Source organism: Ranitomeya variabilis, chromosome 2, assembly GCF_051348905.1.
Source record: "Ranitomeya variabilis isolate aRanVar5 chromosome 2, aRanVar5.hap1, whole genome shotgun sequence".
Taxonomy (NCBI): domain Eukaryota; kingdom Metazoa; phylum Chordata; class Amphibia; order Anura; family Dendrobatidae; genus Ranitomeya; species Ranitomeya variabilis.
The window spans coordinates 769759426-769903604 of NC_135233.1; the positions used below are offsets into that span (position 1 = coordinate 769759426).

A 144179-nucleotide genomic window follows, 5' to 3' on the forward strand; every position below is an offset into this window, starting at 1 on the left:
TCGTTGTTTTTCTCTCGGTTTAATTTTGTGGTGTCATACCTACCGGGTTCTAAGAATGTTAAGGCGGATGCCCTTTCTAGGAGTTTTGAGCCTGACTCCCCTGGTAATTCTGAACCTACAGGTATCCTTAAGGATGGAGTGATATTGTCTGCCGTTTCTCCAGACCTGCGGCGGGCCTTGCAGGATTTTCAGGCGGATAGACCTGATCGTTGCCCACCTGGTAGACTGTTTGTTCCTGATGATTGGACCAGTAAAGTCATTTCTGAGGTTCATTCTTCTGCGTTGGCAGGTCATCCTGGAATCTTTGGTACCAGGGATTTGGTGGCAAGGTCCTTCTGGTGGCCTTCCCTGTCACGAGATGTACGAGGCTTTGTGCAGTCTTGTGACGTTTGTGCTCGGGCCAAGCCTTGTTGTTCTCGGGCTAGTGGATTGTTGTTGCCCTTGCCTATCCCGAAGAGGCCTTGGACGCACATCTCGATGGATTTTATTTTGGATCTTCCTGTTTCTCAGAAGATGTCTGTCATCTGGGTGGTGTGTGACCGTTTCTCTAAGATGGTCCATTTGGTTCCCCTGCCTAAGTTGCCTTCTTCTTCCGAGTTGGTTCCTCTGTTTTTTCAAAATGTGGTTCGTTTGCATGGTATTCCGGAGAATATCGTTTCTGACAGAGGAACCCAATTCGTGTCTAGATTTTGGCGGGCATTCTGTGCTAGGATGGGCATAGATTTGTCTTTCTCGTCTGCTTTCCATCCTCAGACTAATGGCCAGACCGAGCGGACGAATCAGACTTTGGAGACATATTTGAGGTGTTTTGTGTCTGCAGATCAGGATGATTGGGTTGCTTTTTTGCCTTTAGCGGAGTTTGCCCTCAATAATCGGGCCAGCTCTGCCACCTTGGTGTCTCCTTTTTTCTGTAATTCGGGGTTTCATCCTCGATTTTCCTCCGGTCAGGTGGAATCTTCGGATTGTCCTGGAGTGGATGCTGTGGTGGAGAGGTTGCATCAGATTTGGGGGCAGGTGGTGGACAATTTGAAGTTGTCCCAGGAGAAGACTCAGCTTTTTGCCAACCGCCGGCGTCGGGTTGGTCCTCGGCTTTGTGTCGGGGACTTGGTGTGGTTGTCTTCTCGTTTTGTCCCTATGAGGGTTTCTTCTCCTAAGTTTAAGCCTCGGTTCATCGGCCCGTACAAGATATTGGAGATTCTTAACCCTGTGTCCTTCCGTTTGGACCTCCCTGCATCTTTTTCTATTCATAATGTTTTTCATCGGTCATTGTTGCGCAGGTATGAGGTACCGGTTGTGCCTTCCGTTGAGCCTCCTGCTCCGGTGTTGGTTGAGGGCGAGTTGGAGTACGTTGTGGAAAAAATCTTGGACTCCCGTGTTTCCAGACGGAAACTCCAGTATCTGGTCAAATGGAAGGGATACGGTCAGGAGGATAATTCTTGGGTGACTGCCTCTGATGTTCATGCCTCCGATCTGGTCCGTGCCTTTCATAGGGCTCATCCTGATCGCCCTGGTGGTTCTGGTGAGGGTTCGGTGCCCCCTCTTTGAGGGGGGGGTACTGTTGTGAAATTGGATTTTGGGCTCCCCCGGTGGCCACTGGTGGAATTGAACTGGTGTGCATCATCCTCTCTGTTCACCTGTTCCCATCAGGATGTGGGAGTCGCTATTTAACCTTGCTCCTCTGTCACTTCCATGCCGGTCAACATTGTAATCAGAAGCCTTTCTGTGCATGTTCCTGCTACCAGACAACTTCCAGCTAAGTCGGACTTTTGTCCTTGTTTGTTTTTTGCATTTTGTTCCAGTTCACAGCTGCAGTTTCGTTTCTGTGTCTGGAAAGCTCTTGTGATCTGAAATTGCCACTCTGATGTTATGAGTTAATACTAGAGTCTTAAAGTAATTTCAGGATGGTGTATTGATAGGGTTTTCAGCTGACCATGAAAGTACCCTTTCTGTCTTCCTGCTATCTAGTAAGCGGACCTCGATTTTGCTAAACCTATTTTCATACTACGTTTGTCATTTTCATCTTAAATCACCGCCAATATATGTGGGGGCCTCTGTCTGCCTTTCGGGGAAATTTCTCTAGAGGTGAGCCAGGACTATATTTTCCTCTGCCAGGATTAGTTAGTCCTCCGGCCGGCGCTGGGCGTCTAGGGATAAAACGCAGGCTACGCTACCCGGCTACTGTTAGTTGTGCGGCAGGTTTAGTTCATGGTCAGTTTAAGTTTCCATCCTTCCAAGAGCTAGTTCCTATGTATGCTGGGCTATGTTCTCTTGCCATTGAGAACCATAACACACATATATACGATTTCAAATATGCAAACTCATCCGCTGCCAGCTACACTCTATGGGCTTAAATTACAGCATTCGTACAACCTTATCAGCGCTTACAAAATGAGTATAGCACTGCCCAGGAGCCTGGGACTAGGATAACCCCATTCTAAATCAAGGAATACCACACAGAGGAAACCGTACACTTACGCAGAGGCATATAACCCAGAACCCAAAGATAAGGACAAGTCCAGGAGACCTGAGGCTCAAAAAAGTGCCGGGTAGGGATGAGAAAATGCAAAATAAGGTGCTCGTGCTGGGAGGGACTGAAGCCCCACGCGTATCGACGCTACAAGAGCGTCTTCCTCTTTTCCCCTGAGGAAGACGCTCTTGTAGCATCAATACGCGTGGGGCTTCAGTCCCTCCCAGCACGAGCACCTTATTTTGCATTTTCTCATCCCTACCCGGCACTTTTTTGAGCCTCAGGTCTCCTGGACTTGTCCTTATCTTTGGGTTCTGGGTTATATGCCTCTGCGTAAGTGTACGGTTTCCTCTGCGTGGTATTCCGTGATTTAGAATGGGGTTATCCTAGTCCCAGGCTCCTGGGCAGTGCTATACTCATTTTGTAAGCGCTGATAAGGTTGTACAAATGCTGTAATTTAAGCCCATAGAGTGTAGCTGGCAGCGGATGAGTTTGCATATTTGAAATCGTATATATGTGCAGTGTTCTGTAATTGATATTAGACTTTGTGGGGTGCTCATTGGCATTTATTTCCATCTGTCTGGGGGGGTAGCATGTGGCTTACCAGCCATATGCTGTTCTCTGGTTTCTTTTAAAAGTTTTTAAATGTATGTCTTGTTTTGATATGCCTTGTACTAATAAAGTTGTTGTTTATTTTGATGGTTGATCCCAGTGTTATGCATATCCCTTTTTTCTTGGTTTTCTTTGAATGTTCTATGTATAGGACCTGCAGCTTCATCCAGGGCACTTTGCAGGGTTTCATTGTAATGCTTCAGAGCAGAATCAGGACATGAGATGGAGGATATTGGGGCCAATGAGGACTGCAAGTTCTTCATAAGTTTCTGGGTGTTAATGGCCTGTATGTTTCTATAAGTGTGGAAAGTGGGGGTGACCTGAGCGGGATGACAGTTCTTGATAGAGAATGAAAGAAGGTTGTGGTCAGAGAGCGGGAGAGGGGAGTTTGTGAAATCATCCACTGAGCAAAGTCAGGAGAAGACCAAGTCGAGGGAGTTTCCATCTTCATGCGTTGGAGAGTTAGTATGCTGCGAGAGGCCAAAAGAGGAGGTAAGGCTACGTTCACATTTGCGTTGTGCGCCGCAGCGTCGGCGCCGCAGCGCACAACGCAAACAAAAACGCGGCAAAACGCACGCTAAAACGCTGCGTTTTGCGCCGCATGCGTCGTTTTTGCCCGCAAGTTGGACGCAAAAAAAATGCAACTTGAAGCGTTTCTTGCGTCCAACGCTTGCGGCCATGCGGCGCAAAACGCAGCACAACGCATGTCCATGCGCCCCCATGTTAAGTATAGGGGCGCATGACGCATGCGGCGCCGCTGCGGCGCCCGACGCTGCGGCGCTGACCGCAAATGTGAACGTAGCCTTAGAGATAAAAGGTGAGAAGCAGATGGGAAGAGGGGAGAAGCAATGGGGATGTTGAAATTATGCCAAGTACTGCCCATACAGTGGGGTTGGGGGCCCAGATCTACACAGGGGACGACCGGGGGATTCCCCTATTATCCTGTGGGCCAGTCTGAGCCTGTTTGTTACACGTGGAGGAAAGACAATTATGGCAGCTAAATAGGAAAGGGTTCTTTACAGTGAGAGCAATCAGACTGGAATGCCGACTACAAGAGCTAGTAATGGCAGTTACTATAACAACATTTAAAAAAGGTCTGGATGCTTTTTTAACAAAACATGACATTTAATTATAATTAATCTTCTTGATGGTCCTAGGTCTTTTTTCAACCTATGTAATTATGTGAACTGTCATGATCTCTGCAGGCAGAGATCATAGCAAGCCTATAGAGGGACAAGCTCTCGGAAGATGGAACTATACTGACCATGAACTAAGCCTGCCGCGCAACTAGAAATAGCCAGGTAGCATTTCCTATTTATCGCTAGATGCCCAGCTCTGGCCTAAGACCTAAATAGCTAGCAGAGGGAAATATAAGACCTGGCTCACCTCTAGAGAAATAATCCAAAGAAGACAGTAGCCCCCCACATATAATGACGGTGAGTTCAGATGAAACAACAAACGCAGCAGGAAAATAGTCTTAGCAAATTTGAGGTCCGCTTACTAGATAGCAGAAGACAGATAGTATACTTTCATGGTCAGCAGAAAAACACTAACAAAACACCATCCAGAGATTACCTTAAACTCTGGCATTAACTCATAACGCCAGAGTAGCAATCCCTGATCAACGAGAGCTTTCCAGACACAGTAACAAAACTTCAGCTGTGAACTGGAACAAATAGGCAAAACAAAACATGGACAGAAGTCCAACTTATCTAGTAGTTGTCTAGAAGCAGGAACAAGCACTGAGAGGCATCAGATAACATTGTTGACCGGCAAGAAACCACCAGAGAAATGAGCTTAAATAGCGACACCCACTACTGATGGAACCAGGTGAAACAGGAAAGAGGATGACAAGTCCAATTCCACAAGCGGCCACCGGGGGAGCCCAGAATCCAAATTCACAACAGTACCCCCCCCTCAAGGAGGGGGCACCGAACCCTCACCAGATCCACCAGGGCGACCAGGATGAGCCCTATGGAAGGCACGAACAAGATCAGAAGCATGAACATCAGATGCATTGACCCAAGAATTATCCTCCTGGCCGTAACCCTTCCAGTTGACCAGATACTGGAGTTTCCGTCTGGAAACACGAGAGTCCAAAATTTTCTCCACAACGTACTCCAACTCACCCTCAACCAACACCGGAGCAGGAGGCTCAACTGAAGGTACAACAGGTACCTCATACCTGCGCAATAACGACCGATGAAAAACGTTATGAATGGAAAAGGACGCAGGGAGGTCCAAACGGAAAGAAACAGGATTAAGAATCTCCAATATTCTATAAGGGCCGATGAACCGAGGTTTAAACTTAGGAGAAGAGACCCTCATAGGGACAAAACGAGAAGACAACCACACTAAATCTCCAACACAAAGCCGAGAACCAACACGACGATGACGGTTGGCAAAACGCTGAGTCTTCTCCTGGGACAACTTCAAATTGTCCATAACCTGCCCCCAGATGTGATGCAATCTCTCCACCACCGCATCCACTCCAGGACAATCCGAGGATTCCACCTGACCGGAGGAAAATCGAGGGTGAAACCCCGAATTACAGAAAAACGGGGACACCAAGGTGGAAGAACTGGCCCGATTATTGAGGGCGAACTCTGCCAATGGCAAAAAAGCAACCCAATCATCCTGGTCAGCAGAGACAAAACACCTCAGATATGTCTCAAGGGTCTGATTAGTCCGCTCGGTCTGGCCATTAGTCTGAGGGTGAAAAGCAGATGAAAAAGACAAATCTATGCCCATCCTAGCACAGAATGCCCGCCAAAATCTAGACACAAATTGGGTACCTCTGTCAGAAACAATATTCTCAGGAATACCGTGCAATCGGACAACATTCTGAAAAAACAGAGGAACCAACTCAGAAGAAGAAGGCAACTTGGGCAGAGGAACCAAATGGACCATTTTAGAGAAACGGTCACAGACCACCCAGATGACAGACATCTTCTGGGAAACAGGCAGATCTGAAATAAAATCCATCGAGATGTGTGTCCAAGGCCTCTTAGGAATAGGCAAGGGCAACAGCAGTCCGCTAGCCCGAGAACTACAAGACTTGGCCCGAGCACAAACGTCACATGACTGCACAAAGACTCGCACATCTCGTGACAGGGAAGGCCACCAGAAGGATCTTGCCACCAAATCCCTGGTACCAAAAATTCCGGGATGACCTGCCAATGCAGAAGAATGTACCTCAGAGATGACTCTGCTGGTCCAATCATCCGGAACAAACAGTCTATCAGGCGGACAACGATCCGGTCTATCCGCCTGAAACTCTTGCAAGGACCGCCGCAGATCAGGAGAAACGGCCGACAAAATTACTCCCTCCCTAAGGATACCTGTGGGTTCAGAATTACCAGGAGAGTCCGGGTCAAAACTCCTAGAAAGGGCATCTGCCTTAACATTCTTAGAACCCGGTAGGTATGACACCACAAAATTAAAGCGAGAAAAAAATAAAGACCAGCGCGCCTGTCTAGGATTCAGGCGTCTGGCAGTCTCAAGATAAATCAAATTTTTGTGGTCAGTCAATACCACCACCTGATGCCTAGCCCCCTCGAGCCAATGGCGCCACTCCTCAAACGCCCACTTCATGGCCAAAAGCTCCCGATTCCCAACATCATAATTCCGCTCTGCGGGCGAAAATTTGCGAGAAAAGAAGGCACAAGGCCTAATGACGGAGCAGTCGGAACCTTTCTGCGACAACACTGCCCCAGCTCCGATCTCCGAAGCGTCAACCTCAACCTGAAAAGGCAGATTCACATCAGGCTGACGCAACACAGGGGCAGAGGCAAAACGGCGCTTAAGCTCCCGAAAGGCCTCTACAGCATGAGGGGACCAATTAGCAACATCAGCGCCTTGTCTGGTCAAATCAGTCAGTGGTTTAACGACATCCGAAAAACCAGCAATAAATCGGCGGTAAAAGTTGGCAAAGCCCAAAAATCTCTGAAGACCCTTAAGAGAGGAGGGCTGAGTCCAGTCAGAAATAGCTTGCACCTTGACGGGATCCATCTCAATGGAAGAGGGAGAAAAAATATACCCCAAAAAGGAAATTTTCTGGACCCCAAAAACGCACTTAGACCCCTTCACACATAAAGAATTAGACCGCAGAACCTGAAAAACTCTCCTGACCTGCTGGACATGAGAGTCCCAGTCATCAGAAAAAATCAGAATATCATCCAGATATATTATCATAAATTTATCCAGAAAATCGCGGAAAATATCATGCATAAAAGACTGGAAAACTGAAGGGGCATTAGAAAGACCAAAAGGCATGACCAAATACTCAAAGTGGCCCTCGGGAGTATTAAATGCGGTCTTCCACTCATCCCCCTGCCTGATCCGCACCAAATTATACGCCCCACGAAGATCAATTTTAGAGAACCACTTAGCACCCTCTATACGAGCAAACAAATCAGTAAGCAATGGCAATGGGTATTGATACTTAACAGTGATCTTATTCAGAAGCCGATAATCAATACATGGTCTCAAAGAGCCGTCTTTTTTTGAGACAAAGAAAAACCCAGCTCCCAAGGGAGAAGAAGATGGACGAATATGTCCCTTTTCCAAAGACTCCTTTATATATTCCCGCATAGCAGCATGTTCCGGCACAGACAAATTAAACAAACGACCCTTTGGATATTTACAACCCGGTATCAAATCTATGGCACAATCGCACTCACGGTGCGGAGGTAACGACCCAAGCTTGGGTTCGTCAAAGACGTCTTGATAATCAGAGAGGAACTCAGGGACTTCAGAGGGAATGGACGACGAAATAGAAACCAAAGGTACGTCCCCATGAATACCCTTACATCCCCAGCTCAACACAGACATTGCTCTCCAGTCCAAGACTGGGTTGTGAGACTGCAACCATGGCAATCCCAGTACCAAATCGTCATGTAAATTATACAGCACCAGGAAACGAATAATCTCCTGGTGATCCGGATTGATACGCATGGTTACTTGTGTCCAGTATTGTGGTTTATTATTAGCCAATGGGGTGGAGTCAATCCCCTTCAGAGGAATAAGAGTCTCCAAAGGCTCTAAATCAAAACCACAACGATTGGCAAAGGACCAATCCATAAGACTCAGAGCGGCGCCAGAGTCAACATAGGCGTCCGTGGCAATGGATGACAAAGAACAAATCAGGGTTACAGACAAAATAAACTTAGACTGAATGGTGCCAATGGAAACAGACTTATCAAGCTTCTTTGTACGCCTAGAGCATGCTGATATAACATGAGTAGAATCCCCACAATAGAAACACAATCCATTCTTCCGTCTAAAATTCTGTCGCTCGCTCCTGGACAGAATTCTATCACACTGCATACTTTCTGGCGTCTTTTCCATAGACACCGCCAGATGGTGCACCGGTTTGCGCTCCCGCAGACGCCTATCAATCTGAATAGCCATTGTCATGGACTCATTCAGACCTGCAGGCAAAGGGAACCCCACCATAACATCCTTAACGGCATCAGAGAGACCTTCTCTGAAAGTTGCCGCCAAGGCGCACTCATTCCACTGAGTAAGCACAGACCATTTACGGAATCTTTGGCAGAAAACTTCAGCTTCGTCTTGCCCCTGAGACAGTGCCATCAAAGTTTTTTCTGCCTGAAGTTCCAAATGAGGTTCCTCACAAAGCAAGCCCAAGGCCAGAAAAAACGCATCCACATCGCGTAACGCAGGATCCCCTGCTGGCAATGAGAAGGCCCAATCTTGAGGGTCACCCCTGAGCAAGGAAATCACAATCCTAACCTGCTGAGCAGGGTCTCCAGCTGAACGAGACTTCAGGGACAAATAAAGCTTACAATTATTTCGGAAATTCTGGAAGCTAGCTCTATTCCCTGTGAAGAACTCCGGCAAAGGAATTCTCGGCTCAGATACCGGAGCATGTACCACAAAATCTTGTAAATTTTGTACTTTCGTGATGAGATTATTCAAACCCGCAGTTACACTCTGGAGATCCATTATTGTCAGGTGCACACAGAGCATACAGAGATTAGGAGGAGAGAGAGAAAAAAGACTGCAGCAAGGCAGACTGGAGGAAAAAAAAAAAAAAAAAAAAAAAAAATTCCAGCAGACTTCTTATAACTCTCCTTTCTCAACCTGGGTCTTTAACACTTTACAGGCCGGTCAAACTGTCATGATCTCTGCAGGCAGAGATCATAGCAAGCCTATAGAGGGACAAGCTCTCGGAAGATGGAACTATACTGACCATGAACTAAGCCTGCCGCGCAACTAGAAATAGCCAGGTAGCATTTCCTATTTATCGCTAGATGCCCAGCTCTGGCCTAAGACCTAAATAGCTAGCAGAGGGAAATATAAGACCTGGCTCACCTCTAGAGAAATAATCCAAAGAAGACAGTAGCCCCCCACATATAATGACGGTGAGTTCAGATGAAACAACAAACGCAGCAGGAAAATAGTCTTAGCAAATTTGAGGTCCGCTTACTAGATAGCAGAAGACAGATAGTATACTTTCATGGTCAGCAGAAAAACACTAACAAAACACCATCCAGAGATTACCTTAAACTCTGGCATTAACTCATAACGCCAGAGTAGCAATCCCTGATCAACGAGAGCTTTCCAGACACAGTAACAAAACTTCAGCTGTGAACTGGAACAAATAGGCAAAACAAAACATGGACAGAAGTCCAACTTATCTAGTAGTTGTCTAGAAGCAGGAACAAGCACTGAGAGGCATCAGATAACATTGTTGACCGGCAAGAAACCACCAGAGAAATGAGCTTAAATAGCGACACCCACTACTGATGGAACCAGGTGAAACAGGAAAGAGGATGACAAGTCCAATTCCACAAGCGGCCACCGGGGGAGCCCAGAATCCAAATTCACAACAGTGAACTGTACTTTAGGAAAATGCTTGAAATATAATTCCCTATAATATTATTTTACAAGTAATTTTCCCTTATTTTTTTCTGTGTAAAGTGTTAGCTATAAATCCAATCTCTGGATTTAAAAAGTGCAAAAGACTCCTGAAACACTTGCACGTTTAATCTGTATTTCTTATAGTGCCTAAGGGAAGCCATAATGATAGGCGCCTGCTTGGTAAGAAGTGTAGTTATTTGCCAGTATAATGAAGTGAATTACCAATGATGAAAGGGTTAATACTTGGGTCCTGCATCAGTAATAGCCCCTGCAGTAACCATGACAACTGTTATGAGGTCATAAACAAGTGTGATAAAGAAGATTCCATAATAGAAGGCCGCGCTAACACAATCAACGCCATTATTGATGTGCCTGAGGATGTTGAGCTTGACCACCCCACGTAATGTGCCGACCTTGGTGAAATTTGGAGGTTCTAGCAGGGAAAGGGTTTGTCTGCTTTAGGCACCCCAGAGCATGGGAAGGTAACCAAGGGGGGTCCTCAGCCCAGGATCCCCTTCAGTTACCCTCTACAAAGAGCTGCTCTCCTTTGGGAGTTCATGGAAGCACCTATGACTTTAATGGGTGATAAATTGGGATGGGAGAAGGGGGGAGGGGGTATTTCTATTAGGGGTTATCCATTATGAACAATCCCTGTAACCAAACGTCTAAATTTATGAGAGCTGGACCTGGATCTGTAAGGAAGAAATGGTTCATCCATCTGGGCAATCAGATCAACTAAATTGGGTCTAACAATGAATGTGGTGACCGATATCGCAGCCAGATCTCTCCCACATCCGGTTTATAACATTTATAGTCTATATTTGTTATGTCGTTCTCTGTAAATCTGAAAAAATGTACAAATGTTAAAACTTGTTACATCTGTTATATCGACACTAACTCTCTAAGCCCAAGGGAAGAGCGATCCTCCAGCCATGGTTTCCTAGAGGTTTCCACCACAGGGGTTTTTTCCTCTCCTGAGTGCTGGAGGGTGACTCTTCGTGAGTCGGGAGTTGTGCCATTTTTGGTCTCATGTGAATGTAAATAAAATTGAGAACGTTTGACACCTAATTACAATGCTTCGTGTATTTTTGCCCGTCTGTGTGATTCATTTTGTTTGGGAGTCGGGGTCCATCACATGTCACTGTGTCATAGGGCCGGACATCTGCCTGCCACAGTTTTGCCCCAGATGTTGCTCCTGCTCTGCTGAATATCATGGAGCAGAGAAGACAAGTTATGCTACGTTCACATTTGCGTTGTTGCGCGCAGCGTCGGCGACGCAACGCACAACGCATGCACAACGCATGCATAATGCAGCGTTTTGTGACGCATGCGTTCATTTTTTTGACGCCAAAAAACTGCATCATGCAGCTTTGTCTGCGCCCTGACAGTTGCGCCAAAAATGACGCATGCGTCACAAAACGCTAGACAACACAATATAGGGGCGCATGACGCATGCGTCGCCGCGGCTGCGCCCGACGCAACGCAAATGTGAACGTAGCATAAGTGTGCACTCATCATTGGAAGAAGGACTTATATTACAGCAGGATTACAAGCAGCTTCCTCGCCTCATTCACACAGTGAGTATTTTGGCCAGTATTTTACATCAGTATTTGTCAGGAGCAAACACCGAGAAAAATAATAACTGAATGACTTTCAGCTCTTCTGTGTTTTGGATCCACTCCTGGAGTCTGTTAACAAATACTGATGCAAAATATCGCCATGTAAAAGTGCTGTAAATCCTTACTGACTTCATCATTACATCGATGACAGCGCTGCAGTCAGTAACTTAGCTCAGTGACTCTGCATGACTTGACATCATTATCTGTTGAGCTCACTAATTGTCTGCAGCGCTGACGATGTGAAGTCAGCGCTGCAGACAATAACAGATACCATGGGTGGCACCAGAGATTCAGCCCTGGAGAGTGTGTAAGTACAGGGGAACAGAGATTTCACTTTCTGAATACCCTTCGAAAAACCGACGCATTTCAAACCAGGAATAGGAACGTTGTAACATTTGAAACGCGTTGGTTCTTATAGAGAGGGTTCACTTCAACCTTTTGCAAAGTTTGTATATTTTTTCACTTTTTTTAATTGATTATATATTTAAAAATTATATTCTGGAAGCTAGATCCTTTACTATTCTTGGACTTGCTTACTTGTTTTAATACTACAAAAATTGAGGTGTGTTGAATTTTTTAAATCTTGCAAATTATATGTGTTTTATTTGCGGGATTTCCCCATACACTTTAATTAATGAGATGCCGAATATTCGCATATAAAAAATTCATATGGGTTTTTAATACATTTCAGCAGCAAAAAAATGGATGTAATCCACATGCACCCATAACATTATCAATAAAGCATTATCAAAGCTCACAGCAAACAGGAAGATTACAAAACAAAGTAATTTTAATTAAAAAATTATATTCAACAAGAAGCAAGAGCGAAACTGAAAAAAAAATGCAACAAAAACATGTAAAAAACACTCAAAAGGCAACGAAGAAACACAAATAACCTAATCTGGCAAGTTGAAGAATGAAATTCTGCAGGAAATCTACAGCGTCAAAATGTGACCAAATACTCATCGTAGAAACATAGCCTTAGAGGGTAATTTCACAGATTGTGAGACGGGGGATGAGAGACAAGTCTGCTGCCAATTGGAGAGAATTTGTGGTCTAAATTATGAGATTGTCCAGCTAAGAAAAAAGTGCACAAAAAACCCAAAACAAAACATTTTGATATGGTACCTTGAAGAATACTAAGGAATATAGGGGTGTCCTTTGTCAGTGATCCTCGTGGTCTATGTGGTTACAGAGAACATGTCTTGCTCTTGCCTCCGGCCGGCTGTTATACCCTGCAATAATTGACAATCCACAGATATGACTAAGCGCTGTATTGTGAGCAGCAGCCAGGGCCGTAGTCATGGCCCACATAGGTGTCTGCTTTAGCGTGCCCTGACTACTCGCATCACATATATATAGTCCAACTGTCTCACTTGCCACACTCAAAAGGCAACGAAGAAACACAAATAACCTAATCTGGCAAGTTGAAGAATGAAATTCTGCAGGAAATCTACAGCGTCAAAATGTGACCAAATACTCATCGTAGAAACATAGCCTTAGAGGGTAATTTCACAGATTGTGAGACGGGGGATGAGAGACAAGTCTGCTGCCAATTGGAGAGAATTTGTGGTCTAAATTATGAGATTGTCCAGCTAAGAAAAAAGTGCACAAAAAACCCAAAACAAAACATTTTGATATGGTACCTTGAAGAATACTAAGGAATATAGGGGTGTCCTTTGTCAGTGATCCTCGTGGTCTATGTGGTTACAGAGAACATGTCTTGCTCTTGCCTCCGGCCGGCTGTTATACCCTGAAATAATTGACAATCCACAGATATGACTAAGCGCTGTATTGTGAGCAGCAGCCAGGGCCGTAGTCATGGCCCACATAGGTGTCTGCTTTAGCGTGCCCTGACTACTCGCATCACATATATATAGTCCAACTGTCTCACTTGCCTGGTTTTCAGAGGCCTCCCTTAGACACAGGGACACTTCTTCACATAAAGAGACACAGTCCAGTTCCAACTTAAAATGTAGAACTTTGCTTGTTTCCAATTGCAGCACATCCACATCAGTTACAGCATCAACACAGAGTTCTGCACAGTTCACATCCTTCACTTTCTCTGTGCTCTTCCCTATGTCCTTTAGGTTGTACCCGGTTTGTCCCTTCTTGACCGGTACTGCAGCGTACTCCCTGTTCAGCTTCGCAACGTTCAGGGGTTCCCTTGTCTGCTTTGCACAGATATAAGCGCATCTGCCCAAGTAGAAAGCTGCCACATTTTGGAGTGACCTGCGTTTCTGTTCTGTGGTGACTTCTGCTATCACCTCTGCTCTCACTTCTGCTGCTCTCACTTCTGCTGTCCTGCTGCTCTCACTTCTGCTGTCCTGGACGACTGGGCTTCACACTTAACATTACGGGGCCCCCTGCTTAGCTGGGGGCCCCCAGGCCCAACCGACCTGCCTGGGCTCCCTAGCCTCACTGACCCGAAACCAGGGAATCCTCCTGTCTTACCCACAGTTGGCTTCTCCTAAGTTAACTATTACTGTTCCTGAGTTCCTATCTCTCATCTCTGTTTACTTTAATGCCCCCTTCTAGTGGCTAACCCAGACTCTTAGACTGACGTCACACTAGAAGTATTTGAACAGTATTTTACATCAGTATTTGTAAGCCAAAACCAGGAGTGGAACAATTAGAGGAAAAGTATAATAGAAACATATGCACCACTTCTGCTTTTATCACCCACTCCTGGTTTTGGCTTACAAATGCTGATGTAAAATACTGACCAAATACTGCTAGTCTGTCGGCAGCCTAAGAGCTGCTTAAAATGTACAGAAACTGGGCAATACCCCATCACCATTTTTTTTCAACCAAAATTTAGAAAATGTAAGGGAAGCAACAGTTTAATAAAGAGACACAAGTCTCCTTTAGGAGCCTCTAAAAGCCAGCAATAGTCTTTGTCCAGCACCGGACAATGTAAAGTGCTAACAAATATATATGCCCCATCTAACTAACAATTTGTGAACAGACATATATACTGACAAGGGACAACTGAAAGTTGGACTGGATGTGGTTGCTGACTGTTGTGTCTGTGCAACTGCAGGTTGTGGGCAAGAGGCATCAGTGCCTTCTTCCTGAACAGCAAATTGGGAAGGGTGTAACACAGGGGAATTGAATTACTCCATGCATTTAAATCAGGTACATAAAGCACCCATCCAGAGTTACTTCATCGATGCAAGAAATGCAATTGGTAAAACAGTAACAGACCTACATAGTGTCCTGATGGCACCAAAAATGCTATGTTGACAGCATGGAATCTCATTTATTCAGGAAACTTTTTTGAAAGTTTTTTTCCTCTTAACACAGTATATTGCAATCATCACATTGTATATAACTGTGTACTTACAATAGCTCATTTTGCTTTTCTACCCAGCTAATTCTTCTCTTTTCCATTAGCTCTATATCACATGATGTAGAATTGTAGTTCTAATGATGACTCATGCAGGGAAGAGAGGCTTTCCTGTTTCTACATAGAGCTTAGAAGGATTCAGCTAGTCTGTTTTTACTCACGTGATATCATAGACCTAATAGAAAAGAAGATAATTAACTGGGAAGAAGGGAAAAATGAGCAATTGTAAGTACACAGTGCTGTATAATATGATGATTGCAATATATTAAGAGTGAGTTTTAAAATGTAGTTTCCTTCTGTTGACACATTATGTGATGCCGTCAGATATTATAGCTTTTCTTCTAGAGTTTACTTAGATGTCCGGTTAACGTATGAAACTGGGCTCATAAGATGTGTTTCTCTTCAAGAACTGCAATGAGAAATCATATCTATCCCCTTATATGGATACATTTTGGTCAATGATTTTTAAACGATTTTTGTCATTTTTTTTGGTCACGATGTACATTTTTACCATAAGTGTGGTTTTTGTTTGAAAGGATTGAAAAAGATCAACAGTTTCCAACTTCTACCTATTTGACATTGAAAAGTGGACAGCATTATGATGCCACATGGATAGCGTCAATTTATCTATAAAAAAGCTGGACATGTGAGCATGCCCATAGACTATAATGAGTACTTGTTTATAATGGATAGAACACTATGAGAATATAGGATGAGTGAAAATGATCTAATATTTCTTTACTCTATCCTATACTCATCATCGATTACAGGCTGATAATAGCCAACAGCTGCATTCACAATTTTACAGAATAAATACTGTAGCAGTAATCTGCCACCAGTAATTTCTGACTCGGTGCCTTGAGGTTTAGATTATTGATACTTAGAATAGGCCAGTATTATCAGATCAGTGGGACCCTTCACACCCTATAAAGATCAGCACAAATGCTGTTAGAACGAGTCACAGCACTTGTGCAAGCACTACAACCAGTGTCTGACTAGGGTGACAAGGGCCCACCAATAACATTGACTTTGGGGCGCCCACTTTTCAACTGCATGAAAATATTATACTACCTTCGTTCACAAATTTACCTATATATCTATATAATAATAAACTGGGTAGCGTGGTTAATGAATGATGAGATGCTGCTTTGTTCTGTACAGAGTGAATCAAGTGAATTATGCCAAGTACTGCCTATACAGTGGGGTTGGGGGCCAAGATCTACACAGGGGCCCACCGGGGGATTCCCCTGTTACCCTGTGGGCCAGTCCGAGCCTGATAGCATCAGTGATTCTCTCTACATCGGGTGCTTCAAAAGCTCATAATTATTTATCTCCCCCGATACACAGACATGCAGGACGCTCTCTATGCATCCTGCTCGTACCTGAATGTTTAACATATGGTGCCACTAAAACGCCGGTTATGTAAAGACTCGGCAACGTCCACTGATGACACGAAACCCGGCCACCTTCTAATTGGTTGAATGGTCACCAATTGAGTCTCCAAAAGTGGGATTCCCTCATGATGTGTCCATCAGGGGCTTGGCTCGCATAGCCAATGATAGAGCTGAAAAGGCGGTACACAGGTCCAAAGCAACCAACAACAAATCGGAGGTACTAATCTATATTCTCAGTTGTTTTAGTTAGCTACATATAAGTAGGTGTTAATTTAAGCACCACGGCAAATTACAAAAAACAAATTCGACGTATTTTCCATGTGCAATTACAAGGACCATCACACCCTACCAACCTGATAGGGATAAACATGTTGCGCATAGATAAATTAAACCATCAAATAATAATGCTGTGCCTCAGAAATCTAGCACATAAGTATAATTTATAAGTATAATTTATGCCCATATGGTGTTATATATGGTGTAATATATAACCACTGTACCTTCTAATCACATACATACATATAGACAGCATCGTACCAAAAGTGAATTATCTGGTAAGTTATTCTAGCGATGGTAGGACTAACATAACAGTAGAGATTCTGAACCGGACTCCATATATACAGTATGTAAGCATGTTGCAGGATGCAGTGACAGACAAGAGGCAAAGCAAGGGTTAACAAGATATAACAATTTAATAAACAATGAATTCACTCCCCGCAGGGAGGTTAATGACTAAAGGAGGGATAATAGGGGTAGCAACTGTAAAACAATAGCAGTCCAATGAAAGAACTTATCGTGTCCTGTATGGTCCTCTGCAGCAGATAATCCTATAGGAGGAAAAGTTGTAGAACCGGCAGCGGGCCGGGCGATGTCCTCAGTTGGGGTCCTTTAAGCGATGGTCCATCTTCTGGCGGCAGTGGTCGGTCTCCGGTACCTTCCGCTGAGCCCCAAGTCCATAAGCACATGCGGCCGAAACAAACAAGGCCGCGGCACTCTCAGAGTCAAATATAAATGGGTGGAAAGCAAGTGGCAAGTTAGGCTACTTTCACACTTGCGTTTTTTTGAATCCGTCACAATCTGTTGTTTTTTGTGAATGCAGTATCCTGCATTTTCCCATAGACATGTATTAGCGACGGATTGTGACGGATGCCATCCGTTTCATCCGTCGTGCACTGGATCCGTCGTGCAGAGAAAACGTTCATAGGAATGTTTTTTGTGCACGTCGGAAAATCGGTCAGCGACGCATCCTGCGTTGCCCGTCGTCGGCTACAATGGAAGCCTATGGATGCAGGATCCATCGCTGACCGTCACACACACGAATCCAGCGATGTATCACGTTTTTCCCCTCTGAGCATGCCCGGAAGGATTTTCAAGTCCGGGAAAAAGTCATTTTCGTGACGTCCGTCGATACGTCATTTTGCTGTACAACGACGGACAGCAGAAAACGCAAGTGTGAAAGTAGCCTTAGGCTACAAAATTCTGTCCGGTATTCGGCTTTCTCTCCTCTGCACATGCGTGGTACTTGCAGTCACGGAGCATAAGGCACTACTGTTTCTGGCAGCTCCTGAGCGTACAGCGCTTCTGAACGCACGGCACTTCTCTCTGCAGCGGTCCCGCTAGAGGTGGCGGAGACCAAACAACACAGCCAGTTGCGGAGTCGGTGCTCAGAGGACAGAGCACGCTGCTCACCCGGCTGCGTGCAGCGGCTGATTTCCACCAAACTGCCCGCTGCTGAGTGCGCTTTGCTTTTCAAGCTGCCCTTCCTACCCAGGTCATGAGGTCAGTCCTGCTCCTCATTTCTTCCCCCAAGCAACAAGGGAGGCAGCCTCAACAGTTCCGGACCCGGCTCGGTACAGGTACCCGCGGTCCGGTCTTACGTATACATCATGGTCCACAAACAGCTGTTAAATGGCATGGGAAAAGGAAAGAAGAACAAATATACCCACTGATTTACAGGACTAAATAAAAACAAACACAAGGGAGGCAGAAAAGCCAAACAACATGCAATTATTCATCATGCTACCAGAAAAGTGGAAACATCAAACTGGACACCTATTGACAGAATAGTCCACACAGGGGTATGAAAAAGGGGTACTGTACAAATACCCCTGGAACTTCAGACCACAGTAGGGTGGGGGTGGAACGAAGTAGATTCGGAAGGAGACTTATATAAAAGGTATAAATGATATGGCATCAGGACAAAAGGTTTAACACTATTAATCCAAAATATGCATTTAGCCTCCTTGCATAACACCCTATTATCAAAATCACCCTTTCTCGCAGATGGTCAAACAATCTAAATGCCTTGAACACGGAGACATCTACCATCACCTCCATGATGTGACCATACGTTTGGCAACAGGCTTTACCTGCCTTTAGTTGATATCGCAGACGTGTTCAAGAATACGTCTGCGAAACTGACGTATTGTCTTGCCTACATAATTGGCAGGACAGAGACAGGTAATCAAATAAACAAGACATTGCGATTTGCAGTTGATAAAATCTCTGCATTGACATCTCCAATTGGTGGATGCACTTATAAATTCTTATCCACGAACTATATATTCTCAGGCCTTGCATGTCCCACAACTATAGGTCCCTTTAAGGGAAGTTCGATCCAGCCAAGTAGACCTAGGTTTCTCAGGTGGTCCTAGAGATTTCTACCTCTTCGGAACTTTCCATTGAGTTCATTCGCCTGTTTATTGAAATCCTGTAATGAGGAGCAATTCCTCCTGAGGCGTAAAATTGCCCAGTGGGGATGCCTCTTTTAAGGGGAGTTGGGTGGTTTCTCTCTCATCTTAAAAGATTATTGGTCGCGGTTGCCTTTCTATAGATACTAGTTGACAAAGTACCATTCATTTGCTTTGTAATTTTAAGGTCAGGAAATCAGACCTCATTCTTTTGCATCTCAGAGATAACCCTCAAATCAGTGTCATTGTTATTCAATGGCTGCATGAACTCCACAAAATCTTCAACGCTGCCTGTCCAAAGAATGATGATGTCGTTGATGAAACGTAGCAATACTAAGATGGAATCAATCCATCTTCCAAAGCCATGAGAAAAGATGATTCTTTCCTCCCACCAACCAAAGAATAAGTTTGCATATGTTGGAGCGTGAGGTCTTCCTATAGCCGTACCCCTGACCTGGTGGAAGACACGCCCATGAAACAGAAAAAAGTTCTGTCTGAGCACAAAGTTAAGCAACTTCATCACGAACGCATTATGAGGTCATAAATGCATAGCTCTTGTTCTAAAAAAGTGTTGAACAGTCAAACACCCCTTGTCATGGGGTATTGAGCTGTACAACACCTCGACGTCTTAACTTGCTTAAAAAAGTATTGTCCGGGACCACCACATCCTCCAGTCTCCACAACACATCCATGGTATCCCGAATAGAGGATGGCAGGGACAAAACAAACGGTCACAGAATAGTATCAGTATATACACTTTCCCCGTGTCATACCGTCTATACCAAACAAAACTGACCTCCTATTAAGGAGAAAAAGCCCTTATGTATCTTTGGTAGACAGTAAAATGTGGCCACTTGTGGATGTTTAGGGAGCATGAATGTGAATTCTTTATTATCAACCAAGCCTATGTCCTTCGCTCTAAACAAAATGGATCTCAGTTCCCAATGGAACTGTGGGGAAGGATAGGGGACCGCCTGGTACATAGCCTATACCAGAGACCACCAAAACCAGGGACGTGGCTAGACAGAAGACCTCTGGGCTTCTTTAGATGTGGTAATTGTACGAAGTGTGATGTTATGACTCAAGGGAAGACTTTCAGGAGTGCATTACATGGGAGAGTTTTCTCTTTGAGAGACTTTGGAAACTGTAAGTCCACCGGTGTAATCTATAAAGCCACCTGTACCTGTCCGTTGGACTATATAGGCAAGACTCTGAGGGAGCTTCGGGTCAGGGTTGGCGAGCACCTGGGGGATATCAGACACAAACGGGATACCCCAGTGGCTCGTCATATGAATGATTATCATGGTGGAAGTCTCCAAGAAATTTCATTCAGTATGATTGAGTTGGTAAAACCTAAAATTAGAGGGGGCGACCTGGACAAGATTATACAAAGGAGAGAGACCGAGTGGATATATAGAATTCAATCACTGTCCCCTAGGGGGCTCAATGAGTGTTTGTCCTATACCTGTTTTATTTGAATACTAATATGATGGATTACCTGTTGTTTGCTGTTCTTGTTACACATAAAACTACAAGGAAAGATTGGGATATCCTCCGTATGAATCCCATATTCTTGCATGCTTTAGCATGTTCCCGATTGGAGGGAGACTAATTTTATATCTTTTCTATTACTATTGATGGTTACTGGATTTATTTTCAGGCGTTTCTGACCCCATATAATCAAAACAATAAATTAAAATGAATTTAATACTACTAATCCACTATTTTTACTGTTGCCATGAGCAAAAATTCATACTTCTATTTTTGTTAGAATTTATTCCTCTAAGCGTATATGTATATCTTCTGAGTATATTTTTTTACCTGCATTAGATTCTATAATGAAATGTAGTCTCTTCAAGGATGAGTAGCGTACTAGTCTTTGTTTCTCATGTCATTATCGGCAATTAGACACGCCCCCCTCCATTTCCTGACTACCGCGCAGTCTCCTTGTGGAACGCAGGCCGTTCTTAGGCTGTGCGTTCCACATACATCTTAGGAGTGCGCATGAGCTAGACTGAGGAGGAGTTGTGCGCCGGGACAGATCAGGACCCGGAAGTGAAGATACGAGCGAAGTAACTAATAGCTCGGTAACATGAGAAATTATATTTTGTATATGTCTGTAAGCATGGCAACCTTTTGTAAATGTTAAAGGGATTGGTGGTATTTTGTTTTGATCTATATTTGGGGGTCATGACGCTGCTATGACCCGGATAATATCCCGCTGCATCCGTGTGGGGGCGGGGCCTATTTAGGCGCACTAACTTGATGTGAGTTATTTAAACTCACACATTTCCACCGCCGACCTATGCTATTCATCTTCATGGCATCCGGCAGTATCGGTCACCACACCATCTCCTCCTGATGAACTGTACTAACGGGGAAACGCGTCGGGACGACACCAGCACACGCTAAGTGATCTCTTGTCATCTTTTTTCACAACACTCTGGTTCTCTGTGTTGGTCCCTACTGGACCTGAATGTGTTATCAATACATGTCCGTGACTATAGGGGACAAATACAGTTATCTTGTGACTATTATTTTGTTATCTGGCTCACCTTTGGGCGATGTGCTGTATCATTATGATCAGAAGTGGGGATACTTGTTGAGATTTGTTGGGTACTTATACATATTGTGTGTACTTTTTTCACCACTGCTCTTTACTATTTTGTTTTCCCACCTACATTAAGAGGGATATCATAGGGGAGACAGGGACAGCCTGCATTGAGTGGGGGCGCCAATAAATCGTCTCTTAGGGTGCCAACCTCCACAGCAAGGCAGGTGTGAGCAGTAGGTTTATTGTAGCATCTCAATAGGTCACCTAACTGGTGGTATTTTATTATATGTGGTTATTTAACCAAGGTTTGTTTTGGGTCAAGGTTTTTCATTGGCATTATTAAAAGATAAGTTTTAAAGGGGATTACATGTACAAAACAAGTTTGATTAGTCCCTATACCATTCGTTTTTTGATTGTGAAGGAACCTCTTCTAAGATACTATAGCATTCATCATCTGAAAGAATACTCAGATGGGTATCCTTGTAGTGGGCTCTATACAGGACAACAACATGGAGCAAGGTACAAATCTTTCAGGTTTCAGGGCTACTGCTGGGCAACATTGAGTTTCAGCTCCCTCTAAAGAATTTCTATTGGGGTCAAGGCTAGGGACAGGCTAAGCCACTCCAGGACCTTCAAATGTTTCTTATGGAGTCACTCCTAGGTTGCCCTGGCTGTGTGGTGGGTCATTGTCATGTTGGAAAATCAAGCCATGACTTATCTTCAGTGCAATTACTAAGGCAAGGAGGTTGTTGACCAATATATCGCGATACATGACAACAATCCATCAACCATTCAATATGGTGCAGTTGTCCAGTTGCCTTTCCAGAAAAGCACCCCTAAAGTATGTTTCCTCCACCATGCTTGACGGTTGGGATGGTGTTCTTGGGGTTGTACTCATCCTTCTTTTTACTCCAAACACGGCGAGTGGAGTTGATACCAAAAGTTATATTTTGGCCTCATGTGACAACATGAACCTTCTCATATGCCTCCTTTGGATCATCCAGAGGGTCATTGGTGAACTTCAAATGGGCCTGAACATGTGGTGGCGTGGGCAGGGGGACCTTATGTGCCCAGCAGGATTTTAAACCATGACTGTGTAGTGTGTTACTCATGGTAATGTTTGAGAATGTGGTCCCAGGTTTCTTGAGGTCAGCTGCTTGCCTATTGTCCTGTAGCCCATCCCAGCCTTGTGCAGGTCTACAATTTTCTCCCTGGCGTCCTTAGTCAGCTTTGGTCCTTGGCCATGGTGGAGAGTTTGGGGTGTGATTGAGCATATTGTCAGGTGTCTTTTATACAGGTAACAAGCTCAAACAGCTGCAATTACTACAGGTAATGAGTGTAGAGGAGAGGAGGGCTTCTTAACCCCTCCCTTTGATGTGGGCACTGACGAATAAGAAAACAACTTCAGCATTGTGTACACGGACCGTTTGCAATTTAATAATTTATCAAACTGCACAATGCCACAAGCCGTGGGCCCCCTCACCTTCTGGGCCGCAGGTGTATTTTAGTTATGTACATATATGTATGTAGAGGTGCACACAGCGCCACCTTTGGTGGAAATATAATAAAAACCCACGAGCGTTTCCATTCAGACACGTCCCTCCGGACTCAGCCACTTGTGCCCGCAGTCTCCGGCTCCACCTTATCACTGAACTATCCAGATGTTACGCAAGATGTACGGAGTGCGCCATGACGTCACTCATCCCACAGGACGCCACCAGCTGTCTACCAAAGAATTACGTGAACTCCGCCCACATCATCAGCACGTGACGTGCTGTAGCAATGCGCCGTCACGTGAGTGGGCGTGCCCTATGGGTGTGGGCGGAGAGCAGGACACTGTCGGGCAGAAATGGAGACGCGCTACAACCTGAAGAGCCCAGGTACCGGGGGAGCGGGTGTTGTCATCACTGTCCTCTGTGCCACTGCTCCTCTCAATTACCGCTGCTCCCCTCATTACCGCGGTGCAGCCAGTGACCTGCTTACTTTCGGTTTGGTCTGTGCGGTGTTTATGTGGCGTTATATGAGGCTACATAGAGGATTTCTGCCTGTACCGGCCGGTGACGGAGGGACACAGTTACAGCAATTACTTATTTTAGGAGCCCATACAATGGAAAATTCTACTTCTCTGGTGCCTGCCGGTGTGGCCTCCCACGGGGGTGCCGAGCTGTGTGGCCGAGTCTTCCTCCCACGGGGGTGCCGAGCTGTGTGGCCGAGTCTTCCTCCCACGGGGGTGCCGAGCTGTGTGCCCGAGCCTGCCTCCCACGGGGGTGCTGGGCGGTGTGGCCGAGTCTTCCTCCCACGGGGGTGCCGAGCTGTGTGGCCGAGTCTGCCTCCCACCGGGGGTGCCGAGCTGTGTGCCCGAGCCTGCCTCCCACGGGGGTGCCGAGCTGTGTGGCCGAGTCTGCCTCCCACCGGGGGTGCCGAGCTGTGTGCCCGAGCCTGCCTCCCACGGGGGTGCTGGGCGGTGTGGCCGAGTCTTCCTCCCACGGGGGTGCCGAGCTGTGTGGCCGAGTCTTCCTCCCACGGGGGTGCCGAGCTGTGTGGCCGAGCCTGCCTCCCACGGGGGTGCCGAGCTGTGTGGCCGAGCCTGCCTCCCACGGGGGTGCCGAGCTGTGTGGCCGAGTCTGCCTCCCACCGGGGGTGCCGAGCTGTGTGCCCGAGCCTGCCTCCCACGGGGGTGCTGGGCGGTGTGGCCGAGTCTTCCTCCCACGGGGGTGCCGAGCTGTGTGGCCGAGTCTTCCTCCCACGGGGGTGCCGAGCTGTGTGGCCGAGCCTGCCTCCCACGGGGGTGCCGAGCTGTGTGGCCGAGCCTGCCTCCCACGGGGGTGCCGGGCAGTGTGGCCGAGTCTGCCTCCCACGGGGGTGCCGAGCTGTGTGGCCGAGTCTTCCTCCCACGGGGGTGCCGAGCTGTGTGGCCGAGTCTTCCTCCCACGGGGGTGCCGAGCTGTGTGGCCGAGCCTGCCTCCCACGGGGGTGCCGAGCTGTGTGGCCGAGCCTGCCTCCCACGGGGGTGCCGAGCTGTGTGGCCGAGCCTGCCTCCCACGGGGGTGCCGAGCTGTGTGCCCGAGCCTGCCTCCCACGGGGGTGCCGAGCTGTGTGGCCGAGTCTGCCTCCCACCGGGGGTGCCGAGCTGTGTGCCCGAGCCTGCCTCCCACGGGGGTGCCGAGCTGTGTGGCCGAGTCTGCCTCCCACCGGGGGTGCCGAGCTGTGTGCCCGAGCCTGCCTCCCACGGGGGTGCTGGGCGGTGTGGCCGAGTCTTCCTCCCACGGGGGTGCCGAGCTGTGTGGCCGAGCCTGCCTCCCACGGGGGTGCCGAGCTGTGTGGCCGAGCCTGCCTCCCACGGGGGTGCCGAGCTGTGTGGCCGAGTCTGCCTCCCACCGGGGGTGCCGAGCTGTGTGCCCGAGCCTGCCTCCCACGGGGGTGCCGAGCTGTGTGGCCGAGTCTGCCTCCCACCGGGGGTGCCGAGCTGTGTGCCCGAGCCTGCCTCCCACGGGGGTGCTGGGCGGTGTGGCCGAGTCTTCCTCCCACGGGGGTGCCGAGCTGTGTGGCCGAGTCTGCCTCCCACCGGGGGTGCCGAGCTGTGTGCCCGAGCCTGCCTCCCACGGGGGTGCCGAGCTGTGTGGCCGAGTCTGCCTCCCACCGGGGGTGCCGAGCTGTGTGCCCGAGCCTGCCTCCCACGGGGGTGCTGGGCGGTGTGGCCGAGTCTTCCTCCCACGGGGGTGCCGAGCTGTGTGGCCGAGTCTGCCTCCCACCGGGGGTGCCGAGCTGTGTGGCCGAGCCTGCCTCCCACGGGGGTGCCGAGCTGTGTGGCCGAGCCTGCCTCCCACGGGGGTGCCGAGCTGTGTGGCCGAGCCTGCCTCCCACGGGGGTGCCGAGCTGTGTGGCCGAGTCTGCCTCCCACGGGGGTGCCGAGCTGTGTGGCCGAGCCTGCCTCCCACGGGGGTGCCGAGCTGTGTGGCCGAGCCTGCCTCCCATGGGGGTGCCGAGCTGTGTGGCCGAGCCTGCCTCCCACGGGGGTGCCGAGCTGTGTGGTCGAGTCAGCCTCCCACGGGGGTGCCGAGCTGTGTGGCCGAGCCTGCCTCCCACGGGGGTGCTGGGCGGTGTGGCCGAGTCTTCCTCCCACGGGGGTGCCGAGCTGTGTGGCCGAGTCTGCCTCCCACCGGGGGTGCCGAGCTGTGTGCCCGAGCCTGCCTCCCACGGGGGTGCTGGGCGGTGTGGCCGAGTCTTCCTCCCACGGGGGTGCCGAGCTGTGTGGCCGAGCCTGCCTCCCACGGGGGGTGCCGAGCTGTGTGGCCGAGCCTGCCTCCCACGGGGGTGCCGGGCGGTGCGGCCGAGTCTTCCTCCCACGGGGGTGCCGAGCTGTGTGGCCGAGTCTGCCTCCCACGGGGGGTGCCGAGCTGTGTGGCCGAGCCTGCCTCCCACGGGGGTGCCGGGCGGTGTGGCCGAGTCTTCCTCCCACGGGGGTGCCGAGCTGTGTGGCCGAGTCTGCCTCCCACCGGGGGTGCCGAGCTGTGTGCCCGAGCCTGCCTCCCACGGGGGTGCTGGGCGGTGTGGCCGAGTCTTCCTCCCACGGGGGTGCCGAGCTGTGTGGCCGAGTCTGCCTCCCACCGGGGGTGCCGAGCTGTGTGGCCGAGCCTGCCTCCCACGGGGGTGCCGAGCTGTGTGGCCGAGCCTGCCTCCCACGGGGGTGCCGAGCTGTGTGGCCGAGCCTGCCTCCCACGGGGGTGCCGAGCTGTGTGGCCGAGCCTGCCTCCCACGGGGGTGCCGAGCTGTGTGGCCGAGCTTGCCTCCCACGGGGGTGCCGAGCTGTGTGGCCGAGCCTGCCTCCCACGGGGGTGCCGAGCTGTGTGGCCGAGCCTGCCTCCCACGGGGGTGCCGAGCTGTGTGGCCGAGCCTGCCTCCCACGGGGGTGCCGGGCAGTGTGGCCGAGCCTGCCTCCCCCGGGGGTGCTGGGCTGTGTGGCCGAGCCTGCCTCCTGTCATGGTATAGGACATGGTTCGTGTCCTGCGCTCTCAGGGTTAATATTGCTGGCCTCTCTGGATCTGGGAGGGGTAGTTATACACACTCCAGACTACAATTCCCTGTTAGCTATAGTTTTGTTTAGTCTGTGTGTCTGACCCCTTCAGTGTGTGCTCGGTTTGCTTTTGCTTGTTTGTTCTGCTGGCTTTCTGACATTTGGCTTCCTTTTCTGACTATCCCTCCGTCTCACCCCTCGGTTACCTCTTTATCTCTTGGTTTTGATCTCGGCACGTTTAACTACTCTCCAGTATATATCGTCTCTTCTAGACCCTGGCATCTGCCGCCACCCTCGACCACCTCCTTCCCTGTCACATGGTTCAGGTCCTATTTGCTACCCGGTGAGTTTCCTGCCGCTCTGCTCTCAGCTTCATTGCTGCTGCGCGCAGCTCTCCCCGCAGCAGTAATACCCGGGAGTCGTGACACCTCCCTTGAGAATGCAGGGCTGTGTGGCTGAGCCTGCCTCCCTCGGGAATGCCGGGCTGTGTGGCCGAGCCAGCTTCCCCAGGGAATGCCGGGCTGTGTGGCCGAGCCTGCCTCTCCCGGGGCAGGCGGTAAGCCTGAAAGGCCACAGAGGCCGCCACACCGTTAACCCCTTCCCGACCTGTGACGCCACATAGGCGTCATGAAAGTCGGTGCCAATCCGACCTGTGACGCCTCTGTGGTGTCATGGAGGGATCGCGTCCCTGCAGATCGGGTGAAAGGGTTAACTCCAATTTCACCCGATCTGCAGGGACAGGGGGAGTGGTACTTCAGCCCAGGGGGGGTGGCTTCGCCCCCCCGTGGCTACGATCGCTCTGATTGGCTATTTCACTTTCAACAGCCAATCAGAGCAATTTGTAATATTTCACCTATGTAAAGTGGTGGAATATTACAATCCAGCCATGGCCGATGCTGCAATATCATCGGCCATGGCTGGAAACCCTGATCTGCCCCCCGCCACCGATCTCCTCCCCGGTCCTCCTTTCTGTCCCGTACAGTGGTCCGCTCCCCTACGTCGTCCTGTCCGCTCCCCTGTCCTTCTGTCCGCTCCGATCCACCCCCCCCCCCCCCGTGCTCCGATCCACCCCCAACCCCCCCCCCCCCCCCGTGCTCCGATCCTACCCCCTCATACTTACCGAGCCTCCCGGTGTCCGTCCGTCTTCTCCATGGGCGCCGCCATCTTCCAAAATGGCGGGCGCATGCGCAGTGCTCCCGCCGAATCTGCCGGCCGGCAGATTCATTCCAGGTACATTTTGATCTCTGTGATAAAACCTATCACAGTGATCAAAATAAAATAAATAGTAAATGAACCCTCCCTTTATTACCCCCATAGGTAGGGACAATAATAAAATAAAGAAAATATATATATATATTTTTTCCGTTAGGGTTAGGGCTAGGGTTAGAATTAGGGTTACGGTTAGAATTAGGCTATGTGCACACGGTGCGGATTTGGCTGCGGATCCGCAGTGGATTGGCCGCTGCGGATTTGTAACAGTTTTCCATCAGGTTTACAGTACCATGTAAACCTATAGAAAACCAAATCCGCTGTGCCCATGGTGCGGAAAATACAGCGCGGAAATGCTGTGTTGTATTTTCCGCAGCATGTCAATTCTTTGTGCGGATTCCGCAGCGTTTTACATCTGTTCCTCAATAGGAATCCGCAGGTGAAATCCGCACAAAAAGCACTGGAAATCCGCAGGTAAAACGCAGTGCCTTTTTTACCTGCAGATTTTTCAAAAATGGTGTGGAAAAATCTCACACGAATCCGCAACGTGGGCACATATCCTTAGGGTTAGGGTTGGAATTAGAGTTAGGGTTGGAATTAGGGCTAGGGTTGGAAATAGGGTTAAGATTAGGCTTGTGGTTAGGGTTATGGTTAGGGGTGTGTTGGGGTTAGGGTTGTGGTTAGGGTTGGGATTAGGGTTAGGGTTGGGATTAGGGTTAGGGGTGTGGGTTGTGGTTAGGGGTGTGTTGGGGTCAGGGTTGTGATTAGGGTTATGGCTAGAGGTGGGATTAGGGTTAGGGGTGTGTTAGGGTTAGTGTTGGAGTTAGAATTGAGGGGTTTCCACTGTTAAAGCACATCAGGGGTCTCCAAACGCAACATGACGCCACCATTGATTCCAGTCAATCTTGCGTTCAAAAAGTCAAATGGTGCTCCCTCACTTCCAAGCCCCGACGTGCGCCCTAGCAGTGGTTTACTCCCACATATGGGGTACCAGCATGCTCAGGACAAACTGGGCAACAATTATTGGGGTCCAATTTCTCCTGTTCCCCTTGCGAAAATAAAAAATTGCTTGCTAAAACATAATTTTTGAGGAATGAAAAATTATTTTTTATTTTCACGGCTCTGCATTATAAACTTCTGTGAAGCACTTGGGGGTTCAAAGTGCTCACCACACATCTACATAAGTTCATTGGGTGGTCTGGTTTCCAAAATGGGGTCACTTGTGAGGGGTTTCTACTGTTTAGGCTCATCAAGGGCTCTGCAAATGCAACGTGATGCCCGCAGACCATTTCATCAAAGTCTGCATTCCAAAACGTCACTAATTCCCTTCCGAGCCCTGACGTGTGTCCAAACAGTGGTTCCCCCCCACATATGGGGTATCAGCGTACTCAGTACAAACTGGACAACAGCTTTTGGGGTCCAATTTCTCCTGTTACTCTTGTGAAAATAAAAAAATTGCGGGCTAAAAAATAATTTTTGAGGAAAGAAAAATTCTTTTTTATTTTCACGGCTCTGCGTTATAAACTTCTGTGAAGCACTTGGGGGTTTAAAGTGGTCACTATGCATCTAGATAAGTTCCTTGGGGGGTCTAGTTTCCAAAATGGGGTCACATGTGGGGGAGGTTCAATGTTTAGGCACACAGGGGCTCTCCAAACGCGACATGGTGTCCGCTAACGATTGGAGCTAATTTTTCATTCAAAAGTCAAATGGCGCTCCTTCCCTTCCGAGCCTTGCCGTGTGCACAAACAGTAGTTTGTGACCACATGTGAGGTATCGGTGTACTCAGGAGAAATTGCCCAACACATTTTAGGATCCATTTTATCCTGTTGCCCATGTGAAAATGAAAAAATTGAGGCTAAAAGAATTTTTTTGTGAAAAAAAAAAGTACTTTTTCATTTTTACGGATCAATTTGTGAAGCACCTGGGGGTTCAAAGTGCTCACTATGCATCTAGATAAGTTCCATGGGGGGTCTAGTTTCCAAAATGGGGTCACTTGTGGGGGAGCTCCAATGTTTAGGCACACAGGGGCTCTCCAAACGCGACATGGTGTCCGCTAACGATTGGAGCTAATTTTCCATTCAAAAAGTCAAATAGCGCGCCTTCCCTTCCGAGCCTTGCCTTGCGCCCAAACAGTGGTTTACCCCCATATATGAGGTATCGCCGTACTCAGGAGAAAATGCCCAACAAATTTTAGGATCCATTTTATCCTGTTGCCTATGTGAAAATGAAAAAAAATTGTTGTTAAAAGATCATTTTTGTGACTAAAAAGTTAAATGTTAATTTTTTCCTTCCATGTTGCTTCTGCTGCTGTGAAGCACCTGAAGAGTTAATAAACTTCTTGAATATGATTTTGAGTACCTTGAGGGGTGCAGTTTTTGGAATGGTGTCACATTTGGGTATTTTCAGCCATATAGACCCCTCAAACTGACTTCAAATGTGAGGTGGTCCCTAAAAAAAATGGTTTTGTGAATTTCGTGGTAAAAATGAGAAATCGCTGGTGAAATTTTGACCCTTATAGCTTCCTAGCAAAAAAAATTTTTATTTCCAAAATTGTGCTGATGTAAAGTAGACATGTGGGAAATGTTATGTACTAACTATTTTGTGTCACATATCTCTCTCGTTTAACTGAATAAAAATTTGAAAATTGCGAAATTTTCAAAATTTTAGCCAAATTTCCATTTTTTTTACAAATAAACGCAAAAATTATCGACCTAAATTTTCCACTAACATGAAGCCCAATATGTCACGAAAAAACAGTCTCTGTTATGGTTCTGGTGGTAAGAACACATGAACTGACCTGATAGGTAAACCAAAAAATAGGACAAGCTCTGGGAATGTGGGAACTTTACTGACCGCAATCCTGATCCAATCAACACACACTATAGGCAGCCGTGGAGCGTTCCTAACTCGGCCTAGACGCCTCTGCACAGCCTGAGAAACTAGCTACCCCTAGAGAGAAACAAAGCCTCACTTGCCTCAGAGAAATTTTCCCCAAAGTGAGAGCAGCCCCCACAAATAATGACGGTGAGTTAAGAGGAAAACACAAACATAGAAATGAAAATAGGTTTTAGCAAATGAGGCCCGCTAATAACTAAATAGTCAGAGGATAGCAAGGAATCTGTGCGGTCAGTATAAAATGCTACAAAAATTATCCACGCAGAGAATACAAAAAGACCCCCACACAGACTCACGATGTGAGGGGCGCAACTCCGCACCCCAGAGCTTCCAGCTAGCAATCAAATAGCATATAAGCAAGCTGGACTGAACTCATCATATACTGAGAAACATTTTCAAATAGCAATGAGCAAAAATAGACTAGCATAAACTTAGCTTCTCCACGGGGAGACAGGTCACAAGGGAAGTCCCAGAGAGATCTGAACCAGTACTGAATACAACGACAGCAGGCGACAAGTAAAGGTCCAGGTGGAGTTAAATAGGCAGCAAGCCTAGCAGGAAACGAGGCAGCTGGAGTCCAGCTACAGACCAGCCGTAACACTCAAAGCCACCAGAGGGAGCCCATGAACAGAACTCACAAAGTACCACTCACGACCACAGGAGGGAGCCTGAGAACGGAATTCACAACAGTACCCCCCCCCTTGAAGAGGGGTCACCGAACCCTCACCAGAGCCCCCAGGCCGATCAGGACGAGCCAAATGAAAGGCACGAACCAAATCAGCAGCATGGACATCAGAGGCAACAACCCAGGAGTTATCCTCCTGACCATAGCCCTTCCATTTAACCAAGTACTGAAGCTTCCGTCTCGAAACACGAGAATCCAAGATCTTCTCCACCACATACTCCAATTCTCCCTCGACCAACACCGGAGCAGGAGGATCAACAGAAGGAACCACAGGCACCACATACCTCCGCAACAATGACCTATGGAACACATTATGAATGGCAAAAGATGCTGGGAGGTCCAAACGGAATGACACAGGATTGAGGATTTCTGAAATTTTATAAGGACCGATGAAACGAGGTTTAAACTTAGGAGAGGAAACCTTCATAGGAAGGTAACGAGATGACAACCATACCAAATCCCCCACACGAAGTCGGGGACCCACACAGCGACGGCGATTAGGAAAGCGCTGAGCCTTCTCCTGTGACAACGTCAAATTGTCCACTACGTGGTTCCAAATCTGCTGCAACCTATCCACCACAGAATCCACCCCAGGACAGTCAGAAGGCTCAACCTGACCTGAGGAAAAACGAGGATGAAAACCAGAATTACAAAAAAAAGGCGAAACCAAAGTAGCAGAACTAGCCCGATTATTGAGGGCGAACTCAGCCAATGGCAAAAAAGTCACCCAATCATCCTGATCAGCAGAAACAAAACATCTCAGATAAGCTTCCAAGGTCTGATTAGTTCGTTCGGTTTGGCCATTTGTCTGAGGATGGAAGGCCGAAGAAAAAGACAAATCAATGCCCATCTTAGCACAAAAGGACCGCCAAAATCTGGACACAAACTGGGATCCTCTGTCAGACACAATGTTCTCCGAAATACCATGCAAACGAACCACATTCTGAAAAAACAGCGGAACCAAATCAGAGGAGGAGGGCAACTTAAGCAAGGGCACCAAATGGACCATTTTAGAAAAACGATCACAAACCACCCAGATGACAGACATCCTCTGAGAGACTGGAAGATCCGAAATAAAATCCATGGAAATATGCGTCCATGGCCTCTTCGGGACAGGCAAAGGCAAAAGCAATCCACTGGCACGAGTGTTGTGGATTCTGTTTGCGGGCTCCCTCTGGTGGTTACTGCTGGTACTGGGTGACTTTGGTGGGTTGCGGCCTTTGGTTTCCATCTGTCCATCAGAGGCTGGGTGTTTCCTATTTTACCTGGCCTTTCTGTCATTTCCCTTGCCGGCTATCAATGTGTTCAGATGTGCTCTGTTTGGTTCCTGCCTACCTGCTCCCAGATCTTTCAGGATAAGCTAAGTGCTGATTTTCAGTTGTTTGGTTTTTTGTCCAGCTTGCTTAGAATGTCTCTTTGTTAGCTGGTTGCTCTAGTGGACTGAGGTTCTCCCCATGTGCCATGAGTTGGCACATGGGTTCTTGTAATCTCAGGATGTTTTTTTTTGATTAGGGTTTTTTGCTGACCGCTCAGTCCCCTTTTGTGTCATTCTGCTTTCTAGTTTTCAGCGGGCCTCTATTTGCTAAAGCTATATACATCATCTCTATGTGTGTGCCTTCCTCTCATTTCACCGTCAATACATGTGGGGGGCAACTATACCTTTGGGGTTAATTCCTCTGGAGGCAAGTGAGGTCTTTGTTTTCTCTGCAGTACTAGTTAGCTCTTAGGCTGGTGCGTGGTGTCTAGAACCAACGTAGGCACGCTCCCTGGCTATCTCTAGTTGCATTTGTCAGGCGTAGGGCAGCGGTCAGCCCAGGTTCCATCACCCTAGAGCTCGTCCGATATTTATTATACTTTGCTTATCCTGTGCTATCCCTAGCCATTGGGGATTCATGACAGTATAGCCGGCCCACAAAGTGTTAATTGTTTGGGCTGAAGCAGGAGGAAAAGAAGTATTCAAGGGAAATTTTTTTTTTTTTTTCCTTCAGAGTTTTGCTGCCTAGCCCTTAATTGCTGTCTAGCTGCTTCTTACCTCCTCTTAACCCTTGAATGGCTCTGATCTTAGCTGTTTATCATGGATGTCCAGAGTTTGGCTTCCAGCCTGAGTAATCTCGCGGCAAAGGTTCAAAACATACAGGATTTCGTTGTTCACACTCCCATGTCGGAACCTAGAATTCCTATTCCAGAGTTTTTTTCTGGAGATAGATCTACCTTCCTGAATTTCAGGAACAATTGTAAATTGTTTCTCTCTTTGAAATCTCGCTCCTCTGGAGACCCTGCTCAACAGGTCAAGATTGTTATATCGTTCCTACGGGGCGACCCTCAGAATTGGGCATTTGCATTGGCACCAGGGGATCCTGCATTGCTCAGTGTGGATGCGTTTTTTCTGGCATTGGGATTGCTCTATGAGGAACCTAACCTAGAGATTCAGGCTGAAAAGGCTTTATTAGCCCTCTCTCAGGGGCATGATGAAGCGGAAATATATTGTCAGAAATTTCGGAAGTGGTCGGTGCTTACTCAGTGGAATGAGTGCGCCCTGGCTGCAAACTTCAGAAATGGTCTTTCTGAGGCCATTAAGGATATTATGGTGGGGTTCCCTGCGCCTACAGGTCTGAATGAGTCTATGGCTATGGCCATTCAGATTGATCGGTGTTTACGGGAGCGCAAACCCGTGCACCAGTTGGCGGTGTCTTCCGAACAGGCACCTGAGACTATGCAATGTGATAGAATTCAGTCCAGAAGTGAACGGCAAAATTATAGGCGGAAAAATGGTTTGTGTTTTTATTGTGGTGATTCAGCTCAGGTTATATCAGCATGCTCTAAACGCACAAAAAGGGTTGATAAATCTTTTGCCATTGATACTCTGCAGTCTAAGTTCATTTTGTCTGTGACTCTGATTTTTTCACTGTCTTCCATTTCCGTCGATGCCTATGTGGATTCAGGCTCTGCCCTGAGTCTTATGGATTGGTCATTTGCTAAACGCTGCGGTTTTAGTCTAGAGCCTCTGGAAGTTCCTATTCCTCTGAAGGGAATTGATTCTACACCATTGGCTATGAATAAACCGCAGTATTGGACACAAGTGACCATGCGCATGACTCCCGTTCATCAGGAGGTGATTCGCTTCCTTGTACTGTATAATTTACATGATGTACTAGTGCTTGGTCTGCCATGGTTACAAACTCATAATCCTGTCCTGGACTGGAAAACAATGTCTGTGCTAAGCTGGGGATGTCAGGGGGTTCATGATGATGCACCTCCGATTTCTATCGCTTCATCTACTCCTTCGGAGATCCCTGCGTTTTTGTCGGATTATAGGGATGTTTTTGAGGAGCCTAAGCTCAATTCGCTCCCTCCTCATAGAGAGTGTGACTGTGCTATAGAATTGATTCCTGGCAGTAAGTTCCCTAAGGGTCGTTTATTTAATCTGTCACTGCCAGAGCATACTGCTATGCGGAATTATATTAAGGAGTCCTTGGAAAAGGGACATATTCGTCCATCTTCGTCCCCTCTGGGAGCAGGTTTTTTTTTCGTGGCAAAAAAAGATGGTTCCCTGAGGCCTTGTATAGATTATCGCCTTCTGAATAAGATTACAGTCAAATACCAGTATCCATTGCCATTATTTACTGATTTGTTTGCTCGCATTAAGGGGGCTAGGTGGTTTACTAAAATAGATCTTCTTAAGCAAAGTACCAGCTGCATACCACTATCCAATTTGTTCAGACAACTCTTACATAATTTATATAAATAGGAGGACATAGAGTTTTTTGCTGAATATATAATTTATTAAATTCAAAGATAAATGCAAGAAAACAAGTCAAATTTACATAGTCAAAAATGGATAATATATCAAATGTAACAAGTGAATTACCCAGGTGAGTATAAATGACCTATGGGCCACACAAAAAGCCACAAAGAAACCTGCTAATAACAAAAACTGCCGACATCCCAACATTTGAATATAGTTAGTGTGTTTAGACCTAACACCTATGTTACAGCATATTGCTGGTGGGCCATTAATCACAACACTACCATATCGTTACCTTAGTTAGTGTCCATGCATAAACAGGTTAAATTTATCTCAATATTTACCCATGTGGTCTCTGTAAGCTTCCCGTGTGGGCCTCAGTCACCCCAACGCGCGTTTCGCGTGCTAAAGATAGCCTCGCTTCCTCAGGGGGCGTGGCTTAATCCTAATCCTAGTCCAATTTAAATAGTGTGCCGTTCCGGTCACCTGACCCTGCGGCCTCCTATCAGTGATATTTAAAGTGCGCATGCGTTTGTATGGTATTTTATTACCATGGTAACCCATGGTTTAATTTACCGCTCCAGTATTGATGTATATATATCTCTCTCTCCCTTGTCAGCAGATGTCTACCACAGTAAATTCCCGTTTTGGAGACTATCGTCAGTGTTTCTCCGCCCAAGTGAAGATTAATTGTTAAACATTGATCCTATATGTCTCCGCAACTACACCTGACCCGCTGTAACTCCGCCCTGGGCGGAGTTACGGCGGGTCAGGTGTAGTTGCGGAGACATATAGGATCAATGTTTAACAATTAATCTTCACTTGGGCGGAGAAACACTGACGATAGTCTCCAAAACGGGAATTTACTGTGGTAGACATCTGCTGACAAGGGAGAGAGAGATATATATACATCAATACTGGAGCGGTAAATTAAACCATGGGTTACCATGGTAATAAAATACCATACAAACGCATGCGCACTTTAAATATCACTGATAGGAGGCCGCAGGGTCAGGTGACCGGAACGGCACACTATTTAAATTGGACTAGGATTAGGATTAAGCCACGCCCCCTGAGGAAGCGAGGCTATCTTTAGCACGCGAAACGCGCGTTGGGGTGACTGAGGCCCACACGGGAAGCTTACAGAGACCACATGGGTAAATATTGAGATAAATTTAACCTGTTTATGCATGGACACTAACTAAGGTAACGATATGGTAGTGTTGTGATTAATGGCCCACCAGCAATATGCTGTAACATAGGTGTTAGGTCTAAACACACTAACTATATTCAAATGTTGGGATGTCGGCAGTTTTTGTTATTAGCAGGTTTCTTTGTGGCTTTTTGTGTGGCCCATAGGTCATTTATACTCACCTGGGTAATTCACTTGTTACATTTGATATATTATCCGTTTTTGACTATGTAAATTTGACTTGTTTTCTTGCATTTATCTTTGAATTTAATAAATTATATATTCAGCAAAAAACTCTATGTCCTCCTATTTATATAAAATAGATCTTCGTGGTGCGTATAATCTGGTGCGGATAAAACAGGGTGATGAGTGGAAAACCGCATTTAATACGCCTGAGGGCCATTTTGAGTATTTGGTAATGCCTTTTGGACTCTCCAATGCTCCGTCAGTCTTTCAGTCCTTTATGCACAATGTTTTCCGTGAATATCTGGATAAGTTTATGATTGTGTATTTGGATGATATTTTGGTGTTTTCTGATGACTGGGAGTCTCATGTTCTACAGGTCAGGAAGGTGTTTCAGGTTTTGCGGGCCAATTCTCTGTTTGTGAAGGGTTCAAAGTGTCTCTTCGGAGTCCAGAAGATTTCTTTTTTGGGGTACATTTTTTCTCCTTCTACTATTGAGATGGATCCCGTTAAGGTTCAGGCTATTTGTGACTGGACACAACCTACATCTGTTAAGAGCCTTCAGAAGTTCTTGGGGTTTGCTAATTTTTATCGTCGGTTCATTGCTAATTTTTCCAGTATTGTTAAACCTTTGACTGATTTGACTAAAAAGGGTGCTGATGTTGCTGATTGGTCTCCTGCGGCCGTGGAGGCCTTTCGGGAACTTAAGCGCCGGTTTTCTTCTGCTCCTGTGTTGTGTCAACCAGATGTTTCACTTCCTTTTCAGGTGGAGGTTGATGCTTCCGAGATTGGAGCGGGGGCGGTTTTGTCACAGAGAAGTTCTAATGGCTCGGTGATGAAGGCATGTGCTTTCTTCTCTAGAAAATTCTCGCCCGCCGAGCGCAATTATGATGTAGGTAATCGGGAGCTTTTGGCCATGAAGTGGGCATTTGAGGAGTGGCGTCATTGGCTTGAGGGTGCTAAACATCGCGTGGTGGTCTTGACTGATCACAAGAATCTCATTTACCTTGAGTCTGCCAGGCGTTTGAATCCTAGACAGGCCCGTTGGTCGTTATTTTTTTCTTGTTTCAATTTCGTGGTTTCATACCTGCCAGGTTCAAAGAATGTGAAGGCAGATGCTCTTTCCAGGAGTTTTGTGCCTGACTCTCCTGGAGACACTGGGCCTGCTGGTATCCTTAGGGATGGGGTAATATTGTCCGCCGTATCCCCAGACTTGCGACGCGCATTGCAGGAGTTTCAGGTGGATAAACCGGATCGATGTCCACCAGAAAGACTGTTTGTTCCGGATGATTGGACCAGTAGAGTCATCTCCGAGGTCCATTCTTCTGTGTTGGCTGGTCATCCTGGAATATTTGGTACAAGAGACTTGGTGGCCAGGTCTTTTTGGTGGCCTTCCTTGTCTAGGGATGTGCGTACCTTTGTGCAGTCTTGTGAAGTGTGTGCTCGAGCTAAGCCTTGCTGTTCACGGGCTAGTGGGTTGTTGTTATCCTTGCCCATCCCGAAGAGGCCTTGGACGCACATTTCCATGGATTTTATTTCTGATCTTCCGGTTTCACAGAAAATGTCCGTTATCTGGGTTGTGTGTGACCGCTTTTCTAAGATGGTTCATTTGGTGCCCTTGCCTAAGTTGCCCTCCTCCTCTGAGTAGGTTCCTTTGTTTTTTCAGAACGTGGTTCGTTTGCATGGGATTCCGGAGAATATCGTTTCTGACAGGGGATCCCAGTTTGTGTCTAGATTTTGGCGGACGTTTTGTGCCAAGATGGGCATTGATTTGTCTTTCTCGTCTGCATTCCATCCTCAGACGAATGGCCAGACGGAGCGAACTAATCAGACCTTGGAAACTTATTTGAGGTGTTTTGTTTCTGCTGATCAGGATGACTGGGTTGCTTTTTTGCCACTGGCCGAATTTGCTCTTAATAATCGGGCTAGTTCGGCCACGTTGGTCTCTCCTTTTTTTTTGTAATTCGGGGTTTCATCCTCGTTTTTCCTCTGGTCAGGTGGAGTCTTCGGATTGTCCTGGAGTGGACGTGGTGGTGGACAGGCTACATCACATTTGGAATCAGGTGGTGGACAATTTGAAGTTATCTCAGGAGAAGACTCAGCAGTTTGCTAATCGCCGTCGCCGCGTGGGTCCCCGACTTCTTGTTGGGGACTTGGTGTGGTTGTCTTCTCGTTTTGTCCCTATGAAGGTCTCTTCTCCTAAGTTCAAGCCTCGGTTCATCGGTCCTTATAGGATCTCGGAGATTCTTAACCCTGTATCTTTCCGTTTGGATCTCCCAGCATCGTTCGCTATTCATAATGTGTTCCATCGGTCGTTGTTGCGGAGGTATGAGGTGCCTGTTGTTCCTTCGGTCGAGCCTCCTGCTCCGGTGCTGGTGGAGGGAGAATTGGAGTATGTTGTTGAAAAGATCTTGGATTCTCGTGTTTCCAGACGCAAACTCCAGTATTTGGTTAAGTGGAAGGGTTATGGTCAGGAGGACAATTCCTGGGTGGTCGCCTCCGATGTTCATGCGACTGATTTGGTCCGCGCCTTCCATAGAGCTCACCCTGATCGCCCTGGGGGTTCTCGTGAGGGTTCGGTGACCCCTCCTCAAGGGGGGGGTACTGTTGTGGATTCTGTTTGCGGGCTCCCTCTGGTGGTTACTGCTGGTACTGGGTGACTTTGGTGGGTTGCGGCCTTTGGTTTCCATCTGTCCATCAGAGGCTGGGTGTTTCCTATTTTACCTGGCCTTTCTGTCATTTCCCTTGCCGGCTATCAATGTGTTCAGATGTGCTCTGTTTGGTTCCTGCCTACCTGCTCCCAGATCTTTCAGGATAAGCTAAGTGCTGATTTTCAGTTGTTTGGTTTTTTGTCCAGCTTGCTTAGAATGTCTCTTTGTTAGCTGGTTGCTCTAGTGGACTGAGGTTCTCCCCATGTGCCATGAGTTGGCACATGGGTTCTTGTAATCTCAGGATGGTTTTTTTGATTAGGGTTTTTTGCTGACCGCTCAGTCCCCTTTTGTGTCATTCTGCTTTCTAGTTTTCAGCGGGCCTCTATTTGCTAAAGCTATATACATCATCTCTATGTGTGTGCCTTCCTCTCATTTCACCGTCAATACATGTGGGGGGCAACTATACCTTTGGGGTTAATTCCTCTGGAGGCAAGTGAGGTCTTTGTTTTCTCTGCAGTACTAGTTAGCTCTTAGGCTGGTGCGTGGCGTCTAGAACCAACGTAGGCACGCTCCCTGGCTATCTCTAGTTGCGTTTGTCAGGCGTAGGGCAGCGGTCAGCCCAGGTTCCATCACCCTAGAGCTCGTCCGATATTTATTATACTTTGCTTATCCTGTGCTATCCCTAGCCATTGGGGATTCATGACACACGAGAACAGCAAGGCTTGGCCCGAGCACAAATCCCACAGGACTGCACAAAGGAACGCACATCCCGCGACAAGGAAGGCCACCAAAAGGACCTGGCCACCAGATCCCTGGTACCAAAAATCCCAGGATGACCCGCCAACACCGAAGAATGAACCTCGGAAATAACTACTGGTCCATCTATCCGGGACAAACAGTCTCTCCGGTGGACAACGGTCAGGTCTATCGGCCTGAAATTCCTGCAACACCCGCCGCAAATCAGGGGAGATGGCAGACAAAATCACCCCCTCTCTGAGGATACCAGCCGGCTCAGAAACTCCCGGGGAGTCAGGCACAAAACTCCTAGAAAGGGCATCAGCCTTCACATTCTTAGAGCCCGGAAGGTACGAAACCAAAATGACAAGGTCAGTGAGGCCTAAATAAAATAGACTAGCATAAACTTAGCTTCTCCACGGGGAGACAGGTCACAAGGGAAGTCCCAGAGAGATCTGAACCAGTACTGAATACAACGACAGCAGGCGACAAGTAAAGGTCCAGGTGGAGTTAAATAGGCAGCAAGCCTAGCAGGAAACGAGGCAGCTGGAGTCCAGCTACAGACCAGCCGTAACACTCAAAGCCACCAGAGGGAGCCCATGAACAGAACTCACAAAGTACCACTCACGACCACAGGAGGGAGCCCGAGAACGGAATTCACAACAAGTCTCATAACCGCTAGGATCCGTTGAAGCGTTCCCTAGTTATTACCTCATAAAGGGACACTGGTCAGAATTGAAAAAAACGGCCAGGTCATTAAGGTCAAAATAGGCTGGGTCATGAAGGGGTTAAGCAAGAGGTACCATTGATCAATCAATACCATTAAAGACAAAGATCTCCAAACAAGTCAGGGAAAAAGTTGTTAAGAAATACAAGTTGCGGTTGGGTTATTAAAAATAAAATAAAAAAATTCCCTATCTCTGATGATCCTCTGGATCACCATCAAATCCATTATCATCAACTGGAAAAGAACATGGTACCACAACAAACCTGTCAATAGAGGGCCACCATCAAAACTCTTAGCCCGGGCAAGGAAGGCATAAATCAGAGAGGCAATACGGAGACGAAAGGTAACCCTGACAGAACTGCAGAGTTCCCATGCAGAGACTAGAGTATCTGTCCATACGACCACAATAAGCCGTACACTCTATAATGGTGGCCTTTATGGGAGAGTGGTCAGAAAAAAGCCTTTTGTGTGTACGGCTTGTTTTGAATTTGTCAAAAGACATGCGGGAGACTTCCCAAATGTATAGAGGAAGGTGCTGTGGTCAGATGAGTCCAAACTTGAACTTTTTGGCCACCAAGGTAAACGCTATGTCTGGCACTGTCAACATAGCTTATCACCCCAAGAACACCATTCCCACAGTGAAACATGATGGTGACAGGATCAAGCTGTGGGGATGTTTTTTGAAAGCTGGGACCGAGAAAATGATCTGAGTCGAGGGTAAGATGGATGGTGCGATATGTTTGGGATATTCTTGAGCAAAACCTGTTTCTCAATGATTTGAGACTGGGACGGAGGCTCACCTTCCAACAAGACAATGACCAAAAGCATACTGCTAAAGCAACTCTCAAGTGGTTTAAGGGGAAACGTGTAAATGTTTTGGAGTGGCCTAGTGAGAGCCCAGATCTTAATCTAATTGAGAATCTGTGGTCAGACTTTAAGGGTATGTGCACACGTTGCGGATTTCTTGCAGAAATTTCCTGAAGAAAACCGGAAATTTTCTGCAAGAAATCCGCATTTTTTTTTTGCGTTTTTTTTCCGTTTTTTTCGTGTTTTTTTAGCATTCTGCAAGCGTAATTAGCTTGCAGAATGCTAAAGTTTTCCAAGCGATCTGTAGCATCGCTTGGAAAACTGACTGACAAGTTGGTCACACTTGTCAAACATACTGTTTGACAAGTGTAACCAACTTTTTACTATAGATGCAGCTTATGCAGCATCTATAGTAAAAGAGAGAATGTTTAAAAATAATAAAAAAAATAAAAAAATGCTTATACTCACCCAGACATCTCATCAGCGGCGTCCGTTCGTCTTCCTATAGCTGGTGTGTGCGCGCAGGACCTTCCGTGACGTCACGGTCACGTGAGCGGTCACATGACCGCTCACGACCAATCACAGGACAGTGACGTCATCGGCGAGGTCCTTCGCCGCACATCAGCTACAGGAACCGAACGGCAGCGTGCAGTGGAGGCGGGAAGACATCGAGGGTGAGTATAGGACTGTTTTTTATTTTAATTCTTATTTTTTGACCACTTATATGGTGCCCAGTCCGTGGAGGAGAGTCTCCTCTCCTCCACCCTGGGTACCAACCGCACGTAATCTGCTTACTTCCCGCATGGTGTGCACAGCCCCGTGCGGGAAGTAAGCAGATCAATGGACCCCTAGGTGTGCGGAATCCCCTGCAATTCCGCATTTTAATGAACATGTTGCTTTTTTTTCCGCGATGCGATTTTTTCGCGGAAAAAAAGGCTACATTTGCACAAAAAATGCGGAATACACTTAAAATAATAGGAGGCATATGTAAGCGTTTTTTTCGCGTTTTTATCACGTTTTTATAGCGAAAAAACGCGAAAAAAACGCGAAAAATACTGAACGTGTGCACATGGCCTAAGATTGCTGTTCATCAGAGGAAACTATCTAACTTGAAGGAGCTGGAGCAATTTTGCCTTGAGCAATGGGGAACAATCCCAGTGGCAAGATGTGGAAAGCTCATAGGGAGGTAGCAAAACATGAAAAATGCTGAGGCACTGTAACCTTTTAGTTCCCTACCAGTGAAATTTTTGTCATGAATTTCAGATGGAGGCTTGACTTCTACTGACCTGGAGGACCGATGGCAATGTTTACTTCCGTTATTATCCATGAGATAATAATTTAGATGCAGGAGTGACCATCCCACCCAGGATCTACTTTCACTCCAAAGTTCTGGACCCTAGAATCCATGTAATAAAAAGACTTGGCAACTAAAAATTATTCAGTATGTCAGTTCTTCCAGGATTCTTAGCAGTCTGAGCAGCAACCTCAATTGCACATACTTGCCATCCAGTAGTCTAAATGATGGTTGCTGTTTACAAATATATACACCCACCGGTCAGTATCCTGACATTGCAGTACATACTCGGACTGGGAATATTGGACATACGAGTTTGGCCTAACAGTAATAAATGATTTGATAAAATTATTGCCTTAGTGCAGACTTAAAATAAACAGTCTTAAAATGCGCAAAGTTTAAAAAATAACTTTATTTCTAAAGCGTCAACATATGCCACAGCAATTTACAATTCAATTTTATCATAATTGAGGTTGAGCGGATGAGTGGAAGTTTGGCTTCTGGTACCTAACCCAAACTTTATTTCAAAGTTGGATTTAAGTACCGAACTGTACCTGAACTTGAACCAGAATGCAAATCCCATTGAAAACAATGGGGACCCGAACGTTTGAGCTGGAAAATATTCTCTCTCTTACAGACTTCCCCCGGAACTCCGAGCATTGCAACGGATTTGCGGGAGAAGACCATCTGTAATCACAATGTCTGCTGCTGGATGATAACCTTGGCATATTCTTAGAATGTTTGATATAAGTTTACACCATTTAGTTGATTTACTTAGGTCTGTTAAATTCTGCCAAATTACGGTATGTTCCAATTTCGGCGCATGGGATTGAGATTTAGACCATGCCCCTTCTCTGTCTTTATGCTAGACCATGCCCTCCTGCTGCGCATGTCTAACTTTTCTCAACACATTGGGTCTGATTCTGGTTCTGTACACCAGTCATGATCGAGGGTGTGCTGCAGTGATAACAACAAGCTTACTGAGAGGCATGCCCCTCTTAATAAATCGGGCACATCTTTTAGCTTCCATTTTACAGCATCGGGGCTTGCTTGTATTTCAGTTTTAGTTTATGCCACCTTTTGAATGTAAATTTTGATGAATTTGTCATAACGTGATCGACTATGTTCTCTCCCACTAAGGTTTGCAAATTTTCTGAATAGTCGGCAGAGCTGGGGGGAAACCGCTATAAGTTGCACATTTTTGCTCTCTTTTAAGTTGTGGAAAAATGTTGTGATGCTTCAACCTTTGCCAGATTTCTAGGTCTAACTGCTTAACCCCTTCATGACCCAGCCTATTCTGACCTTAATGACCTGGCCATTTTTTGCAATTCTGACCAGTGTCCCTTTATGAGGTAATAACTCAGCAACGCTTCAACGGATCCTAGCGATTCTGAGATTGTTTTTTCGTGACATATTGGGCTTCATGTTAGTGGTAAATTTAGGTCGATAATTTCTGCATTTATTTGTGAAAAAAACGGAAATTTGGCGAAAATTTTGAAAATTTCGCAATTTTCACATTTTGAATTTTTATTCTGTTAAACCAGAGAGTTATGTGACACAAAATAGTTAATAAATAACATTTCCCACATGTCTACTTTACATTAGCACAATTTTAGCAACAAAAGTTTTTTTTGCTAGGATGTTATAAGGGTTAAAATTTGACCAGTGACTTCTCATTTTTACAACAAAATTTACAAAACCATTTTTTTTTAGGGACCACCTCAGATGTGAAGTCAGTTTAAGGGTTCTATATGGCTGAAAATACCCAAAAGTGACACCATTCTAAAAACTGCACCCCTCAAGGTGCTCAAAACCATATTCAAGAAGTTTATTAACCCTTCAGGTGTTTCACAGCAGCAGAAGCAACATGGAAGGAAAAAATGAACATTTAACTTTTCAGTCACAAAAATGATCTTTTAGCAACAATTTTGTTATTTTCCCAAGGGTAAAAGGAGAAACTGGACCACGAAAGTTGTTGTCCAATTTGTCCTGAGTACGCTGATACCTCATATGTGGGGGTAAACCACTGATTGGGCGTACGGCAGGGCTCGGAAGGGAAGGAGCGCCATTTGACTTTTTGAATGAAAAATTGGCTCCAATCTTTAGCGGACACCATGTCGCGTTTGGAGAGCCCCTGTGTGCCTAAACATTGGAGCTCCCCCACAAGTGACCCCATTTTGGAAACTAGACCCCCCAAGGAACTTATCTAGATGCATAGTGAGCACTTTAAACCCTCAGGTGCTTCACAAATTGATCCATAAAAATGAAAAAGTACTTTTTTTCACAAAAAAATTCTTTTAGCCTAATTTTTTTCATTTTCACATAGGCAACAGGATAAAATGGATCCTAAAATTTGTTGGGCATTTTCTCCTGAGTACGGCGATACCTCATATATGGGGGTAAACCACTGTTTGGGCGCAAGGCAAGGCTCGGAAGGGAAGGCGCGCTATTTGACTTTTTGAATGGAAAATTAGCTCCAATCGTTAGCGGACACCATGTCGCGTTTGGAGAGCCCCTGTGTGCCTAAACATTGGAGCTCCCCCACAAGGGACCCCATTTTGGAAACTAGACCCCCCAAGGAACTTATCTAGATGCATAGTGAGCACTTTAAACCCCCAGGTGCCTCACAGAAGTTTATAACGCAGAGCCGTGAAAATAAAAAATAATTCTTCTTTCCTCAAAAATGATTTTTTAACCCAGAATTTTTTATTTTCCCAAGGGTAACAGGAGAAATTGGACCCCAAATGTTGTTGTCCAGTTTGTCCTGAGTACGCTGATACCCCATATGTGGGGGTAAACCACTGTTTGGGCGTACGGCAGGGCTCGGAAGGGAAGGCACGCCATTTGGCTTTTTGAATGGAAAATTAGCTCCAATCATTAGCGGACACCATGTCGCGTTTGGAGAGTACCTGTGTGCCTAAACATTGGAGCTCCCCCACAAGTGACCCCATTTTGGAAACTAGACCTCCCAAGGAACTAATCTAGATGTGTGGTGAGCACTTTCAACCCCCAAGTGCTTCACAGAAGTTTATAACGCAGAGCCATGAAAATAAAAAATAATTTTTATTTTCTCAAAAATGATTTTTTAGCCCGCAATTTTTTATTTTCCCAAGGGTAACAGGAGAAATTTGACCCCAAACGTTGTTGTCCAGTTTCTTCTGAGTACGCTGATACCACATATGTGGGGGTAAACCACTGTTTGGGCACACGTCGGGGTTCGGAAGGGAAGTAGTGACGTTTTGAAATGCAGACTTTGATGGAATGCTCTGCGGGCGTCACGTTGTGTTTACAGAGCCCCTGATGTGCCTAAACAGTAGAAACTCCCCATAAGTGACCCCATTTTGGAAGCTAGACCCCCAAAGGAACTTATCTAGATGTGTGGTGAGCAGTTTGAACCCCCAAGTGCTTCACAGAAGTTTATAACGCAGAGCCTTGAAAATAATAAATACGTTTTCTTTCCTCAAAAATAATTTTTTAGCCCAGAATTTTTTAATTTTCCCAAGGGTAACAGGAGAAATTTGACCCCAAAAGTTGTTGTCCAGTTTCTCCTGAGTACGCTGATACCCCATATGTGGGGGTAAACCACTGTTTGGACACATTCCGGGGCTCGGAAGTGAAGTAGTGACGCTTTGAAATACAGACTTTCATGGAATGCTCTGCGGGCTTCACGTTGCGTTTGCAGAGCCCCTGATGTGCCTAAACAGTAGAAACCCCCCACAAGTGACCCCATTTTGGAAACTAGACCCCCGAAGGAACTTATCTAGATGTGTGGTGAGCATTTTGAACCCCCAAGTGCTTCACAGAAGTTTATAACGCAGAGCCATGAAAATAATAAATACGTTTTCTTTCCTCAAAAATAATTTTTTAGCCTGCAATTTTTTATTTTCCCAAGAGTTACAGGAGAAATTGGACCCCAAAAGTTGTTGTCCAGTTTCTCCTGAGTACGCTGGTACCCCATATGTGGGGGTAAACCACTGTTTGGGCACACGTCTGGGCTCGGAAGGGAGAGAGCACCATTTGACTTTTTCAACGCAAGATTGGCTGGAATCAATGGTGGCGCCATGTCGCGGTTGGAGACCCCCTGATGTGCCTAAACAGTGGAAACCTCTCAATTCTAACTCAAACACTAACCCCAACACACCCCTAACCCTAATCCCAACCCTAACCACAACCCTAACCCCAACACACCCCTAACCCTAGTCTTAACCCTAATTCCAACCCTAACTCTAATTCCAACCCTAACCCTAAGGCTATGTGCCCATGTTGCGGATTTGTGTGCAGATTTTTCGGCACCGTTTTTGAAAAATCTGCAGGTAAAACGCACTGCGCTTTACCTACGGATTTACCGTGGATTTCCAGTGTTTTTTGTGTGGATTTCACCTGCGGATTCATATTATGGAGCAGGTGTAAAACTCTGTGGAATCTGCACAAAGAATTGACATGCTGCGGAAAATACAACGCAGCGTTTCCGCGCTGTATTTTCCGAACGGTATTTTCCGCACCATGGGCACAGCGGATTTGGTTTTCCATAGGTTTACGTGGTACTGTAAACGTGATGGAAAACTGCTAAGAATCCGCAGCAACCAATCCGCTGCGGATCCGCAGCAAAATCCGCACCGTGTGCACATAGCCTAATTCTAACCCTAATTCCAACCCTAGCCCTAATTCTAATCCTAATTGTAACCCTAATTCTAACCCTAATTCTAACCCTAATTCTAACCCTAGCCCTAAGTGCCACCCTAGCCCTTAGTGCAACCCTAGCCCTTATTGCAACCCTAGCCCTAAGTGCAACCCTAGCCCTAAGTGCAACCCTAGCCCTAAGTGCAACCCTAGCCCTAAGTGCAACCCTAACCCTAAGTGCAACCCTAAGTGCAACCCTAAGTGCAACCCTATCCCTAAGTGCAACCCTATCAAGTGCAACCCTAACCCTAAGTGCAACCCTAACCCTACCCCTAACCCTAATGGAAAAACAAAAATAAATATATTTTCTGTACTTTATTATTGTCCCTACCTACGGGGGTGATAAAGTGGGGGGTTTATTTACTATTTTTTTTATTTTGATCGCTGTGATAGATGAGGAAGGCGCTTAGGACAGGACGGAGGGGTAGGGAACACTGACGGCGGCTGCAGATCCCCGCTGTCAGTCGGTGGGGGGGCCAGATCGGGGTCTCCAGCCATGGCCGATGCTATTGCAGCATCGGCCATGGCTGGATTGTAATATTTCACCAATTTTCATAGGTGAAATATTACAGATTGCTCTGATTGGCTGTTTCACTTTCAACAGCCAATCAGAGCGATCATAGCCACGGGGGGGCGAAGCCACCCCCTCCTGGGCTGTAGCACCACTCCCCCTGTCCCTGCATGTCAGGTGAAATTGGAGTTAACCCTTTCACCCGGCCTGCAGGGACGCGATCCGACCATGACGCATATGCTGCGTCACAGGTAGGATTGGCACTGGTTTTCATGATGCATACGCTGCGTCAAAGGTCGGGAAGGGGTTAATAAATGAAGTCCAACGTATGGTGAAAGGCATGGAAAGCTTCCCCTCACACACAATATATGGCATTGTTGAGACGTCAGCCTTTCATGTACAAGTTCTTTCAATGTTTTTCACAGATGGACTTTGTACAGATTATAGTCTATAGGGCTGTTCACATGTCCATGTATTTTTGCGGATTGCGTGATTGGCACAGAATGAAGGAAATACCGTATGTCTCCTTTTTCTTCAGTGTCAGACCAAACTCACCAATACTAGTCTATGTATTCATGAAAAAAAATTGATGCCATCCATTTGCTTTCTGTTTTTCAGACTGATCGGGAGAATCTTAACAAACTTCCATCAGGTTTTCTTTTTTTTCATACTAGGAAATCTGATGGAATTCTGACCAAACTCCGACGGTAAAAAGTGACCAAACTAATGAAAAACACTCCTGACACTCGGACTATTTTTTTGCGTATTAGAAAAAAGAAACCCCACTGACACCTGAATGAGGCCTAAGGCCGGGGTCACACTTGCAACTGCAATGCGAGTCTCTTGCCTCAATACCCGTCACTGCCACTGGCACTCAGGACCGGAGTGTGCGGCTGTATGTATTTCTATGCTGAACGCTGCCGGCTGCAGTGCCGGGTATTGAGGCGAGAGACTCGCGTGAGTTTCTCGCATTGCAGTTGCAAGTGTGACCCTGGCCTAAGTCAGATTTCTGGTGTGTGCAGCTTAGTAAATCAGCCCCATTATGTGTGCACATCGTAATCATTTGGGTCTTTCTCTGCTTCATAGAGTACTTGTTTTTAGGGAGTTTTTTTTTTCTCATTTGTTCATATAGAATAGGAAAATGGCAATAAAACAACTTCTGCAATCTGTAATGGAACATATTTTCAGTAATGGAAGTGTTTGTGAAGGTCGTGGCTGGCACTGATGTGTGGGAAATAACAGCAGCTCTACTAGATAAGTAATGTTGACCGTTGCTTACGTGCTTGGTGATCACTTCTACACTACTGTAATGTGCACATATAGGATTCCTTGGCTCACTTCTGGCATCTTTGAGCTGCCTGTTGCAATCAGAATCGTCTGTCTTTTCAGCTGATCAGATACTAATTATATAAAGAAATATTTCTGACTAGTTGTATGTCCTTGAATGTACTTTGGTGTTAGTGAAGCACCACAGTGGAGTGGGTATGGTCACGCTTGTCGTAAACGCAGTGCATTTTCCAAACACAAAAAATCCGCTGAGTGAATCGATTGATGCTTTAAAGTTGACCTGTACAACAAGTTGATTTTCTCTCTTGTAGCATTGGGGGGCAAGTTTTGCCACTGCTTTGACATAAGGCCAGTTGGGTGACAACTGTTTCACCTTCAAAGCTGGGCACCTGATAGTTATGGCCACACGATTCACAGGAGATGCTGATGTCCCCAGCAAAATCAGAACAAGCTGCTGCTGTTTTGAACCACATCATGGCCACAGGGGGAACACCACATCTAGCCCTGCCATTATTCATGCTGGCTAATTAAAATCTCTTTGGGAATAAGCAAGTCACATGACTATTAAGACCTCTTTAATGCAAATTTACAATGGCCAATCGCCTCTCTTGTCATGGCCGCTTTAGTATTTATCTGTAAATAGATGTAGATCCGATGCTATTGCATCGGGAGGGTGGTGATGTCACGATGGGGGCAGGCTTTGCAGCACTGAGATTCTCTCGTCCCCAAGTCCCATATAATGCTGCATAAAGGTTGATTATGGCCCCATAAGATGCTCCATAGAAAATGTGCCCCATATAATGCTGCATAAAGGATGATTATGGCCCCATAAGATGCTCCATAGAAAATGTGCCCCATATAATGCTGCATAAAGGTTGATTATGGCCCTATAAGATGCTCCATAGAAACATGTGCCCCATATAATGCTGCGTAAAGGATGATTATGGCCCCATAAGATGCTGCATAGAAAATGTGCCCCATATAATGCTGCATAAAGGTTGATTATGGCCCCATAAGATGCTCCATAGAAACATGTGCCCCATATGCTGCTGCTGCGATAAAAAAAAATATGACATACTCACCTCTTGTCCTGAGCAGGCGGGGACACCGGCACTTGTGATATTCACCTGTCCCCATTCCACCGCCGGGCGCTGCTTCGTCTTCCGCGTCCTCTGCAGTGACTGTTCAGGCAGAGGGCGGTGCGCACACTAAACATGTCATCGCGGCCTCTGACCTGAACGTCCGTCAGAGGACGCAGAAGACGGAGCGGGGACAGGTGAATATCGGAATGCTCACACTCCCCCGTTATACTCACCTGCTCACGGCGCGGTTCCTGCTTCTCACAGACAGATGGTCTCCGGGAGCCGGCAGCTTCTTCCTATGTTCAGGGGTCACATCGTACCACTGTATACAGGAAGAAGCTGCTGGCGCCAGAGAAACAGGGACATGCAGAGACGTGCCGGGAGCAGGTGAGTATGATGGACAGCTGCCGCTCCCACTCCCTCGCCGACCCAGAAGGTCCGGCGATGACCTGCTGGTGGTACTGCGCAAGGGCCTGGTGCTACCAGCGGGTGCCATATTGGAATACCCATCACTTGGGTATTCCAATTTGGCGGTCGGCGTGCTTCCGGTGCGGCGAGGTGGATTGTGGGATTCGAGGACGTCCAGACGGAAGTGGATGACAGACAATTTAAGGCAATTATATAAATAAAAGCCCAGAAGCTCTCAATTCTGGAGCATCTTTTCTTAGATTTCTGCTTTATGCTGTTCCTCTTATTCCTTCTAACAGCTGAGGTGTTACTTGTATTGGAATGGCCTACATTCTGACACTGTCCAGTCTGTGCCATGTCATGTTATGCTCTCTACTGGTGGTGGGAATGGTAACGCCCAGTTGTCAGTTTATTCATACATGTGACTGAGAAATGTCACTATAGTACAGGAAAAAGAAAAAGTGACATTTACAACGGTTCCATAAAGGGTGGGAATACTTGTATCCATCTTAGATTACCCATGACTTTTTGCCAACAGAGCACTGACTTGTCAAGAAGGGGTCAGTTGTTGATTTTAGGCCAATATCTAGTGTTGTCTGAGCATGCTCAGGTGCTATCCGGGTGTCTTCATCGTGCTTGCAAAATATGTTCGTGTTCTCGCAGCTGTATGTCTCGCGGCTGTTCAACATCCTCAACACATGGAGAGATTTCCTGTTTGTTAGACAATCCCTGCGTGTGTTGCGGCTGTTGAGCTGCTCTGAGACATGCAGCCGCCGGGACTAGAACATATTTTGCAAGCACGATGAAGACACCCGGTTAGCACCTGAGCATGCGCGGATAACCCCTTATCCCAGCACGTTCGCTCATCACTGTCAGTAACATATAGCAGCGGTTACTGTCTGCGGAGCTTGGAGCCATTCTTGAAAACATTCTCATAGTTCCAAATTCTTTACAAAGCTTTTATACTCCCACCTTTACTGATTAGTACCAACCAACCCAGCATTTCTCTTGGAATTGCCAGTAGAATGGTGCCGCACAGCACACAGGCATTTACATATACTCGTATATAAAGCTTGTGTAAGACACTGCTGCGATAAATGAGTGGACGTGGTTCCCAGCTGCTACTCTCAGTTTATGCATTGTGAAACTATACTTTAAGGTTTTTCTTAGTAGCTCTGCCAAATGTCCTGCTTGTCTTTTGCATGCCTTTCCTGCCAGGGACTTTCCAAAGACTTTTGTTCCTTCAGCAAATATGCAGAAAATTAACAAGCATAAATGTACTGTAAAGGGAACCTGTCATTAGGTTCCTGCTACCCACACCACGGGCAGTAGTAGTCAGAGCCAGGCATGTGTCACTGTGAAATGCTGCTTCAGTTCAGAGTAAAACCTGTTAACAGCCCACTGGGGACTAAATGTTTCAGCTGACAAATCCAATGTGGTCCCCTTCCAGCTTCTCTGCCTGCTCCAGTTGATTGACTGGTCTCTCCCTATGTATATACCGTACTTTGCCAAGTCTCTTCCATGTGAGTACATATGACATTGACTGGAGCAGGAATGGTAGAAGCCAAACAGCGACCACATAGGGCTAGCCATCACACAGCATTTCAGAAGGAAACATACCTGACTGTAATCGTGCAGCCTGGCAGCATGAATCTTAGCATTAAAGGGCCACTGTCACCCCCCTCCAGCCGTTATAAACTAAAAGAGCCACCTTGTGCAGCAGTAATGCTGCATTCTAACAAGGTGGCTCTTTTAGTTTTTGGTTCAAGTATTCCCAAAATAAAGCGTTTTGAAACTTATCCAAAATACCTGTCTTTAGCCAGGGAGGCGGGTCCTCACTCCCCAGCTTGAACCGCTACTCTGCCGTCACTCACATCTTCAGGGGCTTTCGGCCCCACCCCCTTCGATTCAAAACCGGCGCCTGCGCTGTATTTAAGCTCTGGCCGTCTGATGTCCCAGCCAGGCTTGCAGACTGCGCCTGTGCGGGCATTGCGGCCACCCACCTTGGGAATCCCCGCCCCGCAGTGTGTTATGCATTATGCACAGTGCGGGGCTAGGATTCCTGGGCATGCGCACTGCGTGTGTCAGCCTGTCACCCAGGTCCCCCGCCTTACAGCGTCTGTATACTGTATTCAGCTGTCGTGCCTCCTCCTCCTAGCAATCGCTGGGAAAGAACCAACCTTGGAAACTGCATAATGCATAATGCATAACACACTGCGGGGCGGGGATTCCCAAGGTGGGTGGCTGCAATGCCTGCACAGGCGCAGTCTGCAAGCCTGGCTGGGACGTCAGACGGCCTGAGCTTAAACACAGCGCAGGCGCCGGTTTTGAATCGAAGGGGGTGGGGCCGAAAGCCCCTGAAGATTTGAGTGACGGCAGAGTAGCGGTTCAAGCTGGGGAGTGAGGACCCGCCTCCCTGGCTAAAGACAGGTATTTTGGATAAGTTTCAAAGCGCTTTATTTTGGGAATACTTGAACCAAAATCTAAAAGAGCCACCTTGTGAGAATGCAGCATTACTGCTGCACAAGGTGGCTCTTTTAGTTTATAACGGATGGAGGGGGGTGACAGTGGCCCTTTAAAGGGAATCTGTCAGCAGGTTTTTGCTATATAATCTGAAAGCTGCATGAGGTAGGGGCTGAGACACTAATTTCCGCCATGTGTCAGTTATTAGGCTGTGTGCTGTTGTTTCAGTACAATGAGTGTTTTATCACTAGGAGAGCGGGGTTAGCTTTCTCAGCTCTGCTATGTCTAAAAAATTATTGCATCACAACTGCTCCACCTAGTAAACTAAGTGAAACATCACTGGAATCAGGGTCTCTTTGCCTACATCATGCTGCTCTCAGGTGAGGTAGTAAAAACCTGCTGACAGATTCCCTTTAACGATCTGACGTTCTACTTCTAATTAAATCATTCACTCCTACTAAGAGCATGATTATGGTGATACAAAATGTATATAGTTTTATTAATTTGGTTTAACAAATTCTCTGTTTGAAAACAAAAATCATTTGTTTTTATGTCGTCATACTCGGAGATAGAAGTGAAACATTTTTTTATCTTTGGAGAGATGCATGAGGACTTATTTTTGATGGGACAAGCTGTTTTTCAGCAATATCATTTTTGGGGACATATAACTTTTTGATCCCTTTTATAAATCATATCTTTCTGTAGGAGGAATGAACAAAGAAACATGATTGTTGAATCATTTTTTGATTTTCTTTTCACCACGCAGGATAAATAATGATATAGTGTTAATAGTACAAGCCATTATGATTAAAGTAATACCCAGTTTATAATTTTTTATGTTTTACTGCTTTTGCTTAAGAAAATCACTTTAACTATCGCCAATCAAAACACACAAAAACCATTTGCCATACCAAGGAAATAATGGGCCTAAATTAGTATTAACAACAATACCAGAGAATGGCCATTCGAGTGTCCATAAAGATGTTCTCATATGCTTGGCTGAAACCTGTGGCCGCATTCATTATCAATCCAAAAATACAATGAACAGCTTCCCTTTCTCGCAGAAGGATATCTCAAGAAAACACATCCTCTATGGGACAAATACTGTAGAAAGATCTAGAAAACAAAAGCCACCAACAGGTCATGTTTTCAGGATTTCCTTAGCATTGAACAGCCAAGAATTCCATCACCTGTGCAATACTGGAAATCCTGAAAACATGACCAGTTGGTGGGGGAACTCTGTAGATGAATATGTCTACGAAGCACTATAGACAGAACTAAACACTTTATTAATCTACCGTATATACTCGAGTATAAGCCGAGATTTTCAGCCCAAATTTTTGGGCTGAAAGTGCCCCTCTCGGCTTATACTCGAGTCATGATCGGTGGTGGGGTCGGCGGGTGAGCACTGTCATATACTTACCTAGTCCCGGCGATCCTGGCGCTCCCCCTGCCCGTCACACTGTCTTCGGTGCCGCAGCCTCTTCCCCTGAGCGGTCACGTGGGACCGCTCATTAGAGAAATGAATAGGCGGCTCCACCTCCCATAGGGGCGGAGCCGCCTATTCATTTCTCTAATGAAGCGGTGCCGGTGACCGCTGATAGAGAAAGAGGCTGCGGCACCGAAGACAGGCAGGGGGAAGGAGCGGGACGCCGGGAGCAGGTAAGTATGACATATTTACCTGTCCGCGTTCCACACGCCGGGCGCTGTCTCCATCTTCCCGGCGTCTCTCCGCTCTGACTGTTCAGGCAGAGGGCACGATGACGCATATAGTGTGCGCGCCGCCCTCTGCCTGATCAGTCAGTGCGGAGAGACGCCGGGAAGATGGCGCCGAGGAGCTGCAAGCAAGACAGGTGAGTATGTGTTTTTTTTTTTTTTTATTGCAACAGCAGCAGCACAGCTATGGGGCAATAATGGACGGTGCAGAGCACTATATGGCAGAGCTATGGGGCAACGGTGCAGAGCACTATATGGCACAGCTATGGGGCAATAACGGTGCAGAGCACTATATGGCACAGCTATGGGGCAATAACGGTGCAGAGCACTATATGGCACAGCTATGGGGCAATGGTGCAGAGCACTATATGGCACAGCTATGGGGCAATGGTGCAGAGCACTATATGGCACAGCTATGGGGCAACCGTGCAGAGCACTATATGGCACAGCTATGGGGCAACGGTGCAGAGCACTATATGGCACAGCTATGGGGCAACGGTGCAGAGCACTATATGGCACAGCTATGGGGCAATGGTGCAGAGCATTATATGTATGGCACAGCTATGGGGCAACGGTGCAGAGCACTATATGGCACAGCTATGGGGCAATGGTGCAGAGCACTATATGGCACAGCTATGGGGCAACGGTGCAGAGCACTATATGGCACAGCTATGGGGCAATAACGGTGCAGAGCACTATATGGCACAGCTATGGGGCAATAACGGTGCAGAGCACTATATGGCACAGCTATGGGGCAATAACGGTGCAGAGCACTATATGGCACAGCTATGGGGCAATAACGGTGCAGAGCACTATATGGCACAGCTATGGGGCAATAACGGTGCAGAGCCCTATATGGCACAGCTATGGGGCAATAACGGTGCAGAGCACTATATGGCACAGCTATGGGGCAATAACGGTGCAGAGCACTATATGGCACAGCTATGGGGCAATAACGGTGCAGAGCACTATATGGCACAGCTATGGGGCAATAACGGTGCAGAGCACTATATGGCACAGCTATGGGGCAATGGTGCAGAGCACTATATGGCACAGCTATGGGGCAACGGTGCAGAGCACTATATGGCACAGCTATGGGGCAACGGTGCAGAGCACTATATATATGGCACAGCTATGGGGCAACGGTGCAGAGCACTATATGGCACAGCTATGGGGCAATAATGGTGCAGAGCACTATATGGCACAGCTATGGGGCAATAATGGTGCAGAGCACTATATGGCACAGCTATGGGGCAATAATGGTGCAGAGCACTATATGGCACAGCTATGGGGCAACGGTGCAGAGCACTATATGGCACAGCTATGGGGCAACGGTGCAGAGCACTATATGGCACAGCTATGGGACAACGGTGCAGAGCACTATATGGCACAGCTATGGGGCAACGGTGCAGAGCACTATATATATGGCACAGCTATGGGGCAATGGTGCAGAGCACTATATATATGGCACAGCTATGGGGCAACGGTGCAGAGCATTGTATATATGGCACAGCTTTATGTGGAGTATCTATGGGGCAATGGTGCAGAGCGTTGTATATATGGCACAGCTTTATGTGGAGCATCTATGGGGCAATGGTGCAGAGCGTTGTATATATGGCACAGCTTTATGTGGAGCATCTATGGGGCCATAATGAACGGTGCAGAGCATTATATGTGGCACAGCTTTATGTGGAGCATCTATGGGGCCATAATGAACAGTATGGAGCATCTATTTTTGATTTTGAAATTCACCGGTACCTGCTGCATTTTCCACCCTAGGCTTATACTCGAGTCAATAAGTGTTCCCAGTTTTTTGTGGCAAAATTAGGGGGGTCGGCTTATACTCGGGTCGGCTTATACTCGAGTATATACGGTATATAAAAGGAAATGACAGGGAAGCATCACTGTACATCTGTATCATTACAATACTACTATGTATGTATATGTATCCAACTCCTGATGAATCTTTTGATGAACAACGAAGGGGAAAAGTGTTGAGTCTTTGTCTATATCTTTCTATATTTGTCCCATAGAGGACGTGCTTTCTTAAGATATCCTCCTGACAGAAAGGATTTTTAATTTTATAGTGAATGCGGCCACAGGTTTCAGCCAACTATATGTTAACATCTTTATGGACGCTCAAATGCCCATTCTCTGGTATTGTTGCTAGTATTAATCTAAGCCCATTTTTTCATTGGTATGTGAAATTGTTTTTGTCTGTTTGATTAGCGATGGGACTTATTTGGGCCTAATCAGGGCTAGCCGCTGTTGCGTGGGGGCGCCACTTGCATTCATAGAGTGCCAACCGCCACGGCTATATAGGGTGCATTCTCATATGAGGGCTACATGGGAACACTCTAGGATACTTTTCTCTCCACAAAGTGATTCAACCTACCTGGATTCTTTAGACACTATTGTTTTATTTCAAGTTCTATGATCTTGAATTGTTTAATGTGTATCTAATAAATAAAAAAGTTTTCATTGTAGTATTTTCTCTGTGAGCTCTTTTTTCAATATACCGCCTTATACAATCTCTTCAGTGATTGCATATCTATGTTGTTTATATTGTTACCATGTTGGGCTATTTAAGACTTTGATTCTTTATTTTTTATTTCATTTTTTTGTGAGGACAGATAAACAAAAATGTTAATTCGGATTCAGTTTTTCGCATTTAATTTTTTGCAGCAGGGAGTTCGCGTTATCATATCGAGGGAGCCCTGGAATTATTATGTCCCAGGGTGAATATGCTCTGCCTTTTACATAAATGGAAACTGGCACATTTTAGGATATGAAAAGCCAGTGCAGTGATGGGAGGCAGTTAAGCAGGCAGATGCTCATTTTTCGTTAATTTCTAACATTCTTTATGCAAGTTCTGCATGAAATATGTGGCTAGTTTCCTTATTGGTTCTGCAGGCTGTAAATTGTACTAAGTTCTGTTTACTTTGGTTGTGTTTCAGCTGTGAAGCGCCTTATGAAAGAAGCAGCGGAACTGAAAGACGCAACAGATCATTATCATGCCCAGCCACTAGAGGTAAAAGATACAGTGCATCTGACGCGTAATCAAGTGACAGTGGTAAAATAAACTACCATGTTTTTGTTTTTTTTCTGGATTATGGGAAGCACTTTTTAGCAAGAAAAATAATCCTGCTAAAAAGTGTGTGCTTGTTATGATCCACAGGGAGCTTCCAGTACTCGAGAAGAACCCTGACACAGCGTCCTTCCTGAGCCTCTATCTCCTCCTGCCTGACATTGATCAGCCTGATTGGTGCAGGGCAAGAGAGAACGCTACCGGGACCTGCATGGATGCTGCACATCCTGAGTAGTTGAAGGACCTGTCAGGACTGATGATCAGTCACATGCCTAGAAGGAAAAAAGTGTCAGTGGGTGTATTTTGATGTTGTAGCAAAGTTGTGTTTTGACGCAGCCGGACTCCGTGTGCATGTAATGTGCACGATGCAGTGTTGTTTGTGTGTGTATATATACAGTATATATACTGCACAAAAAAATAAAAGGAGCACTAAAATCCCACATCCTAGATATCACTGAATGAAATATTCCAGTTGTAAATCTTTATTCATTACAAAGTGGAATGTGTTGAGAACAATAAAACCTAAAAATGATCAACGTAAATCGCAACTAATATCCCACGGAGGTCTGGAGTTGGAATGATGCTCAAAATCAAAGTGGAAAATGAAGTTACAGGCTGATCCAACTTCAGTGGAAATGCCTCAAAACAAGGAAATGATGCTCAGTACTGTGTGTGGCCTCCACGTGCCTATATGCCCTCCCTACAACGCCTGGGCATGCTCCTGATGAGGCGGCGGATGGTCTCCTGAGGGATCTCCTCCCAGACCTGGACTAAAGCATCCGCAAACTCCTGGACAGTCTGTGGTGCAACGTGACGTTGGTGGATGGTGCGAGACATGATGTCCCAGATGTGTTCAATCGGATTCAGGTCTGAGGAATGGGCGGGCCAATCCATAGCTTCAATGCCTTCATCTTGCAGGAACTGCTGACACACTCGAGCCACATGAGGTCTGGCATTGTCCTGCATTAGGAGGACCCCAGGGCCAACCGCACCAGCATATGGTCTCACAAGGGGTCTGAGGATCTCATCTCGGTAGCTAATGTCAGTCAGGCTACCTCTAGCGAGCACATGGAGGGCTATGCGGCCCTCCAAAGAAATGTCACCCCACACTATTACTGACCCACTGCCAAACTGGTCATGCTGAAGGATGTTGCAGGCAGCAGATTGCTCTCCACGGCATCTCCAGACTCTGTCACGTCTGTCACATGTACTCAGTTTGAACCTGCTTTCATCTGTGCAGAGCACAGGGCGCCAGTGACGAATTTGCCAATCCTGGTGTTCTGTGGCAAATGCCAAGCGTCCTGCACAGTGTTGGGCTGTGAGCACAACCCCCATCTGTGGACGTTGGGCACACAGACCATCCTCATGGAGTCGGTGTTTCTAACCGTTTGTGCAAACACATGCACATTTGTGGCCTGATGGAGGTCATTTTCCAGGGCTCTGGCAGTGCTCCTCCTGTTCCTCCTTGCACACAGGCTGAGGTAGCGGTCCTGCTGTTGGGTTGTTGCCCTCCTACGGCCTCCTCCACGTCTCCTGGTGTACTGGCCTGTCTCTCGACCCTACTCTGACAGACACAGCAAACCTTCTTGCCACAGCTTGCATTGATGTGCCATCCTGGATGAGCTACACTATCTGAGCCACTTGTGTGGGTTGTAGAGTCTGTCTCATGCTACCACGAGTGTGAAAGCACAACCAACATTCAAAATGACCAAAACATCAGCCAGAAAGCATTGGTACTGGGATATGCTCTGTGGTCCCCACCTGCAGAACCACTCCTTTATAGGGGGTGTCTTGATAATTGCCAATAATTTCCTTCTGTTGTCTATTCCATTTGCACAACAGCATGTGAAATTGATTGTCAAACAGTGTTGCTTCCTAAGTGGACAGTTTTGATTTCCTAGAAGTTTGATCCACTTGGAGTTATATTCTGTTGATTAAGTGTTCCCTTTATTTTTTTGAGCAGTATATACACTCACTGGCCACTTTATTAGGTACACCTGTCCAACTTCTTGTTAACACTTAATTTCTAATCAGCCAATCACATGGCGGCAACTCAGTGCATTTAGGCATGTAGACATGGTCAAGACAATCTCCTGCAGTTCAAACCGAGCATCAGTATGGGGAAGAAAGGTGATTTGAGTGCCTTTGAACGTGGCATGGTTGTTGGTGCCAGAAGGGCTGGTCTGAGTATTTCAGAAACTGCTGATCTACTGGGATTTTCACGCACAACCATCTCTAGGGTTTACAGAGAATGGTCCGAAAAAGAAAAAAAATCCAGTGAGCGGCAGTTCTGTGGGCGGAAATGCCTTGTTGATGCCAGAGGTCAGAGGAGAATGGGCAGACTGGTTTGAGCTGATAGAAAGGCAACAGTGACTCAAATCGCCACCCGTTACAACCAAGGTAGGCCTAAGAGCATCTCTGAACGCACAGTGCGTCGAACTTTGAGGCAGATGGGCTACAGCAGCAGAAGACCACACCGGGTACCACTCCTTTCAGCTAAGAACAGGAAACTGAGGCTACAATTTGTACAAGCTCATCGAAATTGGACAGTAGAAGATTGGAAAAACGTTGCTTGGTCTGATGAGTCTCGATTTCTGCTGCGACATTCGGATGGTAGGGTCAGAATTTGGCGTAAACAACATGAAAGCATGGATCCATCCTGCCTTGTATGGAGCATCTTTGGGATGTGCAGCCGACAAATCTGCGGCAACTGTGTGATGCCATCATGTCAATATGAACCAAAATCTCTGAGGAATGCTTCCAGCACCTTGTTGAATCTATGCCACGAAGAATTGAGGCAGTTCTGAAGGCAAAAGGGGGTCCAACCCGTTACTAGCATGGTGTACCTAATAAAGTGGCCGGTGAGTGTATATTATGCACTGTATGTAAGCTGTAGAGAGTGTACATAATGTGCATGCTGTAAAAGTATATGCGTACAATACTCATGCTGCAGAGAGTAACAGATCAGTTGTCTTCCTATTCTGAGTCAGTGCATTAAGATGAGTGATAACGACCCATCAACTTCTTTACACTTACAGGGAAGTTGTAAGAAGTTTCCTATTTATAGGACCTGGGTTGTATCTTATAGAAAGGTGTGTCATATTGTGCAAAAAATATGGTAATACTTAAAGGGACTCTGTCAGCTCAGCATGAGTACAGGCACTCAGTGCATCATGACGTGGCCAATAATTGAAATACCACCTGCTTGCTTTGGAATATCTCCACCCTTCTCTTTTTCTATGAAGCCAGAACTGTAAATCAAAGAGGATGGAGTAAGACAGATAGAGATTGAGAGAAAACAAGCATGTGGGAAGGTGTATTTAAATGATTTGCCCCACCGTGATGCACGGATCTGTGGAGCTTGGCTTGAACCTATTGAATTCTATGTTGACAGTACCTTTTATCATGTTTACAAATACATGTAATAGTTTTGCAGGCTAACTAATCAAATAACAATACAGCTTGTAAGAATTTATAGGTGATGCTTGCTATTTTGGGCCCTCAGTCCTTACTCTTATTTCCTCCTAGTACAGGCTCCTGCTGTACTGTATATGGAGCAAGCTCAGCTCCTGAGCCCGCTCCATGGGATTGCACTTGAAATATGTTGCACCTGCATGTAAGGCTAGTTTCACACTAGCGTTTACTGCATTACGTCGCAAATCCGTTTTTTTGCCGAAAAAACGGATGCGTCAAAAAATTGAAAAACGGTGACAAACGTATGCCACGCATCCAGCATTTCGACGGATCCGTCGCAAATCCGCTAAACGTTTCCGTCGAAAATACTGGATGCGTTGCATACGTTGTATCCGTTTTACCATCCGTTGTATCCGTTTTTCCGACGGATCCGTTTTTAAAAGGGGAGGCTCCCAAAATTTGATTGGCTACTGGAAAATTTGAAAAACTATATAGTACTGTATTTACAGCCCATCTTTGTGGGTTTTAGTTTTGTGGCAGCGATGGAAGGTGTTCTTGGGAGGATTGCTAGTTTGGTTACCGACGTTATCTTTGAGACAAATCGCCTGGATATCATAGTGCGGGAGAAGGAGGCGGCAGCGGAAAGGCGTAGGATGCTTCTGCAGCAACGGAGACGAAGACGAATGTGGATTCATCCGATTAATCAACTACGGATGACCCGGGGTGTCCAGTCCACTCTGTACCTGGAGTTGCGGCACAATCCACACAAATTCCACAACTACGTGCGGATGAGGATTGAACATTTTGATTTTTTGCTTGCAAAACTGGAGGATGTCATCCGAAGACAGGATACAAGGATGAGGCTTGCCATCACACCGGCGGAGCGGCTGATGGTGACCCTGCGGTAAGCCTCTTTTTTTTATTTCATTGCTGATATTGAATGTTATATTACATGCTGCAGAAAATACTGCGCTGGCATATTGCGCACTATTTTCTGCAGCATGTAGTTTTGGTTTTCTTGGCGGACATTCAACTGCTTTATTTAAATGTCATTGCTGATATTGAATGTTAACAGACTGCAGAAAATACTGTGCTGAAATATTGCGTTGCATTTTCTGCAGTTTTTTTTTTTTTTGGTTTTTTTGGGTTTGATGACATGCAACTGCTTTTTTCCTGTCATTGGTCATTTTGAATGTTATATTACATGCTGCAGACAATACTGCGCTGACATATTGCGCACTATTTTCTGCAGCATGTAGTTTGTGTTTTCTTGGCGGACATTCAACTGCTTTATTTAAATGTCATTGCTCATATTGAATGTTAGATAACAGACTGCAGAAAATACTGCGCTGAAATATTGCGTTGCATTTTCTGCAGTTTTTTTTTTTTGGGGTTTTTTGGGTTTGATGACATGCAACTGCTTTTTTCCTGTCATTGGTCATTTTGAATGTTATATTACATGCTGCAGACAATACTGCGCTGACATATTGCGCACTATTTTCTGCAGCATGTAATTTGGGTTTTCTTGGCGGACATTCCACTGTTTTTTTACACCGGATTCATGCTGGTTTTATTGGGTCTCCTGTCATTTTAAAAAAAATTAACAGTGCCATATTATAAAAAATTGCACAGACAAACAATTTTTAACATTTTTTTTTTTTTTTTTTTTTATAAAGTTTCCTAGCTACGGGTGAATCTATGACTTCGCTCCATTATCAGTTCAGGCTGGGCATTTCAACTATCTCTGGAATAGTGAAGGACACATGTCGGGCTGTTTGGACCACTTTGCAACCAGAGTATATCCCCCAACCATCCACGGAAATCTGGTTGCGAAGTGCTGAAGAGTTTCAGCAAATTTGCAATTTCCCTAATTGTGTGGGTGCAGTTGACGGGAAACACATAAGGATTGCGAAACCGGCAGGAACAGGATCGGAGTATTATAATTATAAGAAGTATTTCTCCATCGTCCTTATGGCTATTGCAGACGCCAACTGCAGGTTCCTTGCCGTGGACATTGGAGCGTATGGACGGTCCAACGATTCGCAAGTGTTTAAAAACTCTCCGATGGGTCGTTGCCTTTATGGAGAGAGCTACGATTTCCCGCCAGCCAGACCACTGCCAGGAACAAATGACCCAGCCCTGGAATATGTCTTTGTAGGTGATGAAGCCTTTCAACTGTCGCTGCACCTACTGAAACCGTACAGTAGCCGGAACTTAAACCATACCAAGCGGGTCTTTAATTACCGGCTTACTAGAGCACGAAGAGTAGTGGAGTGTTCCTTTGGCATATTGACGGCGAAGTGGCGAGTTCTGCTGACGGCTATCAAGCTGAAAACAACAACTATAGACGAGGTAGTTAAAGCCTGTGTGGTGCTCCACAACTTTGTCCTGTCAAAGGAGCCCGTTTCTTTGGATGATGAAGAGTTGGAGACCACCTTGTGGGACTACCGCAGCAGCTCGGTTCGCTCTACAAGTTCAGTTACAAGGATGAGGGACCAGTTTGCCGATTATTTTGTCTCACCTGTCGGGCGGATCCCGTGGCAAGACATGATTGTGTAACCTGTTTCCCATGTGTAACCTGTTTCCCATGTGTTTTGGTTATGTAAAAAAAGTGTTTCTGCCCCCCCCCCCAAAAAAAAGGCCCAAAAGCGTGGTTTTCTTGCTAGTAAAACCATTATGTTATACCCTTTACATGTCTGGTGTTTGTTTTTATTAAACCTTTTTTTATTATATTACCTTAATAAATCCACACACACACAAAGAGTAGAATTGTAATCCGAATTTTATTTTAACTTTTTTTTTTTTTTTTTTTTTTTTTTGCAAAAAAAATATATATATATTTTCCAACATTTTTATAGAAAAATTAGAACATTTTTTAGAATCTTATTTACACACTTTACAAATTTTCAAAGTGTTGGGTGGAGATATGAGAGGAGGATGTGCCGGAAGGTTGGACCACGTCGATAGGTGGGGAAACCCTACTTGTTTGGGGTGCAGTGGAAGTGGGGGTTAAACCAAGAGGCTGACCAGAGGGGGGTGGTGTTGGGGTAGGTGGAAGAGAAAAGTTCAGTAAGGAAAACATTGGGGAAGTAATTTGGTCTAGGGGCCGGGATTGTTGTGGGGACTGGGTCGGGTATTGTGACTGGGTAGGGTAGTGGGAGTGGCGTGGGGTTTGGTAATGGTGCTGGTGTGGGGATTGGAGCTGGGTTTGGTAATGCTGCTGGTGTGGGTATTGGGGCTGGGTTTGGTAATGGGGGGTATGGTGTGGAAATGGGGCCTGGTGTGGAATTGGAGTGGAGGTGCGGTGAGGTGTGTGGGTCGATTCATTAATGGCCTGCAGTGCAGCATTATGGCAGGTATTCATTACCCGCATCTGTTGCTCAAAAGAAAGCTTCTCCATGCTCATGAGCATGGATTGGAAAAAAAGGTTGGCCGGATCGGGACTTACAGCTGAATGCAGCCTATCCAAGCGACTGCTGGTTTCCTGGCTTGTTTCACTGATGCGTGATTGCACCATGTTGAAACCAGCAGTCACTTGCTCTCCCAAAATTTTGAAAGAGCCTTGGAAGGATGCATTCAGGTGTAAGAACTCAGGAGCATAGCTCCTTTCCTGACCCCTCTGGCGCTGCCGCCACGAACCTAATGGTGGTGTCGAGGTGGCAGGATCAGAGGGGTGGGGTAAAGGGAACGCTAACTGTTCAGCATCAGATGCGAGCAATGAAGCCTGCAATAATGCTCCACTGCTTGGGGCGGATGAAGTGGAGGGGACAGAGGGGTCAGAGGAGAGGACAGAGGGGTCAGAGGAGGGGACAGAGGTGTGGGGCCTACCGACGTGGCCCTCAGTGGCGGACTCAGGAGGGATCGCTCCAGAGGGCGCAGAGGAAGATGCAGGCGCCCGGTGGCTGGAGAAGGTGCTGTGAAAGAAAAAACAAATGAAATTAATACATTGGAATGAAAAAGCCCTGACTGAAAGCAAACTAAGTAGACAGGTTAACATGGTTATTAGTGGGCTGTAGAATACTTACACTCTGCTTAGCATTGTTCGCCTCAGGAAGGAGAGGGCCTGGCCATATTTATATTTGCTCCTCTTCCTTCCTGCAGAGCCACTCGGGGCCTTCATCTCATCATTGAATTCCCTCTTAAAGCGATCCCTCAGTGACCGCCACCGCTTCCTAATCTTTCCAACTGTGAAGACAAGAATCAAAAGAAAAAACCAAAAATTGGTAAATGCAATACATTACAGTCAGCTCAAAACATCACTGGAAAGTGAATACTTACCTAGTTTGCTCTGCTGCTGAGGATGAAGGCTCTCCCGCCTTGGAAACAGGTTGCGACACACTTCGTCCCAGAGCCGACGGGTGACACCGGTATCAGCATGCCTGCGGTCAGCCATGTTCCACAGCGGCTCCCGCTCGCGAACCTCCTCGATGAGACAATCGATGTCAATGTCATCATCATCATCCTCCTCTTCTGCGGGAGCACGCTGTGAAGCCTGTGTCAAAAAAAAAAAAAAAAAGGAAAACAAACAAATTAGTACACTGAAATACTAAAGTACCAATAGAATCCCCCTCCCCCCCAAAAAAAAAACTCACTGATGGCCGACCGTGGCGACGAGTCCGCCGACTCTGGGACTGTCTGGGAGAGCCTTCAGCGGCAGCAGCAGGAGCAGCAGCAGCAGCCTGAAATGAAGGAAACAAATTCTCAGTTAAGGTAGGCAGGTGTTTAGTAATCTGTTTTGTGTATGGTGCAGTGTGATGTGCGAAGCAACTGTTTCACCACTACTTACACTTGGTTCCTCCTCCACTTGCATCTCTCCACCCGTCTCGCCCCCTTCTGACAGCTCCTCATCTGATTCAGCTTCCTGTTGAAACATAATGTATGCATGTAGTTATCCATAAAAATTTAATTTAAAGAAATTTAAAAAAAAAAAAAAATTTTGTGTTAACTTACCGATACACGCTGTTGCTGTGGAGGAGGGCTGTCAGAAGAGGACATCGTTTTGTGGTCCTGGTGGGCAGTGGCTGTGTCCTGGTGGGCAGCGGCTGTGTCCTGTTGGGCAGTGGCTGTGTCCTGGTGGGCAGCGGCTGTGTCCTGGTGGGCAGCGGCTGTGTCCTGGTGGGCAGCGGCTGTGTCCTGGTGGTTCTGTAAGTTAAAGACACACTTGCAATCTGCTCGACACATTGAAGTAGCAGATTGGGGTCTTCAAAACTTACTTCTAGCTCTTTAGCTGTGGTCCTGGTGGGCAGCGGCTGTGTCCTGGTGGGCAGTGGCTGTGTCCTGGTGGGCAGCGGCTGTGTCCTGGTGGGCAGCGGCTGTGTCCTGGTGGTTCTGTAAGTTAAAGACACACTTGCAATCTGCTCGACACATTGAAGTAGCAGATTGGGGTCTTCAAAACTTACTTCTAGCTCTTTAGCTGTGGTCCTGGTGGGCAGCGGCTGTGTCCTGGTGGGCAGTGGCTGTGTCCTGGTGGGCAGCGGCTGTGTCCTGGTGGGCAGCGGCTGTGTCCTGGTGGTTCTGTAAGTTAAAGACACACTTGCAATCTGCTCGACACATTGAAGTAGCAGATTGGGGTCTTCAAAACTTACTTCTAGCTCTTTAGCTGTGGTCCTGGTGGGCAGCGGCTGTGTCCTGGTGGGCAGTGGCTGTGTCCTGGTGGGCAGCGGCTGTGTCCTGGTGGGCAGCGGCTGTGTCCTGGTGGTTCTGTAAGTTAAAGACACACTTGCAATCTGCTCGACACATTGAAGTAGCAGATTGGGGTCTTCAAAACTTACTTCTAGCTCTTTAGCTGTGGTCCTGGTGGGCAGCGGCTGTGTCCTGGTGGGCAGTGGCTGTGTCCTGGTGGGCAGCGGCTGTGTCCTGGTGGGCAGCGGCTGTGTCCTGGTGGTTCTGTAAGTTAAAGACACACTTGCAATCTGCTCGACACATTGAAGTAGCAGATTGGGGTCTTCAAAACTTACTTCTAGCTCTTTAGCTGTGGTCCTGGTGGGCAGCGGCTGTGTCCTGGTGGGCAGTGGCTGTGTCCTGGTGGGCAGCGGCTGTGTCCTGGTGGGCAGCGGCTGTGTCCTGGTGGTTCTGTAAGTTAAAGACACACTTGCAATCTGCTCGACACATTGAAGTAGCAGATTGGGGTCTTCAAAACTTACTTCTAGCTCTTTAGCTGTGGTCCTGGTGGGCAGCGGCTGTGTCCTGGTGGGCAGTGGCTGTGTCCTGGTGGGCAGCGGCTGTGTCCTGGTGGGCAGCGGCTGTGTCCTGGTGGTTCTGTAAGTTAAAGACACACTTGCAATCTGCTCGACACATTGAAGTAGCAGATTGGGGTCTTCAAAACTTACTTCTAGCTCTTTAGCTGTGGTCCTGGTGGGCAGCGGCTGTGTCCTGGTGGGCAGCGGCTGCGGTCCTGGTTTATCTGTTATATGTATAATGGATCTATAGTTAGACCACCCCCTGAACTAGGTAATGTTCAATGATAAACACCCTACTAAAATGATGTCAGAAATGTTCATACAGGTGAACACCAAAACCCCCCCAAAAAGTTGCACGTTATACCATTCATTTCCATGTCCCAAAAAACAAAATTTTTTAATGTTAACACCATGAAAAAATATATTTGACACATTTTATTTAAAATAAATAACCTCTCCCCCCCCCAAAAAAAAAAAAAAATACTTTACAGGTTAACCTTTATTAAAAAAAATGAGCCCTCAACCAACCCTGTATTGCATGTGTAACCATTGGTACATACACCAGTTTTAAATTTACCTTTATGAAATAATACTACGGACATTTTTTTAATAAACATTTTATTATAATTTTTTTTTTGCACTTTTTTTTTTAAAAATCACAAGGAGCTGACATGCTCTTTATTTTAAATACAAGTACTTCAACTGCAAATGGTTATAACTGTAATAAAAAAAAATTCAACACTTTTATTAAATAGAAAAACCCCACACTCACACATTCAAACCACAAGCTGCACACCGCTAGACTTTTTTAAAAAACACATCAGATTTAAAAAAAAAAAAAAAAAAAAAAATTTAAACCACATGCTGCACAGACCACTATACAGTCAATACATCAGAAAAAGGCAAATAACCAATTATACAGCATGGACAAATGCACATGCCATCAACAAGACGTACCCAAAAAACATGCATGGTATGTGTCCACATTCAGGATCGCATCAGAATTTGGGCAGGATTTCCCATCAGTATTTGTAAGCCAAAACCAGGAGTGTAAAAATTAGGTAAAGTATAATACGAAAACAGGCACACTTTTGCTTTTATCACCCACTCCTGGTTTTGGCGTACAAATACTGATGGAAAATCCTGACCACATCCTGATGCAATCCTGCACATGGACACATACCCTCCCACATGAACAGGCATAAAATTGGCAAAGGCATAATATGGTGCAGGCACATGGTACAAAAGCACACAGCCGTCCAAAAATGCACACATACACATGCACGCACATAGCTTTATGCAAATACACATATATACAACAAAGGCAGAAAGGTGAAACCAATCAGAAGACGCATACACACACACACATACAAAAGGCTGACAATCCTTTGGCTGAAGCAGCAGGTCTTCACAGTGGCTGGCATCATGGTGGATCTGGACTCTAGCATGGCACTGGCTGGTGCAGGACGATGGCAGGCCTCAGGTTCTCTTCAGGTTTTAAGCTCTTGCTGTAGTCAGTAGTACCTCATACACACAGAAATGCACAGGCACACAGATGCACACTAAAATTGCAATACTCACACTGGCTATGGTGGCTGGAGTCTTGTAGCAGGATGTCTGGAGTCTTGTGGCAGGATGGCTGGAGTCTTGTGGCAGGATGGCTGGAGTCTTGTGGCAGGCTGGCTGCAGTCTTGTGACAGGCTGGCTGGGGTCTTGTGCTTGGCTGGGGTCTTGTGGCAGGCTGGCTCTTGCTGGCAGGCTTCTTTGCTTCTCTGTGTCTTGCTGGCATATGTGGGGTTCAAGGCCCAGGCCAGGTTTATATAGATTTGGGGGTGTCTGACCAATTGGCAACAAAATACTTCTTCTGAGCATGCTCAGTGTAAAAAAAACGTATTGCAGCGCTGCATTGCGTCGTACGACGTGTCCCGACGCATCCGTCGCTCATAGGCTTCCATTGCAGCCAACGACGTATGCCGCAGGATGCGTCGCGACACGTTTTTTAGGCGGAGACAAAAAACGTTACAATCTACGTTTTTTTGAGACGACGTGTCGCCAAATTTCGACGCATCCGTCGTAAAACGTACACGACGTATGCCAATCCGTCGCCATACGTCGCCAATACAAGTCTATGGGAAAAAAACGCATCCAGCAAAAAGTTTTGCTGGATGCGTTTTTTCTGAAAAAAGACGTTTTGAAACGTAATGCAGTTAACGCTAGTGTGAAAGTAGCCTTACAGGGTGAGAAGAGTTTAAAGGGAACCTGTCGGGTGATTCATGCTGCCCAAAACCTCGGACAGCATGATCACAGCATGGCTGTACAATTGCAGCTGGGTTTTATAGTCTCTTAAATGCTCTGGTGTTTCAGAGAAAATATATTTTGAAGATGCTGCCGGGACCATAGCCAGAGATCAGCCTAGCCCAGCTTAGTCCCAGGCCATCACTTACCTTTTTCGCTGCATGTGATTGACCGGTCTCTCCCTTTCTTGAACATAGGGATTGACCTGTTAATCACCTAGAGCAGCGCTGCAAGGAGTCGACGGAGGGTGGAATTGGAATTGGACTAGCCTTTAGAGTATATTTGAAGACTAGTCCAATGTTTCAGAGAATTATATACCTGTCTGCAATCCTGCACTCAGTTTGGGCAGCAAGAATGGCCTGACAGTGTTCCTGACAGTGTTCCCTTTGAAAGGCATTCCAGACTTAGACATGTACGGCATATCTACTGGATGTCTGATTTATGCAGCTCTAACATGTAGGACCCACCTCTTTGTCTTGGAAGGGGTGTCACCTTGGATCCTGTTAAAATAAAGCAAGTCAACTTTTTCCAAAGAAGACCTTTGTGTAAGGTTTTCCATTATTGGTCCTGAAAATAACTTATCTCATTCTTACTGACCTACAATCTACTGCAGAGGAGCCCTATAACAGCTGTGAAAGCAGCCTAAGGTTATGTTCACACAGGGCGTTTTTGCTGTGTTTTTTTTTTGCTGCGTTTTTTTTTTGCTGCATTTTTTTAATTCTAATGCACACACATTGGTTTTTTGTGTGATCAGTATTTTGTGCTTTGCTGCGTTTTTTCACCCATTGACTTGAATGGGTGTTGAAAAAAACGCTGCTAAACTGCAGCAAAAACGCAGGTATCATTATTTGCTAAGTTTTTGCTGCTGAAAAGTCAAGGATATTAGCATGGACAAAGAGAAAAAAAATGCAACAATAAAACTGCACCAAATCCGCAACAGAAAACGCACCTAAACCTGCATTTTTGCTGCAGCTTCTTTCCTGCCAAGATTTTTTTTTTGCTGCAGAAAAAAAAAGCAGCAAAAACGCCCTGTGTGAACTTACCCTTAGACCCTGGTCAGCTGGCAGTATTGTTCCTGCTTTTTTAGGAGCATATAATTACTGCAACACCCAGGTAAGCTTAGATCACTATAGCTTTGGTGATCTGGAATTGATTTAGGCTGGCGTCACACTAGAGATTTTACGGACATATGAGAGGCGCAAAAACTACGCGTTGCACACGGACCAATGTGTAGACTTGTGGTGCTGCGCCCCCTGCTGGCATAACCTCATATGAACTCTAGCCTGGGAATTTTTCTGAATATTTTCTCACGCTAGAGTTCATATGAGGTTATGCCAGCAGGGGGCGCAGCACCGCAAGTCTACAATGCTACGTTCCCCTGTATTCCATTCATTCACTAGTTTTTACAGGCAGGGGCAACAGCTGCATTAGCAGAGCTCCTGCTTGTAAAATTATTTAACCCCTTCAGATGGATTTACATCATGGGACTTGACTGTAACGCCGGAGAGGTATGGAATATTGTTGTTTTTTAATTTAACTTTGTTTCAGGTGACAAGGGTCTTCAATTGGATTGAGCGTATAATAAACATATTACACCATGTGTCTCTATTTCATTAAAATACTTTTTTCCAAATGTGTGTGTTTTTTTAACACTTTATTAATATTGGATTAATAATGGATAGGTGTCTTATTGACACCTCTCCATTATTAACCAGGCTTAATGTCACCTTATCAATATCAAGGTGACATTAGCCCCTTATTACCCCATATCCCCACCACTACAGGGGAGTGGGAAGAGAGAGGCTAAGTGCCAGAATAGGCGCATCTTCCAGATGTGCCTTTCCTGGGGTGGCTGGGGGCAGATATTTTTAGCCAGGGGGGCCAATAACCATGGTCCCTCTCTAGGCTATTAATATCTGCCCTCAGTCACTGGCTTTCCCACTCTGGCGGAGAAAATTGCGCAGGAGCCCACGCCATTTTTTTCCGTGAATTAACCCTTTATTTTAACAGCTAGAGACACAAAAGTTTGCACACACACTCTACTAACATTATTAGTGAGGAATATGTAAAAAAATAAGGGATATGAAATGGTTTACTGTATGTAACCATGTCTCATATCATGTCGGGTTTGATAAGGAGATAGCAAAAGCCGGCAATTGAATTGCCGGCTTTTCTGCTATCTAGCGCTGTATTAAATATATATATATATATACTAGCTGTACTACCCGGCTTCGCCCGGGTTAATGACTGCTGTTAGCAAAATAGAATGTGTTAACAAAAATTTATTCTGCACACAAAAACCACAAAACAAATAGATAGAAATGTAATTATTAAAAGGCAAAAACTAAGCTAATAGAAGAATTTCACAAAATATATTAGCTTTGTTATACTGAGAATGTCTTTGTTGCCTATATTAACCAATCAGAGCTCAGATTAATTAACTGTAGCAAAATAGAAGCTGAGCTGTGATTGGTTGCTATTGGCAGCCTGATAAATCCCCAGCCAACAGGAAGCCCACCCCCTGGCAGTATATATTAGCTCACACATACACATAATAGACAGGTCATGTGACTGACAGCTGCCGGATTCCTATATGGTACATTTGTTGCTCTTGTAGTTTGTCTGCTTATTAATCAGATTTTTATTTTTGAAGGATAATACCAGACTTGTGTGTGTTTTAGGGCGAGTTTCATGTGTCAAGTTGTGTGTGTTGAGTTGCGTGTGGCGACATGCATGTAGCGACTTTTGTGAGATGAGTTTTGTGTGGCGACATGCGTGTAGCAACATTTTGTGTGTCGAGTTGCATGTGACAGGTTAGTGTAGTAAGTTGTGTGCAGCAAGATTTGTGCATGGCGAGTTTTGCGCATGGCGAGTTTTATGTGTGGTGCGTTTTGAGTATGTGCAAGTTTTGTGTGAGGCAACTTTTGCATGTGGTGCAACTTTTGTGCATGTGGCAATTTTTCTGTGTGTGTAAGTTTTGCATGAGGTGAGTTTTCCATGAGGTGAGTTTTGCACGTGTGGCGAGTTTTGCGTGAGCCTAGTTTTGCATATGGCGAGTTTTGCATGTAGCGAGTTTTGAGTGGTGACTTTTGTGTTTCGACTTTTATGTGGCAAGGTTGGTGTGTGTGTGGTGAAATGTGTGCTGAGGGTCGTATATGTGTTCAAGCACGTGGTAGTGTGTGGCGCATTTTGTGTTTGTGTTCATATCCCCGTGTGTGGTGAGTATCCCATGTCGGGGCCCCACCTTAGCAACTGTACGGTATATACTCTTTGGCGCCATCGCTCTCATTCTTTAAGTCCTCATTGTTCACATCTGGCAGCTGTCAATTTTCCTCCAACACTTTTCCCTTCACTTTTTCCCCATTATGTAGATAGGGGCAAAATTGTTTGGTGAATTGGAAAGCGCGGGGTTAAAATTTCACCTCACAACATAGCCTATGACGCTCTCGGGGTCCAGACTTGTGACTGTGCAAAATTTTGTGGCTGTAGCTGCGACGGTGCAGATGCCAATCCCGGACATACACACATACATACATACACACATTCAGCTTTATATATTAGATATACCTGTATGTAATCTCCTGTATATAGTATATACCTGTGTGTCATCTCACCTATATATAGTATATATCTGTGTGTTATCTCCTCCTGTATATAGTATATACCTGTATGTCATCTCCTCCTATACATAGCATATACCTGTATGTCATCTCCTCCTGTATATACTATATACCTGTAGGTAATCTGCTCCTGTATATAGTATATACCTGTGTGTCATCTCCTCCTGTATATAGTATATACCTGTATGTCATCTCCTCCTGTATGTAGTATGTACCTGTATGTCATCTCCTCCTCTATATAGTATATACCTGTGTGTCATCTCTCCTGTATATAGTATATATCTGTGTGTCATCTCCTCCTGTATATAGTATATACCTGTGTGTCATCTCCCCTGTAAATAGTATATACCTGTGTGTCATCTCCTCCTGTATATAGTATATATCTGTATGTCATCTCCTCCTGTATTAGCCCTCGTTCACACGTTATTTGTTCAGTATTTTTACCTCAGTATTTGTAAGCTAAAATGGCAGCCTGATAAATCCCCAGCCAACAGTAAGCCCACCCCCTGGCAGTATATATTAGCTCACACATACACATAATAGACAGGTCATGTGACTGACAGCTGCCAGATTCCTATATGGTACATTTGTTGCTCTTGTAGTTTGTCTGCTTATTAATCAGATTTTTATTTTTGAAGGATAATACCAGACGTGTGTGTGTTTTAGGGCGAGTTTCGTGTGTCAAGTTGTGTGTGTTGAGTTGCGTGTGGCGACATGCATGTAGGGACTTTTGTGAGATGAGTTTTGTGTGGCGACATGCGTGTAGCAACTTTTTGTGTGTCGAGTTGCATGTGACAGGTTAGTGTAGCAAGTTGTGTGCAGCAAGTTTTGCGCATGGCGAGTTTTGCGCGTGGCGAGTTTTATGTGTGGTGCCTTTTGAGTATGTGCAAGTTTTGTGTGAGGCAACTTTTGCATGTGTTGCAACTTTTGTGCATGTGGCAATTTTTCTGCGTGTGGCAATTTTTCTGCGTGTGCAAGTTTTGCGTGTGGCGAGTTTTCCATGAGGTGAGTTTTGCACGTGTGGCGAGTTTTGCATGTGGAGAGTTTTGCGCGTGGCGAGTTTTGAACGGCAACTTTTGTGTTTCTACTTTTATGTGGCGAGGTTGGTGTATGTGTGGGGAAATGTGCGCTGAGGGTGGTATATGTGTTCGAGCACGTGGTAGTGTGTGGCGCATTTTGTGTTTGTGTTCATATCCCCGTGGTGGTGTGGTGATTATCCCATGTTGGGGCCCCACCTTAGCAACTGTACAGTATATACTCTTTGGCGCCATCGCTCTCATTCTTTAAGTCCCCCTTGTTCACATCTGGCAGCTGTTAATTTGCCTCCAACACTTTTCCTTTCATTTTTTCCCCATTATGTAGATAGGGGCAAAATTGTTTGTTGAATTGGAAAGCGCGGGGTTAAAATTTCACCTCACAACATAGCTTATGACGCTCTCGGGGTCCAGACGTGTGACTGTGCAAAATTTTGTGCCTGTAGCTGCGACGCCTCCAACACTTTTCCTTTCACTTTTTCCCCATTATGTAGATAGGGGCAAAATTGTTTGGTGAATTGGAAAGCGCGGGGTTAAAATTTCACCTCACAACATAGCCTATGATGCTCTCGGGGTCCAGACGTGTGACTGTGCAAAATTTTGTGGCTGTAGCTGCGACGGTTCAGATGCCAATCCCGGACATACATACATACACACACACACATACACACATTCAGCTGTATATATTAGATATATATATATATATATATATATATATATATATATATATATATATATGTGTGTGTCTCACTGATTTTATATATATATATATATATATATATATATATATATATATATATATATATATATATATATATATATATATATATATATATATTCACGAATATTTGAGCTGATGGATCCGTTCTATGTCCATTTTGCAAGCCGGCGACAAAATCTCCCCATACGGATGCCATACGGATGATACACGGATAATTTTTGGATAAAAAAATCGCATCCTTGCATTGAATACGGATAAATGTTCAGGAACTTTTCTGCGTATTAAGGCCGTAAAAAAAGGACAGCATTTCCCTACGCTAAGTGTGACGCCAGCCTTACTTGTACCGCAGCATCTCCTAGCATTACTGCTTTGACGTGGACAGTAAAGTGGGATGAATTATGATCTGCAGGCTGCCTTACATTGAGCACCATCGGTGTGTTTTGCATTTGTTTATGAACACCAGAAGAAGAAATTCTATAGTGCAAAAAAAGAGTTATGCCATGTTATTCCTGTGCAAATGAAGCCTTTAATATACACAGATTGCCTGTATCTATCTACTCATATTAACTTTTTTTTTTTTTTTTTTGCTTTAAAGGATAATCTGTTTGAATGGCACTTTACAGTCAGAGGTCCTCCAGATTCTGATTTTGATGGTGGCGTTTACCATGGCAGAATTGTTCTTCCACCAGAATATCCCATGAAACCTCCAAGTATCATTTTGTTAACAGTAAGTCAGTTCCTTTTCTAGATTATTGCACACTTTTCTTGACTGGTTTGGACCATATTTATGCTTCATTCTTATAATATTATTCTTATGGTTTCCATTTGCCAGGCTAATGGTCGATTTGAAGTTGGGAAGAAAATTTGCTTAAGTATTTCTGGGCATCATCCTGAAACATGGCAGCCATCTTGGAGTAGTAAGTGCCCGTTTGTCTTCACGCAATGCTATTAACTATGTAGTTTAGAATCAGAATTTAAATCTATTTTCTTGTGAAATGTCCGCAAACAATTACTGTACTAAAAAATATTTGCACACTGATGTTTGATTTTTCAGTGTCCATCCACAGGCAGATAATTTTTTATTAATCACAGAAAAAAATCTGCTGTGATCCCATGCTGTCCTGTCTGTATACTCTTTTGCTTCCTCTCCACCAGGAGCTGTGGTATGATCAGACCATGTTCCTGTACGGTCAGACACAGCCATTACACAGTAAGCAGCAGGAGCACATTTATAAGATTATCTCAGTACAGGAACATTTTATTTAACCCCTTTCTGCCATCGGATGTACTACTCCGTCCGATGGCAGAACCCTCGCTTTGATGTTGGCTCCGGCGGTGAGCTCGCATCAAAGCCGGGACATGTCAGCTGTTTTGAATAGCTGACATGTGCCCGCAATAGGCGCATGCAGAATTGCGATCTGCCCGCGTCTATTAACTTGTTAAATGCCGCTGTCAAACTCTGACAGCGGCTTTTAGCAAGCTCTTCCGCTTCTGTCACGTGATCAGGGGTCATCGGTGTGTCGGCATGACAACCAGAGGTCTCCTGAAGACCTCTATGGATGTTGATGCCAGATTGCTATGAGCGCCACCCTGTGGTCGGCTCTCATAGCAATGCTGTAATTCTACTACATAGAGGCGACCTGAGCATCGCCTCTGTGTAGCAGAGGCGATCACGTTATAGCAGCTTCTAGCCTCCCATGCAGGCTATTGAAGCATGCGAAAATTAAAAATATAAAAGTTTAAATCACCCCCCTTTCACCCCATTGAAAATAAAACAATAAAAAAAAAATCAAACCTACAAATACTTGGCATTGCCGCATTCAGAATCGCCCGATCTATCAATAAAAAAAAGGATTAACCTGATTGCTAAACGACGTAGCGAGAAAAAAAATTCAAAACGCCAGAATTACGATTTTTGGTCTCTGCGACATTGCATTAAAATGCAATAACGGGCGAGTAAAAGAACGTATCTGCACCAAAATGGCATCATTAAAAACGTCAGCTCGGCATGCAAAAAATAAGCCCTCACCCGACCCCAGACCACGGAAAATGGAGACGCTATGGGTAATGGAAAATTGGTGATATTTTTTTTTAGCAAAGTTTGGAATTTTTTTTCACCACTTAGATAAAAAATAACCTAGTCATGTTAGGTGTCTATGAACTCGTAGTGACCTGGAGAATCATAATGGCAGGTCAGTTTTAGCATTTAGTGAACCTAGCAAGAAAGCCAAACAAAAAATAAGTGTGGGATTGCACTTTTTTGCGATTTCACCCCACTTGGAATTTTTTCCCCATTTTCTAGTACGCGACATGGTAAAACCAATGGTATCGAACAAAAGTACAACTCGTCCTGCAAAAAATAAGCCCTCACATGGCCATATTGACGGAAAAATAAAAAAAGTTATGGCTCTGGGAAGGAGGGGAGCGAAAAACGAAAACGCAAAACCGAAAAAAGCTCCGGGGGTTAAGGGGTTAAACACATCCAATTATGGAAATTATTATTATTCCATGAGCTATTGATTAAAATCCATTTGGTTTGTGGGAAAACCCCTTTAAGTTCCTTAATTCTCTGGAATTTTATGGAGGGAAAAACGTAAAAATCCAAGAATACTCAGGAGAAGTGGTAATGAAATAGGAGCAAAACAAAAACTGTCCACTTTTGCTTTTAAAACAATAGGTTGTTTTGTAACGACATATTATCTTTAAAGCCTGGTATCTGTGTGATGCCTTTGAACATTGTGAACACAGTGGCAGCCTTTGGGTGTGCCCACATCTTCCACAATGTCAGTGTCATTAAGCAGTCAGCCTGTAGACCAGGACATTTAGCTCAGGGAGGACTTTCTAGACCGGATACATTGGGACAAACCCTACAGTTATGTCACATTCAGTTACATAATGATTCCGCTTTATGTACATATCATTGGGCAACACCTTTAATACTACAGGACACACTCCCATAATACTGCACCTCAGCACAGAGAGTATTTGCAAGAAATGCAAGAGCATCAATTAGAAGGACTTGTATAACAATGAAAAGTGCTTAAAGGGGTTATTATAAACCTAAAACAGCACGATACTCACCTTTCCCGGGTCTCTGCTGCTACTCCAGGTGTCTGGCATTTGCTTTGGTGCTGACGTCGATGCATTTTAAATGGGCTATAGTTGTAGGAGACTTGTTCCCCTATAACAACCATGCTAGCACTTTACCTGTTACTGGCACAGGGCCTGAGAAAATATCTAGTAATTCATATGCAAATGAGGCATCTTCAGTGCACCCCTGGTGTGGCCAAGAGTTTGGTGCACTGTTATGCTCCTCATTTGCATATTGGTGCCCTTTTCCAGCTTGTGATTGACAGTGTTCGCTTCCCACAGCAGGCACTGTCTGATTACTGCCAGCGTGTGCGGCAGCGTGTTATTCTCCCTGCCACTTTTCTTTTGATGCGGCTCTATGAACTTGCAGGTGTATTAGTGTTGCAAACGGCGGCAAAAGAAAGGAGAAGAGACCGTGCAGCTACACACGCTGCCAAAAACATTGTCAAAAGCGGGCAAATGGCTCAAATACGCAAATGAGACATGACATATTGCACCAAACTCCTGGCCATGCCAAGGGTGCACCAAAGCCTCCTAATTTGCCAATGAATTAAAGGGGTTGGCCACTATTAAGACAACCCCTTCTTGATCAAAATGTTTGGCCCCCTTAAGACAATAAAGCCTATATTTGCCTCCCGTGGCAACACTTTTCCCGTGGTGTCGGCATTCGCTCTCCCCAGGGCTCTCATGCAGTTTTGTGACACGTGATGCCGATGCCCCATTAGTGCTGGCGCCACTGTCCCCGCCTTTGGGCAAATTGAACATGAAGAGGAAGTCCGGATTGCAGCTGATCTGACTTCCTCTTCATACTCAAGTCAACAGGATTTGGGGACAGTGACTCCAGCGCTAATTGGGCGTTGGCATCACGTGTCACGGAACCAGCACAGGATGTGAGTATAAGCTTTTTTATTTTATTGGGACCAAGCGTGCTGTATGAGAAGAAGTTGTCCAAGTAGTGAACAATTTCTTTAACACATACACAAATTACACACGGCACTCGAGGCTCCTGGGTGGTGCTCAAGTAGGGTTTCCAGCCCGTCAATGAATAAATAATAAACTTGGCACTCAAAAGTTCTTTTTGCAAGATGAAAAATAAGTTTTTTCGTTTATTGGTGCAACCAGTTCACTAATTGATGATATTAAACGTTTTCGGTCACAAGACCTTCATCAGAAACATCAGAACAATTTCTTTAAGTTATTTATTTACCTATTGTAACAGATACAGTGCTAGTATGGTTCTATCAAACATGGCGATACCCCCATATGTGGTCAAGAAACAACGTTTGGGCACCTGGCATGGATTGGAAAGAGATGACCACAATTTAATATTTCTAGTGCAAATTTGGCTGGGATAGATTGTGGACTGTATGTTGCATTTGTAGAGCTCCTTAGGTGCCAGAACAACTGAATCCTCCACAAGTGACCCCTTAAGAAATTAACTAGGGGTGTGTTGAGCATTTTTAACTCACAGGTGATTCACAGAACTTTATACAGAAATTTAACATTTAAGATGAGAAAATGAATTTTGGTTTTTACCAGTTGTATGTTGATTTAGCACCAAATTTGTAATTTTCATGAGAGGTAATGAGAGAAAATCGACCCCATAATTCAAGTAATTTCTCCCAAGTGCAGTAACAATGGTCAAAAGCTAATGTTTGGGCACATTCAGTGCCTGGTAAGAAAACTGCTTGATTTTTGGAGCACAAATTTGGACACCATGTTGCATTTGCAGAGCCCTGGAGGTGCTAAAAAAAAATGTAGAAACACCCACAAGTTACTCCATTTGGGAAATTAAAACCTACAAGAAATGGATCTAGCGGTGTGATGAGCATTGTTAACCCACAAAGTACAGTACATCACAGAATTTTATAAAATTGGATAGTGAAAATAAAAAGTTGAAGGTTTTTGGCCCGCTAAAATGTAACATTCACCTCAAAGGTTTAATTCACACACAGAACAAATAGAAAAAAAAAGTTACACAATTTTTACTGAACGTCACAAAAGCCATATGCTGTTGTACTGTTTGAGCACACTACTGTACGGGGATCGGCTGTGTGTAGACTGTAGGTATAATGGCAGATCCCATGAGGTGCCAGGGCAGTAAAAACCCCAACAAGTGACCCTATTTTGGAAAGTTCACTGCTGAAGGAATTTGAAATGTATCTAGGGGTATAGTTAGTATTGTGAACCCACAGTGCCTAACATTGTGAAGTGGAACTATAACATTTTACTTTAAATATTTGTATTAAGATGAAAACAGAACATTCCAATTTATTCAACAATAACAATAGAAAAGTTGTCGGTTATTAAAGGGAAGGTTTTTGCTATGTAATCTAAATACAGCAGGATGTAGTGGCTAAAACACAGATTTCAGCAATGACTCTCTTATCAAGCTCTGAGATTTTGTTTGCTTACAATGATTCTTTTAGCACCAGGGTCTTATCATTGCTGGCGTGCATGCTAGTCCGAGATGCGCCCTCCTGTAATAGGCACCTCACTGTCTATGGACTTTGTACGTGGAGAGCCTGGTGGGCGGGGTTAGCTTCCTCAGCTCTGCTTCATGCTAAATCTAAAAGCTCTGATTGTGTGAGAACGGCTGCCCCCAGTAATCTAACTGATACATCATTGGATTCAGTTTCTCTTTGCCAACATCAGGCTGCGGTCAGATGAGGTAGCAAAAACCTGCTGACAGATTCCCTTTTACGTTATCGTTAAACATTATTAGTATAACCAGCTTGCTAAGGTATTAATATAAGCTTTTACATAAAAGCTCAACTTATTGAAATCTGCACTTCTGAGGAGATCACATCTACAATAGCTTTCTGTTTTAAGTTTTATTCTCTGACGCCCAGATTGCCAGATCATTCTCCTCAATGAATACAATCCAATATATCCATTGACAATGAAAAGCCTCGAGGCCATTGTTATCATGTGCAATCATGTTTTCCATTTTCATAATATTTTTAACCTTTTCAACCCATTCATCCAAAGTGGACATGGGATAATTGATGTAACAGCTGTTGGAAATGCCTAAGGATATCTTTCTTTGCCTTTAAGATTGAATCCAGAGTAATGGAAAGTAGGCCTGTTTTGGGTGAGGATGTGACTCTGCTACCAGTGAGACTATTGTACAGTGAGAAAATTGAATGCCACAACCCAGAAAAGAATAGTAATTCCCAACACAGAGGGGAAATGTAGCATAGTGGGCAACAGTGCCATCTAGATAGACTTTTCTTGTTTTTCTCCTGAGCACTGCAAGTAATAGGTAAATTGTGAGAGAATATAAATGATTTTGCCAATCCTCCACTGAGATTTGACTACCAAATTCCATCTACCAAACCCCAGTAAAGGGTAGAGGGTCATTGCAGGTGTCCATTTGTGTTCCTTTGTACGTACAAGATAGAAGTTTAGTGCAAGGACCTACTTGAGTGATTAAGGTTTCCCTTATACTAGTCAGTGATATGTGAGAATTTAGAAATGACCTGAATTGGAAATATGTCAGCCAAGATAGACGCCTACCTAGACAAGAGCCACCGAGTTCTGTAAGAAGGAAAAGAGCCCGATCCCATGAGAACGTGTCTCAATCTAACCCCAGCGGATTTGTCCCAGATTAGAAATGAGTCCGCACCTGAAGCAGGGGGGAAATCTAAGTTGTCTAATAATGTTGTTAATGGGCCCAACCAACGTGATATAGATGATGAGATTAAGACTTGCTCCCATGTTTGCAAAGAAATGTTGAGTGAGTATTTGTAATTGTTTAGTTTGTACATGTATTTTGCAAATCCAAGGTTGGAATATGTGTCCAGGGAGAGAGGTCTCCTTCCAATTTCACCATTGCTTATGTTCCACAGACCTGAACCAATCCACTGCTCTTATAAGAATCGCAGACTGATGGTATTTTCTCAGATCGGGTAGACCAATACCCCCTTTGTTCTTGGGAGGCGCAATATATTTAAACTTATTCTAGGTCTCCACATTCCCCACATAAACTTGCCAATAGCCTTGTTAAGGCAGGAGGAAAAGGTCTGAGGAATGGAGACAGCAACAGTCTGGGATATATAAAGAAGTTTTGGCAAAATGTCCATTTTGATTAACATTAATATGACCAACCCAGAACAAGGGTTTCAAGTTATAATTTGTTAGATTTTGAAGAGTTTGTTCTTGGGGGACATAATTTAAACGATACAGATCATTCAAGTTCCCCAGAGTTTGTATTCCCAGATATTAATTGCGCCTGTCTGCAGCTTAAAGGAAAAGTTAGAAATTACTTGTTACCAATGGGAGCTGGGAAGCAAAAAGCGCAATAGGCTCTTAACCGATAGCGTAGGGATTGCTTGCTCACCTGATGGGGTTGTGTAGCCCACAACAATTTCAGGGCTTTGGTAAATCATCTGCTGCAGAGCCACGGGTCACAAAACTAGGAGAGTACTGTAGAGGAATATTAAGTGTTTTTTTTGCGCTGCTGGTCGAAACGAGTCAACATACAGCAATAAAAGTTACACTTCCTGAAAGGGCTGCCCAAGCTCATTTCAGGATACTATTCGTGTGGTACGCAATAATGACCTGACAGATTCCCTTTAACCCCTTCCTGACCTTGGATGAACTGGGTACGTCATGATGATAATGCACGCACAGGAGCTGTGCGATCGCCGCCAGGTGTTCAACTAACATCGTACACACATGGTCTGAATTGTTGGTACCACTCGTTTAATGACAGAAAAACCCACAGTGGTCACAGAAATAACTTGAATCTGAAAAAGTAATAATAAATAAAAAATCTTTGAAAATAAACACATGAAAGTCGGACATTGCTTTTCAACCATGCTTCCACAGAATTAAAAAAAAAATAAAACTCATGAAATAGGCCTCGACAGAAATGATGGTACCCCTGAAAATAATGTGACAAAAGGGACATGTTAAATCAAGATGTGTCCACTGACTAGCCTCACAGGTGTCTACAATCTTGGAATCAGTGAGTGGCCTGTATATAGGGCTACAGATACTCTCTGTGCTGTTTGTGACATGGGGTGTATCACACTCAACATGGACCAGAGGAAGCGAAGGAAAGCATTGTCTCAGGAGATTAGAAAGACAATTATAGACAAACATGTTAAAGGTAAAAGTTATAAGACCATCTCAAAGCAGCTTGATGTTCCTGTCACTACAGTTAGTTGCACATATTATTCGGAAATTTAAAGGGACTCTGTCACCTGAATTTGGCGGGCCCTGTGTCCGGTCCGATGGGCGGTGTTTTCTCATGTTTCATTCACCCCTTCCTTTCCCGCTGGCCGCAATAGTTTCTTGAATTGCAGTTGGTTTCCTCCATAGTACACGCGTGCGCAATGCAATCTTGCCTTGCGCACACGCAGTATGTTTTGCCCAACTGCGGGCAAAACCGAAAAGCATTAGCACCGCCGCACTATGTCCCGGAACACAGCTAAATACTTCCGGGACATAGTGCGGCGGCGCATGCGCACTAATGCTTTTTGACTTTGCCCGCAGTTGGGCAAAGCATACTGCGCGTGCGCAAGGCAAGATTGCATTGCGCACGCGTGTACTATGGAGGAAACCAACTGCAATTCAAGAAACTATTGCGGCCAGCGGGAAAGGAAGGGGTGAATGAAACATGAGAAAACACCGCCCATCGGACCGGACACAGGGCCCGCCAAATTCAGGTGACAGAGTCCCTTTAAGATCCATGGGACTGTAGCCAACCTTCCTGGACATGGCCACAGGGGGAAAATTGATGACAAATCAAAGAGACGGATAATACGAATGGTAACAAAAGAGCCCAGAAAAACGTCTAAACAGATTAAAGGTGAACTTCAAGCTCAAGGAACATCAGTGTCAGATTGCACCATCTGTCATTGTATGAGCCAAAGGAGGACACCATTGTTGAGAAAAAATCATTAAAAAAGCCAGACTGGAATTTGCCAATCTACATGTTGACAAGCCACAAAGCTTCTGGGAGAATGTCCTATGGACAGATGAGACAAAAATGGAACTTTTTGGCAAGGCACATCAGCTCTATGTTCACAGACGGAAAAATAAAGCATATCAAGAAAAGAACACTGTCCCTACTATGAAACATATAGGAGGCTCTGTTATGTTCTGGGGCTGCTTTGCGGCATCTGGCACAGGGTGTCTAGAATCTGTGCAGGGTACAATGAAATCTCAAGACTATCAATGGATTCTAGAGAGAAATGTGCTGCCCAGTGTCAGAAAGCTTGGTCTCAGTCGCAGGTCATGGGTCTTGCAACAGGATAATGACCCAAAACACAGAGCTAAAAACACCCAAGAATGACTAAGAGGAAAACATTGGACTATTCTGAATTGGCTTTCTATGATCCCTGACCTAAATCCTGTTGAGCATCTTTGGAAAGAGCTGAAACATGCCGTCTGGAAAAGGTAATCTTCGAACACGAGACAACTGGAGCAGTTTGCTCTTGAGGAGTGGGCCAAAATACCTGTCGAGAGGTGCAGAAGTCTCATTGACAGTTACAGGAATCGTTTGATTGCAGTGATTGCCTTAAAGGTTGTGCAACAAAATATTAAGTTAAGGGAACCATCATTTCTGTCCAGGCCTATTTTAGGAGTTTTATTTTTATTTTTTAAATTCTGTGGAAGCATGGTTGAAAAGCAGTGTCTGATCACGTGTGTAGCTGACACCTGGCTCTCACTGCCAGGAGATGTGCCCGCACAGCTCCTGGCAGATTAACCCCCTAAATCCTGCGATTGATATTGATTACAGCATTTAGAAGGCAGGGAGATGGAGGGGCCCCTTCTCCCCTCCAATTGACTCTCCACTGACCTCATTGTGAGGACCCGATTTTTGCCATGGTGACCCAAGGTCGCAATGAGCATGATCTAGCGGTTTGTTTCGGTGCAGCACTGATAGTTATAAAGCATTGCAATGCTTTAGAACAGTGATCAAGGTGGTAAAAGTCCCATAAAAGGGACTAAGTAATAAAGTAACACTTTTTTATAATTAAAAAAATGTATATTTCTCCTTCGCCTCATTGGGGGACACAGACCATGGGTGTATGCTGCTGCCACCAGGAGGCTGACACTAAGTATTACAAAGAAAGTTAGCTCCTCCCCTGCAGTATACACCCCTCTGCTGGCTCCCAGCTAACCAGTTCTTGCTTAGTGTCCGTAGGAGGCACACGGACTGGTCTGCTATTCAGACCCAAAGAATCTTTTTACTTTTACCTTTTACCGGACGAAGGGGGCGACGGATTCTTTCATGTTCCGATCTCCCCGAACCAACAACAGGCGAGCACGGGAGTTTCACCTCTCCGTATCCTCTCCTGCGACGTGGGAAGCCACTGCCTGTGCTGATTCTAGGGGCGACGGGCCCCTTCATGGGACCGATCTCCCCCCTCCCTTATCAGACGAGCACTGGTGTGTCACCTCCAGTATCCTCTTCTGCAGCCAGGCCTATTGCCGGACATCAGCCCTGCCCACCAGGTTTTACCCTCGGCTGTACAGAGGCACTTTACAATGTGGCGTCCGAGCAGCCCCCACTGCATCACCACTATTAAGAGCGGATGGTACAAGGAGGCGGACGGTTCCTCTCCTCCTCCCTAACAAACGGATGATGGATTGAGGTTTATCCCTACACCGTCCACGCTGCACAGAACAGCGCTGAAACCCACATCCGCGGCGGCTCCATGCCGGGACGCGCAACGATGGTGAGTGGATCCATCTTCAGAGGGATATCCATAAAGGCGCAGGCAGCCTCAGCCACTTTCCTGTGGCCCACCTCTCTGAGGTAACGCTCTGGCCGGCTACAAAAATTTAGCCCCTGGCTTCGGCCGATGTGTAGGCCGCATCCCGGAAGTCTCCTGAAACGCCCCGCTGGTGTCGCCCGCCTGCTACAGAAATTTAGGCCCCGGCTTGGGCCTATTCAGCATCGTGTCCGTGGCTCCGCCCCCCGAGTTGGCGCTTCTCGCTCTCTGCGAGATTTTATCTACTCTGCAGCTCACAGTGGCCATCTTGGTCCACCCGGCCGGCTCACACTGAGGCAACGATTTTTAGCATTAAGGGGGCACAACCACTCTACATCAAGGCATTAAACGCGCAAGTATTCTCCCTTCTTAAAGGCACATGTAGTATTGTCTGGTTTTAAAGGCGCATGTCCAGTATTGTCTGTTCTTAAAGGCGCAGGTCCAGTATTGTCTGGTCTTAAAGGCGCATGACCAGTATTCTCTGTTCTTAAAGGCGCATGTCCAGTATTCTCTGTTCTTAAAGGCGCATGTCCAGTATTGTCTGGTCTTAAAGGCGCATGTCCTGTTTTGGCTGGTCTTAAAGTCGCATGTCCCGTATTGTCTGTTCTTAAAGGCGCATGTCCAGTATTCTCTGTTCTTAAAGGCGCATGTCCAGTATTGGCTGGTCGTAAAGGCGCAGGTCCAATATTGTCTGTTCTTAAGGGCACATGTCCAGTATTGTCTGGTCTTAAAGGAGCATGTCCAGTATTGTCTGGTCTTAAAGGCGCATGTCTAGTATTGTCTGGTCTTAAAGGTACGTGACCAGTTTTCCCTGGTCTTAAAGGCGCATGGCCAGCATACCCTGGTCTTACGCACATGGCCAGTATGCCCTGGTCTTAAAGGCGCATGACCAGTATTCCTGGTCTTAAAGGCACGTGACCAGTATTCCCTGGTCTTAAAGACGCATGACCAGTACTTCTTGGTCTTAAGGGCACATGTCCAGTATTACCTGGTCTTAAAGGCACATGACCAGTATGTCCTGGTCTTAAAGGCACGTGACCAGTATGCCCTGGTCTTAAAGGCACATGACCAGTACGACCTGGTTTTTAAAGGCACATGACCAGTATGCCCTGGTCTTAAGGGCACATGACCAGTATGACCTGGTTTTAAAGACACATGACCAGTATGCCCTGGTCTTAAAGGAACATGACCAGTATGCCCTGGTCTTAAAGGCACGTGACCAATATGCCCTGGACTTAAAGGCACATGACCAGTATGCCCTGGTCTTAAAGGCACGTGTTCAATATGCCCTGGACTTAAAGACATAACCAGTATGCCCTGGTCTTCAAAGCATATGACAAGTATGTCCTGGTTCTTAACCCCTTCATGACCCAGCCTATTTTGGCCTTAATGACCTTGCCGTTTTTTGAAATTCTGACCAGTGTCCCTTTATGAGGTAATAACTCAGGAACGCTTCAACGGATCCTAGCGATTCTGAGATTGTTTTTTCGTGACATATTGGGCTTCATGTTAGTGGTAAATTTAGGTCGATAATTTTTGAGTTTATTTGTGAAAAAAACGGAATTGTGGCAAAAAAATTGAAAATTTCGCAATTTTCACATTTTGAATTTTTATTCTGTTAAACCAGAGAGTTATGTGACACAAAATAGTTAATAAATAACGTTTCCCACATGTCTACTTTACATCAGCACAATTTTGGAAACAATTTTTTTTTTTGCTAGGAAGTTATAAGGGTTAAAATTTGACCAGTGATTTCTCATTTTTACAACAAAATTTACAAAACCATTTTTTTTAGGGACCACCTCACATTTGAAGTCATTTTGAGGGTTCTATATGGCTGAAAATACCCAAAAGTGACACCATTCTAAAAACTGCACCCCTCAAGGTGCTCAAAACCACATTCAAGAAGTTTATTAACCCTTCAGGTGTTTCACAGCAGCAGAAGCAACATGGAAGTAAAAAATGAACATTTAACTTTTTAGTCACAAAAATGATCTTTTAGCAACAATTTTTTTATTTTCCCAAGGGTAAAAGGAGAAACTGGACCAGGGACGTTGTTGTCCAATTTGTCCTGAGTACGCTGATACCTCATATGTGGGGGTAAACCACTGTTTGGGCACATGGTAAGGCTCGGAAGGGAAGGAGCGCCATTTGACTTTTTGAATGGAAAATTATCTCCATCGTTAGCGGACACCATGTCGCGTTTGGAAAGCTCCTGTGTGCCTAAACATTGGAGCTCCTCCACAAGTGACCCCATTTTGGAAACTAGACCCCCCAAGGAACTCATCCAGAGGCATAGTGAGCACTTTAAACCCCCAGGTGCTTCACAAATTGATCCGCAAAAATGAAAAAGTACTTTTTTTTCACACAAAATTTCTTTTAGCCTCAATTCTTTCATTTTCACATGGGCAACAGGATAAAATGGATCCTAAAATTTGTTGGGCAATTTCTCCTGAGTATGCCGATACCTCATATGTGGGGGTAAACCACTGTTTGGGTGCACGGCAAGGCTCGGAAGGGGAGGCGTGCCATTTGACTTTTTGAATGGAAAATTAGCTCCAATCGTTAGCGGACACCATGTCGCGTTTGGAGAGCCCCTGTGTGCCTAAACATTGGAGCTCCCCTACAAGTGACCCCATTTTGGAAACTAGACCCCCCAAGAAACTTATCTAGATGCATAGTGAGCACTTATAACCCCCAGGTGCTTCACAGAAGTTTATAACGCAGAGCCGTAAAAATAAAAAAATAATTTTTCTTTCCTCAAAAATGATTTTTAGCCCAGAATTTTTTATTTTCCCAAGGGTAATAGGAGAAATTGGACCCCAAATGTTTTTGTCCAGTTTGTTCTGAGTACGATGATACCCCATATGTGGGGGTAAACCACTGTTTGGGCGCACGGCAGGGCTCGGAAGGGAAGGCACGCCATTTGGCTTTTTGAATGGAAAATTAGCTCCAATCATTAGCGGACACCATGTCGCGTTTGGAGAGCCCCTGTGTGCCTAAACATTGGAGCTCCCGCACAAGTGACCCCATTTTGGAAACTAGACCTCCCAAGGAACTAATCTAGATGTGTGGTGAGCACTTTGAACCCCCAAGTGCTTCACAGAAGTTTATAACGCAGAGCCATGAAAATAAAAAATAATTTTTCTTTTCTCAAAAATGATTTTTTAGCCCACAATTTTTTATTTTCCCAAGGGTAACAGGAGAAATTGGACCCCAAAAGTTGTTGTCCAGTTTCTCCTGAGTACGCTGATACCCCATATGTGGGGGTAAACCACTGTTTTGGCACACGTCAGGGTTCGGAAGGGAAGTAGTGACGTTTTGAAATGCAGACTTTGATGGAATGCTCTGCGGGCGTCAGGTTGCGTTTGCAGAGCCCCTGATGTGCCTAAACAGTAGGAACTCCCCACAATTGACTCCATTTTGGAAACTAGACCCCCAAGGGAACTTATCTAGATGTGTAGTGAGCACTTTGAACCCCCAAGTGCTTCACAGAAGTTTATAACGCAGAGCCGTGAAAATAAAAAATGTGTTTCCTTTCCTCAAAAATATTTTTTTAGCCCAGAATTTTTTTATTTTTGCAAGAGTAACAGGAGAAATTGGACCCCAAAAGTTGTTGTCCAGTTTCTCCTGAGTACGCTGATACCCCATATGTGGGGGTAAACCACTGTTTTGGCACACGTCGGGGTTCGGAAGGGAAGTAGTGACGTTTTGAAATGCAGACTTTGATGGAATGCTCTGCGGGCGTCAGGTTGCGTTTGCAGAGCCCCTGATATGCCTAAACAGTAGAAACCCCCCACAAGTGACCCCATTTTGGAAACTAGACCCCCCAAGGAACTTATCTAGATGTGTGGTGAGCACGTTCAACCCCCAAGTGCTTCACAGAAGTTTACAACGCAGAGCCGTGAAAATAAAAAATCATTTTTCTTTCCTCAAAAAAGATGTTTTAGCAAGCAATTTTTTATTTTCACAAGGGTAACAGGAGAATTTGGACCCCAATATTTGTTGCCCAGTTTGTTGTGAGTACGCTGATACCCCATATGTGGGGGTAAACCACTGTTTGGGCACACGTCAGGGCTCGGAAGGGAAGTAGTGACATTTGAAATGCAGACTTTGATGGAATGGTCTGCGGGCGTCACATTGCATTTGCAGAGCCCCTGATGTACCTAAACAGTAGAAACACCCCACAAGTGACCCCATTTTGGAAACTAGACCCCCGAAGGAACTTATCTAGATGTGTGGTGAGCACTTTCAACCCCCAAGTGCTTCACAGAAGTTTATAACGCAGAGCCGTGAAAATAAAAAATAATTGTTCTTTCCTCAAAAATTATGTTTTAGCAAGTAATTTTTTATTTTTGCAAGGGTAACAGGAGAAATTAGACCCCAGCAGTTGTTGCCCAGTTTGTCCTGAGTACGCTGGTACCCCAAATGTGGGGGTAAACCACTGTTTGGGCGCACGTCGGGGCTTGGAAGGGCAGGAGCACCATTTGACTTTTTGAACGCAAGATTGGCTGGAATCAATGGTGGCGCCATGTTGCGTTTGGAGACCCCTGATGTGCCTAAACAGTGGAAACCCCTCAATTCTAACTTCAACACTAACCCCAACACACCCCTAATCCTAATCCCAACTGTAGCCATAACCCTAATCACAACCTTAACCCCAACACACCCCTAACCACAACCCTAACCGCAACACACCCGTAACCCTAATTCCAACCCTAATCCTAACCCTAATCCCAACCGTAACCCTAATCCCAACCCTAACCACAACTGTAACCCCAACACACCCCTAACCCTATCCGTAACCCTAACCACAAGCCTAATCTTAACCCTATTTCAAACCCTAGCCCTAATTCCAACCCTAACTCTAATTCCAACCCTAACCCTAAGGCTATGTGCCCACGTTGCGGATTCGTGTGAGATTTTTCCTCATGATTTTTGAAAAATCTGCAGGTAAAAGGCACTGCGTTTTACCTGCGGATTTACAGCAGATTTCCAGTGTTTTTTTGTGCAGATTTCACCTGCGGATTCCTATTGAGGAACAGGTGTAAAACGCTGCGGAATCCGCACAAAGAATTGACATGCTGCGGAAAATACAACGCAGCGTTTCTGCACTGAATTTTCCGCACCATGGGCACAGCGGATTTGGTTTTCCTTAGGTGTACATGGTACTGTAAACCTGATGGAAAACTGCTTCGAATTCGCAGCGGCCAATCCGCTGCGGATCCGCGGCCAATCCGCTGCCAATCCGCTGCGGATCCGCGGCCGATCCGCTGCGGATCCGCTGCGGATCCGCGGCCGATCCGCTGCGGATCCGCTGCCGATCCGCTGCCGATCCGCTGCCGATCCGCTGCGGATCCGCGGCCGATCCGCGGCGGATCCGCGGCGGATCCGCTGCCGATCCGCTGCCGATCCGCTGCCGATCCACGGCCGATCCGCTGCCGATCCGCTGCGGATCCGCGGCCGATCCGCTCTGTGTGCACATGCCATAACCCTACCCCTAACCCTACCCGTAACCCTAACCCTACCCCTAACCCTACCCCTAGTTCTAACCCTAGTTCTAACCCTAACCCTAGTGGAAAAAGAAAAAAAAATATTTTCTTTATTTTATTATTGTCCCTACCTATGGGGGTGATAAAGGGGGGGGTTTATTTATTATTTTTTTATTTTGATCGCTGTGATAGAACCTACCACAGCGATCAAAATGTACCTCTAATGAATCTGCCGGCCGGCGGGCGCACTGAGCATGCGCCCGCCATTTTGGAAGATGGCGGCGCCCATGATGGAGGCGGACGGGGACCGGGAGCCTCGGTAAGTATAAGGGGGGGGAGATCGGGGCACGGGGGGGGGCGTCGGAGCACGGGGGGGTGACATAGGAGCAGGGGGGGAGCGGGCAGGAGGACGGGGGAGCGGACAGCAGGACGGGGGAGCCGGCAGGCGGACGGAGGGGACCGGACCCTATAACGGAGCACTGGGGGGGCGATCGGTGGGGTGGGGGGGGGTCACATTAGTGTTTCCAGCCATGGCCGATGATATTGCAGCATCGGCCATGGCTGGATTGTAATATTTCACCAGTTTTTTAGGTGAAATATTACAAATCGCTCTGATTGGCAGTTTCACTTTCAACAGCCAATCAGAGCGATCGTAGCCACGGGGGGGTGAAGCCACCCCCCCTGGGCTGAAGTACCACTCCCCCTCTCCCTGCAGATCGGGTAAAATAGGAGTTAACCCCTTCACCCGATCTGCAGGGACGCGATCATTCCATGACGCCACATAGGCGTCATGGGTCGGATTGGCACGGGTTTTCATGACGCCTATGTGGCGTCATGGGTCGGGAAGGGGTTAAAGGCACATGACCAGCATGCCCTCCTCCTAAAGGCACAAGACCAGTATACCCTGGTCTTAAAGACGCACGACCAGTATTCCCTAGTCTTAAAGGCGCATGACCAGTATTTACTGGTCTTAAGGGCACATCATCAATCCGAAGCTGGTCACCCTAACTGAGCTCTGGAGCCTTCGCCACTCATCCCCTAACCGCAACCCATGGTTTTCTCGGACCAAGAGATTGAATCCCTCTGTGAACCCTCTGTGGCTCAGAGTGCTCGCAGGACCGAGATACATGGTCCCTCTCCTACATGGGAGCGTCCGCTAGCAGGGGCCGCAAGTGTTCTAGAAAAACGTACAGGCATCTGCAAAACGGAAGTTTTTCATTTCCTAATCTCTCCCCCATGATTTGTTGAGAACAACGCTGAATATGGATCGCATATTGCCTTGGATTGCAAGAGCTTCAGAAAAGGAGGGACTCTCCTATTTATACCATCAACAAATCGACGAGCAATTCACTGGACAGAAGCCGCTAAGTAGGTTGCCATACCTGGTCTGATTTTTATGGGCGACGGGTCCTTTTAAGGGCACCGATTCCCCCCACATCTTCAACAGACGAACACATGCAGTGTCGCCTCCATGTATCCTCTTCTGCATCCAGGCCTAATGCCAAACAACCTGCCCTGTCCACCCGGGGACCTCAACTCTGGGGATGTACAGAGGCACACATGTTTGGCGTCCGAGCACCCCCCTTTGTATCAATTTAGGGGATGATGCAAGAAAGCGGACGATTCCTCTCCACGTCCCTGTTAACAGAATGGTGGATCGAAGGTTCCTAATTTTCTACTCTGCACGAAGATGGCAAGAGGCCTGCTGGTTGCAGCCCCTCATTCTGCCACTTGGCAGTCTAACCGGGTGGAATTTCTTGTGGTATACCTACCAGTATCCCTGCCCGATGTATCATCAATTAAAAAACCACAGACGGTCGGATAGCAAATCTGGTTCGTTCTGTCTTGTGGCTTCGGGTTCAGCGCTCTACCCTTCTTTAGCGCCACATGATGTTGCTTGACCAATAGTCTCCTGGTCAGAGACCTTACCTACTTCAATTCAAATCAAATCTTCTGAGCGGGAGACTAACAAGGGATCGTATTTTTTCTACAGACCCATCCAGCAGTAGAAGCATTGTCCTGGACAGTCTAGATCTAAGAGATCTTGGTTTCACGAAGGAGAAAATGAAAAGTATGATCATTCCTGGACCTCAAACTTCTAACAACCTTTGACAAGGCCCTCCTTTTTCAGATGCAGTTCCTCCGCTCAGCCATTACTTCAACAAAAAAAAAATAAAATAAAAAAAATGGAGTTTTCTGGCATCCTTCGACATTCGGTTTTCTTACCCTCACATGCCTACTTTTTTCCCCTCTACAATTATCTCTTCTCCTTTCCATTCGCGAACAGCATTTTCAAGTCACGACCTCGCCTTTCAGCCTGGCTACCGCACCACAGTGGTCGCAACGCTCATAGCAGTTGTCATGTGCTTCTTGCACCCTAGAAACATGGTCGTCCTGCCCTACTCGGTCGACTTTCTAGCCGCTCTACAGGGACTACGCTAAGTCGTCTATATCACTTGCAATACCCTCTCACTTGGGCTAGCAGCTAAACTTAGACAAGTTTTTTCCTCATTCCCAGCCCAGCAGATCCTCTTTGACGATGATCCTGCACAAGAAGGATGGTAATTCTCTCTCTCGAGTCAAGGTTGTGGCCCTTCAACACGGAGCTTATGCACTTGATCACTCATTCCCTCGGTTCATTCAATTAGCTAGGAGGGTTCTGAGCAATAAGACGAAAACGGAAGTAGTTTTCTTTTGCTCCGCTCGTTTTCAGCAAGTCAATCAGGCTTTCAAAAGGTAGTCTCTAAGCTCCTTCCTCATCCAGAGCCTTCTTCTTGGTCCAATGGTTATTAAGGATACCAATGCCCGTCTTCTTCTCCCGATCATTTCTCTGGGGATCCGAACAGTACGGCTAATCCTACAGCAGGTCCACTGCCCTTAGGCGGGTCAACCATCTGTCTTCAATTTGGATAATGCCACGGCTGTGCCATACGTCAATCATCTCGCAGGTACCCACAGTCAAGCGCCATGGCCGAGGTACCTCGCACTCTCTGATGGGCCGAGATCTATCATTCGGTGATCTCAACAGTACATGTCCCTGGAGTAGAACACTGGGCGGCTGACATATTCAGCCGTCAGGGTTTTCTCCTCATGTGAGTGGAAACTTCACTCGGAAGTCTTCCTTCACATCTGCCTTCACTGGAGTACTCCAGATGTAGGTCGGATGGCGTCCAAGCTGAACGCCTATGTACTCCAGTTCATGGTTTGGCTTCAAGATCCAAGTCCATCGCAGTGCATGCTCCGTTTCTTCCACGGTACCAATTTCCATAACTCCTCTTCCACTACGTCTTGAGATCTTTTTGGAAGCAGAAAAGGCCCCCAGTGATCCCGGGAGACCCGCACTGACCATGTCAGGTTTTCTCGCTTGCGGTACTAGTATTTCTCCGTCTTATTTCGTCAAAACTGGAAATATGGACCTTCTCGCAGGGAGCCTTCACCTGTAGTTCTTCCCTACCGCGTACCGTTAGATCTGGGGGACCTTAATGGTCCTGGGGATCTTACAGTAGACTCCTTTTTCGATCCAGAAAGACTTTACTATCAGGGAACGTCACTCCCCTTTTTTCTCTGCGTTCTTGTCATCCTAATGAGTCTTCAGAGCTTGCCACTCTGTTCCTTTCAGTCTTTTTTCCTTATTACCATCAATGCATCGTTGCCCTCAAGCCATCCCCTTCCCTCGTTGCCAAGGTGGTTTTGTATTCCCACTGTTGCAGGGGCATCGTCCTCTCATCTCTTTCGGCTCCAGTCCACACAACGGAATGGGTTCTCCATAATCTGGAAGAAGTGAGTGCTCCAAGTGGGTACGTATCGAGGACGGCGTCCTTCCGAAGGTTGGACACTTTGCTTGGGCTTCTCGATGGTAAGTAGGCTTCCCGACGGTCACAGGAAGGGTTTAGCCGTGTTCATCGGCCACGTTAGCCTGGTGGATTCTTTTCACCATCCAGGAGTCCTTCCGTGCTAGATGTCAGCCTATCTCCCTGTCTCAGGGCTCTAGGCACCAGGCGTCGGCAAGCACGACCGCAAGCTTGCGAATTCCTCCAGTCCGCATGCATTCTTGAAGCACTATAATTCACACACTTCCACAGATGTGAGTCTGGGCAGGCGGACTTTGCAGGCCGCCTTGGCGCACTTGTAAGTAGCGGTTACACGGCCTGATCTGATGTTGTCCCCACCCAGGGACTGCTTTGGGACATCCCATGGTCTGTGTCCCCCAATGAGGCGAAGGAGAAATAGGGATTTTTGTGTACTCACCGTAAAATCCTTTTCTCCGAGCCATTCATTGGGGGACACAGCTCCCTCCCTATTATTAGTTGTATTTGTTTTTATCATTTGATATGTTATACTCTCATATATAATGTGACATGCTATACGCTTATATGTTGTTATTGATCTCCTACTGCTTTTGCACCGAACTGGTTAGCTGGGAGCCAGCAGAGGGGTGTATACTGCAGGGGAGGAGCTAACTTTCTTTGTAATACTTAGTGTCAGCCTCCTGGTGGCAGCAGCATACACCCATGGTCTGTGTCCCCCAATGAATGGCTCGGAGAAAAGGATTTTACGGTGAGTACACAAAAATCCCTATTTTTTAAAATAACATAATAATAAATAAAAAAATATTGCATCCATAAATTTGTATTTTTTTAATCTAAAAAATAAAAATAAAAAAAGTTCACATTTGGTATTGTCACATTAGTTAACCCTTGCAGTGAACGCCTTAAAAATAAATAAAAAATGTGGCAATAAACGATGCTTTGTCATCATCCTGCAGAACAAAATGTGGAATAAAACACCATCAAAAAGATGAATGTAAATAAAAATGGTATAGCTGAAAATGTCATCTTGTCCCGCAAAAAACAAGCTGCTATACAGCTCCATCAGTGGAAAAGTAAAAAAGTTATAGCTCTCAGAATAAAGCGGTGCAGAAATAATTTTTTTTTGTAAAATAGTTGTGATTGTATAAAAGCGCCAAAACATAAAAAAATTATATAAATGTTATTGCTGTAATCGTACAGCGCAACAACATAACCCCCCCCCAAAAAAAAAAAAAAAATCCTGAATTTCTGGTTTTAGTTAATTCTGTCTCCCAAAAATTGGAATAGAAAGCAATCAAAAAACTTTGTGCCCAAAAATGTAACTAATAAAAACGTCAACTCATCTCGTAAAAAATAAGCCCTCGCAACTCTGTCCTCCGAAATATGGAAAAATTGTAGCTCTCAAAATATGGCAATGCAAAATAAAAAGCATAATAATTAATTTAATGTGTGACCGCAGCTAAAAAGAAAAAATATATAAATAAATCTGGTATCGCTGTAATCGCACCTACCACTTATACTGCATGAGGAGCGGTGTAAAAGATAAAACCAATTCTTCACTTGCTGTTGATTTTTTTCATTCTGCTTCCCAAAGATCACAGTAAGTGCTTGCATCGGGGTCTCTGTGTAAATCTCTGAAATACCTGATTTTGACGGAACTCCCATTGGAAGATTCCCTATAATGAGGCAGATGGAGGCGCTGTGGACGCCGTCTGACCTGTGATCCAGCGATGTCCGTTTTTTTGGGCGTGCATAAAAGTGCGGTTGACCACAATTTTTTGCACTTTTGAAAAGGACATTTTTGAACAGAGGCCAGACGGAGTCCAAAGTAACTCTGTTGCCTCATTATAGTGAATGGATCCCTTGGGGGTTGAATCACGTCACTCAGAGATTTAGATGGAAACCGCAATGTAAGTGCTCAGCTTGGAGCGCAGGATAAATGTGATCCCAAACGTTATGTCAAGTGTTCTCAACAAAAGCTTCAACTCAATCCACAAAAAAAGCAAGTCCCCACTCAGGTCCGACATCTGTTAACGGAAACATAGAGGCTTCCACGTTACTGGTAGCACACAAGCTCTACAGAAGGGGATTTATTTTCTTAATATATATTTAATATTCCTTATGTAAAATAGGTGGCAGGTCAGTGAGGGATCAGTGACCTGTCAGAAGTCATACTGGTGAATACCTAATCAGAGCACCACATGAAGACCCCCCACAGGCCGCCCCGGAGCATGAGCATATCATTAACTCAAAACTGAATATAAGCATTAAACTACAACCACAAGATGGATTTCATCAACCAAAGTATGTTAATCAGTATAACGGCGCCAACCTGACACTGTGTGTAGGTTACTGTGCACAATGCTGCTGACAGGTTCCCTTTAAATAGCTGTTTATAAAGAAAAAAAAATGTTGTCACCATATTCTGAGAACTGTAACTTTTTATATTTTGGTCACATGCCCTTCCAGGTCACATGTGATACTAAATGAGAGTGCTGTGATGGTGGGGAGAAAAGTTTTTTTTTTCTCTTTTCATGGATTACTGGAGGAAAACTGTTCTTTAGGTTCTATAGATCATATTTTTCCAATAGTTTTGTGGCTGTTTAAGACAATCTGAGTTTGTGCTCTCTCTAGACCTAACCCTATTTAATGCATGGATGTTGTTCTGTATTATAGAGCATTTTGCATTTTAGCTATAGTTTGGCTATAAACTGACACAATTTATCTTGTTCTTTTAAGTACGAACTGCATTGTTGGCCATCATTGGATTCATGCCTACAAAAGGAGAAGGTGCCATAGGTTCCCTGGATTACACACCTGAAGAAAGAAAAGCACTTGCCAAAAAGTATGTACTCCTGTATCTTAGACAGGGGGCACCTAAGAGTATGTGCACATGTTGTGGTGTTGCTGCGTTTTTTTTCCTCGACTTTTTGTGAAAAAATGCAGAGTTTTACTGTACCAGCAAACTGAAGGAGATTTCTGAAATCTCATGCATATGTTGATTATTTTTTTTCCTTGCAGATTTCAAGCAGTTTCACATCTGCAGCATGTCCATTCTTTCAGCTTTCCTGCAGCGTTTTTCACCCATTGAAATAAATGGGAAAAATGCATCAAAAACGTGTGCATCTTACGCAGCATTTTTTCTACCAATATATCCACATTTGCAACAGATTTATCTGCTGTAAATATTGAATGTTTGCACATAAGGTTGTATTTTTTCCCATTAACAAATGGCATATATAATAAAGGAGCCTCAGCAATGATTTAGCGCTCCGGCCTCTCTCTTGCCTTTCCTTGCACAGAGACGCCTCAGCCACCTTCTGTGCAGGGGAACTGCATCACCGTTCCGATAACATAATTAGAGCCGACAGCAGTTCTCCTGTCCATCTTGTTCTTCGTACTACATGAAGACACTGGAGGGTGAGTATAAGAATGGGGGCACAGGGCTTATATTTAAAGCACCACTCCAGCACTGAAAAATAATACTGGAATGCTGCTTTAAGATGCCATGGGAGAACTATAACTCCCTGCATGTCCTGCAGATCCTATGGCACGCTGGGAGTTATAGTTCATCACAGGAGTTTTTATTATTATTATTATTATTATTATTATTTATTTATAAGAGTTTATAAGAGTTTAAGAGTGCTTTTTTATGTGCTGTAATTACTAACCTTTTAATTAATTCTTTCTTGTACAGGCTGTGCTCAGTGCAGGTCCTGCAGCCAGCCATCACCGCACAGTGCCACTGTCTTATGACCTCACCACAGATCATGTAACTGTTTGTAGTGAGGTGTCTGCAGGACCTGTGATGACGACATGAAGAGGGAGGGCTCTGTGCTGTCATGTGATGCTCCAGCCCGCCCTCTTCATGACCTCACACAGGTCCTTATGCCGCAGCACTCAGCATCCAGCACAGCCCACACGTGGCTGTGCTGTCAGGTATGCAGCGATCTTGTCTCCCCTGGCACCCTGCTGCTGCCTCATCCACTGGACACACGATCTCCCCAACTGCTGCAGGAAACCGATGCTGGGGAAACCATGTGTGTCCGCTGTTTAAGTGACGGAATATTCATTTGCTGCTCCCCACTCACTGCTCAGCGCTGACAGGTGGGCGGGGAAGAGGCTAATGAATATTCACTGCACTTTAATCATCGGGATCACATGGTTTCCCCAGCACCAAATTTCCTGCCTCCTGTGATCCCACTCCGCAGCTGCCCCCTCCCCACATGCTACATTCCAACCATAAGACGCACCCACACTTTCCTCCCAAATTTGGAGGAAAAAAACTGCGTCTTATGGTCCGAAAAATACGGTATATACGAGTACATATATATATATATATATATATATATATATATATATATATATATATATATACACCAACATGGTAATGTTGAAAATTACAAGTTGTCCAGCAAAAGAAATAAATTAACCCTGTAATACAGCTCTGTTGACTGGAAATTAAAAATAACAGATTTTTAATGTTGCAATTTTCCAGGAATGGAATTTGTTTTTTTTTTCCCATAAACTGGTCACTTGAGGTTTTTCTACAACATTTCCACAGGAATAAAGGGGTTGTCTAGACTTGTGGATAAAGTTTGCAGTCACTCGGGCGCACTGTCAGGATTTTCCGGGATGAATGCTCATGTGGCAGCAAGAATGTGATTTGCGTACTTCTGGCCACATTCCGACTAGAGTTGTCCAGCCTCGCTCTATTCACTTGCATTGAGTGAGGCCATGCACATCTAGTCATGTGGAAAAGCCGCGGAGACACCATCACGTGTTTCTCAATGCAAGCAATCAATAGCCAGGTCTTACCCCGAAACAGCTGTCTGTGGATGGATACCATGTTTTGGCATAGGTGGTTTTCCTTTATTGGATGCTGCCCTTCCCGTGGTTGTTCCTTCTCAGTGAAAGACCTGGCTATTCATTGCTTGCGTTAAGAAACACGTGATGGTGTCTCCGCGGCTTTTCTACATGCATTTGCATATTTCCCTTTAGGGATGGGGGCAGAAGGATCACTGCGTTGAGAAACACGTGATGGTGTCTCCGCGGTGTTGGATGTTTTGATCTCCACGAGATCATTCATCCTTATGTTTATAGTTTATATGCACATCTAGTCGGCATGTGGCCACATGTATGCAAATCACATACTTACTGTCCTGCGACCACTCACTCCCAGCGCTAGTATTGCAGAATCCTGACAGTGCGATGTTTTGGAGGACTCTACAAGGTTTTAATTGACTACTACTATTTTAGAAAATGTCTGTTACTTGTATGTGCAGTTAGCTTAGTATGTCTATATTGTGTGTACCTACATAAGCCTATGTATGTGTGTGGTTAGTGAATGAATGCTTGAAGCTATGTGTGTGTTTATGTATGTATGTATACTGTATATAGCAAATCTTTGCCCCGCAGTTGACTTTCCATCCATGATATGTATAGCAGTTGTTAGTACTGAGGCAACTTAGGGGATCTATAGCTTCCTATGAACAACTCGTCTGTGTCATGAAGTGATTGTCATTGTGTTCTTTCCACTCTGAAGACACATTGCACATAGTCACTCCACCCATGAAGTAATAGCCTGGTACCCTGCTTGCAAAATCATATTTGTTCCCATTCCTGTGCAAGACGCTATGTTCTACTCCTCTAATACAGGGAACACCTATTTCAGGACTTTTGCTGATCTTCTTCATTCTTGTCTGTGTGCAGGTCTCAGGAATACTTCTGTGATGCATGTGGGATAAGTATGAAATCTGCCTTGCTGCCACTTAACTCACAGTCTAGCAGAGATGACAAAGAAGACCGAGAGCTTGCCAGACAAATCAGTTTTACGGTATTAAGCGGATATGTATTTTGCATAGTATATTTTCTCTTTGGTTGGGTTATAGAGTAATAGATGCAGCATCCATATTTGCAGATTCCATCTAATATTGTGGTACTTTACCCCTAAAGGTAAAGGACCAGTAAAACATTTTCATAGTTGAAGTCCCTTAAGATTTTTCTGGAGCATGTGTGTGGGGCATAGAGAAACATTTACACATGCATTGGGTTCTGTCTGGATTTAGGCCTGGAATCCACTTGTAAATCTAGACAGAATACACAGCCTACGAATAACTCTGAAAGGATCATATCACATCCCTGGAGCATACCAGAAAATGACACAAACCAATGCCACAGTCAATACTATTCTTTTTCAGCGTAACTTAAAGGGAACCTGTCACCAGTTTTGTGACATAGCAGCTAAAAAAAATCACCTTTTTCAGCGTCTGCTCTGCATTCCCTAAATCCTTGTATAACCCCGACTCCCCTTGTATAGTCCTGAAAATCTTTTTTAATTTCTCCCATGCTGTATGGTAATCGTCTCAGTCCGGTTCTGATGAACGTGGTTTTGGGCCTCTTAATCCCTCCCATGGGCTGTTGCTCGCCGTCCCACTTCGTGGATGACGCCTCTTGCGCCTTGCGTCATACCGCGCCTGTGCAGAAATATTGCGCTTTGTGCCTGCACAGTATGCTTTGCCCAACTGCAGGCAAAGCTGAAAAACAGAGGTGTCATGCGCCAGCACATGTACCTCCGGCTCATGTACCGGAACTAAATTTGCCAGCGCATGCGCACTCCTGTTTTCGGCTTTGCCCGCAGTTGGGCAAAGCATACTGCGCAGGTGCAAAGCGCAATATTTCTGCGCAAGCGCGATATGACGCATGGCGATGTGGATCGTTATCCATGTCAGGAGGACGGTGAGCAGAAGCTGGAAGGAGGGATTAAGAGGCCCGAAACCATGCCTATCGGACCGGACTGAGACGATTACCATACAGCGCGGGAGTCAGGGGTTTCTGGAGTATACAAGGGGAGTCAGGGGTTATATAAGATTTTGGGAATGCAGCTCAGAAGCTGAATAAGGCGATATTTTTAGCTGCTATTTCACAAAACTTTTGACAGGTTCCCTTTAATGTTCACACAGGGCTCGATTCATCAAATCTTTTTCACCAGTATTCTGGCTTTAAAAGCTTTGAAAAGACACATAATATGGGTGAAACCGGTGGCTGTACTAAATTTGATTTTTGTCGTTCTCACCAGTTTTGGCCAGCTCCTAGATTGTGGGTGGAGCTGGGACAAGACATGCAAGGCGACTGTGACTCGTCAGATTCATGATGAGCATCAGCGTTCGCCAAGCCACAAATCTTACTTTAGCAGGGGCTGGAGTCGGCTATATGGCAAGGTGCACGGCTCTCACCCGGCGCTCCTACACCTCTTCATGAGTCAGGCATGTCTGATTTCAGTACTGAACTCATCACCAACAGTGTGAACAACGCCAGTCTTGATTTATTGGGCCCATAGTATTTATTTACTCTTACACGTGAAAGTTTTACATGTTGTTTTTAATATCAGACTCAAATGAATCCTCCTGGAAGTTCTCAAAAAGAAGAAAACAAGCATCTGCAGAAGTCACCAGAACCCGACCAAACGACTTCTACAATTCCTCAGGTAGGTTTAGTTTTATTTTATTTTAAGATATTCAAGGTTGTCTTGTGGATTCTTTTTTTTTCTTTAATGCTCTGTAAGACTCTGTTCTTGCCTGCATTTTGCAAACCGGCTGCTCTGTTCTGTTCTATGATGAAGAAAGAGACTTCATGCAGAGGATGACACCATAACAGAAATGAAAAGGACCCCAATATGGTTACTATGGTCCTTCTTGCGTCATCTGCATCCGTTACTGAAGAGCAATAAAAATTGCGCACATAGTCCCAGCGTGCAGAGCAGTAGTATTCCACCAGCTGCCTTTCGTCTTCCAAGCAGCGCATGACGTCCCTGCCATGTGCTGCTTACAAGCATAAAGCAGCTGCTGGCATCGGAACAAAATGCTGCAAGGGAGCGCCGGGAAGGTAAGTGTAATGTTTTTTTTTAAATGTTTTCTGATGTGGCCATACATACCAGGATGGGGGTGGGGGACGATTATAAGGATGGGGCTATGCATACCAGGACCGGGATAGGGGCCAATCATACCAGAATAATGATGGGGCCATGCCTGCTGGGATAAGATGGGGGGCCCTGCATACCAGGATAGGGATAGGGCCATGCATACTAGGATAGGGATGAGGGCGATCATTCCTGCCAGGATAGTGATGAGTGGGACCATTCTTACCAGGATAGGGATAAGAAGGCCATGCACACCAGGATGGGGATGAGGAGGCCATGCAACCCCAGGATAGGGATGAGGGGGCCATGCATACAAAGATAGGGATTAGGGAGCCATGCCAAAAATTACGATAAGTGGTGAAAAAAAATTCACAAATGTATATGAAAAATAGTTTTTTTTGCCATTTTCTGTGCTCATAACGTTCTAATTTTTCATGATCTGGGGCTGGGTGAGTGCTTATTTTTTGCTCCCCTGTGCTGACGTTTTTATTGATACCATTTTGAGGTAGATACATTGTTTTGATCACCTCTTAATGTAATGTTGCTGCGACAAAAAAAACTTTGGTTTTACTGATCAGATTAATTTACTATATATGTTGATAGATTGCATATTTCTGAATCTGAACGCAGCAATATCAAATGTGTATTATTTTTTAGTTGTTTTATTTTTAATGGAGCAAAAGGGGGGTGATTTGAACTTTGTGTTTATTTTTTTTCTTTTAATCCTTCCCTTATGAGACTTGAAGCAGCGATCACCCAATTGCCAGTGATATACATAGCAGAGCTAAAGCTCTGCTATGTATAACAAAAATTACGATCTCCTATGATCACTGGCCACAAGCCAGCGTTCTCAGGAGATTCACAGTGACAGGGACGGGGGTCTTCTGCAGACTCTCGGCTGTCCTGAAAGCCTATCTGCACGTTACAAGGGCACCGGTGGGCAGGACTTATGATGCGCTTCCGATGTGCACATGTTAAATACCATTGTCAGTGATTGACAGCGGCATTTAACTTAACAGCCATGAATGGATCTCGGGTCCACCCACGACTATTAGAGGCACTTGATGGCTGACTAAATCAGCCAGCATGTGCGGGGTAAAATTCAGGCTCAGCGCCAGAGCCAGCATCATAGGCAGGAGCACGGCCGATGACATAAAAAAGCTTGAGATGCCCCTTTGCAAATTTTAGCTATGCAACCATGTTCTTTTTAAAAGGAGATTTTCTCCTGAAAACCCTTACAAACAAGCCATGCTTGTGCGTTTTTTTCCCCAATCATACCTCTATGAAGTGGAACATTTAGCATGCTAACTGAGGCCTGTAGAGTCTGATTTCTAGCTCTTAGGTTTTTAGCAATTCCTGTGAGCATTGCATGGTCTGACCTTGGGTGAGCTTCTTTGGACATCCGCTCTTGGGAAGATTATCAACTGTCTTGAATATTTTCCACTATAGATACACTAGAAATACATGAGTGCCGGCGGCAGTGCCGGGTATTGATGTGAGAGACTCATGCGAGTTTTTCGCATTGCACTCACAAGTGTGACCCCGGCCTTACAGTGATTCCCAGATAGGTGGGCAGCAACAATTGCTTCTCTAACCTGATTGCTGATGTTTTTCTCCTGTTTAAAATTGTGTTTGCCTAATTTTAAGACATTGTAAGGACAAGATGTTTATTTTATTATGTCATCCCTCATAAAATCATAGAATTAAAACAGGGTGTACTTATTTTTTCCCAGACACGGCTGGATATAATTAACCATTACTTCCACTAAATATATACAGTACAGTGAACCAATGTGCCCCTTAAATATAATTACCCACTATTCCCAACCCCCCAGTTCCCCCTTCCCTCTCAAAAATACAATTTTCCATTGGGCCCCACCAATCAAAGAAAAAAATCACTTTCCTCCCTTCTGATGTTCCTGTGAAGTGCTTTCTACCTGCTGCCCAGACTCCAGCCGAATGGCAAGTGGCACAGTGTGACCCCATTACGCCAACTCTGTCAGAAATAACAGAAATAATGTATTGAGTGGCGAGGCAGTGAGAAGAGGGAGTGGGTCACCTTAGGTGGGGTTACTTAAGCAGAGATGTCCCCAGTCTTCCTTAGTGTGGTCCATCTCTGCGGACAATTCTTCTTTCTTTGGTGCATGTATTTGGTGCTAAAAATCATTTTTGCAAATTGCTTCTTTTAAAAAATTTTCACCATTTGGCTTTTGCAGGTTTTCCTGCACATTCATCTTATGTGTTCTGTGGTTATAAATCTGCTAAGAGGAGATGAGAAAAAGATCGATAACGAGTTAGAAACGCTCGTATTGGACCATCCGAATGAGCTCACTGACAGATTCACAGTTGACCCAATCTGCAGCGAGCAATAGACTGTGCAACACAGAGGGAGGGTATGATAATACCCAATTTTAGCCAAAAATTAATGTATATAATGAAGAAAAATGCCCTAAAAATATTCAGCCGTTGAACCAGTTGCCATCATGCAAGCTTGCAGTCATATAAGATTGTCACCTTTATCTAATGTGTTTAGTAAAGTGAAAATATTTCTATAAGTTCATGCAATTAAAATTGCTATTAAAATGCTGAAAAAGGATTCCTGGTGAAAAAATGTAAAGTGCCAAAGACCCCACAGAAAAGAGTGGGAATAAGCAGTTAGATATCAGTTCTGTAAATGTGATTAATAACACTATTACTATTACACACTGCTCGGAGGGAATCGCAGGCTTTCATGTATTTCTCCTAAATCTGAAATTTGTTGAAAGCCTCCGGTTTATATAATACTGCTCTTATAATTGAAAGTATTAATTTGGCATTTGCCTAATTCTCTTAGGCCGGGGTACTTATATAACCCATCCATTATGGGAGTGCATGGAGTCTGGTCCTGAGCCAAGGCAGCTGCTACCAGACTTTTATAAATGCAATCTAAATTCAGTGACAAATTGTGCTGAAATCCCTGATAAGCCGCACTTTATTTATTTATTTGTTTATTTTAGCGGTGGTGGGCCCGGCGATTGGTATAGACAAAAACACGTCTAATAACGTCAGACCATCTGTTGTGGCAAGCTTCGCATTTTACAGGCTTGGTAAATTGGGGAATACCCTCCAGCTGCCCCTGCACACCATGAGCGCAGCCAGTAACCGCTCTGGCCTTTGTCTTTTGTGTTGTTCTTTGCTGGTGCTTTCTGCAAGTGTCTGAGTCCACGTGTCACAAGTGACGGCGTCCCACTGCTTTCTTCCAGTACTACAGTGCACAGCGTACCATGATCCCCTGCCATTAAGTGACGACGTCCTGCTGCGTTCTTCTAGTACTACAATGCACAGCGTACCATGATCCCCTGCCATTAAGTGACGACGTCCTGCTGCGTTCTTCTAGTACTACAATGCACAGCGTACCATGATCCCCTGCCATTAAGTGACGGCGTCCCGCTGGGTTCTTCTAGTACTACAATGCACAGCGTACCATGATACCCTGCCATTAAGTGACGGCGTCCCGCTGCTTTCTTCTAGTACTACAATGCACAGCGTACCATGATCCCCTGCCATTAAGTGACGGCGTCCCGCTGGGTTCTTCTAGTACTACAATGCACAGCGTACCATGATACCCTGCCATTAAGTGACGGCGTCCCGCTGCTTTCTTCCAGTACTACAGTGCACAGCGTACCATGATCCCCTGCCATTAAGTGACGGCGTCCCGCTGGGTTCTTCTAGTACTACAATGCACAGCGTACCATGATACCCTGCCATTAAGTGACGGCGTCCCGCTGCTTTCTTCCAGTACTACAATGCACAGCGTACCATGATACCCTGCCATTAAGTGACGGCGTCCCGCTGCTTTCTTCCAGTACTACAATGCACAGCGTACCATGATCCCCTGCCATTAAGTGACGGCGTCCCGCTGCTTTCTTCTAGTACTACAATGCACAGCGTACCATGATCCCCTGCCATCAAGTGACGGCGTCCCGCTGCTTTCTTCTAGTACTACAATGCACAGCGTACCATGATCCCCTGCCATTAAGTGACGGCGTCCCGCTGCTTTCTTCCAGTACTACAATGCACAGCGTACCATGATCCCCTGCCATTAAGTGACGGCGTCCCGCTGCTTTCTTCCAGTACTACAATGCACAGCGTACCATGATACCCTGCCATTAAGTGACGGCGTCCCGCTGCGTTCTTCCAGTACTACAATGCACAGCGTACCATGATCCCCTGCCATTAAGTGACGGCGTCCCACTGCGTTCTTCCAGTACTACAATGCACAGCGTACCATGTTCCCCTGCCATTAAGTGACGGCGTCCCGCTGCGTTCTTCCAGTACTACAATGCACAGCGTACCATGTTCCCCTGCCATTAAGTGACGGCGTCCCGCTGCGTTCTTCCAGTACTACAGTGCACAGCGTACCATGATCCCCTGACATTAAGTGACGGCGTCCCACTGCGTTCTTCCAGTACTACAGTGCACAGCGTACCATGATCCCCTGCCATTAAGTGACGGGGTCCCGCTGCGTTCTTCCAGTACTACAATGCACAGCGTACCATGTTCCCCTGCCATTAAGTGACAGCGTCCCGCTGCGTTCTTCCAGTACTACAGTGCACAGCGTACCATGATCCCCTGACATTAAGTGACGGCGTCCCACTGCGTTCTTCCAGTACTACAGTGCACAGCGTACCATGATCCCCTGACATTAAGTGACGGCGTCCCGCTGCGTTCTTCCAGTACTACAGTGCACAGCGTACCATGATCCCCTGCCATCAAGTGACGGCGTCCCGCTGCGTTCTTCCAGTACTACAGTGCACAGCGTACCATGATCCCCTGCCATCAAGTGATGGCGTCCCGCTGCGTTCTTCCAGTACTACAGTGCACAGCGTACCATGATCCCCTGCCATCAAGTGACGGCGTCCCGCTGCGTTCTTCCAGTACTACAGTGCACAGCGTACCATGATCCCCTGCCATCAAGTGACGGCGTCCCGCTGCGTTCTTCCAGTACTACAATGCACAGCATACCATGATCCCCTGCCATTAAGCGACGGCGTCCCGCTGCTTTCTTCCAGTACTACAATGCACCGCGTACCATGATCCCATGACATATGTGTAGCGATTATGGCGCAAATCTCAGCATTTGTATTAAAAAAGAAATGTTTATCGTTAACCCTTTCCTGTTGGATTTTTTGTCCATCCTTCCGAAGAGCCATTTTTTTTTCCATTGACATAGCCATATGAAACCTGTGTTTTAAGTTATAGTTTTTTTTATAGAAAGAATGGAGGGCACCACCACTAATATATTAAATAAAGGACATGTCCAGAATCTACCTCAACATGAAAAACCACAGACCACACAATAAAGAAAAGCATGTTGTAATGGAGATCAACGGGACAATAATAAAGTATCAAATATACAGTTATATGAAAAAGTTTGGGCACCCCTATTAATCTTAAGCTTAACTGTTGGACACAGTAATGTTTCTGCCTTGAAAAGAGGTTTATTGTACTAACAGAAAATGTGCAATCTGCATTCAAACAAAATTTGACAGGTACATAAGTATGGGCACCCTTATCATTTTCTCGTTTTAAATACTCCTACCTACTTTTTACTGACTTACTAAAGCACTTTTTTTGGTTTTGTAACCTCATTGAGCTTTGAACTTCATAGCCAGGTGTATGCAATCATGAGAAAAGCTACTTAAAGTGGCCACTTGCAAGTTGTTCTCCTGTTTGAATCTCCTCTGAAGAGTGGCATCATGGGCTCCTCAAAACAACTGTCAAATGATCTGAAAACAAAGATTATTCAACATAGTTGTTCAGGGGAAGGATACAAAAAGCTGTCTAAGAGATTTAACCTGTCAATTTCCACTGTGAGGAACATAGTAAGGAAATGGAAGAACACAGGTACAGTTCTTGTTAAGGCCAGAAGTGGCAGGCCAAGAAAAACATCAGAAAGGCAGAGAAGAAGAATGGTCAGATCAGTCAAGGACAATCCTCAGACCACCTCCAGAGAGCTGCAGCATCAACTTGCTGCAGATGGTGTCACTGTGCATCGGTCAACTATACAACGCACTTTGCACAAGGAGAAGCTGTATGGGAGAGTGATGCGAAAGAAGCCGTTTCTGCAAGCACGCCACAAACAGAGTTGGCTGAGGTATGCAAAAGCACATTTGGAGAAGCCAATTTCTTTTTGGAAGAAGGTCCTGTGGACTGATGAAACCAAGATTGAGTTGTTTGGTCATACAAAAAGGCGTTATGCATGGTGGCAAAAAAACACAGCATTCCAAGAAAAACACTTGCTACCCACAGTAAAATTTGGTGGAGGTTCCATCATGCTTTGGGGCTGTGTGGCCGATGCCGGCACAAGGAATCTTGTTAAAGTTGAGGGACGCATGGATTCCTCTCAATATCAGCAGATTCTTGACAATAATGTTCATGAATCAGTGACAACGTTGAAGTTACGCAGGGGATGGATCTTTCAGCAAGACAATGATCCAAAACACCGCTCCAAATCTACTCAGGCATTCATGCAGAGGAACAATTACACTGTTCTGGAATGGCCATCCCAGTCCCCAGACCTGAATATCATTGAACATCTGTGGGATCATTTGAAGAGGGCTGTCCATGCTCGGCGACCATCAAACTTAACTGAACTGGAATTGTTTTGTAAAGAGGAATGGTCAAAAATACCTTCATCCAGGATCCAGGAACTCATTAAAAGCTACAGGAAGCGACTAGAGGCTGTTATTTTTGCAAAAGGAGGATCCACTAAATATTAATGTCACTTTTCTGGTGAGGTGCCCATACTTATGCACCTGTCAAATTTTGTTTGAATGCAGATTGCACATTTTCTGTTAGTACAATAAACCTCATTTCAAGGCAGAAATATTACTGTGTCCAACAGTTGTTAGATATATGAAACTGAAATAGCTGTTGCAAAAAAAACAATTTTTATAAAACATTAAGCTTAAGATTAATAGGGGTGCCCAAACTTTTTCATATAACTAAGTTTTATTAAAGTTATGTTAAGTTAGTTAGTTAAGTTATAGTTTTTTATAACACCATTTCAATTTCCATATATTGCATTGGAAATTAGGTAAAAAAAAATACTGAGGCAGAATAAACATGATTAAAAAAAATAGTTTTCTCCACCATATCCTGAGACCCACAGCGTCTTTATTTTTCTCTTGATGGATGCTTACTTTCTGAGGGGGGCATAGTTAATATTGGTACCATTTTTGTGTATGTACAAGTTTTTTTGCTTTATATTCCATTTTTGGGGGAAGGTTATAAAAAAAAGGCTTTATATATTTGTCGATGTGATATATTTTTTCTGTTTTAAACAATATCTTTTAATCTGGTTTTCAGAAAATAACAACAAACAGTGTATGCAATCCTTTAGACTGACAAACATTGAAGTCTACATATTAATTAGACCTACATAAAATAAAATACAGCATACCATACAGGGCTGTTTTCAGCAAACTTCAAGGATTACATTCATGAAAATACCATCTCCTTCTTTAGCACTACTTCTGTTAGATACCGAATACATTCTGTTCCCCCCAATGGCAGAGTAATTGCCTCACATATTCTTCTAGCTATTACAAGATAGTGGAAGTCCCCAGGAATTCCTGCCAACAATGAAATAATAGAATCGATAAATAAAACTTGTGCTTTGCAAAAATGATATCACACAAAAATAATAAGTTGCAAGTTTCAATGTGAATTGGAAGGGTTGGTTGAATCATCCAGAAAATATTGTTCTAATTTAGTAGTCGATCTGATATTTTAACAGTTTTGTTTTATTTAACAGTTGGAAAAAATAAATGATGTAAACTTTGGTTCCTTTTTAACATATTTTTCTCTTAATTTCAAACTGTTTTTCAAGAAAAATTTTTTTGTAGTTTTTCAAGGAGATTTGTATTGTGGTGTATTGTTATGTCAGCAATCTCTAAGCCCGGCCTATGGCAAAGCTAAATAGGATGAGAGACCTAGGGGTTCCTGGATGCCATGGCAAATCATCATCACCAAGTGATTGCTCGCTGGTGACTTGGCGCAGTGGACTGGAAGGAAGGGGGATCCGTAATAACAGATTATTTATCTGTGCAATGTAAAACATGCAATGTAGTTTCTGTATGTTTTCTAAGGAATGAGTGCATTATCAAATGTTTATATTGTGCCATAGCTGGGATAATCTTTATATTATATTTATATTATATATTATTATATTGTATGATTTCATTCTAGTCACTGGTAAGATCTTTGCTCCTCACGGTTCATGTTTTCTGTATTATCTTTTCTATCCACAGGCCGAGGCTGATGGTGGTGAGCCCAACTCTGGTGAAGAGGTTACGCAGTCAGCACCCGCTGTGACCACCTCAAGGAGCCCTCGGCAGAGACGGGCGCATCAAAGGAGGAACCCAGCTTCTCCAGGTCTAATTGAAGTTCAGCATCATGCTGCCAATGGAAGTAACACTGGATCAGCAATCCTCATAGTTCTGCTCACATTTGCATTGGCAGCCCTTCTTTTCCGTAGACTGTACTTAGCCAATGAATACATTTTTGACTATGATCTATGAGCAATATGAGAGGAATGTCTCACTATACATGTGTATCAGGTATGTGAAGAAAACAGTCTACAATGACTGTTTATGGTATACTGTGGCATTTTTGCAGGGATTTAGTTGGCCAGACATCTACCGAAAGTGTTGATGCTAAAGACACACTAGGGAAATGGTCAGTGATGCAGTCAGATGCATGTCTGTTTTATATGGAGCTCTGCAGCACATCTATTACTTTTAATTGGTTTTATATTGTAGCTTGAGATGGGGAATGACTTGGTGTAATGAGGTTTTACAGTTTTTATAAATTGATGGCCTATTCTTTTAATTAAGCTGCATTTTAACTGAAAGATCATTTCTGAACAAGCTTTCTTAAAAAATATGTTCATTTTTCGATAATATTTCAGTGTAAACTGGCTGCTGATCACATGACGAATCGGTGAAATGATCTTTTGTGCAGTGCAAAAAAGATCATTGTTGTCGGCGGTGCATCATCCTGTGTAAAGAAGACTCGCATTGCCGAGAACCATGGCAGCCTATGCGCACTGAGCAGTCTATTACAGATCAGTGTGCATCAATAACCCCGGTCTGCCTGTGTAAAGTGGATAATAAATGACCACCGATCATTAAACGTTTACCGATCGGCAGTCATTTAGTGCCACCAATCGGTCTATGTAAATGAACCTTTAGTGTGGGGTCGTGCTTTGTACCCCTGCTGATCAGCTGTTCAAAGTGGCTGTGGTGGCGCTTTTACAATAAGGATATTGGAGGTCCGCAGCACCAGTCAGTCCTTCAGGGACCAGGCAATAGTATAAAGCAACTCCGGTATTTGCAGGGTCAGGACTCGGCCCAAGGGCCACATATGTACTTAGAAGGAAGAACAAAATGCAGCCTGTCCGTGGCAGTGGAAGCTATAAAGGCTTCATTCATCCATGGGCCGCAGACTTTTGTGTTTTGGATTGTGTGCTGCGTTTTTTTTCTTTTAAATGCCCCTTCAAACAGCTGACCAGCAGTGGGCCCATAGTAGGAGCCCAACCGATCTAATAGATAATACATTTTAACCCCTTAGTGACCAGGCCAATTTTTTTCAATTCTGACATGTTACTTTTATGTGGCATTAACTCAGGAATGTTTCAACGGATCCCACTGATTCTGAGATTGTTTTTCATGACACATTGTACTTCATGTTAGAGGTAAATTTAGGTCAATATGTTTTGCGTTTATTTATTAAAAAAATAGCAGACATTTGACAAAAATTTAGAAAAATTAGTAATTTTCAAACTTTGAACGTTTTATACCTTTTATTCCAGAAAATAATACCACACAAAATAGTTAACAAATAACATTTACCTTATGTCTAACTTACATAAACACCATAGGTCAATTGTCCTCTTATTTTGTTAGGATGTTAGAAGCTTGAACGTTTTAACAGCAATATTAATTTTTTTTGCAAGGAAATTTATGTTTTTAGAACCTATTCAATTTTGAGCAGACCTATATATTGGAAACCACCCAAAAGTGGTACCATAATGAAGATGGCAGCCCTCAACGCGTTCAAAACTGATCCTGTTTTCAGGAATGAACACAAAATGGAATTGCAGAAATTTTTTTAAAAAAAATTTCCAATAAAATGTAGCTAATATCTGAACCGGCCTTTATAATGCAATTATTTGACCTTGCATTGCCATGGCAACCATCAGAACCACACAACCGTGCTCTCCAGGAGCCGATAGGGTTAGAGGGAGCCCTCATGCTCTGTTAACCATCTAGATGCCATTGTCACTATTGACAAACAGCATCTAAGGGGTTAAACGGCAATTGTCAGCGGCAACACCGACTGCTGCTGCATTTCACCCATTGGGGGACGCTATTCACTTACAGTTGTGCTCAAAAGTTTACATACCCCAGCAGAATTTTTTTGCTTCACCCAACCACTAACCATGAGTGGAGAAAAAGTTTTGGTGTTACCATTCATACTCTGAAAAAAGGCCAAGAAAGCAAAAATTTGCCTGGGGTATGTAAACTTTCGAGCACAACTGTATAGTTCAGGTCAGTAAAAAGATGTATTTGTGGTCACTAAGGGGTTAAAGAATAGTAAGACTTTTTTTATCTATTGTCAAGCAGCTTGTCCATTTTCTCTGTTGTCAACGCTGTCGTTTTCACTCTTCTGACCTCGGAGTCTTATGAGACAGGCTGGTAACTGGGGATACACTGCCAAACAATATGTCCCTAACTATCGTTCTGGGTCCTATCGCTTGTTCCAGCTCAACAAGACTCGTACACCCTTCACTTTCCACCAAAGTTCGGCAAAGATTGCTACAAGAGTTTAATCTATAAATATATATAGGAGGCCAGATTTGCAATGAATATTTGGTCCTCGGGGCATTTGTATCAGGTCATCTTCCATACAAGTTGTAAACAAAATTGTACAGCATTGATATCCAGAATGGACGCTCATATTGTTAGTGATTAAGTTGTTTTTTTAATACAGGGTAGTTGTTTCATATGCACCTTGGAGAAATGGATTAATGCACACTTGTTTCAACAATAGAATTAACATCATACTTGGCTTTTTGTTTGCTGATTTAAAGTGTATAATCAGACCATGACGGAGCCGCATAACGTTCATAGATCTGACAATTGGTGATTAACGTTTAAGAACAAACTCAGGCCTCAGTCAGACATCCGTTTTGCACATACTTGTTGTAGCTGTTTTTTAAGACCCTTATCACCAAGGTGCTATTCACATGTCTGTGTTAATCATGGACACTGTGCCCATGGAAAACACATGGAGACATGTCTGTTTTTTTCCTGCAGCACGGATCAATATAAACCTATGGGTCAGTGAAAAATACGTACAGCACACGCTTGGCATCCGTGTTCTGTCTTGTGTTTAACATTGCAAAGGATAGGAGAAACTTTGTAATTTTCTTTCCTTCTTTATCCATCTGAGAAAAACACTGAGGACACGTTAATGGTAAAAATGGACACGCTGACACCAGTACCATGTTTTCATGTACAGTACAGACCAAAAGTTTGGACAGACCTTCTCATTTAAAGATTTTTCTGTATTTTCGTGACTATGAAAACTGCACATTCACACTGAAGGCATCAAAACTATGAATTAACACATGTGGAATTATATACTTAACAAAAAAGTGTGAAACAACTGAAATTATGTCTTATATTCTAGGTTCTTCAAAGTAGCCACCTTTTGCTTTGATGACTGCTTTGCACACTCACTCTTGGCATTTTCTTGATGAGCTTCAAGAGGTAGTCACCGGGAATGGTTTTCACTTCACAGGTGTGCCCTGTCAGGTTTAATAAGCGGGATTTTTTGCCTTATAAATGGGGTTGGGACCATCAGTTGTGTTGTGCAGAAGTCTTGTGGATACACAGCTGATAGTCCTACTGAATAGACTGTTAGAATTTGTTTTATGGCAAGAAAAAAGCAGCTAAGTAAAGAAAAACGAGTGGCCATCATTACTTTGAGAAATGAAGGTCAGTCAGTCTGAAAAATTGGGAAAACTTTGAAAGTGTCCCCAAGTGCAGTGGCAAAAACCATCAAACGCAACAAAGAAACTGGCTCACATGAGGACAGCCCCAGGAAAGGGAGACCAAGAGTCACCTCTGCTTCTGAGGATAAGTTTATCCGAGTTACCAGCCTCAGAAATCGCAGGTTAACAGCAGCTCAGATTAGAGACCAGGTCAATGCCACACAGAGTTCTAGCAGCAGACACATCTCTACAACAACTGTTAGGAGGAGACTTTGTGCAGCAGGCCTTCATGGTGAAATAGCTGCTAGGAAACCACTGCTAAGGACAGGCAACAAGCAGAAGAGACTTGTTTGGGCTAAAGAACACAAGGAATGACATTAGACCAGTGGAAATCTGTGCTTTGGTCTGATGAGTCCAAATTTGAGATCTTTGGTTCCAACCATCGTGTCTTTGTGCGATGCAGAAAAGGTGAACGGATGGACTCTACATGCCTGGTTCCCACCGTGAAGCATGGAGGAGGAGGTGTGATGGTGCGGGGGTGCTTTGCTGGTGACAGTGTTGGGGATTTATTCAAAATTGAAGGCATACTGAGCCAGCATGGCTACCACAGCATCTTGCAGTGGCATGCTATTCCATCTGGTTTGTGTTTAGTTGGACCATCATTTCTTTTTCAACAGGACAATGACCCCAAACACACCTCCAGGCTGTGTAAGGGCTATTTGACCAAGAAGGAGAGTGATGGGGTGCTACGCCAGATGACCTGGCCTCCACAGTCACCAGACCTGAACCCAATCGAGATGGTTTGGGGTGAGCTGGACCGCAGAGTGCAGGCAAAAGGGCCAACAAGTGCCAAGCATCTCTGGGAACTCCTTCAAGATTGTTGGAAGACCATTCCCGGTGACTACCTCTTGAAGCTCATCAAGAGAATGCCAAGAGTGTGCAACACAGTCATCAAAGCAAAAGGTGGCTACTTTGAAGAACCTAGAATATAAGACATAATTTCAGTTGTTTCACACTTTTTTGTTAAGTATATAATTCCACATGTGTTAATTCATAGTTTTGATGCCTTCAGTGTGAATGTACAATTTTCATAGTCATGAAAATACAGAAAAATCTTTAAATGAGAAGGTGTGTCCAAACTTTTGGTCTGTACTGTATGTGTTTAAACACAGATGTGTGAATGAGGGCTAAAAGTTTCCCCGCATAAACTTCAACCTTCGCAGCTGCATTAAGGTATAGAACAATTATTTTAATAGATCTATCATAGTGACCCATGCAGGATGGCCATCATATATTTAGTGACGACTCTATTCAGAGTGGTATCAAGAGTGGAGTAATTGTACCTAGCAATCCATCAGATGTTCACCTTTTCATTTTCCAGAGGCTCTTTGGAAAAGTAAGGCAGTAAAACTAACTGGTTGTATTGGACAATTGCTCTACTCTTTGTTCGCTCCAGTTTTTTAAATTCCTACTTGCCCCACTGTCTAAATAGCTGATAGACCCTTTTTTACCGCATATTGCACTTAGTCTAGTTTAGTCCTGGTGGCTTTGTACACAAACCAGGAAAAATAACAATGATTAGCTTTTTCCTGCATCTTCTGAGTTATTTTGTTTTAAATGTCATTTGGCTATTTTTACATTTACTTTTTCTTCATTATTTAACACTTTCATCTTTGTAGGAGACATTATACCACACTTTAAGGAAAACTTTGGTCATACGGTGTTGGGGTGTTTCTACGCCTTACATTGTAAATAGTTCTTTCCTTATCCACTCTTACAGTACGGCAATTGATTACCTATATGTTTCCGTACCACAAAATGAGGCAGCATTGAATTATACTATTTCATTACAAATCCACCTTTTGCCAACAAAGTTCTAACCAAGGTAAAAAACAAAGATCGTTATGCGACCTAGTACCTTACCTGGGTGTCTTCAGGGTGAGTGATTGAATGATGATTGCCATTTTTCTTTGAAACCTCATGGATGCTCTCTGTCAATCTCCTCCACTCCTGTTTTAGGTGGGGGGGCAGCATTTTTTGCAGGTCACATAATCAGTATGCAGTGTCCATTAGTTTTCTACTATGTTTAACTGTATACCTTTCTTTTTAATTTAAAGGAGATACGTAACTGTTTCTTCATTCTTGGCACTTGTTATAATGTGCTGTATGTAATGACCTAAAATGTATTGTTCTCTGAAAAAAAAATAGAAGCAATAAATCAAACTTGCTGTTTGCGTTTTCATTTTGTAAAATTGTACTATACAGTCATCATTCTTGTGAAAGTGGACCTGCTCATTGAGCACAGTCCTACTGGTTGTCACTATCTATTGATCACAATAGTTATCCTTAACCCCTTTATGACCCAGCCTATTTTGACCTTAATGACCTCGCCATTTTTTGCAATTCTGAAAAGTGTTCCTTTATGAGGTAATAACTCAGGAACCCTTCAACGGATTGTAGCGATTCTGAGATTGTTTTTTCGTAACATATTGGGCTTCATGTTAGTGGTAAATTTAGGTCGATCATTTTTGCGTTTATTTGTGAAAAAAAACCAGAAAATTTTGAAAATGTCACAATTTTCAAATTTTGAATTTTTATTCTGTTAAACCAGAGTTATGTGACACAAAATAGTTAATAAATAACATTACCCACATGTCTACTTTACATCAGCACAATTTGGAAGCAATTTTTTATTTGGTTGCTAGGAAGTTATAAGGGTTAAAAGTTAACCAGCGATTTCTCATTTTTACAACAAAATTTACAAAACCATTTTTTTAGGGACCACCTCACATTTAAAGTCACTTTGAGGGGTCTATATGGCTGAAAATACCCCAAAGTGACACCATTCTAAAAACTGCACCCCTCAAGGTGCCCAGAACCACATTCAAGAAGTTTATTAACCCTTCAGGTGTTTCACAGCACCGGAAGCAACATGGAAGGAAAAAATGAACATTTAACTTTTTAGTCACAAAAATGATCTTTTAGCAACAAATTTTTGTTATTTTACCAAGGGTAAAAGGAGAAACTGGACCCCGAAAGTTGTGGTCCAATTTGTCCTGAGTACGCCGATACCCCATATGTAGGGGGGAACCACGGTTTGGGCGCACGACGGGGCTCGGAAGGGAAGGAGCGCCATTTGACTGTTCTAATGAAAAGTTGGCTCCAATCTTTAGCGGACACCATGTCTGTGTTCCTAAAGATTGGAGCTCCCCAACAAGTGACCCCATTTTGGAAACTACTATTTTTTCATTTTCACATGGGCAACAGGATAAAATGGATTCTAAAATTTGTTGGGCAATGTCTCCTGAGTACACCGATACCTCATATATGGGGTAAACCACTGTTTAAGCGCACGGCAGGGCTCGGAAGGTAAGGAGCGCCATTTGACTTTTTGAATGGAAAATTAGCTCCAATCGTTAGCGGACACCATGTCGCGTTTGGAGAGCCCGTGTGTGCCTAAACATTGGAGCTCCCCTACAAGTGACCCCATTTTGGAAACTAGACCCCCCAAAAAACTTATCTAGATGTGTGGTGAGCACTTTGAACCCCCAAGTGCTTCACAGAAGTTTATAACTCAGAGCCGTGAAAATAAAAAATCATTTTTCTTTCCTCAAAAATTATTTTTTAGCCCGCAATTTTTTATTTTTACAAAGGTAACAGGAGAAATTGGACCCCAAAAGTTGTTGTCCAGTTTGTCCTGAGTATGCTGGTACCCCATATGTGGGGGTAAACCACTGTTTGGGCACACGTTGGGGTTCGGAAGGGAGGAGCCCCAGTTCACTTTTTGACCCCAAGATTGGCTGGAATCAATAGTGGCACTATGTCGCGTTTGGAGACCCCCTGATGTGCCTAAACAGTAGAAACCCCTCAATTCTAACTCCCAACACTAACCCCAACACACCCCTAACCCTAATCCCAACTCTAACCATGACCCTATTCACAACCCTAACCCCAACACACCCCTAACCCCAACACACCCCTAACCCTAATCCCAACCCTAACCACAACCCTAACCCCAACACACCCCTAACCCTAATCCCAACCATAACCCTAACCACAAGCCTAACCCAACACACCCCTAATTCCAACCCTAACTCTAATTCCAGCCCTAAGGCTATGTGCCCACGTTGCGGATTTGTTGTGCAGATTTTTCCACACCGTTTTTTAAAAACGCAGTGCGTTTTACCTGCGGATTTCCAGTGTTTTTTGTGTGGATTTCACCAGCGGATTCCTATACGTGAATAGGTGTAAAACGCTGCGGAATCCGCACAAAGAATTGACATGCTGTGGAAAATACCGAGCGGTATTTTCCGCACCATGGGCACAGCGGATTTGGTTTTCCATAGGTTTACATGGTACTGTAAACGTGATAGAAAACTGCTACGAATCCGCAGCGGCCAATCCGCTGCAGATCCGGAGCCAAATCCGCACCATGTGCACATAGCCTAATTCTAACTGTAACGCTAGCCATAAAGTAAAGGAACAAAGTCCAGCTCACCATACCGACATTCCCCAGGTCTCGGAGCACGGAACCGCTGTGTCAGGGCGTGAACAAACAGGAAAAAAGGAGAAGATCCAGCTCAACGATATAGTGAAAAGTCCATAGTTTTATTTCACCTCGAAAATAGCATGGTGTAAGGACAAAACATCAGCATACAAAAGGGTTAAAAACCAAGATCAACGCGTTTCCGGTGACTAAGCACCCTTAATCATGATAGCATGATTAAGGGTGCTTAGTCACCGGAAACGCGTTGATCTTGGTTTTTAACCCTTTTGTATGCTGATGTTTTGTCCTTACACCATGCTATTTTCGAGGTGAAATAAAACTATGGACTTTTCACTATATCGTTGAGCTGGATCTTCTCCTTTTTTCCAACGCTAGCCATAACCCTAATTGCAACCCTAACCCTAATTACAACCCTAACCCTAGTTCTAACCCTAACCCTAACCCTAGTGAAAAAATAAAACTAAATATATTTTCTTTATTTTATTATGTTCCCTACCTATGGGGGTGATAAAGGGGGGGGGGGGTTATTTACTTTTTTTTAAATTTTGATCACTGTGATGTGATCTATCACAGTGATCAAAATAATTGAATGAATCTGCCGGCCAACAAATTCTGGAAGATGGCGGCGCCCATGCAGAAGATGGACGGACACCAGGAGGAACACCGGAGGTCGGTAAATATGGGAGGGTGGGATCGGAGCACGGGGGGGTGGGATCGGAGCACGGGGAGAGCGGACAGGAGGACGAAGGGAAGCAGAGGACAGGACGGAGGGGAGGGGATCGGTGGCGGGGGCAGATCGTGGTCTCCAGCCATGGCCGATGATATTGCAGCATCGGCCATGGCTGGATTGTAATATTTCACCAATTTTCATTGGTAAAATATTACCATTGCTCTGATTGAAAGTGAAACGTCACTTTCAACAGCCAATCAGAGCGATCGTAGCCACGGGGGGACGAAGCCACCTCCCTGGGCTCAAGTACCACTCCCCCTGTCCCTGCAGGTCGGGTGAAATTTCCCTTTCACCCGATCTGCAGGAGCGCGATCCTGCCATGACGCCACATAGGCGTCACAGGTCGGATTGGCACCGACTTTCATGATGCCTACGTGGCATCACAGGTCGGGAAGGGGTTAAAATACCTTTGCTTGAATGCCAATGCTCTAAGTAGAATTAGCATATCTTGAGCACCATGAGGTCGGTCATATACACATTAGATAGCTGACCACTAGTTTACAACTCGCCCTTATACATTTATGCTCAGCTTGGCTGAACGGTTACAGTTATGTACAAAATAATAGCAGCCTTATTATCATGAAAGTGTTTTAACGACTGTTTTTGGCAGAACAATAACTTAGGAAAAACGTCATGACTAGGTAAAGGCGAGTAATTCGCAACCAACAGTCCTGACATGCACGATGCTAATTGGGTGTAATTGACTCATTTAATGAAAGGGGAGTGTTCAAATTAATAAAAGTGCAGAGTTCTATTAGTGAGGTCATTTATTAAGTAAAGAAAGAGGGCAGCTAATGTTCTTGCTGGTTATAGCCCTTGCTCAGTGAGTAAAATAGATCTTGTAGACATTGTACCGAAGGAGAAAGAACTTTCATCAAGAAGTTGATTGGAGAGGGGAAAATCTATATATATATATATAATTGTCTAAGGGGTACTTCCGTCTTTCTGTCGGCAACTTCCGTCATGGATATTCATTCACTGATTGGTCTCGCCAGCTGCCTGTCATGGCTGCTGCGACCAATCAGCGACGGGCACAGTCCGATTAGTCCCTACTCCCCTGCAGTCACTGCCCGGCGCCCGCTCCATACTCCCCGCAGTCACGGCTCACACAGGGTTAATGCCAGCGGTAACGGACCGCGTTATGGCGCGGGTAACTCACTCTGTTACCGCCGCTATTAACCCTGTGTGACCAAGTTTTTACTATTGAGGCTGCCAATGGCGGCAGACGGAGGGAGGACGGAACTAGTGAGGGGACTAGAATGGCGGAGGCACTGGACAGATGGAGGCAGCAAAGACTGGGTACTGACCGGTAAGATGCTAGCACTTGACAGATGGAGACAACGGAGACTCAGGACTGGCAGGGTATGGCAGGAACACAGGACTGGCAAGATATGGCAGGAACGCACAGTTGGCAGGAGACGGCAGGAACGCAGGACTGGCAGGACACGGCGGGAACACAGGACTGGCAGGATACGGCAGGAACACAGGACTGGCAGGAGACGGCAGGAACAGGACTGGCAGGAGACGGCAGGAACACAGGACTGGCAGGAGTCGGCAGGAACACAGGACTGGCAGGAGACTGCAGGAACACAGGACTGGCAGGACACAGCAAACAGACAGTAAGAGAGACACAGCAAAGATAATGCGGATCTGAGCCTAGGAACCTAAGGGGATGCTGGCAAGCCAGCGAACGCAATAGACGCAAAGGCGTCTAAGCAGGGCAGGCGCTGGGAAGAAGTACCCAACGGGTGCCGCCATATTGGAGGCGGAGCCGCCGGGTCACGACCTCCCAGAAGCCCCAGCGACGAAAGGAGCACGTCTGCGCATGCGCGAAGCACAGAATGGACGAGCTCCGGAAAAGCTGGAAGACAGAGCAGGATGGAGCATCGGGAGCGTGCCGGCCGGACAGGTGAGTATGAGGAAGCGACGTAACACGCGACGTTATCACAGGCCCTGGGCGCCTGCGCGAGAAGGACCTGTCGTGACGTCACAATCATGTGACCGCGACGTCATCGCAGGCCCTGCGCGAGAAGGACCTGCCGTGACGTCACGGTCATGTTACCGCGACGTCATCACACCCTCTGACCGGAAGCTGCCGCCTGAACCGAACACAGGCGACAGAACTACAAGGGGCCCCTCGGAAGGTGAGTATATGTTTATTTTTTATTTTTTAACCTGTGACATATGTGGCTGGGCAATATACTACGTGGCTGGGCAATATACTACGTGGCTGGGAAATATACTACGTGGCTCTGTGCTATGTACTACGTGGCTCTGTGCTGTATACTACGTCACTGGGCAATATACTACGTGGCTCTGTGCTGTATACTACGTCACTGGGCAATATACTACGTCACTGGGCAATATACTACGTAACTGGGCAATATACTACGTGGCTGGGCAATATACTACATAACTGGGCAATATACTACGTAACTGGGCAATATACTACGTGGCTCTGTGCTGTATACTACTTCGCTGTGCAATATACTACGTGGCTCTGTGCTGTATACTACGTAACTGGCCAATATACTACGTGGCTCTGCTGTATACTACGTAACTGGGCAATATACTACGTCACTGGGCAATATACTACGTCACTGGGCAATATACTACGTAACTGGGCAATATACTACGTCACTGGGCAATATACTACGTCACTGGGCAATATACTACGTGGACATGCATATTCTAGAATACCCGATGCGTTAGAATCGGGCCACCATCTAGTATATAAAAAGTGCAGAAAATAGTTGACTGCTTAGCTAAAAAAGTGCTTTAAAATGGCAAACAAAGCCCGAAACACGTGGTAGGAAAAGAAATACTACCATCCGCATAGATCATAGAATCACAAGAATGGCAAAGAAGCATCCAAGAAGATCTTCAGTTACCTGTGAGTCCTGGCAACCATAAGAAGACGCCTACGTGAAGCCAAACTATTTGCAAGAAACCCTCGTAAAGGCCAATTGCTGAAAGAGCACATTGACTGGCCTAAAGGGAAGTGGCACAACATTTTTTTGACAGATGAGAGCAAGATTATCAGAAATAAAGGTTATACAACTAAATATTGGTTCAGTGACTGACACAAAAGCTAAGTCTGGGAACAAAATTTGGTTTATACTATAAATATTCAAGTTTGTAAATGAAAATGCAGACTTCTACTTTTTCTAGCAACCTACAGTATTACTCCTTTTTCTTAATTTTCAGTTGAAAACCTGCTATTTTGTTCATGTTTTCACTTGGAGTTGAATTTTCAGTGCTTCCTGCGCCTTTGTGTATGTGGGAATAAATGCTATTAAAATGATTAAGCCCGTTGGGCAGCTCCTCTTTAAAACAAAAAGATCGGGCAGGTGAAGTCCAAGTATGTGATCCTTATTTTACCTGTAATCTATTCGGGGTAAGGGTACCATCACACATTGAAATTTCCATCGCTACGACGTTACGATTCGTGACGTTCTAGCGATATCGTTACGATATCGCTGTGTCTGACACGCTACTGCGATCAGACACCCTGCTGAGAATCGTACGTCGTAGCAGATCGTTTGGAACTTTCTTTCGTCGCTTGATCACCCGCTGACATCGCTGGATCGTTGTGTGTGACAGCGATCCAGCGATGTCTTCGCTTGTAACCAGGGTAAACATCGGGTAACTAAGCGCAGGGCCGCGCTTAGTAACCCGATGTTTACCCTGGTTACAAGCATAAACGTAAAAAAACAAACCGTACATACTCACCCGTCGGTGTCCTTCAGGTCCCTTGCCGTCTGCTTCCTGCTCTGAGTGCCGGCCGGAAAGTGAGAGCAGAGCGCAGCGGTGCTGCGATCTGCTCTCACTGTACGGCTGCACTCAGAGCAGGAAGCAGACGGCAAGGGACCTGAAGGACACCGACGGGTGAGTATGTACTGTTTGTTTTTTTACGTTTACGCTGGTAACCAGGGTAAACATCGGGTTACTAAGCGCGGCCCTGCGCTTAGTTACCCGATGTTTACCCTGGTTACCCGGGGACTTCGGCATCGCTCCAGCGCCGTGATTGCAACGTGTGACCGCAGTCTACGACGCTGGAGCGATGATTATACGACGCTGCGACGTCACGGATCGTGCCGTCGCAGCGATGAAAATTTCAATGTGTGACGGTACCCTAAGAGAGTTGACTAATTAACCCCTTTCCAACGTTAGGTGTAATAGTACGCTGATGTTGGACTCCCCCTGTTTGGTGCGGGCTCCAGCGCTGAGCCCCTCACATCTTTCCTAGCACATGTCAGCTGTTTTGATATGCGATCCACTCGCGGCTGTTAACCTGTTAAATGCCGCTGTCAATCTCTCACAGCGACATTTAACATGCGCTTACCTAAAGTGCACCGGAAATACCACCCATCAGTGACCCTGTCATGTGATAGCAGGTCACCGATGGGTTGGCATGACAACCAGAGGTTTCCAGCAGCCCTCTATGGTTGTCATAGCTGGATTGCTATGAGCGCCGCCTGGTGGTCGGCGCTCATAGCAAGTGAGCATTTCTGCTACATACAGGCGATATGATCATCGCCTGTATGTAGCAGAGGCATTAGACAACTGCAGCTTCTAGTATCCCATGAAGACTATTGAAGCATGCAAACAGTAAAAAAAAGTTTTTACAAATATTTAATTAATAAAAAAAAAAAAGTTCAAATTATCCCTTTTCTCCATTCAAAGAAAAATAATACAAAAAAAAAATCAAATATACACATGTTTGGTATCGCTGCATTCAGATTCACCTGATCTTTCTATATAAAAAAAATTAAAACGTCAGAATTACATTTTTTTGGTCGCCACTACATTGCAATAAAATGCAATAATGGGCGATCAAAAGATCGTATCTGCACCAAAATGGTATTGATAAAAACGTCAGCTTGGCACGCAAAAAATAAGCCCTCATCCAACCCAAGATCACGAAAAATGGAGACACTACGGGTATCGGGTTTTTTTTTGGTTTTTTTTAAATAACTAAGTTGTTTTTTTTACCACTTAGATAAAGCAGAACCTAGACATGTTTTGTGTCTATGAACTCGTAATGACCTGAAGATTCCTATTGGCTGGTTGGTTATAGCATTTAGTGAACATGGTAAAAAAACAACAACTGGATTTGCGCTTTTTTTTTTTCAAGTTCACCGCACTTTGAATTTTTGTCTTGTTTTCCAGTACACAATATGTTAAAACCAATGGTGTCATTTAAAAGTACAACTTTTTCTGCAAAAAACAAGCCCTCACATGGCCATTTTGACCAAAAAATTAAAAAGTTCTGGGAAGAAGGGGAGCAAAAAAGAAAAAAAATACCTCCGGTCATGAATTGGTTAAACTGAAATCAGTGGGTAGGGCACAGCCTTTATGCATCTAATGTTTACGGCTACCTTCAGTGCATTCATAGATGAATGTACACAGATTTGCCTAAGTATACACCACTACATCCTCAATCATGTTTCCTGAGAGATTGTCGTTGGACTGATTTATACACTCTGTTGTTAAAGGGAATCTGTCACCCCCTGGATGATTGTGATCTATTACTATGGGCATACAGGTAATAGAATGGTATAACCAGTCTTACCTGTATGCCTCATAGCTGCGGTGTAGATCTTGAGAAATTAATTTATAATGTTATATGCTATTGATCTGCAGGCAGGATGATGGAGAGCAGGAGGAGCTGATCAGATCAATATGTATTTTATTAATTGAAATTCCTGGTGTCTGTATGCATTTGAGTCTACTGGGCAGTCGTATTCAGTGACTGACATCCATGTTTGTGCAGTCTGAGATAGTTGTCACCGGTAGGACCACCCACTGAACTTGTATGAATACAGGAGACCCGGAATAAAATACAAGTTCTACTGAATCTTTTCTAACAAACCTATATATCATTCTGCTCAGCTTCAGATTGGACTGCATAAACGACTTGACAGGTTTCCTTTTAAAAGGGACTAGATCATCAGAAAATGACATGTATTTTTTTCAAAATGGCTTTTTTTTATTTCTTGTTCCATATTAAAAAAAAATAAAAAGTAATCCTGCAACTTTCACACTGGCCTCTGGGGCTTATTTTTAGACTACAAATTCCTGACCTGTTAGGAAGAGTTTCCAACAATAGATACTTGATAACACAGGACCCACCAAGTATAATGGATAATGTCACAGCTCCCCTTTCCATCACATTCACCTTTGTACAGGCTAATTTGACACTTGGATACAAAAGATCAGATCCGACCATTGTGGCTATGTACATTTATTTCCAGACATAATAGGAAGTTAACGTCTAAGAAGGCTCCAGTGGCCAGTCTGAAAATTGCAAGTTTTTTTTTATTTTTTTTTTTAAGTTAAGTTATCCTTAATAGTACCTAGTATGAAGCTCTACATTATACTACTCTGAAACGTCTTCACACTTTGTGCATTCATAAGGAGGCTTGCCCACCAAAACCACACCAAGGAACGTTTCACAAATGCTTAGTCAGGGGTGGCTGTGACATAACATTGAGGAGACGCCGATCACATAACCAGCTCACGAGCATTTTATACGCCGACGCCGGCGTTCTATATATGCTCCCAGGTATTTTGGTGTCTGTATATTATATTTCTTTTTTGTTCAGGTATGTTGTATTATTTTTGATTGGTCTCTGCTTTGTGCTATACTGATTTAGTTTATGTAACAATCTGAATTTAGTCATCGGCACTGTTTGACTTTACAAACGACAAAATAATGTTCATTTTGAATACACTTGTTTCAGAAGGATCTACAGTTAGGTCCATATATATTTGGACAGAGACAACATTTTTCTCATTTTGGTTATAGACATTACCACAATGAATTTTAAACAAAACAATTCAGATGCAGTTGAAGTTCAGACTTTCAGCTTTCATTTGAGGGTATCCACATTAAAATTGGATGAAGGGTTTAGGAGTTTCAGCTCCTTAACATGTGCCACCCTGTTTTTAAAGGGACCAAAAGTAATTGGACAGATTCAATAATTTTAAATAAAATGTTCATTTCTAGTACTTGGTTGAAAACCCTTTGTTGGCAATGACTGCCTAAAGTCTTGAACTCATGGACATCACCAGACGCTGTGTTTCCTCCTTTTTGATGCTCTGCCAGGCCTTCACTGCGGTGGTTTTCAGTTGCTGTTTGTTTGTGGGCCTTTCTGTCTGAAGTTTAGTCTTTAACAAGTGAAATGCATGCTCAATTGGGTTGAGATCAGGTGACTGACTTGGCCATTCAAGAATATTCCACTTCTTTGCTTTAATAAACTCCTAGGTTGCTTTGGCTTCATGTTTTGGGTCATTGTCCATCTGTAGTATGAAACGACGACCAATCAGTTTGGCTGCATTTGGCTGGATCTGAGCACACAGTATGGCTCTGAATACCTCAGAATTCATTCGGCTGCTTCTGTCCTGTCACATCATCAATAAACACTAGTGACCCAGTGCCACTGGCAGCCATGCATGCCCAAGCCATCACACTGCCTCCGCCGTGTTTTACAGATGATGTGGTATGCTTTGGATCATGAGCTGTACCACGCCTTCGCCATACTTTCCTCTTTCCATCATTCTGGTAGAGGTTGATCTTGGTTTCATCTGTCCAAAGAATGTTCTTCCAGAACTGTGCTGGCTTTTTTAGATGTTTTTTAGCAAAGTCCAGTCTAGCCTTTTTATTCTTGATGCTTATGAGTGGCTTGCACCGTGCAGTGAACCCTCTGTATTTACTTTCATGCAGTCTTCTCTTTATGATAGATTTGGATATTGATACACCGACCTCCGGGAGAGTGTTGGTCACTTGGTTGGCTGTTGTGAAGGGGTTTCTCTTCACCATGGAGATTATTCTGCGATCACCCACCACTGTTGTCTTCCGTGGGCGCCCAGGTCTTTTTGCATTGATGAGATCACCAGTGCTTTCTTTCCTTCTCAGGATGTACCAAACTGTACATTTTGCCACTCCTAATATTGTAGCAATTTCTCGGATGGGTTTTTTCTCTGTTTTCACAGCTTAAGAATGGCTTGTTTCACCTTCATGGAGAGCACTTTTGACCGCATGTTTACTTCATAGGAAAACCTTCCAAATGCAAGCACCACACCTCAAATCAACTCCAGGCCTTTTATCTGCTTAGTTGAGAATGACATAATGAAGGGATTGCCCACACCTGTCCATGAAATAGCCTTGGAGTCAATTGTCCAATTACTTTTGGTCCCTTTAAAAAACAGGGTGGCACAGGTTAAGGAGCTGAAACTCCTAAACTCTTCATCCAATTTTAATATGGATACCCTCAAATGAAAGCTGAAAGTCTGAACTTCAACTGCATCTGAATTGTTTTGTTTAAAATTAAATTGTGGTAATGTCTATAACCAAAATGAGAAAAATGTTGTCTCTGTCCAAATATATATGGACCTAACTGTATATATCGGTACAGGAATAGTTGGCATACTATGTACATAGAACAGTTGGTGATCAGTCATGACTATTATACGGGCGGTATTCCTAATTTGCAAATAAATCCAATAAAATAATTGGTCGTGGCTGTCGTATGTGAGAAACTTATATTTATAACCCAACCATGGATTTGATTGCTTCAAATAAATATTTCCTGAAAAACATTATATGGTATACATATATGGGTACAAAATTCAGCCACTTAACTGAGCAAATTGGTAAAATTGAAATATTACAAAAATCTTTGGAAATAAAAAATACTCAAGAATCTGTCAATTTACGTCCAGCTTTGTCTTGTCCTTCCTTGTGATGACATAAGGCTAATTGTTAATTAATTCTTCACAGCAGCATAGTGGTCACATGCGAAAGATTTCAGAAGATCAAATCCAGCAATATACATGAGTAACTATCTGGGAAACGAAACGTCTTGGTCAAAACTTATCCTATGGTCACTGGGCCGACGGCTATAGACCGCTGTGTGTAACCCAACTGATTTATATTTCCTCTAACATTTTCTATTGGTGGAAAATTAGGCGACACCCCACCCCCCATATAGCCAAGCAATCCTGAAATTATTGGCAAATTTGGTTAACTCTTCTCTCATGTATGGTAAGCTTTATCAAAACTTATTAATACTACATTTGGATCTATCTACAATTGGGCAGGAGATTACATACATATAAGATAGAAAAAAATTGACACTTTCTATTCTAGTGGTAATTTAAAGGGATCCTGTCACCTCCATAAAAGACAATTTAGCCGTGTATATACTGGTTATTTGCAGATAAATAGCGTTTGAATCAAGTCTGACCGTCTTACTGAAAGAGGGGGTACACGGAGAAAATGATGTCATTGAGGCTGTGCAGGGAATTGTTAGACATCTCTCTCTAGATAGTGAGCACACTGTAAATACTGGAGGCGAGCGGCTGCAGGGAGAATATTGCTTCATTTTCTCCCTCTGTCCACTACTCCAGTAATCGTGTCAGACATTATTTAAACATCATTTGCCTGCAGGTTACCACTATGTCTGCTAGTAAATAGTGCTTTTTAGTTTAAGCGACAGGTTTACTTAAACGTTGCTAAATTTTTGTGCAACTTGAGGTTGGGCAAACATGTTGCTATTTTTCGCATTTTGACACCAGTTTTGCCCAGTTCTGACAAAGTGGGCTAATAGAGGGCATTGCGTCACAGCTCGTCCAGTTATTAAGCCGTGATGTTTCGCTAGAAATTTTACTCCAGTCAGTGACTAAAGAAATATTAGTGGTAAGGCATAGGCCAAGTTTCAGACATGCATGATTCCTTAACCCCTTTCTGCCATCCGACATACTATTCCGTCCATGTGACCTGGGACTTAATCCCCATAGACGGAATAGTACGTCATTACAGATCGGCCGCGCACAGCTGACACGGACCGCTCCCGACACTTCAAACCCCAGAACACTGCATTCAAACATGATCGCAGCCTTCCGGAGCCAGCACAGGGGCTGACAGCCCCTCTGCCTTTGGAGTCCCAATCGCTGCCATGGATATACCCTTATGTCGTCATGATGACATCCGGGTCTCCAGAGCTAAGAGACTTCCTGTCATGCGCAGTGCATGTCAGGAAGTCTCTAAGGTTAGTGCATAGAAGCTGCAGCGCTGACAGCTCCTATAGCATGCAGATGTGCATTCTATAGAAGCGATCAGCCTGCACAAAATGAGTGTCCCATAGTGGGACAAAGAGTAAAAGTAACAATGAAATAAAAATAATTGTAAAAATATTTTAAAATCTAATAACAAAATAAATATTTATTCTATCAATTAAAAAATATATGAGTGAAAAAAAAATAAAAACAAGAAAAGTACACATATTTGGTATCCGTAACGGGCTGTAACGACCCGATCTATAAAACTGTCCCACTAGTTAACCCCTTTAGTGAACACCATGAAAAAAAGGAAAATAACAATGCTTTATCATCATACCGCCGAACAAAGACACTCGATCAAAAAGACGGATATAAATAAACATGGTACCACTGAAAACGTCATCTTGTCCAGCAAAAAACAAGCCACCATACAGCTCCATCAGCAAAAAAATAAAAAAAAGTTATAGCTGTCAGAAAAAAGCGACGCAAAAATAATTATTTTTTATGTAAAATGGTTTTTATTGTATAAAAGCGCCAAAACATCAAAAAAGATAAATGAGGTATCGCTGTAATCGTTCTGACCCGAAGAATAAAACTGCCTTATCAATTTTACCAAACACGGAACGGTACAAGCACCCCCCACAAAAGAAATTCATGAATTGCTGGTTTTTGTTCATTCTGTCTCACAAAAATGGGAATAAAAAGCGATCAAAAATTGTCATGTGCCTGAAAATGGTACCAATAAAAAGGCCAACTCGTCCCGCAAAAAACAAGACCTCACATGACTCTGTGGGCCAAAATATGAAAAAATGATAGCTTTCAAAATGTGATGCAAAAACTATTTTTTGCAATAAAAAGCGTCTTTTAGAGTGTGACAGCTGCCAAACATACAAACCCGCTATAAAATCCCACTATAAATAGTAAATCAGACCTTCCTTTATCACCCCCTTAGGGAATAATAATAAAATAAAAAATGTATTATTTCCATTTTCCCATTAGGGTTAGGGTTGGGGCTAAAGTTAGGATTACGGTTGGGTCTGGGATTAGGGTTAGTGTTGGGATTAGTGTTAGGGGTGTGTTAGGGTTAGGTTTGTGGTTATGGTTAGGGTTGGGATTAGGGTTAGGGCTGTGTTCGGGTTAGGGTTGGAGATAACTCCAATTGGGGGGATTTCCACTGTTTAGGCACATCAGGGGCTCTCCAAACGTGACATGGCGTCTTCTCTTCCAAGCTCTGCCATGCGCCCGAACAGTGGTTTACCCCCACATATGAGCGTACTCAGGACAAATTGCACAACAACTTTTGGGGTCCAATTCCTCCTGTTACTCCTGAGAAAATATAAAAATTGTGGACTAAAACATCATGTTTGTGGAAAAAATATAATTTTTTTATTTTCATGCCCGGGCGCTATAAACTTTAGTGACACACTTGGGGGTTCAAAGTTCTCACCACACACCTAGATAAGTTCCTTGGGGTGTGGTTTCCAAAATGGTGTCACTTGTGGGGTGTTTCCACTGGTTAGGCACATCAGGGGCTCTGCAAACATGACATGACGCTTGCAGACCATTCCATCAAAGTCTGCATTCCAAAACGTCACTACTTCCCTTCCGAGCCCCGACGTGTGGGGTATCATTGTACTCAGGACAAATTGAACAGCAACTTTTGGGGTCAATTTTCAACTGTTACCCTTGGGAAAATAAAAAATTAGGGACTAAAATATGTTTGTGGAAAAAATATGATGTTTTTATTTTCACGCCCGAGTGTTATATGTTTTAGCAAAACACATCTAGATCAGTTTCTTGTGGGGTCTAGTTTCCAAAATAGTGTCACTTGTGGGGGGTTTCCACTGTTTAGGCACATCAGAGGCTCTCCAAACGTAACATGGCGTCCAATCTCAATTCCAGCCAATTTTGTGAGCTCTGCCATGTGCCGAAACAGTGGTTCCCCCCACATACTCAGGACAAATTAATAACTTTTGGTGTCCAATTTCTCCCGTTACCCTTGGGAAAATAAAAAAATTTGGATCTGAATTTTTTTGTGAAAAAAAGTTAAATGTTCATTTTTTTTTAAAACATTCCAAAAATTCCTGTGAAGCACCAGAAGGGTTAATAAACATCTTGAATGTGATTTTGCGCACCTTTAAGGGTGCGGTTTTTAGAATGGTGTCACTTTTGGGTATTTTCTATCATCTTCAAATATGATGTGGTCCCTAAAACAAAGTGGTGTTGTTAAAATGAGAAATTGCTGGTCAACTTTTAACCCTTATAACTCCCTAACAAAAAAAAATTGGTTCCAAAATTGTGCTGATGTGAAGTAGACATGTGGGAAATGTTACTTATTAAGTATTTTGTGTGACATATCTGTGTGAGTTAAGGGCATGAAAATTCAAATTTGGAAAATTGCGAAATTTTCAAAATTTTCGCCAAATTTCCGTTTTTTTCACAAACGTAGGTAATATCAAATAAATTTTACCATTATCATTTAGTACAATATGTCACGAGAAAACAATGCCTGAATCACCGGGATCCGTTGAAGCGTTCCAGAGTTATTACCTCATAAAAGGACAGTGGTCAGAATTGTAAAAATTACCCCTGTCAACCACCCTCGGGGGTAAAGGGGTTAAGAACTGTGTGCCTCTTTATGAATCAGGCATCTATCATTCTAGAACTCTTCCTCATCTAGACTGGTGTGAACAATGCTGGTCTTGGTGAATCAGGACCTGAAAGTTCTTTTCGCTTTGGAGTACAGAAGATTATAAAGTTAGCCGTGCATTATGATTTAAAAGGAATCTGTCACCAGGTTTTTGTCACGTACTCTGAAAGCATCATAATGTAGAAACACAGACCCTGATTCCAGCGATGTGTTACTTGCTGGGCTTCTTTATGTAGTTTTGATCACATCCCTGATTTCTCAGTAGCAGATATCAGTAGACGACTAATAACTTAATAATAACTATAAACGCTGCTGTCAGATAGTAAAGCATATTCATCAGCTCTGTATAGCCCTGCCCCCACCACTGATTGGCAGCTTTCTGCCTAGGCTCAGTGTACAGAGAAAGCTGCCAATCAGTGATGTGGGCGGGATTAAAGAATTAGCACAGCAAAAAATTGCAGCCGTGTTTACCTGTCTAGGTCTCAGAACTAATGCAGTTAAAGATACCGCCATCTTTACTACATGGGTTTGCTGTATCCTGAGACCTGGGCAGGTAAACACGGCTGTTCTGTTTTGCTGTGTTAACTCTTGAATTTTTGGAGGATTTTTATTCCTCTTTTTGTGTTTTTGCTTTTAGTTTTTGCCAAAACTACAACAAACAGACATCGCTAGAATCAGGGTCTCTGTCCCTACATCACGCTGATCTTGGGGTGGCACAAACTGGTGTCAAATTCCTTTTAAAAGCAAACTTTTTTATATCGATGCTGAATAAATTTGTCAAATACTGTAAACAAACTAGTGTAATGATTCTTACCTCTTTTAGACCAGTAGGTGGCAGTTTTCCTTTAGAATTAAAACTTGAGGTTTATCGTTTAACAAAAAGCCTTCAATACTGTTTGCTTGCATAAAATATGACGCTGATTGAAGTGACCCATTTTGGGCTATTTGCAGTTCAGCTGAACAGTTGGTTAATCCTCATTTTTCAGTGCTTAAAACCACAAGTGTGAAAGCACACAGGGAGCATGATTGAGCACCATTTATGACCCTCTTTTATACCTTACGAGTCCTACTATTAAGTAAAATCAATATACTTCAACAAAGCAGCTGCTGCGCCCTCATATGGTGGACTACTATTTTCACATACCCCCAGTCCTGAGAGCCGATAAGGTGGGGGTGATGTCTGCTCCTTTCATTACAGTGTGCGTTCTAGGTTATCCCACCATTACTCTCGCTTATGTTTCCCTCTTTGAAGTCCACACAGTTAGACTCTTCAAACCCTTCTCCTTGTAAGTTGTGGTTATGTGTCGCTTTCCAAGCAAAACCAACCAGTTTCTGGATCACTTTGCCACGTGGGTTCCACACTTTCTATTCTGTGACAATCCCACTCTCATCTTGGGGGACTTTAACATTTCCCCATTGATGATCTGCTCTCCCCATCTTTCACTCATCTCCTCTCCTGGGCAAACTTTGCAGTGTCACATTATAATAATGTAGACAAAAAGCAAAAGAAGCCAGCTCACCGATCAGCAGAGGAAGCCCGGAACTCCATTCTGATGAGATGTAGTAGAACTTCACACAAAAAAGAAGAAATGTTCCAGCTTCCAATAAAAAAATGAACTTTAATCCAATATATTAAAATCAGGAGAACTCCTGGAACAGCACCATAACACCATGGAGGCAAGCGACGCGTTTCGACCGACACAGCGGTCTTTGTCACAGCTGTGACAAAGACCGCTGTGTCGGTCGAAACGCGTCGCTTGCCTCCATGGTGTTATGGTGCTGTTCCAGGAGTTCTCCTGATTTTAATATATTGGATTAAAGTTCATTTTTTTATTGGAAGCTGGAACATTTCTTCTTTTTTGTGTGACATTATAATAATACTTTGCAGAGTTCCTTGGATGAAGCAGCATCTGCTACACGTGCAATGACCCGACACAGACAATGGCAACCCTGGCACACGCTGCAAGCACGTTTTCTCCATCTTGAGAGACCCTGTCAGCCCCTATTTGCAGTGCTTTGGTAGATCTCAGAGTTGAATAACCATCTCTGAACAAGCAGGTTGATGCATTCACAATATACAGATTGCGATGCAACTGATTGCATTGTCTGCTTTCTTCCTTTGCACAATAACATAGCTATCTATCATCAATGGGTGGGAGAGTAGATATGATCAATACACTGGACTCCAAGTTAACAGCGCTGGCATGCTGCCACTATGAAACTGACTACCTCTTTAAAAGTATTCCATTCCCACACATAATCGACAGGCCACTGTCAGGTTCACAGAGAACAGCATAAAGAAGTGAATTTCCATTTGAAAGGGTAACCCAGATTTTCAGGGAATACAGAAAACTCTTGTCAATGGCTGGACACAAAGGTTCTTGGTTCATTAGAACATCTCTGAAATCAGCACAGTAAAGCGTAAGGCCAGACATGGTGGATATTTTGAGACACAACTATAAAACTACCTGCCAAATAATTTCTAGGTTTCTCTTATGCCTCCAAAAACTCGGACTCCACAAGACCTCTGTGTTGTCTGGCACTAAGATGTTAGCAGATACTTTAAAAGGGTTATCCTGTTTTAAGCTACATACCTGCAGTAACTGTATGTGACTGCATACTTGTGAATCCTCACATCGTGCACACTGTGCTCTTGGAGGAATCTCCTGTGCCGGTGTCATTGAGAACTATCTTAACATTCAGGAAGAACAAAGAGTCTTGGAACACATGATATGGCCCACAAAGAGCCCTGATCACAATATCTTTGAGGTTGCCTGTGATTACATGAAGAAAAAGAATGATTTGAGAAAGTGACATCCACAGCAGCTCTGTGTTTAGTTTTCTACAATTTTTGGCACATTTTTCCTACCAAAGTTTCTTCAAAAATGTTGTGCAAGTTTGCCTAAAAGAATTGAAGCTTTGATACTAGTTTTAAGGCAAAGGGTGGTCACAACAAATATATTTTCACTTAGATTTCTCTTTTTTTTCACTTTTCACCTTGTTAATTGATACAAATAAATTATTAACAATTCTTTTTATAAAAGTATTCTTACTTAGCAGCATCTTTTCCATTTTTGCCTTAAACTTTTGCACAGTATTTATAGCGGGTTAAATAAGTATTGTACAGGTTACCATTTTTCTAAGTGTATATATATGTATAAATTCTCACCAGATGTATGTAACAACCCATCCAATCCACATAGGCAAATAAATCAAACCACAGATGTTCATAAATTAAGTTATGTGTAATAATGAGAAATGACAGATGGAAAAAGTGTTGAACACACTTACTGAAATTTAATTAATACTTCGAACAAAAGCATTCGTTGGTGATGGCAGCTTCAAGACCCTCTGTAATAATTATAGGGGATAACTCAGGAGACTCTTTGCACGGAACAAGACAACTACAGGACACAGTTTTATAAGTGGTAAAGTCTATATTATCACACGGTGATTCAAACAGGTGCAGAGAGAAATTCAAGTCCACAACACTTGGAGTAAATATTAAATGCAGCTTAGCAGTCTATAGGAAACTTCAGAGGAAAATGCAATCACGCAGAAAGTCTGTGAAGCACAATTATTCTTGAGGATACTTGACACTAATAAGTCCTTGTTTTAGTCCAAACACAGATAGATATGCTTATAAGGCAGTTCAAATAATATCTTAGCTCAACCAGGGAGGCCTGGGTAATAGTCTCAGGTTTTTGCAGAGCAGCAACAGCTTACATGTCCAGCAAATGAAGATGGAAGTAAACACGAGCAGCAGATGAAGGAGGATTACTGGAAACTGGTGTATGCAGCAGGAACTCCAAGCAGAGTAGTAGGATCACCACACAGGAGCAGGTATATAGCCAGGGAGTCATCAGTCAGGAGCTGGATGCAAGGCAGAATACTCCAGCACAGACTGAAGGCTGGGGTGGAGTTTTATAGCAGGAAGATACAGTGCACATGAGACCAAAGACACCATCTTGGAAAAGGGCAGTAATGCACAAAAGGTAATAAAAAATGTTCCGAGTCCTGACATTACTCCCTCCTTAGAAGCGGCCTCAGGACGATCCTGGACCTGGTTTCTCAGGGAATCTCTGATGAAAATGAGAAATCTTCTGTTGGGCATTGATGTTTTCCACAGGTTCCCAAGAGTCTTCCTCAGGGGGATATCCCTGCCATCTTATCAGATATTGGAGCCGATTCCTGCGAATCCTGGAATCAACAATTTCCTCCACCACAAATTGTTCTTGTCCATCAATCACCACAGGCTGCGCAGGTGGCACAACACGTCCCTGGAAGGTATTAGGAGATACAGGCTTTAGTAAAGATACATTAAAAACTGGATGTACCTTCATAGTCCTAGACAGCTTCAGCCGGCAGGCCACAGAGCTCACAATACCGTTGATCTTGAAAGGGCCAATGAATTTCTGTCCAAGTTTTTGTGAAGGAACGTTTAACTTCAGATTCTTAGTTGCTAACCACACAGAAGCTCCTACCTTCAATATGGGTGCAGGTTTACGGAATCTATCAGCCGATCTCTTATAACGTTCTTGAGCTGTGGTCAGGGATTCCTTCAGAACCTCCAGATTTTGCCTCATCGCAGTCAGCCTTTCCTCTACTGCCGGAACCGGAGAATTAATTGGAGACCTAGGTAAGATACACGGATGATAACCCAGATTGGCAAAGAAAGGTGTAACTTTAGTGGAGGCGCTCTGAGAATTGTTATATGAAAATTCTGCTAACGGCAGCAACTCCAACCAATCATCCTGGAGATGGCTGACATAGCATCTTAGATATTGTTCCAGCGTCTGGTTGGTACACTCAGTCTGACCATTTGTCTGGGGATGATAAGCGGAAGAGAGACAGACATATTGAGTGCAGAGCAAAACCCCTTCCAGAATCTTGAAGTGAACTGTACTCCACGGTCAGAGATGATCTCATCCGGAACCCCATGCAACCGAAAGACATTCTGTATAACCAAGTTCACTGTATCTTTAGCTGAGGGGAGGCCTGTGCACGGAACAAAATGAGCAGCTTTAGTCAGGCGATCAACTACCACCATGATTGTATTCATGCTCCCCGATGTAGGCAGCTCCACAATAAAGTCCATTGATATAGACCCCCAAGGGTGGGACGGAACAGGTAATGGTTGTAGAAGACCCATAGGTGCCACATGAGGAGTCTTGTAATGAGCACATACCTCGCAAGAGAGAACATAGTCCTTGGTATCCTTCAGGCTAGTTGGCCACCAGAAGAATCGGCTCAGGAACTCTTGTGTCTTCTGTACCCCCTGTGACCAGCCAACTTGGGAGTCATGTACCAACTTGAGGATCTGCAGACGGATGACCTCAGGGACGTAGATACGTTGATCTCTGAACCACATGCCACCCTTAAAGACAAGATTAATATCCACAGGTGGGTTGGCCAGAAATACATCACCGTCATAGGCCTCCCTGCACTCCTTCCACAAGTCCTGATCATGGATAACTCCGATGAAATTGGCATCAGATAGAATGGTCTTGGACGGGGCTCCAGGTACGGAATCCGCAGCATGGATTCGGGATAAAGCATCAGCCTTCCCATTACGAGAACCTGGACGGTACGAGATAACAAAGTTAAATTGATTTAAAAATAAGTTCTGACGAGGAGAAACATCTAGCGGATCTAAGGAACTCTAAATTGCGATTGTCAGTTAGCACTATGATCCATTGTGCAGCTCCTTGCAGATGATGCCTCCATTCTTTGAAAGCCGCAATAATAGCCAGCAATTCCTTGTCTCCCACGTCGTAATTCTTCTCTGCTGAGGTTAGTCTACGGGAAAAGAAAGCACAAGGATCTAGCAGACTCTTCTCTCCAGTTCTTTGGGAGAGAATAGCCACCAAAGCATTATCAGAAGCGTCTACCTCCACAATGAAAGAAAGTGTTGGATCTGGGTGTATCAACAGCAGTGCTGATGTGAAACAGATCTTAAGCCGATCAAAAGCTTCTTGAGCCTGTGATGACCACTTAAAGGGCTTTTCCTTCTTTGTCAAGGAAATAATGGGACGGACAATATCAGAAAAATTTCGAATGAAGCGTCTGTAGAAATTTGCAAAACCAATAAAACGTTGGACCTTCTTAACGTTCTTGGGTACGGGCCAGTCAAGGATAGCCTAAATCTTACCAGATTCCATGTTCAGCCCCTGGGGAGAGATGATATAACCTAAGAACTGTATCTCAGAATGATGGAACTCGCATTTCTCCGGCTTAATATACAGATGGTTCTCTTTCAGACGTCTTAAAACAGTTTTGACATGTTGTTCATGTTCCTGTAAAGAGTCAGAAAAGATTAGTATATCGTCCAAATAGATCACCACAAACTGGTCCAACAAATCTCTGAAAATGTCATTAGCAAGGTGTTGAAACGTTGCAGAGGCGTTACAAAGCCCGAAGGGCATCACAAGATATTCAAAGTGTCCATACCGGCATCTGAATGCTGTCTTCCACTCATCCCCTGGACGAATACGCACCAAATTATAAGCCCCACGAAGATCCAGTTTAGAGAACACCTTAGCATGGCGGACTCTTTCCAGTAATTCGGGAATCAGAGGCAAAGGGTAACGGTTTTGTATGGTTACCTTATTGAGTTCCCGATAGTCAACACAGGGTCTCAGGGTCCCATCCTTTTTTACAAAAAATATAGGTGCCCCTGCTGGTGAGGAAGAAGGACGTATGAAGCCTTTGGCCAGATTTTCATCAATATACTCCTTTAAGGCTTGAAGCTCAGGTGCCACCAAAGGGTATACGTTACCAAAAGGAATAGCTGCCCCAGGAAGCAGCTCAATTGCACAATTCATAATGCCTGTGTGGAGGAAGCTGATCTGCATTCTTCTTGTCACAGATGTCAGAGAACTCTTTATATGCTGGAGGTATAGAAAATACCTGTACATGTGGTTCCGTAGCCGTGGACTCAGGGACAGCTTCTGTTAACGCTGAGTTGCTCCTTGTTGGAAAGATAATCTCCTTGGTCTCCCAGTTGATAATTGGGTTCTGAGAACGCAACCATGGAATGCCTAAAATCACAGGAAAATGAGAAGAAATTAGCAAGAAGGAAAGTTGCTCCTGATGATTAGGCTCCAACACAATTTCAAAGGGTACGGTCTCCTGATCCACAGGCCCAGAGATTAAAGGTGACCCATCCACTGTTTCCATGGTAATTGGAGAGGCTCTTTGCTGAATTTCAATACCATGTTCCTTGGCAAATGCGATATCCATGAAATTGTCACCTGCACCAGAGTCAATCATAGCTGCACTGGAAATCCACTGTCCTGAACACAGGATCTTAATAGGGAGAGAACAGTGAGAGTTCTTTTCCTTAAGCTCCTTGGGGGGTGAAGTCATAGAAAGTGAATGGAATACAGCTTTTAAAGGCAGGCTACATTCAGAGATGTCAGATTCATCATCACAGTTGTCATACTCCCCTACTGCTGCTAGCACCTTGTTAGGCCGTCTAGGACACTTAGGACAATTGATCAAGAAGTGGTCAGACTGGCCGCAGTAGAAACATAGACTTTCACGAAGGCGATGCTCCCGGCGCTCATTCATCTCGCGCCTCTGAACGGAATCAATTTGCATGGGCACCGCCTCCTCCTCCCGAGATGTTTTACCTGCAGGCTCTTTGGAAGGAAGGGAAAAGTTAGAAACACGGTTATATGCAGCAAACTTCTGCCTACGCTCAGTAAGGCGAATGTCTATGCGCACACAATGCTGTATAAAGGTCTCTAGCTCTTGTGGTGACTCAGAGCGAGCTAGTTCATCTTTTACAATACTAGACAGACCCCTTTTAAAAATAGGCAATTGTGCATAACTGTCCCAATTGTTATCTACCGCTAATCTCCTGAATTCAGTAGCATACTCAATAACAGAACGTTTAGCCTGGCGTAAAGACAACAAAGCAGATTCAGCCGTTGCACGGCGATTAGGGTCATCAAACATTAATGCCATAGCGGCCAAAAAATCATCCAAGTTATTTAACCGTGGGTCACAAGACTCAAACATCGGATTCACCCAGGCGAGCGCTCGTGCGGTCAGCAGCATTATTACATACAATACTTTGGATCTATCATTAGGAAAACGGTCAGCATGCACATCAAAATATAGCATACATTGATTCACAAAGCCACGAAATTTGTCGCGATCACCATTAAATCTGAATGGGGGCAACTTAGTTGGGCTAGCTGGTGGCGGTTGCCCAGAGGGTAAAGTCGCTTGTGCAGCTATTTGTGTGCTTATGTCCTGAAAAGCCCGTCCATACTGGGACTCTATGCCAGCAAGTTTGTTTTCCTGGGCTGCCATGTGGGTGCTTAAGTCCTGCAAAGTCTGTCCAAACACTTGTTGATTGTGTTCAAAGCTTCCAAACTTATTTTGCAGACCTTCCACATCTTTCTGCAGTGATCTAATTATGGAAAACACCTGCTCTAATCTGCTCTCTGCATTCATTGTTCCAGCAGTCTCCTATTTTGGGCTAGAGTATCCTGTAATAATTATAGGGGATAACTCAGGAGACTCTTTGCACGGAACAAGACAACTGCAGGACACAGTTTTATAAGTAGTAAAGTCTATATTATCACACGGTGATTCAAACAGGTGCAGAGAGAAATTCAAGTCCACAACACTTGGAGTAAATATTAAATGCAGCTTAGCAGTCTATAGGAAACTTCAGAGGAAAATGCAATCACGCAGAAAGTCTATGAAGCACAATTATTCTTGAGGATACTTGACATGAATAAGTCATTGTTTTAGTCCAAACACAGATAGATATGCTTATAAGGCAGTTCAAATAATATCTTAGCTCAACCAGGGAGGCCTGGGTAATAGTCTCAGGTTTTTGCAGAGCAGCAACAGCTTACATGTCCAGCAAATGCAGATGGAAGTAAATACGAGCAGCAGATGAAGGAGGATTACTGGAAACTGGTATATGCAGCAGGAACTCAGAGCAGAGTAGCAGGATCACCACACAGGTTCACAGGTATATAGCCAGGGAGTCATCAGAGTCAGGAGCTGGATGCAAGGCAGAATACTCTAGCACAGACTGAAGGCTGGGGTGGAGTTTTATAGCAGGAAGACACAATGCACATGAGACCAAAGATGCCATCTTGGAAAAGGGCAGTAATGCACAAAAGGTAATATAAAATGTCCTGACACCCTCCTGTATGGAGAAACTAGTCACATGAATTGCTCAGCTGTGATTTTTGCCCATTCTTCCACACAAACACTCTTCAAATCCTGAAGGTTCTGTTGGCTCATTCTGTAAATTCTGAGCTTTAGTTCCTTCCATACATTTTCTATTGGATTCAAGTCAGGTGATTGGCTAGGCCATTCTAACAGCTTTATTTTCTCTGTCTGAAATCAATTGAGAGTTTCCTTGGCTGTGTGTTTAGTATCATTCTCTGGCTGAAATGTCCACCCTCGTTTCATTATCATCCTGGTAGATAGCAGCAGATTTTTGTCAAGAATGGCTTGATACATTTGTCCATTATTTAGTCGTACTGATGGTCCTTGGCTCTTGGACAACTCTTCTGATAATTCTTTTTACTCCTCTATCTGAAAGCATGTCGGGAGCACCTGGTTGTGGCCGGTTTATGGTGAAATTATGTTCATTCCACTTCCAGATTATGGTCACAACAGTAATCACTGGAACCTTTAGTAGTTTAGAAATTCTACAGTACTATAACCAGTGTCATCTGTATGATTTGTAACAGTAAGGTTCTGAAGGTCTTGACACAGAAAGGTGCAGAGCCAGTATTTCTTGGTGGACAAAATGTCTTTCATTTGAGGGTCTTGGGAAAGGCATCTGGACATGAACTCTGCCTTGTGTGGCAGACTACAAAGAGTCAAACGTTCAGTGTCCTCACCAGGAAGAACACCATCTTCTCCTCCTCACAAAACATAGCCTCCGCCTTCTCCTCCTTGTCAGGCCATCCATGCTGGACAGGCATGAAGCTGGGATTGGGAGTCCCCTTTGTAGCGCAGAGAAAAAAATTCTGCTCCTCATCCTCCCCCTCTTGTTCCTTATCATCGCCCAATGTGACCTGAAAGTACTGTGAGGCTGGGCTGTGTGGTATCAGCCACTGTACAATTTGCTCCATAGCCACCTGCTCGGCATTCCAAGCTTGACCTTTCAGATTCTGCAGCGAATGTTTTAATAGCGTCATCAGCTCTCACCATCTTGGTGCAGTACTCAAAGTTTTGAACAACCTCACATAGGTCAGTGATCCACACCAACTGGGCAGTTGTGTGTGGGGCTGAATGTTACTCTGACGGGCATTGAGAAGCTGGAATTTAGAGACTGCCCACTGCTGCTCACTAAACCTTGCCAACATATGGAAGGTTGAATTCTTGTGTGTGATTGGGTCACAAATCAGTCGATGACGAGGCAAATAAAAGCACTGCTGCAGTGAAGCTAGACTGGCGAAAGCCTGAGACTTTCGGAAATGTGCACTGACACTGCGTACCTGGGCAAGTAGGTCAGGCAAGTCATGGTATGTTTTTAAAAACCGCTGTACAACCAAGTTCAGCACATGGGCCATGCATGGAATGTGTATCAGCTTGCCAAGCTTTAAAGCTGCCACCAAGTTATGTCCATTATCACACACAACCAGACCTGGTTGGAGGTTCAGCAGGGAGAGCCACTGATCGGTCTGTTCTTTTATCCCTTTCAACAGCTCAGCTGCATTGTAAGCTTTATCACCTGTTATGACCTGGTGGTTAAGAGGCCACACTGATATGACCTGGTGGCTAAAACACAACATGGGACGAGCTCTGGGAAGGTGGTATCTCTACTGACCGCAGTCCCTAATCCTAACAACAACACTAGTAATAGCCGTGGGATGTTCCTGACTTTCCCTAGACACCTCTTCACAGCCTAAGAACTAACTACCCCTAAAGAAGGAAATAGAAAGCTATCTTGCCTC

At 44.7% G+C, this 144179-nt stretch overlaps 2 protein-coding genes across 2 annotated transcripts; one reads left to right on the forward strand and one right to left on the reverse strand.

Moving 5' to 3' along the window:
- Positions 1–23343: 23343 nt before the first annotated feature.
- UBE2J1 (ubiquitin conjugating enzyme E2 J1) lies at positions 23344–113397 on the forward strand. Its single transcript, XM_077289736.1, has 8 exons — positions 23344–23450; positions 57812–57885; positions 75801–75932; positions 76038–76122; positions 98066–98171; positions 101039–101162; positions 102717–102812; positions 111539–113397. The coding sequence occupies exons 1-8, from the start codon at positions 23420–23422 to the stop codon at positions 111806–111808; spliced, it is 918 nt and encodes a 305-aa protein (XP_077145851.1). The 5' UTR covers positions 23344–23419; the 3' UTR covers positions 111809–113397.
- Positions 64138–66392, reverse strand: LOC143807798 (uncharacterized). Its single transcript, XM_077289735.1, has 6 exons — positions 66307–66392; positions 66143–66217; positions 65949–66035; positions 65635–65848; positions 65382–65541; positions 64138–65270 (listed from the first exon to the last, which is right to left on the reverse strand). Exons 1-6 carry the CDS (start codon positions 66349–66351, stop codon positions 64253–64255), a joined length of 1599 nt encoding a protein of 532 aa, XP_077145850.1. The 5' UTR covers positions 66352–66392; the 3' UTR covers positions 64138–64252.
- Positions 113398–144179: the final 30782 nt, after the last annotated feature.

Excerpts from the sequence above, each read along its gene's own strand:
- UBE2J1 (XM_077289736.1), top strand. The coding sequence starts at position 23,420 with ATGGAGACGCGCTACAACCTGAAGAGCCCAG. Across the intron at positions 101,163-102,716 it reads CCAGACAAATCAGTTTTACG|ACTCAAATGAATCCTCCTGG; the intron begins GTATTAAGCGGA and ends TTTTAATATCAG. Across the intron at positions 102,813-111,538 it reads CGACTTCTACAATTCCTCAG|GCCGAGGCTGATGGTGGTGA; the intron begins GTAGGTTTAGTT and ends TTCTATCCACAG.
- LOC143807798 (XM_077289735.1), bottom strand. The coding sequence starts at position 66,351 with ATGTCCTCTTCTGACAGCCCTCCTCCACAGCAACAGCGTGTATCG. Across the intron at positions 66,036-66,142 it reads AAGTGGAGGAGGAACCAAGT|GCTGCTGCTGCTGCTCCTGC; the intron begins GTAAGTAGTGGT and ends CCTTCATTTCAG. Across the intron at positions 65,849-65,948 it reads GTCGCCACGGTCGGCCATCA|GCTTCACAGCGTGCTCCCGC; the intron begins GTGAGTTTTTTT and ends TTTTTGACACAG.